Source organism: Pelophylax lessonae, assembly GCF_965119305.1.
Source record: "Pelophylax lessonae genome assembly, chromosome: 1".
NCBI lineage: Eukaryota > Metazoa > Chordata > Amphibia > Anura > Ranidae > Pelophylax > Pelophylax lessonae.
Window position 1 is genome coordinate 475948509 of NC_138768.1, and position 144179 is coordinate 476092687.

General features: G+C 44.6%; 1 protein-coding gene across 1 annotated transcript; it reads left to right on the plus strand.

Moving 5' to 3' along the window:
• The first annotated feature begins 3900 nt into the window (after positions 1 to 3900).
• Positions 3901 to 98431, plus strand: MATK (megakaryocyte-associated tyrosine kinase). The gene is made up of 11 exons (XM_082257111.1): positions 3901 to 3917; positions 24947 to 25062; positions 25395 to 25614; positions 57210 to 57303; positions 72390 to 72455; positions 80857 to 80956; positions 94194 to 94278; positions 94369 to 94442; positions 97683 to 97881; positions 98013 to 98099; positions 98189 to 98431. The coding sequence occupies exons 2-11, from the start codon at positions 25058 to 25060 to the stop codon at positions 98363 to 98365; spliced, it is 1107 nt and encodes a 368-aa protein (XP_082113237.1). The 5' UTR covers positions 3901 to 3917; positions 24947 to 25057; the 3' UTR covers positions 98366 to 98431.
• Positions 98432 to 144179: the final 45748 nt, after the last annotated feature.

Genomic DNA, 144179 nt, shown 5'->3' on the forward strand with positions numbered 1-144179 from the left:
CTCTCTCTCTCTCTCTCCCTCCATTCATCCCTCTCTCTCTCTCTCTCTCTCTCCCTCCATTCATCCCTCTTTCTCTCTCACTCCCTCCCTTCATCCCTCTTTCTCTCTCTCTCTCTCTCTCTCTCTCTCTCTCTCCCTCCCTCCATTCATCCCTCTCTCTCTCTCTCCCTCCATTCATCCCTCTTTCTCTCTCTCTCCCTCCCGTCATCCCTCTTTCTTTCTCTCTCTCTCTCTCTCCCTCCCTTCATCCCTCTTTCTTTCCCTCTCTCTCTATCTCCCTTCATCCCTTTTTTCTTTCTCTCTCTCTCTCCCTTCCTCCATCCCTCTTTCTTTCTCTCTCTCTATCTCTCTCTCTCCCTCCCTTCATCCCTCTTTCTTTTTCTCTCTCTCTCTCTCTCTCCCTCCCTTCATCCCTCTTTCTCTCTCTCTCTCTCGCTCTCTCTCTCTCCCCTCCCTTCATCCCTCTTTCTTTCCCTCTCTCTCCCTCCCTTCGTCCCTCTTTCTTTCTTTCTCTCTCTCTCTCTCCCTTCATCCCTCTGACTTTTGTTCTTTCTTTCTCCACCCCTCTTTCTCTTATACTCTCTTCCTTCCTCCCTCCCTCCCTCCCTCTTTTTCTCTCTCTTTCTCTCTCCATACAGGGGAAGGGGGAGGTTGCTGTGTCCACCACCACTTACTGATGTACTAACTCCCTGCTTTTAATTTAACCACTTCTAGACCGGAAGATTTTCCCACCTTAATGACCAGGCCATTTTTGTGATTCGGCACTGCGTTACTTTAACTGACAATTGTGCAGTTGTGCGATGATGTACCCAAATAAAATTGATGTCCTTTTTTCCCACAAATAGAGCTTTCTTTGGGTGGTATTTGATCACCTCTGTGATTTTTATTTTTTGTGCTATAATCAAAAAAAAAGAGCGACAAAAAAAATCCCAATAAGTGTATTTTGATTGGTTTGCGCAAAAGTTATTGCATCTACAAACTAGGGGAAAGATTTATGTTATTTTTTTTAACTAATAATGGTGGTGATCTGCGTTTTTTAGCAGGGCTGTGACATTGCGGTGGACAGATCGGACTCCTGACTGACATAAGATAAAAAAATGACACCATGCTTGAAAGTCGGAATTGGTTACTAAAATTTTTGAATCCCACCACTGGTTGAAACCTATAGGTAGAGGCAAAAGAAGAGCTGAGGAATGACTCTTTTTTTATGTCCGATAACTCCCTTCTGTACCTCAACACCACAGATCCAGAGAAAGACATAACACTGTACTTAATTTAACATGAACAGTTCAATCTTTACTGTAAGTCTTTAACCCGCTCACATAATAAATAGAGTCCTAGGTGAAAGTAGGGGCTTTATGTTACCACAAGTATTAATCCCTTTGGGAGGGGGGGGGGTAAGGTGTAGTCCCTTTAAAGCAAAGAAAGCCTTGAGTCTTCAGCTAGCTCTTTGTTAATATACTGGAAATATCGTGATAAGCAGAGTGAAGTAAATTAGGCTGTGTCCTGGCAAGCGGGAGATGCAAAATGTGTCTGTGGTATCCTTAAGCAAGATGAACACTGTCTCTGCTTGGCAGGGAGTGAGTTTAGCACAGAGTTCTACAAGTGTATGCAAAGAGAAAGACAACATTGTCGGCATGCAGTGTCCCTTGGTCATTAGAAGGTGGGCAAGTGCCCACTCACAATTTCATGCAACTTGTGGTAATAAAGAAAGGTGTGCAGGCTCCACAGCAAACTCCTGCAGTGTCCTGGCTCAAGGAGGCGCTCGACCTTGTGTCGCACCGCACCACGGCCCAGCTGGATCTGGCCTGGATTTGATGAAAGAGGCCTCCAGGCTGCTGCTGGGTGACCAGAAGTAGCTGGCAGTGGATGTCCCTGTACACACAGGTGATGACTCTCTCTAGCTCAGGCCATGACTCGGCCAAAGAACAAACTGACACTGAGTCATTTGCTTGCAGATCCAGGCCGGGGTCCCAAGACAGCGATCCTGGCCCAGCACAGGCTTTATATTACCTCTCCCAGCATTCCATTCTCCTACTCCAGGCGGCTGGTACTTGCAGTCTGGCCTGAGTGTGAAACCTGAGTCCTGGGACTACAGCTCCCAAGATGCTTTGCTTTACTCCCTAGTATTATTCACTCTCCTGGCAGGATGTGATGACATAGAGTCTTAGCTGAGCACTAGAGGAATGCTGCAGAGTGTCTCCTGATACTGCAGGCAATATTAGCCAGTTCCAGGCTGCACTGGTCTGAAGTCATTCAAGGTCGTATAGTGGTGTATGCACGATTTATCACGGAACACAGTCACATAATGTGAAGATACAATACAGGGGTTCCAGGCACGGTTGTGTTAACTCTTACAAGCGGTGTCGCTGCTGCCGGTGAATCAAAGTTAAATTGTCTGTTATAGTATAATATACAGGGCATCCTAGGGACCAAGCCTGAGAGTCAAAGGAGAGAGAGAGGCCTTGGAGATCAGAAGCATGGTGTTGCCTTCCTGGATCATTTAGCAGTGTAATGCTAAAGTGGAGAAGAGTGAATGATAACAGGGTCACTGAGAGAATGACGAGTCATGGGTTTGTGGAGTCCAGTACATGCTCTGCATTGCCAGCTCATAAATGCTACATAGGTTGTTGAAATAAAGGTGTTGTGCTGTAGTGTTGCAACAAGAGGAGTTAACAGAGAGAGCAGAGATTAATGTGTATAAGGGAAAAAATATTGTCCATTAACAGAGAGTAGCACCCTAAAGACAGACAACAGATAACGCATTCATTTTGTGGTCAGAAATAGTATCAATATTTATATGATATGATAGCTGGACAGGCACAAATGGGGTGGTGTAACTAATCAAGGCTATACATAATTGTAGTATCAAACACAATGCATATTAATACCTTATAATTGTTTTATGGGTATTTTTATGCATATGTAGCTATTTTTTTGGATATTGAAATCAAATGATCGTTTGTTAAAAAAAGACTATATATGATTCATGTGGTGCCTCAAAAAATTACATTTTTTATTTTTTCTTTCACTGTTTTGAGTGACATTGAGTTATGTATGTGGCACAATGGGAACAATTTGCTGCACCAGTTAAGCAAGAATGACACATAATTTAGTAAGAGAACCATTAACAATGGGTAAGTACTAGTATGTTACTACTGTTACAGTACAGCTAATGATTTTGCATTTGTTGTGCATAACCAGACTTTGGAAGACGTGTTTCTGGACATTTCATGCAATCATCCAAAGTATGTCATTACTAATTTGTTTATGTCATCAACTCAAGCCATAGCTTGAAAAAACACTTGGTAAAAAAAAAGCAGTTCATGATGCTATTACTTCTCATATATGCATGCTGTACTGTTATTTGACTTTATCAGATGCTCGCACCTTTATGCATCAAACATATTAGGAGTGCTGTTATATTTTTCCTTATTCTTTTAAGTTAAGCATAGGGAAACCTATGCTTAACACCTACGTGTCTTTGTGGGTGCCCTCCTTGTGCCCTGCTTTCCCCCTCCATTTAAAAAGCAAACCCATATATGCAACTGAATTGAATTCCCTCCCCAATTACCCTAGCATGGATTTAGGTGTGGTATGAACATTAGATTATGAACTTATTCTAGGAAAAGATATTGATGTGAATTTATCTGGATGGTATTCATACTGGGACTAATACATGTCCAAGATGCCAGTTTATTGGCCCAGGGATAAGTTTATCAAAACAGTTATTAATTGAAATAGTTACAAAGTACTGACCATAATGCTGTATATTCCATTTCTGTTATTTGTTGCAGAGAACTCTAATACCCGGGATGCAGTGTATCACAAAAATGGGTAACACCATTGCCAATTCTAAGTCACAGGAGCTGGCATATCAAAAAGGTGATCTTGTTACTATAATAAGCATATGCCAGGTAAGATCTTTACTTTCTTAAATTTTACTGTAGTCATGGTATTTTTCATGTTTATGCTAATGCTTTATTCAGTGGTTATTAAAGGTTTCATGGAAGGATTAATGCACTTTAAAACAAAGGGCACTTATGAATTAACATTTTTCACCCTGACCTAAATTACCCACCCTCTCCCTCCACAGATGCATACTTTCTTATATCCAATGGGCATTAAATCCAATAATTGTTTACATTCTGGCTGCACCTGCCCATTACAGACCTAAGGAATTCTATGGGGATGTCTCCTGCTGCCTCTTTTTATCCCCAGCCTTGGCACACAGCCCCATATAACAGTGAGACTTGAGTTGCTGGACGTAAGCAATCACCAGATGCCCCAACGGTCAGATCTAGGTAAACATTTTTGTCAGGAAGGGCATACCAGTAGACAGTATGACTCCTCTGGATTGCGTCCTGTGCAAAGGCACAGACTATTCCATGTTCCTTTACATGCACGTAGGAAATGGGCACATGTACATCTGTTGCTCGCATTGGTGCCAAGCGGGCTATTTAAACTGAGCCTGTGCTATGCTTTAGTGCTGTCTTATCTACAGCGTTCCCATGCAAACCTGCAAACTGTTACTCTGCATCTAGTTACTGTTAACGACCCGTCCTGTCTTGCCTACTCCTGAACTCCACCTGCACTGACCCCAGCATGCCTCTGACCTCACTTCTGCCTGTGCCTCTTGTTGCTGATCCACTAATCTGTTTCCAACTCGACCTGTATCCTGACTTCGCTCCTGCCTATGCATCTGCACCTGATCCGTCTTCCTGTGTATGACCCAGTTTGTCTGATTCTGCCATTGTCCCCATTGCTGCTGGACTGTCTGCTGCAAGCCTCTGAGTTGGGAGTTATGATATGCATCAAAGTAAATTGTGGATTGTGAATGCCTGCAGAAAATGCTATCCTACCCACTGGGCAGTTCACACATTTGCCCCTTTCCTGCATCCCTTGTCTCAGTGAAACTGGGACTGGGGGGTTACACAAATTGATTTTTTTTTTCAATTTCTATTTAGAACCTAGAACTATTAAAATAAAATAAATGTTGGATAACAGCAGAATAATAAAATAATAAAGATTGCATCTGCTTTAGTAATTTTCAAAGTCCTCCTTAATCTCTGTTTATATTTCCGATCCACCTGATTTGATGTTGTTTTTATCACATCTCACACCCAACAGCAAATACTGTATGTCTCTCATTGCACCATGCATTAAGGCATCCCTTGCAGGTTTACTGCTTGCAGTATTTTAAACTGAATAAGGCTTTGAGGATAAATGAAAAATCTCATTCTTTATCGTACATCACGGGGCACAGAGCAGCCATAATAATTACTATCTGGGTTATACGCCACCTATAGGTGAATGGACTCTTGCAACCAAAAGACAGGAAGTCTCCCGCTATAAAACCCCTCCCGTACAGGAAGTAGCTCAGTTATTTTCGCCAATGTCTTGGTTGGAGAAGCTAACCATATTTTTAAAGAAGAAAAAAAAAAGATTATGCTACAATCCCGGTTAAGATCTCTGGATCCAAGGGGATTGGCAATTAGATCCATCTGAAAGAGGAAGCCTAAAAAGATGGTACCTGAGTCTCCTGAGGTACCTGAGTCTCCGTAAAGGGAAAGGAGGTATTGCCTGTAATGCCACCCTCTTGGACGCTGGACCCTGGGATCTGGACCCTTGGTAAGACTAACTCCAAAAGCATTTGGGCAAGGTGCCCTACAGGTCCAAAGGGAGTGGCCCCAAAAATTAGGGGGACCCGGTCCTTGAAGGTTGACAAGTGACAGAACCCGCCGTGATGCGTGAAAATTAGATTTTACTTATAGGCAGAATTCTGTAGCGGGAAAGGTAAGTTCACTTTAATTATGTTGCACGCCGCACATGCGCAGTAAGGGGCGGAGACGGTATTTGAGGAGTGTTCCCAGCGGTGTGAGCTTCTGTCAGAAGCTGGATGGGACGCACAGCAGCTGCAGCTGGGTGCATGAGTCACTGTGTGCGGGATGTTTACAGGCACTGATAGGTTCTGTTACTTTGGGATAACTGTGTGTGATAATCTGTTACAGCTTGGCACAAGCTTTCAGTACACTAAAGTAAGTACTTCAAGTTTGCTTGACTAGAGCAATGTCCTCCTTGAAAAGGGGTGGAGGGGGGGGCACAGAGGGAAGGGGCACAAGTGTGCCACCATCAGGATTGGAAGATCCTAGCCGTGCATCCTCTGTGTTAACCTCCCCTGAGAGGCCAGGAGCGACTGGCCAATCTGAGCCATTACGGTTGTCAAGCATAGTGGCCACATCTAGTGCTTCTGTCTCAGCCTACGTCACTAAGGATGATTTGGCATCAGCTTTAGCCGACCTTGAGGGAAAAACTGCTGGCATGATTGCTTCAGCGTCACAAGGAGGGTGGAAACATGATAGAGCCCCCTCACCTGAGGCCCCCCATATTGGTTCAGGATTGGGCAGAGGATGTGGAAGAAGTAGCTGTAAATGGCTTAGAACAGCCATCATTAAAAGGCGGCCCACGGTCCAAGAACAGACCGCACGATGCTTCCGCCTGGACCGTCAGGCCGCTACCTATGAGCAGTCATTGGTTTGCTGGGGCCGCGGGTGTCCCAGCAACCAGTGACGTCCTGTGTTTGCGCTCGCCCCCCTGCTTCTGACTGCAGCTTCCGCCTCTCACTCCCAGCCGGGCCGCGAGTTGGGGCGTAACATCACGTGCGTGCCCGCCCCCTCCTCCTGACTGCGGTTCCTGGCTCTCACTCTCAGCCAGGCTGCGAGTTGGGGCATGACATCATGTGCGCACCTCGTTCCCCTGCTGCTCGTGGCTCCTGGCTCTCACACTTTGAGAGGTATATCTTGCATTTTACGCCCCCTGCAGCTTGCTGACTCCTGCCCCAAAGGTATGTGGGGCACATTTTAAAGGGGATTGCTGATGAGAATATTTTATAAAGTGCACACTGATGGGCATATTTTGTTAGGGGCACACTGATAGGCACATTTTGTTGTGCCCATTAGAGTGCCCCATAAAATAAAATGTACCCATCAGAGCGCCCCTAACATAAAATGCGCTCATCAGCATGCCCCTTATTTTATGTTAAGGGTCACGCTGATGGGCAAATTTTATGCTAAGGGGCACGCTGATGGGCATATTTATGTTAAGGGTCACACTGATGGGCACATTTTATGTTAAGGGGCACACTGATGGGCATATCTTATGTTAAGGGGCACTCTAATGGACATATTTTGTGTTAAGAGCAATGCTGATGGACACGTTTTGTTTTGCCCATCAGCATGCCCCTTAACACAAAATGTGTCCATCAGAGTGCCCCCTAACATAAAATGTGCCCATCAGCGTGCCCCTTATTTTATGTTAAGGGACATGCTGATGGGAAAATTTTATGCTAAGGGTCAAACTGATGGGCAAATTTTATGCAAAGGGTCACGCTGATGGACACATTTTGTTCTCCCCATCAGAACGCCCCTAACATAAAATGTGCCCATTAGCGTGCCCCTTATTTTATGTTAAGGGTCACGCTGATGGGCAAATTTTATGCTAAGGAGCATGCTGATGGGCATTTTTTATGTTAAGGGGCACGCTGATGGGCATAGTTATGCTATGAGGCACACTGATGGGCATATTTTATGTTAAGGGCCACTCTGATGGGCACAATTTATGTTAAGGGGGCTCACTGATGGGGACAACTGATGTAAGGGGGTACTCTGAAAGGAATGTCTGACGTAAGGTGGCACTGTGATGGAGACAACTGATGTAAAGGAGCACTGTGATGGGGACACCTGATGTAAGGGGGCACTCCGATGGGAATGCCTGATGTAAGGTGGCACTGTGATGGGGACACCCAATGTAAAGCAGCACTGTCATGGGGACACCTGATGTTAAGGAGAACTGTGATGGGCACATTTTCTTGTGCCCATCAGAGTCCCCTTAACATAAAATGTGCCCATTAGAGTTCCCCTTAACATAAAATGTGCCCATCAGCATATCACTTAAATTATGTTAAGAGGCACACTAATGGGCACATTTTATGTTAAGGGGCATGCCGATGGGCACATTTTATGTTGAGGGGCACTCTGATAGGTACAATTTATGTTAGGAGGCACACTGATGGGGATATCTGATGGAAGGGGGTACTCTGATGGGAATGCCTGATGTAAGGGGGCACTGTGATGGGGACACCTGATGTAAGGGGGCACTGTGATGGGGACACCTGATGTAAGGGGGCACTGTGATGGGGACACCTGATGTAAGGGGCCACTGTGATGAGGACACCTGATGTAAAGGAACACTGTGATGGAGACAACTGATGTAAAGGGGCACTCTGATGAGCACACCTAAACAAAAGGGCACTCTGATGGGAAAACCTGATGTGATGGGGACACCTGATGTAAGGGCCCACTCTAAAGAGGATGCTCTATGTGATGGGGAACCTTATGTAATGGGGTACTCTGATGACGACAAAAGATGTAAGGGAGAACACTAATGGGAGACACCAGATGTAAGAGGGCTATCCATTGCAGAAACCTGATGTAAGTGGGCACTCTGATCGGAATACCTGAGGTAGTACTTTGATAGTGGCAAATGATTTATGGGGGTTGTCTGATTGGGGCACATATTGTAATGAATTACTCTGATAGGGGCAACTGATGTAAGGGGGAACACTAATGGGGACATTTACAGAGTATTACCAAAGTGTGTGGAGGAAATAATAGCAAAAGCACCAGAGAGCATGGCTTTTGCTAAGAAAAGGAAGGTAGACGCTGAAAGCTGAGCCTGTAAAGATGAATGGACAGACCAATATATGTTTATTCTTCCTATGGGAAGTTTAAAACCAATTCGTCTCATTTGTTGCAAAACTGTGGTGATAATAAAAAGTAGCAATGTGAAGCGCCCCTACAAAACAAAACCTGGTTCATTTGAGCAAACATATCCACAGCATTCCAAGGTGAGGGCACATTAAATAACTGAACTAAGAGCCCAGTATGATAGATCCACCAAAGTCCTCTCATATTCATTTACAGCGTGGAAATTAATGTTAACTTAAAGTAGCATGGATTTTGGGGCAACACAAAAGACCATTTACCGACGGTACATTTGTTAAGGAGTGCTTTAATGCTGTTGCTGAAACTTTACTTGAGGGTAAACAAAAAGAACTGTGTGAAAAAATCAACCAAATCCCACTATCAGCGTCAACGGCAACAAAAAAGACTGAAATATTAACAGAGGATGTATTGGCACAACTTGATGCAGCTATTCAGAGTGCAGTATGCATTTCTTTAGCCATTGATTAATCAACAGATATAACTGATAATGCCCAGCTTTTTGTGTATGTAAGATGTTTTCACAAAGAAGCAAAAGAACTGTGAGAACATGTTAGGTGTAACACCACTTGAGACACATACAAGAGGAGAAGACATATATGAGACTATTAGGGAGATTCTGAAAAAGAGGAAAGTAGATCTGAAAAAAATGGTCTCAGTCACCACAGATGGAGCCCCTGCCATGTTAGGAAAGGAGAAAGGAGCTGTGGCACGACTGAAAAAGGACAACCCTGACCTTATTGCTTACCACTGCATCATTTACCAGACTGTCCTGTGTGCCATTCTATCAGAAAAGTTTGCAGAAATCATGGACACAATGATGAAACTCATCAACTTCCTCAGGGTATCCTCATCCCATCAACATCGTTTACTAAGAGAGTTTCTTAAAGAAGTTGAGGCAAATGCAAATGACCTTTTACTTCACAACAATGTTAGATGGTTGAAAAAAGGCAGTGTATTGGAACGCTTTTGGTCCATTCTAACAGAAGTAGCAGCTTTCTTAGTACAACTCAAAAGCCAGAAAGCAAAACAGTTTTCACTGTTTTTACAAGATGAGAGCACAATGGATAATATTGCTTTCCTAGTGGACATAACATGTAGCACCCTACAGGTAGGTGCTAGGTGAATGTATAGTGGGCCTTGTCTGCCTAACAGCAGGGCTGGGATTTATTTAGCTAGGGTGTCAGGGCTTCCAGATGTGCCTGCTGAGGGGAGAAGTATCCCTACTGGCTCCCGTGAGAGGTTTCTCATAGGGCAGTGTGGGAAGCCCAATCAGGGGACACATCCCAGCTTGTAACTACCCCGAAGGCAGATTATGCTACAAGGTATTCTGGGCGTGGGTATAAGTTTGGGGGGGGGGTGAGTGGCACAGTGTCTTTGGTGGGAGCAGAGTCCCAGGAAGGAGAATGCGGCTGTCTCTCCTCCTGTCTGAGGAAGGTGGATGTCTCAGGGTGTCGCCTGAGTGTCCAGAGAGTGCTTAGTTGAGCTGAGGGGATCCGGTGTGTCGAGAGCCTGCGGAGAGAGAGGGGTCCAGTCCCAGGAAAGCCTACACAGGCCGTGAGTACTGAGGATTTCCCCTGGGGGTCTGCCTATAGTTAAAGGGGACCACTCCGGAAGAGTTTCTGGGATCCAGTGTCAGCTAGCTGTAAAGGGGGTACCTAGGTTGAGGACCCTGAAGCTACAGAGGGGGGGTACCTAGTCAGTGGACCCTGAAGAGTTTGAGGTCAAAGGGGGCACATTCAGAGCATGCCAGTTACAGTGACAGCTATACAGAGTTCTACTACATACTACCTCAAGCTGTGCCAGACTGGGGGAAAGTATTCAATAACTTTCACAGCACAGCAGTGTGAGGAGTTCTACAGCTCTCAGTCTTGGATCTTCTGGACTGTAAGTCGAGGATTCAGCACTTCTTCTGTTCTACAGAGTGTTCTCAGTGTCAGTGAGTGTTGGCTGGCGTCAAGGAAGCGCCAACGGGCATTTCAGAAGTAAAGTCCCAATTGTAATTAGTTCAAGCCTCAAGGAGTATCCCACATATTCCCTTCTCCCATCCCCTTTATTCCAATAAAAACCACAAACAAAGATGCCGGAGTTGTCGCTGCTTCAGTTGTCACACCCAGGGTCACAGCTCACATGGGCTGGAGAGATTACCGGTACTAATGAAAGACCCACCTCAGGCCATAGGCCTGCAAACCTTCCTACATAACATCACACCTTAATGAACTCAATTTAAAGCTCCAGGGCAAGAATAATTCCATCTGTGATTTGATGACCACTGTCCACTCCTTCCAGAGAAAACTGGATTTGTTTAAAGAAGATCTTCAAGGAGAGTGCTTGCATTTCACAAAGGTGAAAGAACAGATTCAAGGAAAGAGAGATGTATCTCCTTTTGTTGATTTCATAGATAAACTGATTGTAAACTTCAGTAAAAGCTTTGACGGCTTCAGTCTTGGACAGCAGACCCTCTTGCTCATCCACAATCCATTTCTCATTAAAGATGTCAGAGTGTTTTCAAAGGAAGTGATGCAGACCTTCAAGTGGGCACATGAGGGATCTCTACAGACAGAACTTATTGATCTGCAAACAAATGTTGCACTAAAGCCCCGTACACACGTACCGATTGTCGGCCGTAAATATTCGGCCGGCGACCGATCGGCCTATTGTAGGCTTGATAGTATGATGCTTCCGACAGCCGACAGCGCACTTTCGGCTGAAAAGAATCTGTCGTGCAGGCATTAAAATTTTTGTTGGCCAACACCTGAACGGCCTATTGTTCGCCAGTCAGTACAGAATTCGGCCGACAATCAGCAGATTTGCAAGACCGGGCATGCTCAGAGAAGAAAAAACACAGGGAAAGTTAACCATCACATGACATCACTTCTGCAGTCGGCGGACAAAATCCTTGTGCAGTCTTTTGCACTTTTCAGCGGACAGGACAGCCCTGGACAAAAGACGGCCGATCGGTCGGCCGACGATCGGTACGTGTGTACGAGGCATAAGAGAGCACTTTGGAGGAACTGATCCTGCTAACTTCTGGCTACAGACTGTGCCTGAGACTGATTTCTCTTGTCTAATCAAGGTAGCACAACACACCTTGACCATGTTTGGATTTACATACAGCTGCGAGTCTGCTTTCTCCACTATGAACATTATTAAAACCAAGTATCGTTCCAGGCTCACTAGTGAGCACCTACATATGTGCATGAGAATGGCAGTAACTCAGTTTAAGCCAAGATTCAAACTACTGGACAATTAAAAGCCCATTTTTCTCACTAGACAGGGAAGGTTTTTGGGTGGTAAAAAAATTAAAAATAAAACTGAGGATAATTTGTGCACTTTTTCAAATTAATACCTTGTTTAAATTAGAAGGTGCAATTTTATTTTAATTGAAAAATAGATAGACTTTTATGTTTTATTAAAGAGTTATTGATTTGTTTCTGTTAACCACTTTCCGACTGCTCACTGTGCTGCTAATGCGGCACAGTGGCAGCCCTGTGTCCAGCAACGTAGGCCTACGTCACTGCACTCCTGCCTGTCTCAGGGTCGCGCACGCCGCCAGAGGCCTGCTCCCGCTGTGTTTAGACACAGCGGGAGTCTGGCCGGAGAAGGAGAGGCGGCGATCACCGTCTCTCCTCCCCGATCGGAGGGGAAAGAGTGAGCAGATCCGCCCACTTGTGTAAACAAATCGGGCGGATCTTCTCTGTGACAGACAGGGACAGATCACAGGATTCAGCATAGCTGAACCTGCAATCTCTGTCTTGGTCTTTTAAACTAGGGAATGGGGGGGAGGGTACAGATGTAGAATTAGCCAGTGGAAAGCAAGATTCAGAGGGCAGAAATTGGGGCATTAGCGGTAGGGTGTTCGGAGCTCCTAAACCCAGGGTGGGTACGGGGAAAAATCAAGAGAGCAGCCTAAAAACATCAAATGAGGATAAATGTAACCGATCTAAATTACGAGGCTTGTATACCAATGCCAGAAGCCTGGCCAACAAGATGGGAGAGCTGGAGCTGCTGATGTTTGAGGAGGACTTAGATTTTGTGGGGATAACTGAGACTTGGTTCGACAGCTCTCATGATTGGATGGCGACCATTCAGGGGTATTCCCTTTATCGCAGGGATAGAGAGGGTAAAAAAGGGGGAGGGGTATGTCTGTATATTAAGAACAGTATACAGGTAAATATGAGGGATGATATTAATAATGGAGCTATGGACGAGGCAGAATCCCTATGGGTAGAGCTTCAAAGGGAAGGCACGGTGGGGAAGGTAATATTGGGCGTATGCTATAGGCCCCCCAACCAGAGTGAGGAGGGGGAGGCGGACCTCATGTTACAGATAGGATTGGCAGCAAGGATGGGAAATGTCATTATAATGGGGGACTTTAATTATCCGGATATAGACTGGGCAGAAGGAACCGCGCACTCAGCCAAGGCTAGGCAGTTCCTAAATATTTTGCAGGACAATTTCATGGGTCAGATGGTGAATGCACCGACAAGAAACAATGCGGTACTTGACCTACTGATTACCAACAATGCAGACCTGCTCACGGATATAGAAATACGGGAAAACTTAGGGAGCAGTGACCATAGGTCAATTGGTTTCAGTATTAATTACAGTAATAGGAAACACAAGGGTAATATTAAGACGCTGAATTTCAAAAGAGCCAATTTCCCTAAACTGCGCTCACTGCTAGAAAATATAAAATGGGATAGAACCCTGGGAACAAAGAACACGGAGGAAAAATGGGAGTGCTTCAAGAGCATACTTAACAAGGGGGTGGGCCAGTGCATTCCACTGGGAAATAAATTTAAAAGAACAAAACTAAACCCTGGGTGGCTAAACTCCAACATAAAAATGTATATTAGAGCTAAAGAAAAGGCCTTCAAAAAATACAAGACTGAGGGGTCAGTGGCAGCATTTAAGCATTATAAAGAGTGTAATAAGAAATGTAAAGATGAAATTAGGGCGGCTAAAATAGAACACGAGAGACATATAGCGGAGGAGAGTAAAAAGAACCCCAAGAAGTTCTTTAAGTATATAAACAGTAAGAAAGCGAGGCCAGAACACATTGGCCCCATAAAAGATGATAAAGGAAAAATGGCCACTGAGGACAGAGAAAAGGCGGAAGTGTTAAATAATTTCTTTTCTTCAGTCTTCACAAAGGAATCGGGGGTCTACACGAACCCAGCTTGTAAGGCCGAACTAAATAATACACCTCAGGAAGTGCCGCCATGGCTAACAGAAGATAGACTTAGAGCTAAACTAGAGAAGCTTAACATAAATAAATCCCCGGGACCGGATGGCTTGCACCCGAGGGTTCTTAAAGAGCTCAGCCAGGTGATTGCCAGACCATTATTCTTGATCTTTAAGGATAGTTTACAGACGGGTATGGTGCCAGCTGATTGGAAAAAAGCCAACGTGGTACCAATATTTAAAAAGGGGCCGAGATATATCCCGGGTAACTATAGGCCGATCAGCCTAACATCTGTAGTCTGCAAAATATTGGAGGGGATGTTAAGGGACCACATACAAGACTTTAGTAATGAAAACGGTATTATAAGTATTAATCAGCACGGATTCATGAAAAATCGTTCGTGCCAAACCAATCTATTAACCTTCTATGATGAAGTGAGCTGCCACCTAGATAAAGGTAAGCCTGTGGATGTGGTGTATCTGGACTTTGCAAAGGCCTTCGACACCGTTCCCCACAAACGCTTACTGTACAAACTAAGGAAGATAGGTATGGACCATAAGGTGAGTACCTGGATAGAAAACTGGCTCCAGGGGAGAGTACAGAGGGTGGTGATTAATGGGGAGTACTCGGATTGGGCGGGTGTGGAAAGTGGGGTCCCCCAGGGTTCTGTCCTGGGACCAATCCTGTTTAATTTATTCATAAATGATCTAGAGGAGGGGATATCTAGTACAATCTCAGTATTTGCGGATGATACTAAATTAGGCATGCCAATATCTTCTATGCAGGATGTGGAAACCTTGCAAGCGGACCTGAACAAAATAACGGAGTGGGCAACTACATGGCAGATGAGATTTAATGTTGAAAAATGTAAAGTAATGCACTTGGGGGCCAGAAACCAGAAAGCAAGCTACTCGCTAGGGGGGGAACCTCTGGGTGAGTCTAGGATGGAAAAGGACTTAGGGGTACTGGTAGACAACAGGCTTGGCAGTGGCATGCAATGCCAGGCCGCAGCAAGCAAAGCCAACAGAATACTGGGATGTATAAAAAAGGGGATTCACTCCAGAGATAATGAGATTATTCTCCCGCTCTACAAGACTCTGGTCTTACCACATCTGGAGTATGCTGTCCAGTTCTGGGCATCGGTCCTCAGAAAGGATGTGCTGGAACTGGAGAAAGTCCCGAGAAGGGCAACAAAAATAATTAGGGGGATGGAGGACATCAGCTATGAAGAAAGACTACAAGCCCTGAACTTATTCTCTCTGGAGAAGAGACGATTGAGGGGGGATATGATATCAATGTACAAATACTGTACTGGCGACCCGAGCATAAGGAACAAACTATTCAGAGAAAGGAGATACAATAAGACTCGTGGCCACTCACTAAAACTAGAGGAAAGGCGGTTTAACCTTAAAGTGCGTAAGGGGTTCTTCACTGTAAGAGCGGTAAGGATGTGGAATTCTCTTCCACAAGCAGTCGTATCAGCAGGGAGCATTGATAGTTTCAAAAAACTGTTAGATGGACACCTTAAAGACCACAACATACAGGGGTATACAATGTACGGCTAAAAGCAAACACACACACACATCATAGGTTGAACTGGATGGACTGATGTCTTTTTTCAACCTCACTAACTATGTAACTATGTAACCCCCCTACACACGTCAGTAAGCATGAGGCATACATTTAACCCCTTGATCACCAACAGTGTTAACCCCTTCCCTGCCAGTGTCATTATTACAGTAACAGTGCATATTTTTAGCACTGATTACTGTAGTAATGTCACTCGTCCCCCCAAAAGTGTCAAAAATGTCAGTTAGGGGTCCGATCTGTCCGCAGCAATGTCACAGTCCCACAAAAAATTACAGATCACCACCATTACTAGTAAAAAAATAAATAAAAATTACAAATCTTTCCCGTAGTTAGTAAACGCGATAACTTTTGCACAAACCAATCAAAATACGCTTATTACAATTTTTTTTACCAAAAATATGTAGCAGAAAAATTGGCCTAAAATGTTAAAAACATTTAGATTTTTTAATTTTTTGGGGGGGAATGTTATATATTTCTTCTTTCTTTTCTTTTTTCTTTTAAATGCTATTATACAACACTCATCAGTTTGAGGATTTTTATCCCATGATGATCTTTTTAAACATTAAAGGTTTTAAATTCATGTTTAAATTATTTTTTATCTCTAAAAAGCATCCGCAATACATTGGTGGTCTATATGGTCTTTTGCTTCTTTCTAGGAGCCTCCTAGGATGCTGAAATAGAGATGGACTTCTGAGATTGAGCTCTGAGAGACAATCTAGACACAGGAAGATTGTGAAGAGTATTTACTTTCATGGTCCGGTGTCACGAGAAGTGCTTCCTGCTAGTGACCATTATGATAGGTTGGTAACAATACCGGAAGTGCGTCACAGCACTTCCGGGTCTACCGCCGCGGCCACTCCGGAATTCTCCATTCATTTATGTATTTAAGAGAGATGACAGCAGCACGGCTTTAGCTCCAGTCCCAGAAGCCGACTCATCAGTGGAAACGCGACGGGGGAGCCAGCCGTGCTGCTATATGTCTCGGATCGCACTGCAGGCGACCGTGACTTCATTAAGTGTATGCTGTTTATCGTTTTGGATCTTGTAAGTGTAATTCCACTTCATTTTATCAATAAATTTGGAGGTAATGCATTATTAGTCCCTTCTTCTCTTTGGTATGATCTCCTTGGTGGCATCCCTATCCCTGGAAGCCTATAGATCCCCCCAACCGAGAAGCTGACGATTGATCCATTCCATTTGGGATTCCATTCCATCTATCTGACCATTTGGATTATTGGCTATCACATCACACGCTTTCATCTCTCTTGAATGTGGTAAGAGTCCACTCCTATCACTGGGTATCATCACAAAAGTATATGCTTTTTTAAAAAGTCACTTTTTTGGAATGCTGTTTGGGAAGAGGTTACACCCACCTTTCATCACTCTCTAAATACTTACCATTCATCAGTTGGTTTTCCTTGATTTGAGAACATTCCTTTTTGGATGCAAAGACTTTTATTCAGTTGTTGATTTCAATTGTTTTCACATATGGACATTTTTGTTTTCTTGGTTATATTAGCGCACTTTTGTAACGTATGATTTATATGGTACATTTTTAAGCAAATGTTATATATCAGAAAGTGAAAAGTATTGTTTTTTTTTCAAAATTGTCGCTCTGTTTTTCAAAAATTTAAAATCGAAAAGGTGATCAAATACCACCAAAAGAAAGCTCTATTTGTAGGAAAAAAAAGGACATACATTTCATTTGGGTACAGCGTCGCACGACCGCGCAATTGTCCGTTAAAATAACGCAGTGCCGAATCGCAAAATATGGCCTGGTCAGGAAGTGGGTAAAATCTTCCGGTCTTAAAGTGTATAAAAATACGCTCATTGAGAATTTTTTTTGTCAAAGACATGTAGCTAAATACATTTTGGCCTAAATATATGACAGAAATTGAATATATTGGATATTTTTTAACTGTCAAAGTAGAAAATGTCAATTTTTCGCAAAATTTTCGCTCTTTTTTTATTAATATCACAAAAAATAAAAAGCGCAGAGGTGATCAAATACCACCAAAAGAAATCTCTGTTTGTGATAAAAAAAGGACGTAAATTTTGTTTGGGTACAGCATTGCATCGCCCAATTGTCAGTTAAAGTCACGCTGTGCCAAGTTGAAAAATGTGGCCTGGTCATTGAGCAGCCAAATCTTCCGGGCTAAAGTGGTTAAGGATAGTTGCTTGTATTCCATACAAAGACAAGAACAAATGTAAAGCTATCCTAGTTCCAACTGTCCACATGTTTTACCACTTTACCACCGGAGGATTTTCCTGCTTTACGTCCAGACCACTTTTTGCAACTCTGCACTGCGTGACTTTAACTGACAATTGTGCGGTCATGCAAAGTGGTACCCAAACGAAATTTGCGTCCTTTTTTTCCCACAAACAGAGCTTTCTTTTGGTGGTATTTGATCACCTCTGCGCTTTTTATTTTTTGCGATATTAATATAAAAATAAGCAAAAATTTTGAGGAAAAATGACAATTTCAACTTTGTCTTTTAAAAAATATCCAATATACTCAATTTATGTCATATATTTTGGCCAAAATGTATTTAGCTACATGTCTTTGACAAAAAAAATCTCAGTGATTTATTGGTTTGCGCAAAAGTTATAGCGTCTACAAACTATGGTGTAAATACTGGCATTTACGCAGCTTTATTTCTGACTGCCTATCTCATTTCATGAAGTGCTAAAATGGCAGGGCAGTACAACCCCCCCCCCCCCCCGCCAAATTGCCACTTTTCGGAAAGTAGACATCCTAAGGAATGTCCTGAGTGGCATGTTGGGCTCATTAAATATTTCATTTTTTTGTCACAGGTGTTTGAAAAATGACTAAAAAAAATATATATATATTTTTTTACACAAAGTTGTCATTGAAATGATATATTGCTCACACATGCCATGATTATATGTGTAATTACACCCCAAAATATATTCTGCTGCTTCTCCTGAGTACAGGGATACCAGATATGTGAGACTTTTTGGGAGCCTAACTGTGTATGGGACCCCGAAAACCAATCCCCACCATCAGAATTTCAAAGGGCGTACATTTTTCATTGCATTTTCTCACTACCTATTACGGTTTAGGAGGCCCTGAAATGTCAAGATACCACAAAACCCCCCCAAATGACCCCATTTTGCAAAGTAGACACCCCAAGCTGTTTGCTGAGAGGCATGGAATATTTTATATTTTGCCACAAGTTTTGGGAAAATTACAGTTTTTTTTTTTAATTTTTCTTTTTAACACAAAGTTGTCACTAAAAGATGAATTTCTCACACATGCCATGGGTATATGTGGAATGACACCCCAAAATACATTCTGCTTCTTCTCCTGAGTATGGGGATACCACATGTGTGAGACTTTTTGGGAGCCTAGCTGTGTACGGGACGCCGAAAATCAATCACCACTTTCAGGTTTTCTAACGGCGTAAATTGTGCATTTCACCTCTGCACTACCTGTGACAGTTTCGGAGGCCCTAAAATTTCAAGTATGGGGATACCACACGTGTTAGAATTTTTGGGAGCCTAGCTGTGTACGGGACCCCGAAAATCAATTACCACTTTCAGGTTTTCTAACGGCGTCAATTGTGCATTTCATCTACGCACTACCTGTCACAGTTTCGGAGGCCCTAAAATTTCAAGTTAGCACAACCCCCCCCCCCCCAAATGACCCCATTTTGCAAAGTAGACACCCCAAGCTATTTGCTGAGAGGCATGGTGAGTCCATGGAATATTTTATATTTTGCCACAAGTTTCGGGAAAATTACATTTTTTTTAACACAAAGTTGTCACTAAAAGATAAATTGCTCACACATGCCATGGGTATATGTGGAATGACACCCCAAAATACATTCTGCTGCTTCTCCTGAGCACAGGGATACCCCATGTGTGAGACTTTTTTGCAGTCTAGCCGTGTACAGGACCCCGAAAATCAATCACCACTTTCAGGCTTTCCAAGGGCGTAAATTGTTGATTTCACTCCTGACTACCCATCACAGTTTCGGAGGCCATGAAATGCCAAGACAGCACCACCCCCCCCCCCCCAAATGACCCCTTTTCGGAAAGTAGACACCCTAAGCTATTTGCAGAGAGACATGTTGAGTGTTTTGCAGATCTCACTTTTTGTCACAAGGTTTTGGAAATTGAAAAAAGAGCCATGCAAATGAAGACTTGAAAATGAGTCAGCAGGGATTGGTCCGATAGCTTGACCAGAAGGACTGTTATGTGTAATGAGACAGAAGCCCCCAGGGTACAATCAATGTACACAATAGCCAGACACAGAACAATGGGAGGTCATTAGCACTTAAAATGAGACAGGGCAATCCACATTCCCTCCCAATACACAAACAAAAGAAAAACCTTGCTTTTTTTCGCAGATTTTTTTTGCAGATCTCACTTTTTGTCACAAGGTTTTGGAAATTGAAAAAAGAGCCATGCAAATGAGGACTTGAAAATGAGTCAGCAGGGATTGGTCCGATAGCTTGACCAGAAGGACTCTCACTTGCAGATCTCACTTTTTGTCACAATGTTTTGGAAATTGAAAAAAGAGCCATGCAAATGAGGACTTGAAAATGAGTCAGCAGGGATTGGTCCGATAGCTTGACCAGAAGGACTGTTATGTGTAATGAGACAGAAGCCCCCAGGGGTCAATCAATGTACACAATAGCCTTGACACAGAACAATGGGAGGTCATTAGCACTTACAATGAGACAGGGCAATCCACATTCCCTCCCAATACACAAACAAAAGAAAAACCTTGCTGACAGATTTCATGGCAAATGGGAATAAATCTTAATATTTCTATATGGAGATATTGCTGGCAAATATGAAGCAATCCAAACCATTACTTATCTGTCTTTAAATTCCAGTGACGGTGAATACTGTCACAGGAAGGTATATTGATGACAAGGTATTTGATAGCAGCAGTTTGCCATTTAAAGGAGAAGGTAGTATGCAGGCTAGATAAGAGAGTCTCGGGCAAAGAAACATTAAGGGCTTCGGTTTTATCGTAGTTAACCTTAAAGTTGCTTACCATGCTAAACTCCGAGAACGTTTTGGTAATGGCAGGTATAGAGTTCAAGGGATTAGAGCCGTACAATAAGAGGTCGTCCACGAATAAGGACAGTTTATAATGGCGTTGGCCAACAGAAAGGCCCTCAATAGCATTATTCTGTCTGATGGCATTAGCTAGATGCTCCATAGTAAGTATATACAATAGTGGTTAAGGGGGCACCCTTGACGGGTTCCATTACATGTCCGTATGGAATCTGATAACATGCCATTAGATCAAATTCTTGCGGTAGGCTACCCATACAAAGCATGAATCCTCCACAGCATGTTAGTTCCCAAACCCAGTTCCTGAAGCCTGGATTTTGATGGAGTGGGACATATCTGGTCCTGCAGTCTCTACCCTTCTAAACGTTAGAAAACCAGTCTCCAGGGACATTTATTACAGAGTCTTGAAGTCTTACATTTCTTGGTGTGAGGCCGAGAAGTGGCATCCGTGTAAATATATCATCAGGAGAATTCTAGCCTTTTTGCAAGTAGGGGTAGATATGAAGCTTGTCAGTCTTTTTTCAAAGACCGATTGCTTCGCATTCCTTGGTCCGGCCTTTATACAAGGGATGCTACGTATGCTTCCGCCAGTTATGCCACCGTTGTGGCCTTGGGATTTAAATTTGGTCCTGGCGGTTCTACAGAAACAGCCTTTTGAGACCATTCGGCATATCCCTCTGGTTCTTTTCACCAGAAAGTTAGTCTTTTTGGTTGCAGTAACTTCACCTAGAAGAGTATCAGAGTTAGTGGCTCTTTTTTGTAAGGAGCCATTTTTGATCTTACATCAAGATAAGGTGATTCTATGTCCACACCCAGGGTTTTTGCCCAAGGTGGTGTCTGCTTTTCATTTGAATCAGGACATTATACTGCCTTCCTTTCTTCCAAGTCTTCAAACAGCAGAGGAAAAGTTGTTAGGCTCTCATGATATAGTACGTGCATTTAAGGTCTATTTGAAGATGTTAGCTCAGATTCGGAAGAAGAACAACCTTTTGTTTGTGCTGCCAGAAGGGCCCAGGAAAGGGCAGGCAGCATCTAGGTCTACAATTTCTCAGTGGATTCGCCAGGTTATTATCCAGATGTATGGTTTAAAGGGGAAGATACCACCTTTTCAGGTAAAGGCACATTCTACCAGAAGAGTAGGTGCTTCTTGGGCAGTTCACAATCAAACTTCTATGGCTCAGATTTGCAGGTCTGCTACTTGGTCTATAGTACATATGTTCACTAGATTCTATCAGGTGGATGTTAGGACAGGGGAGGATTCTGCATTTGGCCGCAGTGTGCTGCAGGCAGCTATGTAAATCTTTTCAGTCTGATGACGTTTTTTTTTCATATTTAGTGTCCCCTTCCCTCAAGTGCATTGCTTTGGGACCTCCCAGATAGTAATTATTATGGCTGCTCTGTGTCCCATGATGCAAGATAAAGAAAATTTGATTTTTCCTACAGCTTACTTGTAAAAGCCTTTTCTTGGAGTACATCAGGGAACACAGAGGTATCTCCCCTCTTGCCTGGGATGTTTATTGCTTGCTACAAAACGGAAGTACTTCCTGTATGGGAGGGGTTATTTAGAGAGGGACTTCCTGTTTTTTGGTTGCCAGTGTCCATTCACCTATAGGTGGCGTATAACCCAGATAGTAATTATTATGGCTGCTCTGTGTCCTGTGATGTGCTCCAAAAAAAAAAAGGATTTACAGGTAAACTGTAGGAAAAATACAATTTTTCCTTTGTAAGTTTTAAACTTTCTGTTTGATTTTTCATAAAAAAAAAAGATTGCTTACCTTGGAGGTGTGAGCTGAGCACCCTTCCTAACTTCCTCCATCTTTACCTACATTATTATTCCTAACTACCCAGGCTCATACCCCCCCTTCTTTTATTCTCTTTGTCCACCACTGCAGTGTTAATTTCGTCGACTAAAACCGACTAAAACGTTTTCGTCGACTAACACAATTCAGATGACTAAAATACGACTAAAACTAAAATGGCATTTTAGTCTTAAGACTAAAATACGACTAAAACTAAAATGGCATTTTAATCAAAAGACTATAACTAAAACTAAATCGAAATTTGCTGCCAAAAATTAACACTGGTGCATGCTCAAAGCATAAATAATAACATATTAGATTTTTCACTCCAGGACCAGCAGTAGTATATAATGAGTTTGGAAATTGTAGAGAAATGCTTAAATAATGCATTACAAATTACAATTGAACTACACCCATTCAATTATAGATGACTAAAATGAGTTTTAGTCGACTAAAATGTAGGGCGTTTTAGTCGACTAAAATGTAGGGCGTTTTAGTCGACTAAAATATACTGGAGTTTTAGTTGACTAAATACGACTAAAACTAAAACACTTGCAGAAAACTAAAATGGGACTAAAACTAAATGCCATTTTAGTCCTAAGACTAAGACTAAAACTAAATTGAAATTTGCTGCCAAAATTAACACTGCACCACTGCCAATAAAGGGCCCACAATTTTTGACCCATCCCCTTTCTCCTCCCCTATTTAGAATTTTTTTAATTTCCCCCAAACAAACTTCTCTAAAATCAATTGGACCATTGCATCACATACTGTAGGTCATTTAGAATTTCCACCATACACATCATATAAATCATTTATATATTTCCACTATACACAAGGTTAATATAGTATACCACACAAAGGCAAGAAAATACAAAAAAATTATTAGAAGTATTGTTGACTGGTCTACTACCGACTTTGTTTCCCATTTTCTTTCAAAGTTTTGTACTTTAATTTTATTATCCTGGGATTGTATATTCAATAAATAAAATAAGTTAAAAAAAACATATTGTGAGCCTTGATCACAGTTAAGATTACCAAAAATGATCATACGGGCTCTGAGGAAGAGGCGTATGCCTTGAAACGCGTCAGCCGTCATCCTAATAGGACAAGGGACTGACTCAAGATTTTGAGTCCGATGTGATTGATTTATACCTTTGCTTGTGAGTAGCCATTTCTATGTTTTAACAATAAAGCCTATATTGAGGATAATGCGCTAGGTCGATGCGCCTTTCTTTGTGTTTCCTGTTTGCAGTATTGTTGGACTGCCCCAGTCCTTTTAGGCAGCAGGATCCTAGCCATCCAAGACACCATTTTGAAAGTCCCGTGGGCAGAGCAGTCAAGGAGTCGGTTTTTCTGAGCGCAGGAGATAGGTGGTTTATCCACCTTGTTTTGTTTATGGCGAAACCTATTCCAACATGTCCATTATATTAAAATAATTTACAGCCTCATTTCCAACAATAAGATGTGATTGCTACTCCAACTCTACAGGAGAAAGAAAGAGAAAGAAAGAAAGAAAGAAAGAAAGAAAGAAAGAAAGAAAGAAAGAAAGAAAGAAAGAAAGAAAGAAAGAAAGAAAGAAAGAAAGCTGTTGCAAATTGCAGTGCTGCATAGAGAAGCATTTTGCTTATGTCCCAATATGGGCTGCCGGCAGAGGCCAGATCATGTCACATTAAGGCGACAGATCTCTTCAATCATCCCTAGTTGGAAAGAGAAAAGTTTTCTTCTCTGTACATCTCTAAAGGGCAGAAAAACCCCACTGAATTATTTGTACAATAGAAAATTATTAGGGAGCTAAATTTAATTGATTTCAGTCTCAACATTTTCACAGCTTTAAAGTGGTTGTAAACTTCTAAATTGAAAATTAAACAAATAATATCCTTCTATAGTGGGTACCTACCGTAGTCTAGAGAACCCTATATGTATGAGTCACTTCTGACAGTCTATGCTGACAACAGGCAATCCCTGGAGACGGCCCCCTCAGCACACAGCAGATGATTGACAGCCTAAGCTGAAAATGTTTCCATATAAGACTGTGTAAAGGGGGTGTGTCCTTTCTCTCAACTCAGTTCTCAGATTACACTCAGATTCCTGCTCTATGTTGTGTTGTGTGTGATTTTAGAATCCTGCCCCTAGTATTCTTGACTCAAGATCACTATATATTGTACCCTAACAGCTATATATCATTCCACCAATATTTGTATTAGAACGTTTAATAGAAAAAATTCTGTACTTTCTCATGTCCATCATTCACTGTATGCTGATTTGGGAATTGTGCTCAGCGCCAGTCTTGGTTTGTCTATACTGCATTTTACATTTGCTTACAGATTATGGAGAAAAGGTAATTTTTAGTGGATGTAAAAGATTTACATACTTACACAGCATAGTAGAACTTTAATGCTTTTGTCAAGTATATTGTTTTTTTTTTTTGTGCTTACATAAATATGTAGTAATGAAGCATTTTGGAGCAAAACGATTCTGGAACCCATTTATATATTTGTGAACCAATTATATTACTTCATTAATCTCTATTTTAGAATAGAGGCTGGTTTCGTGCCTGTCACCATTCAACTGGTCTGGAGGGCTTGATACCGGCCAGTGCTCTGCGTGAACGTCCAGCAATCAAAGTTGATTCTCGACTTAGCTTAATGCCGTGAGTTTGCAGTCTAACAAATTTTGAGTGTTTATCATATTCTTATTTCTTTTTTTTTTAGGACATTTATTCTAAATTCTTTACTTGCATACAGTTGCAGCTATCTCCCGCAACTGCCTCTAGGTGGACAAATGTTAGTTGATTTCCAGCGTTTTATAAATATGTACTGAAGTCTTTTACCAACATTTTAGCTGAACATTCCTGCTGATGTAAAATGTTCTTTTACTTTGTTAAGTTATACAGTATATTCTAGATCATACATTATATAATATTGCCCCTTGTTCTTTTATAATATAATCTCTTGGATCTGTCTGCCTCTTCCCACATCACAGTTGGTTCCATGGCTCTATATCTGGGGTACAGGCAGTCCAACAGCTTCAGACCAGAGAAGAAGGATTGTTTTTAGTACGAGAATCAACAAGGCATCCTGGGGATTATGTGCTTTGTGTATCTCACCATGGTGAAGTTGTGCACTACCGGATTCACCACCATGAGAGCAACCTTAGCATTGATTTGGAACAGAAATTCAGCAACCTGATGGACATGATTGAGGTAATTAACTTGCAATATGAAATAACTACTTAATTAATATTAGCAAATGTATGTGTCCATTCTGTAGGGCAGCCTTTCTCAAACTTTTTACCCCAGAGGAACCCCTGAAATATTTTTCAGGTCCCGGGGAACCCTTACTGAAATAAATTAATTTGGGGGGAAAAGGAAAAATGCCTTATTCATTGGTAGTCAGTAGGGATAATAAAACTCCTACAGTGGTGGTCGGAATGTTACCCTTACAGATACCTAAAAAGATCATTGCTTGGTGTCATGTTGCTGGCTTTTCCAAGTGGCATTGGTCCTGCAACTATGCAGGCACCATCCAATAGGAGGTCACTCAGCCATGGCTCAAGGAATCCCTAGCAACCTCTGAAGGAACCCAAGGGTTCCATGGAAGCCTGGTTGAGAATGGCTGCTGTAGGGAGTGTTGATAAATCATGTTTATACAATGCCAAACTGCAGAATAATTCCCTGTGATTTCTCTGGGATACATATATAAAAATATTCTATATATTTTGCCTTTCATCATTTTATCATACAAACCAAATCATAATTTGATAATAAAGATAATAAAAAAAAAAAGCAAGGCAAGAGTAGTCAGGAAACATACATTACAGACATATGAAAGTAAGTCTTTTAAAATGTACACACTGAAAGATTGTCATCCTCTTTAATACAGTCATGTAAAAAAGTAAGTACACCCCATGGAAACTGTTGACTCTTTCAACATATTTAAACAAGCAAACATTAGATCTTGACTCAAATAGTATAAACCAAATGAAAGTAGGCGCTGGTGCTGGTGTTAAAATAATCACACAGTAAGTGATATGCAAAGTAAAAAGTGCTCAGAAAGTGCTGGAATGAATATAGTACAGTGCACAAATCTGCAAATGCTCTTGTATATGACTCCACACCATATATACAGTGCCAAAGTGTTTTTACGCAAAAAATTGGTAAATCTGAATAAATGAATAAATAAAATACAAAAAAATACAAATATTGAGTGCAATTGAGTGTTTTCCGTGCAAGGTTGACAAACTTAGATGTGCCCACTGAAAGAAATCCACCTCGTGAGCTGTGATAAATATATGTGCTCACCGAAAATAAGCAGGCCACACAGACCTATAGCGCTTGATCAACAGTCCAGATCACTGGAAATAGACACTTTCCTCCTCCTCTTTCCTCCTCCTCTTTCCTCCTGAAAAGGGCTCTTTCCCGGATAGTTGCATCAGGAAGTCTAAGCTTTGTCCCGCCCGGCAAGTTTATATACATGTCCAGGGTCCCTAATTGGATAAATACATGCCGGTATTTCCTCCATCAGGCTTAATTAAAGAATACTAAATCTTTTGGCACAATATATTATTGGTGACCACTAAGCAAACGAAATATGCTATTGCTAATTGAAAATAAAACAGTTAAAAAAACGGATTACAAAACAGGAGATGCATTCGTTTTGCATAAGAACCGGCTGTATCATAGCAACCTCGGCTTTCTTTAACATGGGACATTGGCATATCCATCATATCTTAATAATAATTCATAAATGTGTAAAATAACATTCATTAATAAAGCCCAGACATACTAGATGTTTAATAATAAAACTATACATATAAAATTATACATATAAAATATATTCTCTAAAACAGGCATGTCCAACCTCCAGCCCGGGAGCCGCATGCGGCCCGGAACCGCAGGCAATGCGGCCCACTACCCCCTGACCATTTTTAAATTTTTTTTGCTGGGGAGGAAGGAAGTCAAGTCGGGGGCACGGCCACAGTGGCTTCCAACTAACTGTAGTCAGAGGCTGCCTTTGAGGGGAGGAGGGGGGCAAGCGCCGCCAGATTACAAACAGAGCGGGGATCTCCTGATTACCCAGCGGCTACTGTCATATGAAGCCCCGCCTCCTGGACCGGCTTCTATGATAGACTGCACATTGGTGACGTCTATCATAGGAGCCGGTCCAGGAGGCAGGACTTCGTATGACAGCGGTCGCTGTCAGAGTTCCCTGCTCTGTGTAATCCAGTGGCTCTATCTCTTCATTGCAGTCTGCATTGGATGGGCACGAACTGGTGAGGCTGCACTGGATGGGCACGAACTGGTGAGGCTGCATTGGATGGGCACGGACTGGCGAGGCTGCATTGGATGGGCACTGATCAGGCTGCATTGGATAGTCATGCACTGGTGAAGCTGCATTGGATGGGCACGCACTGGTGAAGCTGCATTGGATGGGCACACACTGGTGAAGCTGCATTGGATGGGCACGCACTAGACTGCAAGTTCCGTGCGATCTCCTGGCTGCTGCGGGAGACTTAGGATGTCTGCAGTCAGTGACAGAGCCGCTGCTTCCTGTATAGTTCCGGCTGTGTCACAGGCGAAGTGATATGAAATGCACTCCTCCTCCGCCTGTGACAGGAGCCATACAGGAAGCAGCGGCTCTGCTCTCTACTGCAGCCGCTGCTTCCTCTAGCAGTACCCGCATGACCAGCATTACCCACCAGCAGTAACCACACCAGCAGTACCCGACAGCAGTAACCGCCAGCAGTCTGCAAAATAAGTAGAAAAGGTATGTGCTTTAGTGTGTGTAAATTGTTGCAATATGTTTTTAATAACTAGTTGTGTTTTGTCATAATGTCATGTCCTTGTTCATACATGTATGAATAAGGACACCATTTTTTGGCTGCCTAAGTCACATGTGCTAAGGGGTGCAACTATCCTCCAGCACATAACTGTAAATATCCCAGCATGTGCAGTGTTTCTGACTCCTACCACATGACCACTTCAAATCACTAAAGTGGTGGTGGTGGTTAGAGTGTTCCTTTAATATCTCTCAGAAGTTAACTGTATACTGATTCCATTTCATTTGATCATCCTCTAGTTGTGTTAAATTAGTGCTGGGGGACGGGGCGCAGCAGCGCGGGAAGGCCACGGCAGCGTTTTAGTACTTGTATATCTTAACTATAGTATATATTTTATATGCTGCCCGAGAAAATTTCTCTACACTCAATGTGGCCCAGAGCAGCCAAAAGGTTGGACACCCATGCTCTAAAACAACCATAAAATATCACCACCTATTGGTCATAAAAGGTTCTACCCTTCAAAGTATTATATATGTAACATGTACATCACAGGTGTCAAACACAAGGCCCGTGGGCCGAATGTGGCCCCCCAGGCTATTTCACGTGGCCCTCGCACCTCTCCTGCAGCTGCGGCACCCCCCTTGTCTCTGCCTCCACCTTGTCTCTGTAGTCGGCAGCAGAGAGGACAGAACTCCTTTGCTAGATCCTGCACCACCTCTTCTTAGCAATTCGCAGCAGAGAGGAGGGCAGAACTCCTCCTACAGATTCTGCACCTCTCTGTGCAGCCACAACACCACCTCTCCCTCCCCTGGTCTCAGCATTCAGCAGACTCTGGAAGCTGACTCCAGCCTTCCTCTGGTTCTCCTCCAGACCCTGCACTTCTTTCCAGATCCACCTGCATTTTCTTCTTGACAGCAGCACAAGGTAAGGGGGTGCATTGTGATGTAAGGAAGGGTGCAAAACTCTTGACTTCTGATGGTAGGAGGGGGCTCTTTACATCTCGTGTAAGGGGGCGTGGGGTGCTCTGAACATCTAATCCTACAGATATAACCGACCCCTTGAGGGCAACCATAATGTTGACACCCCTGATGTACATTTATACTCTAAGAAGCCCATAGAAATATCACCACCTACTGGTCATTAAAAGGTACTACTCAACAAAACGTATATATATGTAAAATATATGGTAACTGATGTAACATGTACTATTACACCTAAAAATGCTCATTAAAAAAACAAATATTTTGTTGTTGTGAAGTTGTAATATTATAGCCTAAGGTATATTAATATCCAAAAAGGCTTACAAAGATGTGCTATAACACCTAAAGTTGATATGAAATATAATGTGGTATAGTCTGGGGAATATTTTTATAGAAAAAAAGGGACTGTGCCCACTTATAATGCCCAATATAAAACTGGTACTTCATTTTTTCTCATATTATAATTATAACAATATAATATAAGCTTAAATTGTTTAAAAAAGCTGTGTTTTTATAGAAAAGATAAGAAATTGGAAAAAAAAAATTAATATATTGATAAAAAAGTATAGAGAAATATTTGGTGGTTATGGAGAGGCCAATGTTTAAAATAATATACCCCATTAAATTCCTCATATAAGGCTCTTTCTTCTGACATAATTGGGTATACGGTGAGTATAGGAACTGGTATGGAAACCGTAACGACTAAATTGATGGATATCCATACTACAAGATCTAAAAGTCATTCAAGTAACAATTCAGATCTATATCCAGATTGAGTCCTATCGGACTTAATGTATTTAAACGATGGATCCATTGAGTTTCATTTTGTGAAATTTGTTTTTTCATATCCGAACCCCTCCAATGTTTAACCACTTCCATACAGAGCAGTTAGACCCCCTTCCTGCCCAGACCAATTTTCAGCTTTCAGCACTCACACTTTGAATGACAATTGCTCAGTCCTGCTACACTGTAACCAAACAAAATTTTTATCATTTTTCACACAAATAGAGCTTTCTTTTGGTGGTATTTGATCACAACTGGGTTTTTTTTCGTGATATAAGCAAAAAAAGTGCAAACATTTTGAAAAAAAAACACTTTTTTTAGTTTCTATTATAACATTTTGCAAAAAAATTAATTTTTCTTCATACATTTGGGCCAAAATTTATACTGCTACATATCTCTGGTAAAATTAACCCAAATTAGTGTATATTATTTAGTCTGTGTGAAAGTTATTGAGTCTAGAAGCTATGGTACCAATTACTGAAAATTGATCACACCAGATGTACTGACGGCCTATCTCCTTTCTTGAGGCCCTGAAACGTCAGGACAGTACAAATACCCACCAAATGACCCCTTTTTGTAAAGCAGACAGTCCAAGGTATTTAGTAAGAGGCATGGTAACGTTTTTTGAAGTTATAATTTTTTCCCACAATTCTTGGGAAAATGAAGAAAAAAATGTTTTTTTATTTTTTTTCCCACAAAGTTGTCAATTTCTAAGCTATTTCTAACACACAGCACGTACACAGCAAAAATGACACCCCAAAATACATTCTGCTACTCCTTCTGAGTATGGTGATACCACATGTGTGAGACTTTTACACAGCCTGGCCACAAAAAGAGACTCCACATCCAAGTAGCACCTTCAGGCGTTCTAGGAGCATAAATACACATAAAACTTTCTTACTACCTATCACACTTTTGAAGGCCCTATAGCACCAATACAATGGAAAAGTCCACAAAATGACCCCATTTTGGAAAGCAAACACTCCAACGTATATTCTATGAGGCATTATGGGTCATTTGAACATGTCATTTTTTTCCACAAGTTTTTGGAAAATGTGGGGAAAAAAATGAAAACTTTTTTTTTTTACACAAAGTTGTCAATTTATAAGATTCCTAACACATAGCATGTACACAGCAAAAATGACACCCAAAATACATTCTGCCACTCCTCCTGAGTATGGCAATACCACATGTGTGAGACTTTTTCACAGCCTAGCCATATAGAGGGGCCCAACATCCAAGGAGCACCATCATGCATCCTAGCCACTTGCCTAGGCCTATTTTTGACATTTGGTGTTTACAAGCTAAAATCAGTTGTTTTGCTAGAAAACTACTTAGAACCCCCAAACATTATATATTTTTTTTTAGCAGAGACCCTATAGAATATCACACCATATTTGCACAGTGGTCTTCCAAACGCAATTTTTTGGGAAAAAATTCACGTTTTTCAATTAAAAAATAAGAACCCAGTAAAGTTAGCCCAATTTTTTTCCATAATGTGAAAGATAATGTTACGCCTAGTAAATAGATACCCAACATGTCATGCTTCAAAATTCCAAACTTTGGTACTTAAAATCCCCATAGGCGACATTTTAAAAATTTCTACAGGTTGCCATCTTAGAGTTACAGAGAAGGTCTAGGGCTCAAATTATTGCTCTTGCTCTAACGATCGCGGCGATACCTCACATGTGTGGTTTGAACACCGTTTACATATGTGGGCGGGGTTTCCGTATGCGTTCCGTTTTGCGCGCGAGCTCACGGGGACAGGGCGCTTTAATTTTTTTTTTTTTTTTTTTTACTATTTATTTTATTTATTATTTTTTATTTTTACACCGTTTAAAAAAAAAAAAAAGATAATTTTTATTTCTATTACAAGGAATGTAAATGTAAACATTCCTTGTAATAGAAATAGGCATGACAGGACCTCTTTCTTGTGAGATCTGGGGTCAAAAAGTCCTCAGATCTTACAAGTACACAAAAAAAAAAAAATAATAATAAAATAAAATGAAAAAAAAAAAGGGACCTTTAAACCGGTTGCTAGGCAATGACGTTTGCCGTAGCTTCGGTCCTCCAAGACCATAGAGTCGAGTGAGGGCATGCTTGCCCTCACTTGACATCCTGTCTGTGAGGATCCGGGACCGGATCGTTTTCCCCGCTGCCGGCGGGTCTGGTAAGCGGGGTAAATGACCGGAACACGACGGGAGGGGGGGGGACCTCTTCCGCCATCCCAGAAGGGTGATCCAGCAGCGAATCCGCTGCTGGGACCACCCTTATCGGAAAGCCAACCGTCCACCTTTTAAAAAAAATACCAGGGTTATGGCAGCTATCTGCTACCATAACACCGGTATTTAGGTTTAAACTGAGGACGTATATAAAACTTTTTGGACTTGGACATGGTGGCTGTATGAAGGGTTACAGGTACTCGGGTACTTTGCTGGGCAGGTGACAGGCAGGTGACAGGTACTCTGGTACTGATGAGCAGGTGGCAGGAACTCGGGTCCTCCGATAGGCAGGTGACAGGTACTCGGGTACTCTAATGGGCAGGTGACAGGCAGGTGATAGGTACTGATGGCTACTGATGAGTAGTACTGATACTGATAGGTGATACTGTACTGATGGGTACTGATGATCAGTACTGATACTGATAGGTGATAGGTAATGATGGGTACTGATGAGTACTGATGAGTAGTGATGGGTACTGATGAGAAGGCGGCAAGTACTCGGGTACTTCAGGCGTCAGGTACTCTGATGAGCAGATGGAAGGTAATTGGGTACTCTGATGGGTAGGTGACAGGTACTCAGGTACTCTGATGGGTAGGTGACAGGTGCTCGGGTACTCTGATGGATAGGTTACAGGTACTTGGGTTCTCCGATGACGGGTACTCGGGTACTCCGATGATGGGTACTCGGGTACTGAGGTGACATGTGCTCAAAGTACTCGAGTACCGGTCATCAGAGTACCCGAGTACCTGTCATCAGAGCACCCGAGTACCCGTCATCAGAGTACCCGAGTACCTGTCATCAGAGTACCCGAGTACCTGTCATCAGAGTACCCGAGTACCCGTCATCAGAGTACCTGAGTACCCATCATCAGAATACCCGAATACCTGTCACATGCCCATCAGAGTACCCGAGTACCTGTCACCAGCCCATCAGAGTACCCGAGTACCTGTCATCAGAGTACCTGATGGGCTGGTGACAGGCACTCGGGTACTTTGATGGGCTAGTGACAGGTACTTTGATGGGCTAGTGACAGGACCTCTTTATTGCGGGGGGCAATCAGTGTGTTTGGGGTGCACTGTAATTGGTAATTAGCTGTTACCACAATCTCCTCCTCACACAGGATCAGTGTGTGAGGAGGAGAACATGGTGACAAGCTAGTTACCGTGTTCTCTGTTGACATTTGTGACCGGCTGTGATTGGACACAGCCGGTCACGTGGTAAAAAGTCAATTTCATTGGCTCTTTACCTAGATCGGGGATGGGCTCTGTCCGAGGAACGAGCCTCGTCCCAGATCGCCGCGCTGCGCGCCCCCGGGGGGGGGGGGGGGCACGCATTAAGGAGGGAACGAGCGGCTCTCGCTGGAGCCGCTCATGTGATCGGCTGTGATTGACACAGCCGACCGATCACGTGGTAAACAGCCAATTTCATTGGCTGTTTACCTTGATCGGGGTTGGGCTCAGTCCGAGGGACGAGCCTCACCCCTGATCGCCGCGCTGCGCGCCCCCGGGGGCGCGCAGTAGCGGCGAGACCGGGCGGACGTCATATGACGCCCGCCCAGATCTAGAAAGCCACCCTGCCGGCGTCATTTGTCTATACGCTGGTAGAGATGTGGTTAAAAACACAATCAATTCCGCAGAACCATAAAATATCTGGATCCTGATTGTGGAATAGCCTGAAATGGTTTGACAGACTATGCTGTCTAAACCCCTTCCAGATGTTATCCACATGTTCTCCTATTCTTATAGCCAGGGTGCGTGTGGTGCGCCCTATATATCTGAGCCCACATGGACAAACGTACATGTAGGTGATGAATTTTGTCCCACATGTGGGGAAGTTGTCAATTAAAAATTCTTTGTTGTCTGATGATGTAAATTTCAGTTCAGTTCTTTTCTTGTGTTTACTGGTTCTGCAGGCTTTGCACCTTCCACACCTGTAAAACCCATTTCTTTCTAGAAAGGTGGTAGTTATTTTTGGTGGATCCGGTATGTTCTTGGAGATCATATTCCTCATCTCTCAAAAGATTGGACCAGTTTTTTCTAATTCATTTCTCAACCTCTTTGTATTGAAGGTTGAACCCCGTGACAAAGGCCAAATCATAGTGGTTACTGTCTTTGGTCTTCGTCCTCAGGAGTTCACTTCTTTCCATTTGGAATACTTTGTTGAGTTTTTCTTAAATCTGCTTCTTTGTATCCCTTCTCTTTTAAATCTGTCAATTCGTTTGTCAGTCTGGATAAGGTAGTCTTCTTTGTTGGTGCAATTTCTTTTAATATGGACAAATTATGCTTTGGGTATTGCCTTTACCCATGTGAGGTGGTGGCAACTTCTAGTAGAAATATTACTGTTGCAGTCTACTTTTTTGAAAAAGGTACTAGTGTTCGAAATGCTGTTGTTCTTATATGTCTCTAGATCTAGAAATTAAATCTTGTACTTGTTCATATTTCTGGTAAATTTGATCTGGTACTTGTTTCGATTGATAAACTGAAAGAAGTTGGTAAGTGAGTCTGATGTGCCCTCCCATACTATTAAGATGTTGTCAATGTATCTTTTATAATACTTTAATTTTGGTGGTGTGTTTGAAAAAATCCTGTTCCTCTTCCCATTTATCTAAGAATATGTTAGCCACCCTGGGGGCATAACGAGCCCCCATTGCTACCCCCTTTATCTGGTTGAGGAATTATCCTCCATGCCAGAAATAGTGGTTGGACATGGCCATCTTCAAACCTTCCAGTAGAAATTCTTTTTGAGAAGAGTGTAAGTTTGTATAACTTTCAAAGGCCCACCTTACTGCTTTCATCGCATCCTTTTGTAATATGTTAGTATATAGTGACTCGACATCCATGGTCGCTAGTAGAGTGGACTGGTTAATTTCCAAATCTCCTAGTGATATGATGCAGGCCTTAGTATCTTTAAGGAACAATCTTCTGCTTGCTGCTACAGGCTGTAAAAATACATCAAGATATTCACAGATCCTCGCATATAGGGAATTGATTCCACTAATTATTGGTTTTCCCAGGGACTTTTCTTAATTCTTATGAACTTTGGGGATCTGGTAAATTACAGGAATGCGGGGAAGCTTTGATGTTTAGATACTTACTTTCTTTCTTATTTAATAGACCCTTTGATGTACCTTTTTTAATCCATTTTATGAGTTTTGCTTTCAGCTTATTCGTTGGATCCCCTGGTAGTTTTTTATATGTTTCCCATGATTTGGGGTTGAAGATGGACTTATTCTTCAACTGGGTATGTTGAAATTCGGAGGGTTCCTCGATCACACCTTTTTTGTTTTGTTCTGCAAAAAATGTCTTTATATTGAGTTTCCTGGTGAATTTTTCAATATCAATGATGGTTTCGAATTGATCTAGAGACTTGGCTGGAGCAAATTTGATCCCTTCTTGTAAAACTTTCATTTCTGGTATAGACAACTTTATTCCGGCCAAGTTGAAGATCTCTTCATTCAATTGTCCCTTTTCCTTTTTCTTTTGTCGCCCTCCTCTACATCCTCATTTCTTGTGTTTTCTTAGAGTATAGATGTACATGTTACATATATAATACTTTGTTGGGTGGTACCTTTTATGACCAATAGGTTGTGATATTTTATGGTTGTTTTAGAGAATATATTTTATATGTATAATTTTATTATTAAACATCTAGTATGTCTGGGCTATATTAATGAATATTATTTTACACATTTATGAATTGTTATTAAGATATGATGGATATGCCAATATGTGAAAGAAAGCGGATGTAACTATGATACAGACGGTTCTTATGCAAAACGAATGCATCTCCTGTTTTGTGATCTGGTTTTTTAACTGTTTTATTTTCAATTAGCAATAGCTAATGACCGGATGGCTTGCACCCGAGGGTTCTTAAAGAGCTCAGCCAGGTGATTGCCAGACCATTATTCTTAATCTTTAAGGATAGTTTATAGACGGGTATGGTGCCAGCTGACTGGAAAAAAGCCAACGTGGGACCAATATTTAAAAAAGGGCAGAGATATATCCCGGGTAACTATAGGCCGGTCAGCCTAACATCAGTAGTCTGCAAGATTTTGGAGGGGATGTTAAGGGACCACATACAAGACTTTAGTAATGAAAATGGTATTATTAGTAGTAATCAGCATGGATTCATGAAAAATCGTTCTTGCCAAACCAATCTATTAACCTTCTATGATGAAGTGAACTGCCACCTAGACAAAGGTAAGCCTGCGGATGTGGTGTATCTGGACTTTGCAAAGGCCTTTGACACCGTTCCCCAAAAACGCTTACTGTTCAAACTAAGGAAGGTAGGTATGGACCATAAGGTGAGTACCTGGATAGAGAACTGGCTCCAGGGGAGAGTGCAAAGGGTGGTGATTAAAGGTACTCGGACTGGGCGGGTGTGGAAAGTGGGTCCCCCAGGGTTCTGTCCTGGGACCAATCTTGTTTAATTAATTCATAAATGATCTAGAGGAGGGGAAATCAAGTACAATCTCAGTATTTGCGGATGATACTAAACTAAGCATGCCAATATCTTCTATGCAGGATGTGGAAACCTTACAAGCGGACCTGAACAAAATAATGGGGTGGGCAACTACATGGCAGATGAGGTTTAATGTGGAAAAATCTAAAGTAATGCACTTGGGGGCCAGAAACCAGAAAGCAAGCTACTCACTAGGGGGGGAACCTCTGGGTGAGTCTAGGATGGAAAAGGACCTGGGGGTACTGGTAGACAACAGGCTTGGCAGTGGCATGCAATGCGAAGCCGCTGCAAGCAAAGCCAACAGAATACTGGGATGTATAAAAAAGGGGATTCACTCCAGAAATAAAGAGATTATTCTCCCTCTCTACAAGACTCTGGTCCAGCCACATCTGCAGAATGCTGTCCAGTTCTGGGCACCGGTCCTCAGGAAGGATGCGCTGGAACTGTAGAGAGTCCAGAGAAGGGCAACAAAAATAATTAGGGGAATGGAGGACATCAGCTATGAGGAAAGACTACAAGCACAGAACTTATTCTCTCTGGAGAAGAGACGATTGAGGGGGGATATGATATCAATGTACAAAATACTGTACTGGCGACCCTAGCATAAGGAACAAACTATTCAGAGAAAGGGAATACAATAAGACACGTGGCCACTCACTAAAACTAGAGGAAAGGCGGTTTAACCTCAAAATACGTAGGGGGTTCTTCACTGTAAGAGCAGTAAGGATGTGGAATTCTGTTCCACAAGCAGTCGTATCAGCAGGGAGCATCGATAGTTTCAAAAAACTATTAGATGGGCATCTTAAAGACCACAACATACAGGGGTATTCAATGTACGGTTAACAGCAAACACACACACACATCATAGGTTGAACTGGATGGACTGATGTCTTTTTTCAACCTCACAAACTATGTAACTATATTTTGTTTGCTTAGTGGTCGCCAATAATATATTGTGCCAAAAGATTTAGTATTCTTTAATTAAGCCTGATGGAGGAAATATTGGCATGTATTTATCCAATGAGGGACGCTGGACATGTATATAAACTGGCCGGGCAGGACGAAGCTTAGACTTCCTGATGACGCTACTTGCGAAATGCATTGTGGCCTAAGCTTCGCCCGGAAACTCTCTAACCAGTGACATAACTTTCTCTGCAAGCATTGGAACGGATGCCGACCACTGCCACGCTACCAAACTATCAGGGAGAGATCTCTGCATGGCTGGCTGTCACACATAGCAACCTTTGGCAATTCTTCCTGTGCCAGGAGGGCACTTTATATGTAAGCACCCAACTATTTTTTACCCTATATTTTTTTTAATAAAGGCAGTATTACACTATATACGGCTTCTTGTTTCCCACTTATACCCATTGAATGAGGGATCCAGAGGACCCTTTTCAGGAGGAAAGAGGAGGAGGAAAGTGTCCATTTCTAGTGATCTGGATTGTTGATCAAGCGCTATAGGTCTGCCTGCTTATTTCCGGTGAGCACATATATTTATCACAGCTCACGAGGTGGATTTCTTTCAGTGGGCACATCTAAGTTTGTCAACCTTGCACGGACTTGTTCATATCTGGAAACACTTAATTGCACTCAATATTTAGATTTTTTTGTATTTTATTTATTAGTTTATTCAGATTTACCATTTTTTTTGCTTTTTGTGTAAAAAATATTCATTCCAGTACTTTCTGAGCACTTTTTACTTTGCATATCACTTAGTGTGTAATTATTTTAACACTAGCACCAGCGCCTACTTTCATTTGGTTTATATTAGTTCAAGTGTGTTTGACACACACTTAAAGGGGCAGCAGGTCACTTTATAGTGTAGATCTTGTTTAGAACCAGGCGCCTTCACACCACCATTTTGATTCAAATAGTGCCTACAGATAAAGGTGATATACTTGAACAAATGATACATAAATTGACATTGTGTATTCATTTTCCTTATCTAAATGAGCAAAAATGTATATTTGTCTTATAAATATTTAAATATTATAAATACTTTATATCTTATATAAATATCTTACAACTACTTTAAATAGTAAGTATACGCTTACATTTACCACCACTTCAAACCAGTGATCGACCAATATCAGTTTTTCATTGCCGATCGGTATCGGCCGATATTGGCCGATATTTTCGTACCTTTAAAAATGATTATTATTTTTTTATCACTTCACAGGTACTCTTGTGGAGGGATCTGGGGGTCAAAAAGACCCCAAACCCTTCCTCCTGACTTAAAAGCTTTCAAAACGCCAAGTTTGGCTGTTTTGAATGCTGTCATTTTTTTAAATCTGGCGCCGAGAACCCGGAAGTGATGTCATGATATCACTTCCTAGCTTTTACATGGAGACCCGATCAGAGCTGAATGCGGCTTTGATCGGGTCTTCGGTGGCCATGCAGGCTGGTTGCCCGGGTCTCCTGGTGGGATGGGAGACCCAGGCGAGCTGCGGAAGGCGGCAGGAGGGGGGGGGGGTGTCTCCGCCCGCTCCTTGTAATGACAGCTGAGTCGCTTCTCAGCCGCATCAGTTGTCATTACAAGACAGCCGACCGTCGGCTATGGATACCGATACCGGGGTGATGCCTTTAGCTGCAGGCATCACTCCAGTACAAGCACTTTCCTGAAATATCGGCAATATCGGTCACCTTGGTGGCTGATTCTAATATATATTGGTGAAAGTGCATATCGGCCCTCGATATATAGGCTTTGCCGATAATCGGTCGCTCACTACTTCAAACCCATGAAATTGGAATCCAGAGCTCTATATTAGGTGCCAGTAATTAGAACCTCTTTATGGAGTATGCAGGTAGAATCTGTCTTATTTAAACCTCTGATATCTTGGGTATGGTGTTTTCTTTGCTATTGGTGTCCTTTGGTTTCATCCGGCCAAGATAAATAGAGCTCCCAGGGGCGGGTGGGGGAAGCCATCTCAGCAGGGAGAAGACAGTGATTATTGCTAGTGGCTATGGCAGCTGCCATTGATAATCGCAAGTGAATCCGGCAGGCTGGTTATATCCAAGTTGAACGGTCGATCAACTTGGTACATTCAGCCTGTCCACACATGGTTCAAATCTCGGCTAGTTTAGCAGGAATCGAGATTCACACATCGATGGCCTAAGACCCTCAGAAAGAATGTTGTGGATGGCTGTGAGTCTGGCAAGAGATTTAAAAAGATTTCTAAATAATCTAAAATCAATCATTCCACTGTAAGGAAAATAATCTACAAGCAGGGTCAATTTCAAATGTTATTTAGTCTGGGACTGGCCAGACAAGCAAATTCAACCTAGGAACTGACTGTTTTATGATAAAAGAAGTCTCCAGGTCTCTACAATCAGAGTTTGCATCAATTAAACCTGTATGAGAGATGTGTGTTAGGAAAAAGCCTTTGCCGTCCAAAAAGAACAGTAGACATGTTTGCAGCAAACATGAGACTGTGGCAGCACTGCCCTGCCTCTCCACCCTGTCTAATCAGAAAATACCCTGTTTAATTGAAAAAAAGACAAGGTTGTCATTGAATGGCAGCAGTACCAAGCATGTGATCCCCTGTACAGAATTGCAGCTACTCGACACTGGTCCTAGGAGACTGTCACAGGAACTTTTATAGTAATTTACAGCTTACACAGGGATCAGTCAGAGGTGTAACTAGAACCTTTAGGGCCCCGGTGCAAGAAACCAGGAGGGGCCTCCCAGACCCCCCACCCCCCCTCCTTTCCATCCAAGCTCCGGGCTTCCAGTTCTAGGAGGGACATCCTCCCAGAATTCTGCCTCCCATGTGCCCCCTGGGGCGCGGATCCAGCATGCTCTGTGACTGCTGTGTTCTTTGGACAATCACAGTTACCCTTTACCATGTGATTAGCTGATCACATGTAAACAGACTTGTCGGTTATCGCCACTCCTTCCTTCCCACCCTGTGTCTGTGTGAGGAAAGGAGAGCGGTTAACCACCAAGATTGTCAGTACATTGTTTACACTGATAATCAGGGCTCTGATCATCAGTGTCCTGATTATCAGTGCTACCTTTCAGTGCTACCTATCAGTGCTCGTGAATGCCGCCTATCAGTACCGCCTATCAGTGCTCATCAATGCCCATCAGTGCTGCCTATCAGTGCCCATCAGTGCTTAATATCAGTGCCACCTATCAGTGTTCATCAATGCCGCCTATCAGTGCTCACCAATGCCTATCAGTGCTCATCAATGCCGCCTATCAGTGCCCATTAATGCCCATCAATGCTGCCTATCATTGCCGCCTATCAGTGCTCATCAATGCTGCCTATCAGTGCTCATTAATGCTTCCTATCAGTGCCACCTATCAGTTCTCATCAATTCTGCATATCAGCTCCGCCTATCAGTGCTCATCAGTGCCGCCTATCAGTGCCCATCAATGCTGCCTATCAGTGCTGCCTATCAGTGCTTACAGTGCTTATCAATGCTGGCTATCAGTGCCGCCTATCAGTGTCCATCAATGCTGCCTATCAGTGCTCATCAATGCTACCTTTCAGATCCGCCTATTAGTGCCCATCAATGCTGCCTATCAGTGCTCATCAATGCTGCCGATCAGTGCTTCTCAGTGCTGCCTATCAGTGCCCAACAATGCGGTCTATCAGTGCCAATCAATGCTGCCTACCAGTGCCACTTATCAGTGCTCATCAACGCTGCATAAAGTGCCCATCAATGCTGCCTATCAGTGCCGCCTATCAGTGCCCATCAATGCTGCCTATCAGTGCCACCTATCAGTGCTTATCAATGCCAGCAATCAGTGCTCACCAATGCTACCTACCAGTGCCACCTATCAGTGCTCATGAATGCTGCCTATCAGTGCCACCTATGAGTGCTCATCAATGCCGCCTATCAGTGCTCGTCAATGCTGCCTATCGGTGCCACCTATCAGTGCTCATCAATGATACCTATCAATGCTCATCAATGCTGCTGATCAGTGCTCATCAATGCTGCCTATCAGTGTCACCTATGAGTGCTCATCAATGTCGCCTATCAGTGCTCATCAATGCTGCCTATCAGTGCTGCCCAACAGTGCCACTTATCAGTGCTCATCATCGCCGCCTATCGGTGCCCATCAATGACACCTATAAGCACAATGCGCTGTGTGCATTTGGGTGCCATTATCCTTCAATAGCAACCTAAATGCGATTCTACCGCAAGTGTCATGCGACAAGAACGCGCGGCGAACCACACCCCCAAATTTCATGAAGCTTGTCGCCCAAAAAGGAGCAGGAGCTTATTTTTGGGCAATGAACGCTCTTATAGCTGCCCATTCAAGTGAATGACATAACAGGTTAATTCTTTCTTAGCTGGCTTTGACTACAGTGTGAGAGGAGATCCTATTCTGTGGTAAAAAGGTTTTGCTTTAAAACTAAGAAACACAGTCACATGTAGAAATCAGAAGTGCTTTATGCTTGGCTATGTTTTCAATTCTACTTCACTTAGGGCTAAGTTTTATGTTTTATAAAATATAGCTTATATACAGTATGTACTGTATATTAGGGATCAACCGATATCGTTTTTTTTGTTGCAGATACCAATACCGATTTTTTGGCCATCGCATATCAGTATCGACCGATATGAGCCGATATTTTGTACATTTTAAGTTTTGCAAAATAAACAAACACAAATTTCGACACAAATCTGTTACTGAACATGTTAATCTTTATTTGTTAACATTTTTAACATTAAGGGCTCGTTCTTCACACCTTAACTGCATGAAAAGTGATAGGAAAACTGCACTTGCAGGGACATCAGTTTCACATCATCTGATTGTGAATGATGCATAAACTGCTGCAGTAGTGCACTCACTCACTGCAATGATTTTAATCACTACTGCAGTCAGTACACAACTGCTAGAATAAAAGCTAAACAAAAGCTTGTTGATTGGAGTGGACACTAGTACTACTACACTTTTCAATACTCCCAGTTAAGTAGAACAATATTATACTGCAGAAAGCAGAAAATTTCAGCATGTTCATGTTCACCTGTTAAACGGCTTCTTTTTTTTTTCCTAGAATGCTGCCACTTCATTAACATGCTCACTTGGTACAGGAGGAGAGACACAGGGCCGGACTGGCCTACCGGGATACCGGGAAATTTCCCGGTGGGCCGCTGGCCCTGGGGCCGCTTTAAAATTGTGGCCGCTTTAAGACGCGGCCGCTATTGTGGCCGCTTTAAGACGCGGCCGCTATTGTGGCCGCTTTAAGACGCGGCCGCTATTGTGGCCGCTTTAAGACGCGGCCGCTATTGTGGCCGCTTTAAGACGCGGCCGCTATTGTGGCGGCTTTAAGGCACGGCCGCTATTGTGGCCGCTTTAAGACGCGGCCGCTATTGGGACCGCCCACGGCCGCGCTGTTATGGCCGCTGCATCCCTGGTGAAGTCTGTACTATGTCAGCCGCTATGAGCGGCATGACGTCAGAGCGGCTGCGCGGCGCCGGCCGGCGGTGGATCATGTGACTGTCAGCAAGACGGACGGTCACGGTGACAGCGCCGAGGGACCCACTACACGGACGCCAGCCCAGCAGCCCAGCACCCGGGGAATCGAGTCCGACTGTCTGACCAAGTTAGTACTAAAAAATCAGCAGACTGCAGTGCAATTATTGATCCCATCCTCCGACCTCCACCAGACCACCACAGATCTTCTCCCTAATAGGATGGGGGGGGAAGCAGTGGCGGTGGGGAGGATGGCACCCCCCATCACCACTGCCACCAATCTCCCCTCACCACCACCACTGCCACCGATTCCCACCCCCCTCACCACCACTGCCACAGATTCCCACCCCCCTCACCACCACTGCCACCGATTCCCACCCCCCTCACCACCACTGCCACCTATTCCCACCCTCCTCACCACCACTGCCACCGATTCCCACCCCCCTCACCACCACCACCACTGCCACCGATTCCCACCCCCCTCACCACCACCACCACTGCCACCGATTCCCACCCCCTTCACCACCACTGCCACCGATTCCCACCCCCCTCACCACCGCCACCACTGCCACCGATTCCCACCCCCCTCACCACCACTGCCACCGATTCCCACCCCCCTCACCACCACTGCCACCGATTCCCACCCCACTCACCACCACTGCCACCTATTCCCACCCCCCTCACCACCACTGCCACCTATTCCCACCCCCCTCACCACCACCACCACTGCCACCGATTCCCACCCCCCTCATCACCGCCACCACTGCCACCGATTCCCACCCCCTTCACCACCACTGCCACCGATTCCCACCCCCCTCACCACCGCCACCACTGCCACCGATTCCCACCCCCCTCACCACCACTGCCACCGATTCCCACCCCACTCACCACCACTGCCACCTATTCCCACCCCCCTCACCACCACTGCCACCTATTCCCACCCCCCTCACCACCACCACCACTGCCACCGATTCCCACCCCCCCTTATCACCGCCACCACTGCCACCGATTCCCACCCCCCTCATCACCGCCACCACTGCCACCGATTCCCACCGCCACCACTGCCACCGATTCCCACCCCCCTCACCACCACTGCCACCTATTCCCACCCCCCTCACCACCACCACCACTGCCACCGATTCCCACCCCCCTCACCACCACCACCACTGCCACCGATTCCCACCCCCCTCACCACCACCACCACTGCCACCGATTCCCACCCCCCCTCACCACCGCCACCACTGCCACCGATTCCCACCCCCCTCACCACCACTGCCACCGATCCCACCCCCCTCATCACCACCACCGCTGCCACTGATCCCACCCCCCTCATCACCACCCCTGCTGCCACCGATCCCAACCCCCTCACCACCACCCCTGATGCCACTGATCCCACCCCCTCACCACCACCGCTCCCACCGATCCCACCACCCCTGCTGCCACTTATCCCACCCCCCTCACCATCACCACCGCTTCCACTGATTCCACCCCCCTCACCACCACCCCTGCTGCCACTCATCCCACCCCCCTCATCATGTCTGCAACCTCTGACATCTCCTGTACCATGTCCGCACAGCCCCTGACATCTCCTGTACCATGTCCGCACAGCCCCTGACATCTCCTGTACCATGTCCGCACAGCCCCTGACATCTCCTGTACCATGTCCGCACAGCCTCTGACATCTCCTGTACCATGTCCGCACAGCCTCTGACATCTCCTGTACCATGTCCACACAGCCTCTGACATCTCCTGTACCATGTCCGCACAGCCCCTGACATCTCCTGTACCATGTCCGCACAGCCTCTGACATCTCCTGTACCATGGCACCCCCCATCACCACTGCCACCAATCTCCCCTCACCACCACCACTGCCACCGATTCCCACCCCCCTCACCACCACTGCCACAGATTCCCACCCCCCTCACCACCACTGCCACCGATTCCCACCCCCCTCACCACCACTGCCACCTATTCCCACCCTCCTCACCACCACTGCCACCGATTCCCACCCCCCTCACCACCACCACCACTGCCACCGATTCCCACCCCCCTCACCACCACCACCACTGCCACCGATTCCCACCCCCTTCACCACCACTGCCACCGATTCCCACCCCCCTCACCACCGCCACCACTGCCACCGATTCCCACCCCCCTCACCACCACTGCCACCGATTCCCACCCCCCTCACCACCACTGCCACCGATTCCCACCCCACTCACCACCACTGCCACCTATTCCCACCCCCCTCACCACCACTGCCACCTATTCCCACCCCCCTCACCACCACCACCACTGCCACCGATTCCCACCCCCCTCATCACCGCCACCACTGCCACCGATTCCCACCCCCTTCACCACCACTGCCACCGATTCCCACCCCCCTCACCACCGCCACCACTGCCACCGATTCCCACCCCCCTCACCACCACTGCCACCGATTCCCACCCCCCTCACCACCACTGCCACCGATTCCCACCCCACTCACCACCACTGCCACCTATTCCCACCCCCCTCACCACCACTGCCACCTATTCCCACCCCCCTCACCACCACCACCACTGCCACCGATTCCCACCCCCCCTTATCACCGCCACCACTGCCACCGATTCCCACCCCCCTCATCACCGCCACCACTGCCACCGATTCCCACCGCCACCACTGCCACCGATTCCCACCCCCCTCACCACCACTGCCACCTATTCCCACCCCCCTCACCACCACCACCACTGCCACCGATTCCCACCCCCCTCACCACCACCACCACTGCCACCGATTCCCACCCCCCTCACCACCACCACCACTGCCACCGATTCCCACCCCCCTCACCACCACCACCACTGCCACCGATTCCCACCCCCCCTCACCACCGCCACCACTGCCACCGATTCCCACCCCCCTCACCACCACTGCCACCGATCCCACCCCCCTCATCACCACCACTGCTGCCACTGATCCCACCCCCCTCATCACCACCCCTGCTGCCACCGATCCCACCACCCCTGCTGCCACTTATCCCACCCCCCTCACCATCACCACCGCTTCCACTGATTCCACCCCCCTCACCACCACCCCTGCTGCCACTCATCCCACCCCCCTCATCATGTCTGCAACCTCTGACATCTCCTGTACCATGTCCGCACAGCCCCTGACATCTCCTGTACCATGTCCGCACAGCCCCTGACATCTCCTGTACCATGTCCGCACAGCCCCTGACATCTCCTGTACCATGTCCGCACAGCCTCTGACATCTCCTGTACCATGTCCGCACAGCCTCTGACATCTCCTGTACCATGTCCACACAGCCTCTGACATCTCCTGTACCATGTCTGCACAGCCTCTGACATCTCCTGTACCATGTCTGCAACCTCTGACATCTCCTGTACCATGTCCGCACAGCCTCTGACATCTCCTGTACCATGTCCGCACAGCCTCTGACATCTCCTGTACCATGTCCGCACAGCCTCTGACATCTCCTGTACCATGTCCGCACATCCTCTGACATCTCCTGTACCATGTCCGCACAGCCTCTGACATCTCCTGTACCATGTCTGCAACCTCTGACATCTCCTGTACCATGTTCGCACAGCCTCTGACATCTCCTGTACCATGTCTCCACAGCCCCTGACATCTCCTGCACCATGTCTCCACAGCCCCTGACATCTCCTATACCATGTCTCCACAGCCCCTGACATCTCCTATACCATGTCTCCACAGCCCCTGACATCTCCTATACCATGTCTCCACAGCCCCTGACATCTCCTATACCATGTCTCCACAGCACCTGACATCTCCTGTACCATGTCTCCACAGCCCCTGACATCTCCTGTACCATGTCTCCACAGCCTCTGACATCTCCTGTACCATGTCCACACAGCCCCTGACATCTCCTGTACCATGTCTCCACAGCCGCTGACATCTCCTATACCATGTCCGCACAGCCTATGACATCTCCTGTACCATGTCCGCACAGCCTATGACATCTCCTATACCATGTCTCCACACCCCTGACATCTCCTATACCATGTCCGCACAGCCCCTGACATGTCCTGTACCATGTCCACACAGCCCCTGACATGTCCTGTACCATTTCCACACAGCCCCTGACATGTCCTGTACCATTTCCACACAGCCCCTGACATGTCCTGTACCATGTCCACACAGCCCCTGACATGTCCTGTACCATGTCCACACAGCCCCTGACATGTCCTTTACCATGTCCACACAGCCTATGACATCTCCTTTACCATGTCCGCACTTTTACCACTTTTAACTAGAATTTGCTCTTTTATATATAAAGCCCTATATGCTTTCATATCTATCTTATCTATGTATAATACACTCTTCAAATTTGCTTTAAAATGCATGGTTTTCCCTTTTATGAACAAGGAAATAATGGCGCTATGCTGTTGGGCCGGTATAATAATGCTATGGGGCTGGTATGACATTTTTTCCAGGGCTGAATTTTATTCCCAGTCCGGCCCTGGAGAGAGAGGTATTTTCTAGCATGGAAAGCAAGTCCTTTTGTAATGTAATGTAATTTTCTTTCCACCACTGAGTGTGGAATGTTCTGTCAATTACTGGTTCCTTCAAATAGAGATCAAGTTCATCATCCAGGCTCATTACTGCAGATTCAGAAGAATCCTCCGCATGAAGCCCCAATAAAACACTGAAAATGTCATGATCAATTCGACCACAATGAAGAAGATTCTTTTCTGTTCGTTGTCCTCTTTTTGGACATTTTTCTGTTTTTGCAGCATGCTGTTCTTTCAGATTATAAAAATGCTGTTCTGGACTTGTCTTTTTGGCAGGAACCTCCTGAACCTCCTGTTGAATATCTTCTGTCAGCCATTGTTTTGCCTTGGCCAATACATAATCAGAAGAGAAAGCATGGTTCTTAGATCGAGGATTCAAAAGAATTGCCAGCACAACATTTTTAATCTCTTCATGCTTCTCAAAACATATATCAATCAAAGCTCTCTGGCTTGACAGACCATCATTTGAAATTTGGAGGATGTTGTGTGTCATAACACTGAGGTCTGACATATCAGGAAGCCTCATTCCTTTCCGCATGTTTGCTCTGCTGTCTCGAAGGAGCACAAGCATCACTCAGTCTTTGGTTAATTCCCCATTCTTCAAGCATGCCTAGAAACATTTCTCTACTGTACTCCCCAGTGTGGGATCCTTGCATCACTTTTGTATTCAAGACCAATTGCCTTTTTGTCCATCCGCTGTCAATGAAGTGGCATGTAAGATTCGTTAGTGACTCTGTTTGTCCCCCTCCTGACCAGCAGTCAGTCGTGAATGAGAGTGAGTTGCCAGAATTCTCTGGTTGCAGAATAGCCTTTACTTTCTCAACGACCTTTTGGTGAATCTTTCCCTGCATTTCGGTTCGATAATACTTTTCACTCTTCAGTGTGTACCATAGCTCAAGTATGGACATCAACTTAAATCCTGAGTCAGACACCATTGTAAATGGCTGGTTATCAGTGACCATCATCTCTGTGATTACTCTGTCCAACAGTTGGGATCTTCCTACTGAATCTAGACTGTGACACCTGTTTTTTTTCTGAAACATATCTGTTATTGTTGCCTGAGACAGTGGAGGAGGTATTTCAAAATCACATTGATATTCATTTGTTTTTTTCTGTGCTGCATGATATAATTCAATATGATGAACTCTTAGATGGGCCCAAAGATTTAAAGTATTTTGGCTTTTTGAAGTTACTGATCCCATGCTTATATTGTTTGTGCATGTGTTGCACACTGCTGCTTTTCCTGGAGATGGTTGAGACGAGAAATAGTCCTAGACCACACTTTTACTTTTTCTGACTTCATGCATCTCCATTGCAATTTGAAAGAGACAATAAGGTTAAAAAAATGTCTGTCTGGCTGCTGGCACCTGGCCTGCTGTGGGTGGCTTGCTGGCATCCTGTTGTGGGTTGGTGGCTGACGCCTGGCAGTGTGGGTGGCTTGCTGGCACCCTGTTGTGGGTTGGTGGCTGATGCCTAGCAGTGTGGGTGGCTGGCTGTCACCCTGTTGTGGGTCAGTGGCTGACGCCTGGCAGTGTGGGTGGCTGGCTGGCACCCTGTTGTGGGTCGTGGCTGATGCCTGGCAGTGTGGGTGGCTGGCTGGCACCCTGTTGTGGGTCGGTGGCTGACGCCTGACAGTGTGGTTGGCTTGCTGGCTCCCTGTTGTGGGTGGCTGACTTGGTGTCACCCTGTTGTGGGTAGCTGACTAGCTGGAACACTGTGGTGGGTGGCTGGCTTGGTGTCACCCTGTTGTGGGTGGCTTGCTTGGTGTCACCCTGTTGTAGGTGGCTGGCTTGCTGGAACACTGTGGTGGGTGGCTAGCTTGGTGTCACCCTGTTGTGGGTGGCTGGCTTGCTTGAACACTGTGGTGGGTGGCTGGCTTGGTGCCACCCTGTTGTGGGTGGCTGGCTTGCTGGAACACTGTGGTGGGTGGCTATCTTGGTGTCACCCTGTTGTGGTTGGCTGGCTTGGTGTCACCCTGTTGTGGGTGGCTGGCTTGCTGGAACACTGTGGTGGGTGGCTGGCTTGGTGTCACTCTGTTGTGGGTGGCTGGCTTGGTGACACCCTGTTGTGGGTGGCTGGCTTGGTGTCAATCACCCTGGCCTGTGGTGGGTGGCTGGCTTGCTGGAACACTGTGGTGGGTGGCTGGCTTGGTGTCACCCAGTGGGTGGCTGGCTGCTGTCACCCTGTTGTGGGTCAGTGGCTGAAGCCTGGCAGTGTGGGTGGCTTGGTGTCACCCTGTTGCTGTGGGTGGCTGGCTTGCTGGAACACTGTGGTGGGTGGCTGGCTTGGTTTCACCCTGTTGTGGGTGGCTGGCTTGGTGTCACCCTGTTGTGGGTGGCTGGCTTGGTGTCACTCACCCTGGCCTGTGGTGGGTGGCTGGTTTGCTGGAACACTGTGGTGGGGGCTGGCTTGGTGTCACCCTGTTGTGGGTCGGTGGCTGACGCCTGGCAGTGTGGGTGGCTGGCTGGCACCCTGTTGTGGGTCAGTGGCTGACGCCTGGCAGTGTGGGTGGCTTGCTGGCACCCTGTTGTGGATCGGTGGCTGACGCCTGGCAGTGTGGGTGGCTTGCTGGCACCTTGTTGTGGGTCAGTGGCCGATGCCTGGCAGTGTGGGTGGCTTGCTGAAACCCTGTTGTGGGGTGGCTGGCTGCTGTCACCCTGTTGTGGGTCGGTGGCTGACGGCTGGCAGTGTGGGTGGCTTGCTGGCACCCTGTTGTGAGTCGGTGGCTGACGCCTGGCAGTGTGGGTGGCTTGCTGGCATTCTGTTGTGGGTGGCTGGCTTGGTGTAACCCTGTTGTGGGTGGCTGGCTTGCTGGAACTCTGTGGTGGTGGCTGGCTTGGTGTCACCCTGTTGTGGGTTGCTTGCTAGCTGGAACACTGTGGTGGGTGGCTGGCTTGGTGTCTGCCTGCTGTGGGTGGCTGGCTTGGTGTCACCCTGTTGAGGGTGGCTGGCTTGCTGGAACACTGTGGTGGGTGGGTGGCTTGCCGTCACCCTGTTGTGGGTGGCTGGCTTGCTGGAACACTGTGGTGGGTGGCTGGCTTGGTGCCACCCTGTTGTGGGTGGCTGGCTTGGTGTCGCCCTGTTGTGTGTGGCTGGCTTGGTGTCACCCTGTAGTGGGTGGCTGGCTTGCTGAAACACTGTGGTGGGTGGCTGGCTTGGTGTCACCCTGTTGTGGGTGGCTGGCTTAGTGTCACCCTGTTGTGGGTGGCTGGCTTAGTGTCACCCTGTTGTGGGTGGCTGGCTTGCTGGAACACTGTGGTGGGTGGCTGGCTTGGTGTCAACCTGTTGTGGGTGGCTGGCTTGGTGTCAACCTGTTGTGGGTGGCTGGCTTGGTGTCACTCACCCTGGCCTGTGGTGGGTGGCTGGCTTGCTGGAACACTGTGGTGGGTGACTGGCTTGGTGTCACCCTGTGGGTGGCTGGCTTGTTGGAACCCTGTTGTGGGATGGGTGGCTGGCTGCTGGCACCCTGTTGTTGGGTGGGTGGCTGGATTATGGACTGGCACCCTGTTGTGGGTCGATGGCTGGCAGCTGGCACCCTGCTGTGGCTGGCTGGCTGGCACCCTGTGGTGCCTGGCTGGCTGGCACCCTGTGGTGGGTGGCTGAGGCCAGGGCCTGTGGGTGGCTGGCTGGCTGGCACCGTGACCGGACTGCAGCTTCACACACTGTCCGAGGCTGTCTGAGGCTGTCCGAGGCATGGGATGTGGCCTTAGAAGGCAGAACGTGTCAAATTATAGGCCCAGCGCACGGAGACATGTGAAGCAACACACGCAATGATGTCAAGTGTGCGCCGCGCACGATATCGGCAATATCGATAACTTCCTTGGCCGATTCCGATATATATCGCGGAAAGTGCATATCATGAAGCAAAACAGAGAAAAGACGTTTAGGTGCAGTTATTGAGCCTGGTGCAGGTCAGATCCGTCTTCCGAAATAGTAGAAAATCCAAAGGTGGGACCGCACACAAAGCAATTGTTGAAGTCAATAAATTTCTTTATTCCTCATAGGTATGTGTGATATCAGCCCTCGATATATCGGCCTTGCTGATAATCGGTTGATCCCTACTGTATATAGCCCCCTTTGAGCAGACATGGGAGTAAGTCACACATGTGCAAGTCACAACCAAGTCTCAAGTCTTAACCTTCAAGTCTCAAGCAAGTCCCAAGTTACTGTGGCGAAAAGCAAGCAAGTCAAGTCGAGTCCCTTCTAGAAGTCAAGCAAGTCAAGTCATTTATTTTGGTCAAGTTACAAATCAAGTCAAAATACTGATCTGCCCCAATTTTCACCTTTAACCACATAACAACCGCCCACCACAGATATACTGCGGCAGGCAGCCGCTGCTGGGCAAAGTGACATAGGGGTACGTCACTCGCTCAGCTGCCTGATCGGGCGCTCGCCCCCGCTCGTTCACTGAGATCTCCGAGCGAGTGACCGGCGGCTCTGATGTCATCGTAGCCGCCGGTCACTCGCGATCTCCCGCTGCAGAGGGAGAAAGGCAGATGGCTGATGTAAACACAGCCGTCTGTCATTCTCCCTCATGTAAGAACAGAGACTATGCGATCCTGCTATGTAGGATCGTATGTCTCTGTGATAACATCACAAGCCACACCCCCCCCCCCCCCCCACAGTTAGAATCATGTGCCTAGGAATACACTTAACCCCTTGATCAACAATAACGTTAACCCCTTCCCTACCAGTGTCATTTTGACAGTAACAGTGCATATTTATAGCACTGATTACTGTAGTAATGTCACTGGTACTCCCAAAAGTGTAAAAAATGTCAGTCAGGGGTCCGATCTGTCCGCCGCAATGTCGCAGTCCCGCAAAAAAATCGCAAACCAAAAAAAAAAAAAAACCAATAAAAATGACATAAATCTTTCCCGTAGTTAGTAGACGCAATAACTTTTGCGCAAACCAATCAAAATACGCTTATTGCGATTTTTTTTTTTACCAAACATATGTAGCAGAAAACAAATTGGCCTAAAATGTTAAAAAAATTTGATTTTTACATTTTTTTTGAGAATTTCATATAAAAAAATTTGAAAAATATTGTTATTTTTTCAAAATTGTCGCTTTTTTTGTTTATACCACAAAAAATAAAAATCGCACAGGACGTCAATTTTGTTTGGGTACAGCGTCGCACGACCGTGCAATTGTCCGTTAAAGTCACGCAGTGCTGAATCGCAAAATAGGGCCTAGTCTTTGAGCAGCCTTTGAGGGGGCTTAAGTGGTTAAATCAGTTAAAAGTCAGTGGTTAGAAAAGTTGTTTTATTTTCAACATTAACAAAACTGATTAGTGCTTTTTTCTTGGCATATTAAAGAAACATTTTGAATGCCCAAACAGCTCAAAATCCTTCGTCTGGTCATGTTTCAACACCACAGTCACTAAAAACATGTTAAGTATTTCAATTGTTAAACAGCTTGTCCTAAAAATCAGAACACACTGAGGTGTTTTAAGTGACTGTGGTGTCAGAAACATAACAGGCACATTCATTTTGCTTTAACACATCTTGAGAAAATGCAAATATTTAATACCTTAAAAAAGTAAAGTCATTTCAAGTCATATGTCTCAAGTCAAAGTCAAGTCTCAAGTCATGAATACCAAGTCAAAGTCAAGTCGAGTCTTTTGTTAATTTTAGTCAAGCAAGTCTCAAGTCCTCAAACTGGTGACTTAAGTCTGACTTAAGTCAAGTCATGTGACTCAAGTCCCCCACCTCTGCCTTTGAGACCATAAACACGTTAATGTTACAATCATTTTTATTAGTTATTAGGGGAGAATAACAACAACTGTGCCCACAAGGTCTAAAACACCAATCTGTAAAGATGATTGAATGCTTGCTTTGGTAAACATTGCGGACCTGTGTAGAAAAAATGTTAGGGGGCCCTTTATGTGGGCTCCTTATGGGCTAGTAGTAGCAGATAAGTGTCCTTTCAAGGAGTAGAGGTCAGGAAACAGGGATAAAGTGGAGGAAAGCATGGAAGGGACAAATAAGAATGTATCCCCTATGGGCTCAGGCCCAAAGATCAAGTGTTACCATGTTGATGCCTATCCACAACAGGGATGGAAACTTCAGGGGTTGCAAGAGTGTGGTTGGGGACCTCAGCAGGGTGTAATCATTTGCAGAAAACAAGTAAAATGAGGATTAATTGTATTGCCCAAATAGTCCAGCTTCGAAGATGTCCAGTCCAGATGTCCAGATGTCGAAGATGTCCAGGGAATGAGCCTGGATGTGAGAGACTAACTCCCAGGACATGTGTGAAATTCAAAGCCGTAGATTTATTTTGGTTTACTGTAAAGTCCAACAATTGGGCAAACTGAGCAATGGTTCTATGAAGGTTCAGGAGAATAGAGAGAATACTGCTGAGAGCTAGAAGGGCGACATCCACAAATAGGTTAATCCAGCTTTAGAGACCCTGGTAATGTCAGGGTTGTCTCTGATCATCATTTGTAATGGTTCTATGGCTAAAATGAAGAGGACAGGGGATAAGGGGCAACCGCATTGTGTGTCTTAAAAAATGAAATGGTTAGAAATAGTATTCTGCATATCTAACCATAGCGTGGGGGTATTAGGTTGATATTGACATGTCAAGGAATAAGAGGAAGTTCAAGATTTTACAATGATGTAAAAGGTGGGTAAGGTGGAATACCTTTTTGGACATTATTCCCAGCTTTTTGGGACAAACCCCACTTGGTGGTACTCATTGATCCAAGAGCCAAGGACTTTGACAGCAATTTCAGGTTCACATTTAGGAGGGAAATAAGTCAAAACTGTTAGGGATCAGAGGCCATGTCTGGTTCTTTGGAAATAATTGTTATTCAGTATGTGCATGCAGAGGTAGAAGAAAGACAGGCCTATGATTTGAGGGCATGAAAAGTGAGTCAGGTGAGAAACCAGAAGATAGGAACAGTTTTTATGATAAAGACCTACAAAACCATCTGGTCCAAGTGTGTTAGATAGATTTAAGGATTTGATGGCTGAGGAAACCCTGGATTAGAGGATAAGTTTACCGTTTAAAAAAATAAAGAAATAAATGCACATTTTTTTTTGCAGGTAAATAAATGTGCATTTATAAATTTTTTTTCTTGGAAAGCGTTGCACCCACAATCAGCAGATCGCAGGTGCAATGTCAGGCTCTTATAGACTGTCAGCACACTGTCTGCCCGTACCTTCATTATGGGCAGGTAGTTACCAAAGTCATGGAAGCTCAATGGACAATGAGAGCGTTTACCAGCACCCTCACAGTTCATTGAGAACTACAAGCTGTCAACCACAATGGCTGATGTTACTAGTAGGCATTCACTTGTAGGCAATTCAGAACTCAGTAAATGAATGATATGGCCGTGTGGGCGGGTCTGTTTTCAAATTGTGACAGCGAGGAAATCCCCCACCTGCTGTCACAGAGAGTAGGCGGATCAGGGGGAGAGGAGCAGGATGCTCAACATGTTACATGGTACACCCTAAAGACAGGTGTAACATTTAACATGTTGAGAAATGTGAACGTATCTTTTAAGACAGCGGTCCCCAACCTTCTTGGCACCAGGGACTGATTTTGTGGCAGTCGATTTTTCCAAAGACTGGGGGTGGGGGGATCACTGAGTCGATCCTCAGCCCCTTTTCACATTACAGCCCCCCCCTTTATATCAATGTCCACAGTCCCCATTTAGATCAGTTCCCCTTTTAAAGCAATCCCACAGTATCCTCAGTTCTCCTTCACATAACAGCTCCTGCTTTACTTTACAGTGCCTCTTTACAGTGCAGTCCCTTTTACATTTATGTAAAGATGACTGCACTATAAAAGGGCACTGTGATGTAAAGGGGAAAGCATTATAAAGGGGACGGCACTGTAATGATTACAGTGCCCCTTTACAGTTTAGTCCCCTTTATATCACTGTGTCCCTCTACATTACAGTGCCCCTAGCAATCACAGTCCCCCCATCACAGTGCCCCTTGCAGTCATGCCCCCCCCTTTCCTCTCTAACATCACTGCCCCCTTTCAATCTCTGCCTCCCTTGCACAGTCCTACCTTCGGCAGGGCAGAGGCAGTTATCAGACCTGGGGAGAACCCCGGGAGAAGACATACAGGCTAAGTGGCACAGCTGCAAAGCAGAAGGTGAGCGGTGACTGTGGTCTGTGATAGTCCTGTCCAGACTGTGGTCGCCGCTCACCTCCTGCTGAACAGCTTGTCAGGCCATGGACTGGTACTGATCCACAGTCCGGGGTTTAGGGACCCCTGCTTTAGGAACTATCCCAATTCAGGGGTTGGTTTAGGCAAATAGACTGTTGACTCTGCAAGGGAATTTGCCCCATAGCTTAGTAAATAAGGCAAATCTCTGCTGACTTCCTGCATCCAATAATGTGCAAGCAAAAATTGCATTTTTTTTTCTTGCACGTGATTGTGAATTAACCCCATTCACTAAGCTGTGATAGTAAATTCCCTTGCAAAGCTCAACTTTCCTTGCAAAGCGAGCAACTTATTTGCCTTAAGTAAATAAACCCCTATGTGTCTTGCAAGCATTAAATTGGCCAGTTTCGTTGATTGTAAAGAAGGAGGGTTTTCTATACAAGCAAATTAGAAAGTGGGCAAATAGGGAGACAATTTTGAAGGGGTCAGAAATGGGGTTACCAGCTCTTTTCTGCAGTTGAATGGTGTTAAATGGCCTCCCAACTGTGTTGAGCCTTTTGGCCAACATGGGGTGGGATTTACTCATGCATGAGTAAAATTTATGACTGGACCATTGTGAGGCATTCTCTGCTCTTTTGGCGAGCAGGAGGTCCAGTTCAATGGCATAGGTATTGCGCATAATTTTATTTTGGGGAATATATGTTGAAATTTTCATGCCTCATTTGCTTAGGCTAACAACAGGGAAAATGCATGAATCCTCTGTTTTCACTGAGTCTTTCTATGTTAACCATCTAAATCAGGTTTCCTTTATGGGCCTCCTAAAGTTTAATCCGGTAGAATTCTGATCCCATGTTTTCAGAAAATAAAAAGGTTTTAATGTGAAATTTAAGTTGGAGCTAAGTCTCATGTATCATGAGGAGAGACATATTCAATCTCCAGCTAAAGATGGTTTGCCAGGCTGAGATAGGCTACAGAGTAAAGCTGGACATAGATGTATTTTGTTTTTATTATCAGCCAGCCAGCTTTGCCTATTAAGGGATGGTTGAGCGTTTAGGTAAACTTCTTTATTTATGTTTGCTGAAGTTTGGCCATTCATCAGGGACCCTGCTGCTTTGTGACCAGCTAATGCTGGTTCTAAGGCATACTGGGATGTGTCATAGGGCAACCTTCCATATTCCACAGCAGACACATATAGAGTTTGCTCGGTCTTGGATGTGTCCAGTAGTTTAGAGAGCATATGCCATTTTGAGTTGGGTGGTGGAACTAGATGTATTTGTGTTTTTTCAACCTGAATAACTAGGTACCTATATATCAGTTTGCACCATCCTTGATGATGGCTTCACGCACGAATGATTTCAACATTCATCATTGCAATCCGAGGCATCATTTGCAGGCAGAGGGCTTTGTAAAGGTTTTCATTAATTGTTTACAGTAACTGTTATTACTATTATTCATATTTTACTACTTTCTTTTCCACTTTCAGTTCTACACCATCAACCAAGGAGCTCTCTGCACTAAGCTTTTGAAACCTAAGCCTAAACAAGGAACCAAATCAGCAGAGGAGGAACTCTCAAAAGGTTTGAAAATTCACAAAGCATTTAATTTAAAGTAGAATTAAGTAAATTATTTTTACAAATTCTTAATTCCTAATAATGCATTGGGTTGATTTACCAAAACTGGAGAGTACAAAATCTGGTGCATCTCTGAATAGATACCAATCAGCTTCCAGTTAGAAGTTAGATGCTGATTGGTTGGGGTATATTCATATCAGAAATTGCTGACCTTAAGAAAGCCTCTAGGTCCCTCAGAGATCAAACCGCACAGCCGGTAGGTCGTCTAGAAGCAGAGTTCACTCTGCTTCTAGACGACCTACCGGCTGCGCGGTAATACTTCAGATGGTACTGAAGAAGCGTAGATCTCTAGACAAGAGGCTTTAAATACAGTGGATACCTCGGCTACAGATAAGAAGTGCTTCTTTAATAGACTGGTTTTCTATGAGGAGGGGGAGTAGACCAGTCGCCTTTTGGCCAGGATAGTTCAGTTTCACCAGGCATCACCGTCCATTGGTTCTCTGCGTACCCAACGTGGGGTGGTGGTAAATGCACCAGAGGTGATTATGTCTGAACTAGTGGGGTTCTTTTCGGACCTACTGTACACCGCTCCAAACAAAAACACTACCTAGATTACTTACATGAGTATCTGCAGGGTGTAGAATGACCTCGCCTGTCGGATCCCCACAGAAAAATGTTGGATTCTTCATTGACCCTGGAGAAATTACAAATGGCGATTAGTTTGTTTCCAAATTCAAAGGCCCCAGGAGACAAATGTCTCCCAATAGAGGTGTATAAGCAGTATGGGGGGGGGGGGGTATTCTACCTCACCTCCTTAAGATTTTTAAGGAGGCTAGAGAACTTCAGAATCTGACTCAATGTCTAAAGGCATAATTATTTTGTTGCTAAAAAGCTAGATCCTGGCTCTTACAGACCTATTCCACTTTTACAGAGTGACGTAAAAATCCTTGCTAAAGTATTGGCTTTGCGATTAAATAAAGTTGTTGCTACTATCATACACCCAGATTAATCCAGGTTTATACCTCAAAAAACCACTTCCATCAATTTGCGTAGGCTATATCTCAATCTTCAGTGTCAAGCTAGGCAAGCTGAGGCTAGACTCAAGCAAGGGGAGGCAGGGCTCTACTGTCATTGGATGCGCATAAGGCCTTTGACACCATAGAATGGCAATACTTATGGGCCACTATGGAAAAATTTGGCTTTGGGAAGATCTTCCTGGGTGGGCGAAGCTATTGTATAGTTCTCCCCGAGAATCAGAGAGGCTGGATGTATCTCACCCACTGTTTCCCTAGGTAGGGGCACTCCCCAGGGGTGTCCTTTATCCCCCTTACTTTTCGCCCTAGCCATCAAGCCATTGGCAGCTCCTATCCGTGCCAATTAAACTATCCATGAGTTTCAATATGGTGACATTCAAGATAAAGTGATGCTTTACCCGGATGACACCATGCTCCTCCTGGGTGATACTGATACTTCGCTTGGGGAGGCCATGGCAGTCATTACTTCATTTGGCGAGTACTCAGGACTCACCATAAATTGGTCCAAGTCCTCCAATATGCTGCTAGATGACACCTCCAATAGTACAGGGACAGTTCTCCATAACATCCCCGTCTCCTCTAGTTTTAAGGAATTGGGAATAGAGGTCGACCGATTATCGGCAACACCGATATATCGGGGGCCGATATGCACTTTCCCCGATATATCGGAATCGGCCTTTTGATTTACCGATATTGCCAATATTTTCGTGACGTCATCGCGTATGTTGCGCCACGAGTCTCCGTGTACTGGACCCGCCACTGCCACACTGGAGTCTGCATGCGGCACAGGCGGTCGGTCTTGAGAGTCGGGACAAAAAGAATTCTACTACATCTAGTGAGTGCAGTGACCAACAGTGTGACACACGTTCTGTATTCTATCTGTTCTGTGATAAATGATAACAGTGACCAACAAACACAAACACTCTGACACATGTTCTGTATCTCTCTGTTCTGTTTTGTAACACAGCCGCCGCAGCCACCCGCACACCCACCACCCACAGCTACCCGGTGCCAGCTAGCAACCCAGTCCCACACAGTCCAACCAGCCAGCCAGCCACAGGCCCTGCCTGAGTCCTCCTCCATCCTGACTGTACCAGCTCTCCAGCCACAGGCCCTGGGCCTGTAAATTCCAGGCCAGCCACCCACCACAGGGTGCCAGCCAGACAGCCACTACAGGGTGCCAGCCAGACAGCCACCCACCACGGGGTGCAAGCCAGCCATCCACCCACCACACAGGGTGCCAGCTAGCCAGCCACCCACCCACCACACGGTGCCTGACAGCCAAACCGCCACCCACAACAGGGTGCCAGTCACCACAGGGTGCCAGCCACCCACCCACCACACAGTGCCTGCAAGCCAGACAGCCACCCACAACAGAGTGCCAGCCACCCACCCACCACACGGTGCCTGCCAGCCAGACAGCCACCCACAACAGGGTGCCAGCCACCACAGGGTGCCAGCCAGGCACCACAGGCTGCCAGGCAGCCAGCCAGCCACCACAGGGGGCCAGCCAGCCATTTTGTGTAAGCCTAACTTAGTGTCTGACTCGGACTGACTCTTTCTTGTTTCAATGGAGATGGATGGAGATAGAAAAATTAAAAGTGTGGTCTGGGAGTATTTCTCTTCTCCATCGCCAGGAAAATCAGCAGCACTGTGCAAAACAATCAAAAACAATGTAAGCATGGGATCAATAACTGCAAAAACCAAAAATACGTCTGATTTTTGGGCCCATTTAAGAGTTCATCATCTTGAATTGTATCATGCAGGACAGAAAAAACAAAATGAACCACAAGGTGAATCATCCCTATCCCAGGCAACAATAACAGATATGTTTCAGAAAAAAACAGATGGCAAAAATCTGATGGAAGATCACAACTGCTGGACAGAGTAATCACTGAGATGATGGTCACTGATAACCAGCTATTTACAATAGTGTCTGACTCTGGATTTAAGCGGTTGATGTCCATAGTTGAGCCAAGATACATACTTAAGAGTGACAAGTTTTATCGAACTGAAATGCTGCAAAAGATTCACCAAAAGGTCGTTGACAAAGTTAAGACTATGCTGCAACCAGGGAATGCTGGAAACTCACTTTCATTCACGACATACTGCTGGTCAGGACAAAGAGAATCACTAATGAGTCTTACATGCCACTACATTGACAGCGGATGAACAAGAAGGCATTTGGTGTTGAATACAAAAGTGATGCAAGGATCCCACACTGGGGAGTACTGTACATTAAAGAAATGTTTCTAGGCATGCTAGAAGAATGGGGAATCAGCAAAGACCGAGTTATGCTTGTACTGCGAGACAGTGGAGGGAACATGGTTAAAGGTATGAGACTTGCTGAAGTGTCAGACCTCAGTTGCATGGCACACACCCTCCAACTGGTGGTAAATGATAGTCTGTCACACCAGAAAGCTTTGCTGGACATCATTACCATGCTGAAGAAGTGTGCAGGCCATTTCCACCATTCTGTTCTTGCCAAGCAGCGACTGGGGTGCATTCAGGAAGACCTTGGCCTACCCAAAAACAACCTGATACAGGCTGTTCCAACACAATGGAACTCAACGCTACACATGTTACAGAGGATGCGAGTTCTCACTATATATTCTGGTGAATATGGACTTGGAGGACATTCTTGCCCTACTGCAGATCAGTGGGACATAGTAGGCAACATTATAGAGATGCTCATACCCATTGAGGAAGTGACACTGGAGGTGAGTCATTACGACTCATCTGTTTCCTCTGTGATCCCATGTGTGAGAGTCCTGAAGATGCTTCTTCAACAGAATGAAGGACCCCACACACATGGCATCAAAGCATGCAGGCAGGCCATAAGGGACAGCCTCGCCAAAAGGTTTGAGAAGCATGAGGAGAATAAAACTGTTGTGCTTGCATGTCTTTTGGATCCTCGATACAAGAACCATCCTTTTTCCTCTGAGGATGTATTGCCCAAGGCAAAGCAATGGCTGACAGAAGATATTCAACAGAAGGTGCAGGAGGCTCCTCCTGACGAAAAGAAAAGTCAAGGACAAGAATAGAAGGATTCTGATGTGGAAGAGTAGGATGCAGGAGAAAAATGTCCCAAAAGACAACAGACAGAAGAGAAAATTCATCCTGGTCAAATAGATGCCATGTTCAGCGTTTTATTGGGGCCTCATGCAGAGGATTCATCAAAATCGGCAATAATGAGCCTGGATGATGAACTTCATTTCTATTTGAAGGAACCAGTAATTGACAGAAGAAGTGATCCTCTTCAGTGGTGGAAAGAAAATGAGGCACGCTACAAAAGACTTGCTTCTCATGCTAGAAGATACCTTTCTGCTCCTCCTTCCTCAGTACCAAGTGAGCGTGTTTTTAGTGAAGTGGCAGCAATTTATTAAAAGAAAAGAAGCCGTTTAACTGGTGAACATGCTGAAATGTTATGCTTTCTGTACTATAATATTGTTCTACTTAACTAGGAGTATTGATTTGAAAGTGTAGATATTCTATAGTGTAGTGCCTGTCCACCAGTCCACTGAGTCTGTCCAATCCACTGTCTAGCTTGTGTCTATCAATTTTTTTCTAACAGTTTTGCACTGACTGTGCTGCGCTGCAGTCAGTGCAAAGGTGATAGAAAAAAAATAGACATAGACAGTGGATTGGAGTCAGTGTCAGTGACTACTGCTGCAGTAGAACACCACTCACTGCTGCAATCATTTTTAATCATTACTGCAGTAGTGCAGTAGTGACTTAAAATTATTCCAATGAGTGAGTGCCCTACTGCAGCGGTAGTACACAATCCGATCCACTGTGTAGCTGTTGCCTTGCTTTTCTTCTAGCAGTATTGCACTGACTGCAGTAGTTGCAGTGAGTGCCATACTGCAGGGCAGGATAGTCCTCCACTGACTCCAGTCCAATCCACTGTGAGATGTGTAGCTGTTGCCTACTTGCCTTGCTTTTCTTCTAGCAGTATTGCACTGACTGCAGTATTTGCAATGAGTGCCATACTGCACACAGAGGGAGTCCTCCACTGACTCAGAGTCCAGTCCAGTCCAATCCATTGTGACATGTGTAGCTGTTGCCTACTTGCCTTGCTTTTCGTCTAGCAGTATTGCACTGACTGCACACTGCAGTAGTTACAGTGAGTGCCATACTGCAGTGCAGATAGTCCTCAACTGACTCCAGTCCAATCCATTGTGACATGTGTAGCTGTTGCCTTGCTTTTCTTCTAGCAGTATTGCACTGACTGCAGTAGTTGCAGTGAGTGCCATACTGCAGTGCAGATAGTCCTCAACTGACTCCAGTCCAATCCACTGTAACATGTGTAGCTGTTGCCTACTTGCCTTGCTTTTCTTCTAGCAGTATTGCACTGACTGCAGTATTTGCAGTGAGTGCCATACTGCACACAGAGGTAGTCCTCCACTGACTCAGAGTCCAGTCCAGTCCAATCCATTGTGACATGTGTAGCTGTTGCCTTGCTCTTTTTATAGCAGTTGTGCAGTGTGTATGTGTATTTTATTGTGTAGCTGTTGTTGTTGCCTAGTTTTTTTTCTAGCAGTTTTGCGCTGACTGCACTGCAGTAGTGAATTAACATTTTTATATTGCAGTGAGTAAGCCCCTTACTGCAGCACTTTATCATACATATTGCACAATCAGATGGTGTGAAATGCTGATGTCCAACTCCTTGCAACTGAAGTTTTCCTATCAGTTTTTATGCAGTTAAGGTGTGAAGAATGAGCACTTAATGTTAAAAATGTTGATAAATAAAGATTAACATGTTTGTTAGGAGATTTGTGTCGAAATTTGTGTTTTTTTGGGTAATTTTTACATGTGTGAAAATATCGACCGATACCGATATGCGATCGGCAAAATATCGGTATATGCAACTAAAAAAGATATCGGTCGATCACTACTTGGGGATATTCGGTACCTCCAGCCTGCTTGACTATGTACATCTAAACCTTCCCCCCTCCCCCCCCCCCCCCCCCACTTACCCGCATTAGAGAAAAGGCCAAAATTTGATCAAGACTTAAACTCTCAGTGGTAGGGAAAATCAACCTAAATCAAATGATTTTTATGCCACAACTTTTTTATGTTTTACACAATACCCCGATGGTTATCCCCCTAAAAATGTTTTGAATTATCAACTCTGTTTAGAATGTTTCTTTGGCACTCTAAGCCTCCTAAAATAAAGCTGGAACAAATGCAGAGACCAAAGGAGGGTTATACAAATGCAGAGACCCCTGGTTATATTACCTTGCTGCCCAGTTACAACATATTGCTAGAGTCATGGTTCCGGAGGGTGTTCTCGCGGACCCATTCAGGCGCATTCTCCTTTACGTGATGGGAGCGAACAATGTAGCCATGGGTCTGGAAGCTCTGATCTCCAATAAACTCTTTCCTACCTAGTCCCTTATGCAAAAAGTGTGGAATAATGCAAGACAGGTGGTTGTGTGTTTTACTCGATTTAGCAACATTTGGGGACAATGCTTATTATTCTGAGCTGCGCTCTTTGCAATATGGAGTCAAATAGAAACGTTATGGTATTACACATTTGTCCCATATTTTTGAGAATGGCAGCTTGTGTCCATTTTCTGTATTGCAAAATAGATTCCGCCTCCCACAAGTTACAACATGCTTGTAGAGCACAGGCTGGTGTTGATAATAAGGTACAGTCACCAACCCCCATATTTAACTACATGTCAGAAGTGGTGTATAATATATAAAGGGTTCATATCCAGATGCTACTACATGCTACTGTGCATTTTTCTAAAATACTTTCCATCGAGAGCTGAGAGTAGACGGGAGCAGGATGTGGGTGCATTTGAGGAGGAGCAGTGAGAGGAGGCCTTACAGGCGGTGCAGTCTTGTTCCCCTAACGGTACACAGAGGTTATCGCAATTGTATATTCTCCACAGAGTACACTTCACTCCGGTGAGACTATTCACAATGGGACTTAGAGAGGATCCAACCTGTACAAGGTGCTCTAGAGACCATGGTGATTTAATTCATCTCATGTGGTGGTGCTCCAAACTACACCTTTAATCACTTCAGCACTGGAAGATTTTACCCCTTAAAGAGGTTGTAAACCCATGAAACTTTTTTTTTGCTGCAACCTGAAAGAGAAACCCATAATGAGCTAGTATGCATCGCATACTAGCTCATTATGAAATACTTACCTAATAACGAGCCCCCGCCGTCCCGCCCGCTCACCTGTATGACGGGCGACATGTCCAGTTGCCCGTCTTCCGGGATCGCGGCATTGGCCGGAGCCGCAGTGACGTCACTCCCGCGCACACGCGCGGGAGCCAACGGTCACGGCACGGGGCTCTGAAGAAACGGCACCAGCGGCCGTTCTTTCAGAGCGCATGCGCCAGTGACGTCACTGGCTGCATGTAAGGTAAATATCTCCTAAACGGTGCATGTTTAGGAGATATTTACAGTACCTATAGGTAAGCCTTAATATAGGCTTACCTATAGGTAAAAGTCTCAGAGGAGGGTTTACTTCCTCTTTAATGACAGGCCATTTTCTTGCGATACGGCACTGCGTTGCTTTCACTGACAATTGTGCATACCCAAAAAAAATTGATGTTTTTTTTTTCCCCACAAATAGAGCTTTCTTTTAGTGGTATTTGATCACCCCTGCGGTTTTTCTTTTTTGCGCTATAAACAAAAAAAGACTGAATCTTTGGAAAAAAAAAACAATATTTTTTAAATTCTGCTATAAAACATTCCCAATAATTTTTTTTCTTAAAAATAACATTTTTTCATTCATTTAGGCCAATATGTACTCTGCTACATATTTTTGGTAAAAACAAAATCCTAATGGGGTATTTTGATTAGTTTGCGTAAAAGTTATAGTGTCTACAAACTTTGGGATAGATTTATGGACTTTTTATTTTTTTAAATTGTTTTTACTAGTAATGGCGGCGATCAGACATTTTTAGCGGGACTGCGACATTGTTGCAGACAAATTTGACACAGGATGACACTTTTTGGGGACCAGTGACACCAACACAGTGATCAGTGCTAAAAAAAAAATGCACTGTTACTGTATAAATGACATTGGCAGGGAAGGGGTTAACACTAGGGTGATGAAGGGGTTAAGTGTGCTCCTAGGGAATGCTTTCTAACTGTGTGGGGGATAGAGGTGCCAGAGGAAAAGAGAGATCTGTGTTTCAGCTTAGCTGATACTCTATATTTTGAAACTGGTGGATTATGGTGCTGTGTTTTGGTATATTGTCTCTGGAAGTTGACATTGGAATTTATTAGCCTCCTAATACCTACCTGAGGCCCATCTAGATCCAGCGATATTGCAGGAGTGTCTCGGCTGCCTGGGACTCCCCTCCTCATTGGCTGAGACAGCAGCGCTGCGCTATTGGCTCCTGCTGCTGTCAATCAAAGTCATTCAGCCAGTTAATGAGGAGAGAAAGGGGGCAGGGCTCTATGTCTGAATGGACACAGGCAGCTGTGGCTAGGCTCCGGTGCTCCCATAGCAAGCTGCTTGTTGTGGGGGCACTCCCCAGGAGGAAGGGGCCAGGAGCGCCGAAGAGGGACACGAGAAGAGGAGGATCTGGGCTGCTCTGTGCAAAGCCACTTCACAAAACAGGTAAGTATGTTTGTTATTTTTAACTAAAAAAAAAAACGAGACTTTAGTATCACTTTCACAAAGTCTGCTGCTTCAGTGTTTTTAGATCTTTTTGTCAGATGTTACTAAGGTATACTGACATATAATTGCAAGCATTTCAGAAGTCAATGGCTTTTATTGACAATTACATTAAGTTTATGCAAAGAGTCAATATTTGAAGTGTTAACCCTTCTTTTTCAAGGCCTCTGCAATTTTCTCTGGCGTGCTGTCAATCAACTTCTGGGCCATAACCTGACTAATAACAGCCCATTCTTGCATTATCAATGCATCGAATTTGTCAGAACTTGTGTTTTTTTTTTTTGGTTCACCCGCCTCTTGAGAATTGACTACAAGTTCTCAATAGGATTAAGGTCTGGGGAGTTTCCTGGCCATGTACCCAAAATGTCGATGTTTTGTTCCCCAAACCACTTAGTTTTCACTTTTGCCTTATAGCAAGGTGCTCCATCATGCTGGAAAAGGCATTAGTCATTACCAAAGTGTTTTTGGATGGTTTGGAGAAGTTGCTCTCGGAGGATGTTTTTGTACCTGTAGCAGATTTTCCAGGCATTGGGCCTGATGTGGGTCTGCCATGGTCAGGGCGGGTGCAAGGATTTTTGTCTACACAGGCGAAGGTGCATTTTGGTGCCCCACCCCCACTGTCTACAGCCTCGCTGGTACCTCCTTTATGTTGTGCCCGTAATGTGATGGAGCGAAGCGTGAATGACATTACACAGCATTACAAATTTGGGGAAGCTGGCAGGTGAGGCAAACTAAAATCTCCAAGCTGAGCCCAATAGAAGAGAGGGCGCAGCTTTAAGTAATGCATACCTCCCAACACAGAATACAGGGGGCAGGAGTGTAATGCACAGAATACAGGGGGCAGGAGTGTAATGCCCAGAATGCAGGGGGCAGGAGTGCAATGCCCAAAATGCAGGGAGCAGGGGTGCAATGCCCAGAATGCAAGGGGCAGGGGTGTAATGCCCAGAATGCAGGGGTGCAATGCCCAGAATGCAAGGGGCAGGGGTGTAATGCCCAGAATGCAGGGGTGCAATACCCAGAATGCAGGGGGCAGGGGTGCAATGCCCAGAATGCAAGGGACAGGGGTGTAATGCCCAGAATGCAGGGGTGTAATGCCCAGAATGCAGGGGGCAGGGGTGCAATGCCCAGATAGCAGGAGGCAGGGGTGTAATGCCCAGAATGCAGGGGGCAGGGGTGCAATGCCCAGATAGCAGGAGGCAGGGGTGTAATGCCCAGAATGCAGGGGGCAGGGGTGTAATGCCCAGAATGCAGGGGGCAGGGGTGCAATGCCCAGATAGCAGGAGGCAGGGGTGTAATGCCCAGAATGCAGGAGGCAGGGGTGTAATGCCCAGAATGCAGGGGGCAGGGGTGTAATGCCCAGAATGCAGGGGGCAGGAGTGCAGTGCCCAGAATGCAGGGGGCAGGGGCGTAATGCACAGAATTCATGGGACCGTGTAGTGGTAAGGAGAGTAAAAATCCCCACTCCCTCCCCTTCAAAAAAATAAAATAAAATCCAGCACTAATTTGTACACCCCCCCCCCCCCTCATCCAGCCTTCCCTAGTCTCAGGCCAATCCCCCCTTCTTCTAATTTCCCCATCTTACCCCCTCTCAGAATAAACCCTCTTCCACCCCCCAAATGCTCCCTCCTAGCACAACCCCCCCATTCCAGTACAAATTCTCTCCCACCCAAGCCCCCTTCCCAGCACAACAAATCCCCCCTAATTTCTTCTCCCAGCAAAACAATCCCCTAATACTTCTTCTAGCACAGATCTTCCTGCTAGTGTAAATCTTTTCCCCATTTCTAGCACAAATTCGCTCCCCTATATCCCCTTTCCCAGCACAACTTTTTTTTCCACCCCCTAAATACCCCCTCCCAACACAAATCCACATCCCAGCACAAATACACCACCCCAAATCCCCTCCAAGCACAAATCCGCTCTCCCTCCGAATTTCCCATCAGTACAACTCCGTTGCTTAGTTCCATCATAAATCCCACTCAAAACTCCTTCCCTGTACAAGACCTCGCCCAAAACACAACCCCCCCCCCCCCCTTTCTAATGCAAATCAATCAACAATACTTCCCAAATGTCCTGCTTTTTGTGGGACCTTCTGGAAATGAGGACAAAATCTTGCAAATCCAGGGCTAGTTCACACCAGCATGCAGTGTGAGAAACCTGCATTCCGTGTGGGTTTCCTGAACTGCATTTAAAATGCACTGCAGTTGCAATCAGCAGTGGGTGTCAGTGGTAACTTAATGACACCCCAAACTTAGGTTACAAATGTAATGCGTTTGCCTCTATCAGATTGTATGGTACAGTAGTAACATGTGATCCGCATCCTGTGCGTTTTACAACTCTTGGTGCAGTCTGACATGATTTCAGCCCATTCAAACTAATGGGCTGAAATTGCATGGCACCTGGAATGCATGTAACTCACACAGGAATGCACAGTGTGTTCCTGTGTGATTCGTGGTGTGAACTGGTCCCGAGTCCTGGAGTGAGCCCAATGCTGCAAAAACTTCTGCCACCTGTCTCCACTAAACTTGCCTGGCAGGGGAGTACTAATGTAGGTTCATGGGGTGATTGCCCTGCATCTCTAGTGGGGTGCCGATTGTCCTAAATGCCAATTTGTTTCCTATGTAGAAGCCAGCATCTCTTTGATTTTGGGGGGGGGGGGGGGGGGGAGAGATAAGAGAATACTGTATGTCCCAGGGGTACTTTGGGAGGAGACAGGACTTGTGCTGGGGGGTGGTCAGATTTCATATCCATTTTCCCCTCCGAGCACAAGTCTCCCTCCTACTGAAACACTCCCTAAGACATGCAGTATTCTCTTAGCATCCCCCACCCCCACCCCCTCCTTATCACTCTTTTCAAGCTGTTCACCTCCACCCTCCCTCCTATACTTCCCTCTCCCAATTCCTCCCTGCAAGTGTCATCTACATTGTAAAAATCACGGACCTCAGATCAGCCGGGAACATTCACAGCAGCACAGCAGTGTCTCCTCCTCCTGTCAGTGTGTAGAGGAATACATCCCAGCCGAGTAGGGGGGGGGGGGTAGTTCAGTCCACGCTGTGAAAGGCAGCTGGTGGGCAGGGACTCGGGGAGAGATGCTGGGTGCCTTGCAGAGTGGACACTACAGCCTGCCTTGTGGGGCACCAAACACCCCGCACAAGCTGCGGGGTAGATGACACTGGTGCCCACACCAGCGCGCCCCTGCACACTTGCCTCTGCTCCTGAATGTGCGGGACTCCTCTCCAGGACTAATGTAGTAGTTATGGGAAGGGAATTCCCCGCCCCCGCCACCCTAGCGCCCTCAGGCGGCTGACTGTGCTGCCTTATGAGTAGCGCCGGCCCTGGCCATGGTTACCGGTGACACCTTCAGTCCATTTAAGCTGAATACCCAAGTGTGAGATCTGAGTCAAAGACCAGTCCGGCATCTTTGGTTTGTTATGTTTATTTGATATTGGGGATGGGTGGGATACTCCTCTGGCTTAACTAGGTACAAATGGGACACTTTGAAGAAAAAATGCCTTTCAGCGCTGTCTTGACGCCGGCTGGATGCCGACCAATGCCTGGTGGCGCTTGAAAAACACTGACTTGCTGAACTGTACTTGAACTTGACTTCTGACTCTCTGGTTAGCTCAAAAGTCCCGAACACTGCTCCCTCCAGTCCTTGCTGACTGAGGTAGCCTCTGTATACTGCTTGTGCTGCTGAAACTCTCAACACTGTACACTGCACACTGCACCCTGTACACTTTAACTCTTCAGGGCCCAACCGCTGGCGCCCCCTCTGTACTTCAGGGTCCTCTCACTAGGCACCCGCTCTATATTTCGGGGTCCTCTCACTAGGCACCCTCACTACACTTCAGGGTCCTCTCACTAGGCACCCTCTCTACACTTCAGGGTCCACACACTGGCACCCCCTTTACACTTGCTCCTGCACTGGCATGTGCGCCGCCGAGAGAGGGGAGAGTCTGATGACTTAGGTCTACGTCGCCAGACGATAACGAGCCACTTTGCCGCAGTACCAGCTCAGTGAGCAGTCGGCAAGTGGTTAAAAGATAAAATATTATCAAGATAATTGGTTAAACAATGTGATATCATAAGATGCTAGATGATCATCTGAAAATATCTCCTTAATAAATGTGATAAACTAATAGTGAGTGAAGGTAAAAACAACAAAAGTAAAAATATAAAATATAGGGATGACTCAAGTGAGAATGCAATATGTAACCACACAAATTTGTGTATAAGGCTAATACACAATCTTCAAATAAATAGCCGATAATTAAATAAAGAATCTAATGCAAACAAATAATTAATTAAATAATTTTATTACGAGATAAAAGGCACTCACATTTAAAAACAGGCGATCCTGTTGTGACACACGAGCGGCCGGCTTGTCCTCCAGCAACACTTCCAGTATCTATCAGCTGTCTGCCCTACACGTGTCGTCACCGTCAAGTGACTTCATCAGGGACTCATCTACGTGTAAAACTTTTTAAGGCAAATTTTTGGTTAAAGTGGTTTATGAGGGGCCGAATGTTGTGGAGCCGATCAAATTAAGGGTCACCTTGAGGACGACAGATTTCATTGTCGCTGAAGTGCATAAACCGCAAGATTTGCTTGTATCTAATCCTGGCCATGGCACCAGAGAACATGGCATATGAGGAATTCGGTCACTTGACCAATATGACCGCAACTCACTCTTTTTAGTAATGCCCATGAGGAGGGATAGGCCCAGAAAGGTCTTAAATTCAGGAACCGTTATAGGTTTCCATACAAATTATCTGGCAAAGGTTAAATTTGGGTTAGCGCCGATAAATTGATTGGCATATAAATTGCTTTGGTCCACAATAGATCCGTACAGATCTTCCGTTAAAAACAGCTAAAAAAAAAAAAGGGGAGTTAATTCTGCTGATTCCACCTGAATTCCGGGTTGGATAGTTAATGGGGGAAGTATGGGCGCTGTAGAAATGGTGGGTTTCTAATCAGGAATTACAAGTGCATCAGGAAGCCCACTATGGGCTCTACAGGCCTGTCTTTGATTTATTGGTGGCTGCGAGACACTACTTGTGCTAGCCACCGCACCAGCTTGAACTGCATTTATGGGACTCGCCCCATCACCAAGTGTTATTGCAGTGCTGGTTTGTCTATGACCAGGATATACTAGGTTGCTGGTTCTCGCCAGTTCACCAGAAGGTTGAGCGCAACTAGTACTGACACTCTGCTGCATACGTGAACCATGCGATTGTTGCATCTCAGCAACCTGGTAACGGGAACAAGTATGCCTGACCTTAGCAGGGATCACTACTCCGTTGTCAGAGCTATCTGTCAGGGTGCCGCTGCTCTCTACAGGTTGAATACTGAGCCTGATTCTGACAGTGAGGACTCCCCATCGCTCTCATCTGTCATGCTCAGCATTGTGCAGGCCTCTTCACTAGTGTACCTCTGTTTGGACATTTTGGCCACTAAATTTATAGGTACCTAGGGAGACTCACAGGTAAAAAAGCATCTGGTTGTCAAGGACTGTTTGAACTGCTACAAACAAATGTACCTGCTGGCGCTAGCAGAGATCAGGCATTACTCTGCTAATGCTGCGGGTTTGTGTACTGTGTATCAGAAGTGACAGTGATCTACTATTACTGCACATGTTGGGGGGGGGGGGCGGAGGGGCTAAACGTAGGTGCTGGCAGGTGTCGGGGATCAGAGGGTTAAATGTTTATAAAGGGAATATGTGGCGGGTACCCAAACCTATCTGGGACTTACGCTAACGCTATTTAGCATCACCAGTGGCTCAAATACAGCAATCAGTAAAAAATCTGTACACTGTACCTATTCACATTGTGACAGGGAGTAAAAGGGTTAACTGGAGGGGTGATCAAGGGGTGCCTGTGTTTACATTACATTACATTCTGCCATTCATCCGAACCGATCAGCAGGTCCAGGCCATAAACCATTGACCTGGACCTGATGATTGATCAATTCTGAACCGAATCCAACCACTGCCAGGTCCATGGGCACATGCACGCCCCAGACCCGCTGCACGAAATGACGTACAGGTACCAGATTACACGCAGAAGAGCCGACTTTCCCCATTACATGTACCTTAGGCGGTCGGCAAGTGGTTAATGAGAGAATCACTGACATGATGTCAGCTGGTTCTTTTGTGGCAAGGCTGAAATGCAGTAGAAACCAAAATCATGTACACCAAAACAGTATAACATTCAATTTAAAGGAATCCTGTTCTGGGAGGAATATAGGGGTTGCCTTTATTTATCACTTTAAAATTTGAGTTACTTAGCTGTCATGTTGACATAAAAGCTCCGAAACTTGTCAATGATCAGGTCATAGTTTACATGCCATTTATTTCTTCTCTATATCATTGCCCTTGATACAAACATGTAACGTATCTTCCTTCCTTACAGCTGGATGGTTACTTAGTTTTCAGCGCTTGACTCTTGGAAAGAAGATTGGCCAAGGAGAATTTGGAGGTAAGGCCAATAAAAATGGATAAAAAAAAAATACAAAAAGAACTGTTTAACGAGAAACAGTTTTCCATGACAAGCTGCAGGTGATAATTCGTCATAGGATACGGTTGATTACATGTAACAGTCATGTATTGCGTAGTCATGATTGTGCCCAGGTATATGGGCACATTGCCTCATGATGACACAATGTTGTACAATTTACATGCTCCAGTATATGTAACTTGTTCCTTTTAGTTTTTTGAAAACATACATTTACATTTTTTCGAGTTAAAATGTTTTTCCCATGTGGTAAGTTTTTACAGGGAATCTTTCAACCTGTATTTGTTTCCAAATAAATAATAAGACTACCGATATAGTTTTTTCTGTCTTATAAATAGTTAAAATAATAAATGGCATCAGTTATAATATCTTGTCAATTACCTATAGTCATTAGAGACAATATAATGTGCTTGTATATAAAGCTGCCAACCAACGGGGGTAGAGATAATCGGTGCTGTCAGACTCTACTAGGGTATTTATGTATTAGTGAAGTGGAAAACAGCAGACAGGCTTTTAGCATTGAGGAGGACCCAATATTGTGAGAACATTATCTCACATCCATAAGTAGCTCTAGCGGCGGACAGATCGGACCCTTGACTGACATTTTTGACACTTTTGGGGGTACCAGTGACATTACTACAGTAATCAGTGCTATAAATATGCACTGTTACTGTAAAAATGACACTGGCAGCGAAGGGGTTAACTTTATTGGGGAAGGAGGGGTTAAGTATGTCCATAGGGGCGTGTTTCTAACTGTGATTGGACATGGCTACTGGTGTAAGAACAGAGATCAACGGTCCTACATAGTAGAACCGTGTGATCTCCATTTTTACACAGGGGAGAATGACAGGCGGCTTTGTTTACATTGGCCGCCTGCCTTTCTCCCTTCACGGCGAACGATCGCTAGTGACCGGCGGACATCGGGTCCGCCGGTCACACGCACTGACTTGTTAGGGAACGAGCCGGGACAGGCGCGCGCCTCAGCGGGCGCGCGCTCGCCCGCTATTGGCTCACAAGCTAGTGACAGGCTAGTGACGTACCCAGTATATGTACTTGCGGCGGTCGGCAACCGGTTAGAATTTACAAGGAAATAGGAAGACAGTCAGATTTAATTCTCTGGTATAAATGATGGTAGGGGTGGTCTAGCTCCCCGGTGACATCACACGCCTCTCCCCACGCTGTGTGTCTCCTCATGGCCTTTGTCTGGGACCCAGAAGTCAGCAGGAGTATGCCCGCATCATCTTCTCCCACAGACCACAGTGCCACCAGCTGATGTATCGGGTTGAACAGACGGACAGTTCACCAGGAGGAGCCTTACTACTGCATTATCCTAAAAGCCTAATGTTTTCCGGCTTCTGTGAGTTGCCATTTGTCTTTTTATTATGTGCTATATTAAAAAGTCTACACTCAGAGGCACTTTTCTGTTCTGCTTATAGATTTAAACCTCCTGTCTGTGCTTAAGCATCCATGCTTCAGTGGTTGTAAATCATCACGCAGACCCAGTGAAGTGATGGCCTCAGGTGATACACATGGATGAAACAAATCCTCCTACATAGATTGCACCTGTTTATCTACAGCCCTCTCTCTTCTACATCAAAGTCTAGAATTTACACAGCCTGTCTGAGCTTCAGAAAGCAAGGGGGCAGGGATCTGATGTCACAAATTGCACAGCTCAGACAGGAGAACTCTGTTTAATCTGAGAACTGAGTGGAGGAACGGAACATCCCCCCCTCCCCCATCAACACAGCACATAGGAACATATGCACAGCTGAGGCTATCAATCACAGGCCTTGTGCTCCCATTCGCTGTCCACCCCCATCTCTTGGAGTTGGAAAAACCTTTCAGCAGTAAGTCATGCAGATAGCAGAAGAACTAGGCAGCACAGAAAAATTACACTATGTACTTTGAATATGCTCTGTTCATTTTTCATGTCAGAGGTTTACAACCTTTTAAAACCAATTTAGGGCATGTTTGATGGAGGATAGATGAGTTAGAAAGAATGCAGAGGCATCATAAACCTCCACTAGCCAGTGTCTTTAACCACTTGCCAACCGCCCCATGCAAATTTACTGCAGCAGGGCGGCTCGGCTGCGCATAATCACGTAGATCTAAGTGATTATGTGCACGTGGTCTCAGCTGCTTGAGCTGCGCTCCTGCTGTGATTAGACACAGTGTGAGCCAGACCCTGGGAGAAGCGGGCACGATCGCCGCCTGCTTCTCACAATCTTCACAGAAACTGACAGAAGAGCCGTCTGCCTATGTAAACAAGGCAGGTGGCTCTACTGTCAGACAGGCACAGTGAGAGCTAAGCTGAAACACCGATCTCTGTGTGCCTGTTACAGAGCCTCCCCCCCCCCCACAGTTAGTAAGCACAATTTAGGCTCACACTTACCCCTTGATCACCCCCAGTATTAACCCCTTCCCTACCAGTGTCACTTATACAGTAACAGTGCATATTATTTAACACTGATCACTGTATTGTTGTCACTGGTCCACAAAAAGTGTCACTTAGTGTTCGATTTGCCCACCAGTGCAAAATCAAAAAATCGCACAGGTGATTACATACCACCAAATGAAAGCTTTATTTGTGGGAAAAAAAGAACCTCAATTGTATTTGGGTACAGCTTCGCACGACCGCGCAATTGTCAGTTAAAGTAACGTAGTGCCGATTTGCAAAAAATGGCCTGGTCATTAAGGGGGTAAAACCTTCCAGGGCTGAAGTCATGAGACCCTGTCAATTGTTAAGTCATAAATGTTCTGGAGTGCAGTTTAATGCTAAACCCCCAGTAAGGGTTTGATTGCATAGTTACATTTTCCCAGCTTGTGGGTTGGGATGCATATGCCATGCCTGTGGAACTGCTGTGAAAGTAGAGAATCACTGTAGTAGTCACTGCTAATACAGTTATTGCCACTGTCTTTCGGGTCTGATGCCCGAGCAGCTGCCCTGCTGCATAGTAGCCACCAGTGGCGGCTGGTGATCAAATTTTTTGGGGGGGCGCATGGCACAGGTGATGGTATAGGCATGGTACAGACATGGCACAGGTGAGCATATAGGCATGGCACATGTGATGGTATAGGCATGGCACAGGTGATGGTATAGGCATGGTACAGGCATGGCACAGGTAATGGTTTAGGCATGGCACAGGTGATGGTTTAGGCATGGCACAGGTGATGGTTTAGGCATGGCACAGGTGAGGGTATAGGCATGGCACAGGTGATGGTTTAGGCATGGCACAGGTGATGGTTTAGGCATGGCACAGGTGATGGTATAGGCATGGTACAGGCATGGCACAGGTGATGGTTTAGGCATGGCACAGGTGATGGTTTAGGCATGGCACAGGTGATGGTTTAGGCATGGCACAGGTGATGGTACAGGCATGGCACAGGTGATGGTACAGGCATGGCACAGGTGATGTTTTAGGCATGGCACAGGTGATGGTACAGGCATGGCACAGGTCGGCTTCAATCACTTACCTGCTCTCCTGGGCTGCCTGCGAGACGTCCACGGCGCTGCTCCTCTCCTCTCGTCCTCTTCTTACGACGGCGGCGGGATTCCGGGAACCGTCCACGGCGCTGCTCCCCTTCTGTCTTCTTTGACGGCAGCTCTTTCGGTCTTCCGAACGGTCTGGCGGGAATGAGATCGGGCGGTGACTGTGCGTTACTGACGCACGCAACGGCACCGCCCCCATTGCGGGGTCAGCAATCGGATGTCCTGGATGATGATTGGTCCAGGCTGGAGACTGGACCAATCACAGCCAGGATATCACGATTGTGGGGGTGTCCTAGCGCTACGACCTGCGCCCAGGTTACGCCCCCAGAAGGCAGCCAATCGGCGCCTCTTCTGGGTCGTAAACTTCATCCCCCCCCCCCGGGCCACCACATAGGCCGCCGAACGTGATTTTTTTTTTCAAAACTTTATTGTTCTTTTTGTAATTTTTTTTTCTTTTTTTTAGGGGGGGCGGCGCCCCGGCGCCCCCTATGCACAGGCCGCCACTGGTAGCCACAGAGGGTTACTTGCTGGGCACTATTTCACAGAATGGCTTGCATTTACAGTGAATGCAATGTTTTCTCTGATTGGACGAGGTGGAGAGACAGGACAGTGACATCATGATCTCCACCTTGTCCAGTCAGAAAATGTCTTCCTTTCATGAAGAAAATGCAAGCCATTTTGTGGATGGCGTTCATGTTGAGCGTGCGACCCCCTGTGGTTAATATACAGAAGGGCAGCCAGTCAGCATGGGGTCCGGAAGACAATAAAAATCACTATAGTAGCTGCAATAAACAGGCCATGACTGTTTCATTTATATATATATTTTTTATAACATTTTACATTTCAAAAAAACAGACAAGGATGGCACCAGTCAGAGTACCTTGGTCACAGTAACCAGAACCACTCTGGTTGAAATAAAAGTACATTATTTGGCCCCGTAAACTGCATATCTCCCAACTATCTCAGAATTCTCAGGTTTTTACCAGATTCAGAGGAAAATCTCAGGGTCCTTTTGACCCTGATTATTCTAATTACCCCCATTTAAATCATATTGCCAAGTGCTGTAATTGGACAGCAGGACTCTGCCTTCCCATCTCCACCTACATTACACCATTACTAGATTAGCATCAGTCAGTAATTCTGGGCATTAGTTTTGGTGAAGGCTGCATTGGAAGGTATCAGGTTGGAGAAGGGGAGGTAGCTGGGCTGGGGGGAGCTGTCATCAATGTGCAGCTTAGAGGAAGAATCCTTTTGCAAATAAAGACTTTAAGGATAGGTTAAATTAAAAATAAATAAATACATTTACATTTTTTTTTTTTTTTTACAGGTAAAAAAATGTGCATTTATTATTATTTTTTTTTTAGCCTGATAGCATTGCACCAGCAATCAGCAGATCGCTGGTGCCATGCAGGTCGCTTGCAGATCTGTCAGTGTATCTGTGTGCCCGTACATCCTGTACGGGCAAGCAGATACAGTGACAGGAAAAATCAATGAACTAGTTCATTGAGAACTACAAACCTGTCATGGGTGGAAGGAAAGAAAATTGCTTGATTCCCCCATCAAAACAGTCAGAACTAAAAAACACACCTCAGGAAGTGCCGCCATGGCTAACTGAAGATAGACTTAAAACTAAACTAGAGAAACTTAACATAAATAAACCACCGGGACCAGATGGCTTGCACCCGAGGGTTCTTAAAGAGCTCAGCCAGGTGATTGCCAGACCATTATTCTTGATCTTTAAGGATAGTTTACAGACGTGTATGGTGCCAGCTGATTGGAAAAAAGCCAACGTGGTACCAATATTTAAAAAGGGGCCGAGGTGTATCCCAGGTAACTATAGGCCGGTCAGCCTAACATCTGTAGTCTGCAAGATTTTGGAGGGGATGATAAGGGACCACATACAAGACTTTAGTGATGAAAACTGTTTTATTAGTAGTAATCAGCATGGATTGATGAAAAATCGTTCTTGCCAAACCAATCTATTAACCTTCTACGATGAAGTGAGCTGCCACCTAGATAAAGGAAAGCCTGTGGATGTGGTGTATCTGGACTTTGCAAAGGCCTTTGACACCGTTCCCCACAAACGCTTACTGTACAAACTAAGGAAGGTAGGTATGGACCATAAGGTGAGTACCTGGATAGAGAACTGGCTCCAGGGGAGAGTCCAGAGGGTGGTGATTAAAGCGGTTGTAAACCCAAAGTTCAAAAAAAAAAAAAAAACCTGCAAGACAAAGGCATAATGAGCTAGTATGCATCGCATACTAGCTCATTATGTATTACTTACCTTAGAACGAAGCCCCGACACGGACCCCCGGACATCGCTGCGGGCGCTGCCATGATCCCTCGCCGTCTCTTCCGGGTTCGGTGGCTCCGGTGCGGTGATTGGCTGGAAGAGACGGCTCCGGCGCGATGATTGGCCGGAGCCGCGATGACGTCACTCCCGCGCATGCGCGCGGGAGTGATTTTCCGGCAAGCTCCCGGCAAATAGATTGAAGGTCCCCCCGGACCTTCAGAGCGCATGCGCCGCTCGCGAAGGTCCGGGGGGACCATGCCGGTTTAGGAGATATTATTTGTACCTACAGGTAAGCCTTATTATAGGCTTACCTGTAGGTAAAAGTGTAAAAAAGCGGGATACTACTGCTTTAATGGGGAGTACTCAGATTGGGCGGGTGTGGAAAGTGGGGTCCCCTAGGGTTCTGTCCTGGGGCCAATCCTGTTTAATTTATTCATAAATGATCTAGAGGAGGGGATATCTAGTAAAATCTCAGTATTTGCGGATGATACTAAACTAAGCTTGCCAATATCTTCTATGCGGGATGTGGAAACCTTACAAGCGGACCTGAACAAAATAACGGGGTGGGCAACTACATGGCAGATGAGGTTTAATGTTGAAAAATGTAAAGTAATGCACTTGGGGGCCAGAAACCAGAAAGCAAGCTACTCACTAGGGGGGGGGGGGACCTCTGGGTGAGTCTAGGATGGAAAAAGACTTGGGGGTACTGGTAGACAACAGGCTTGGCGGTGGCATGCAATGCCAAGCCGCTGCAAGCAAAGCCAACAGAATACTGGGATGTATAAAAAAGGGGATTCACTCCAGAAATAAAGAGATTATTCTCCCGCTCTACAAGACTCTGGTCCGGCCACATCTGGAGTATGCTGTCCAGTTCTGGGCACCGGTCCTCAGGAAGGATGTGCTGGAATTGGAAAGAGTCCAGAGAAGGGCAACAAAAATAATTAGGGGAATGGAGGACATCAGCTATGAGGAAAGACTACAAGCACTGAACCTTTTCTCTCTGGAGAAGAGATGATTGAGGGGGGGATATGATATCAATGTACAAATACTGTACTGGCGACCCTAGCATAAGGAACAAACTATTCAGAGTAAGGGAATACAATAAGACACGTGGCCACTCACTAAAACTAGAGGAAAGGCGGTTTAACTTTAAAATGCGTAAAGGGTTCTTCACTGTAAGAGTGGTAAGGATGTGGAATTCTCTTCCACAAGCAGTCGTATCAGCAGGAAGCATTGATAGTTTCAAAAAACTATTAGATGGGCACCTTAGAGACCACAACATACCGGGGTATACAATGTACGGTTAAAAGCAAACACACACACACATCATAGGTTGAACTGGATGGACTGATGTCTTTTTTCAACCTCACTAACTATGTAAGTGTTGATGGGGTAATCCTTCCCACAGCACTGTTGTGTTCTGCCAACAGGGAGCACGGAGAACCTTCCCTGCCAGCAGAGCACAATGATTAGTGTTGCCCGGAAGAAGTCAATCGTTAGATTGTATAACCAGGGTGCCCATACATGGCTGAACCTGCCAAATTTTGATCCAAGTATGGTCCGCTTTAGACAACTGGAGACTGTAATTTTGAAATTTTCCACTGATGCACAGTGCCCACATATCCCCCTCCAGAGTCCAGAAACAAACAGCTATTTAAGGTGCCTTCACAACCCCCTCTGAGAGGCTGAGAGTGAAACTGTGCATTTACCTTGCTGCATGCTCAGGGGTTGGAGTGTGTGGGCAGGCACACTCAGCTCTTTTGCCACCGCCTGTCCGACCAGCAACACAGAGCTTTGGATGAGCTTCAGCGCACCCCCTCTACACTGTGCTGCAGGTCTGATAGGCAGTGGAATAGAAAAAATTTAAATCGTTTAAAGGGAGTGTTGGTACCCAGGGCACACAGCACTAAATGACTTAAGCCAGTTACACCCTTGCTTGTGTTGCTGCAATAGAAAGATACTTGATTTCCCCTAGCCTCACAGCTACCAGCACTTTCATCACTATAAGTGCGCTGTTACCTTGTTACCACCATAATGTAATCTGGCCACAATATCCCACTAGCAAAATTACATTTCCCCACCAATTTTGACAATGTTTATTTTCTTTATTCATCTGCTGTGATTAATGAATTGCATGAATGTATGCAGACTGGACAAATCTTCATGCATAGATAAAATAGTGAAAAAATTGTAAAACAATGAATAATTCATGTAATTGTCCCACCAGTTTGCTCATGATTATCTTAGTATTATATGGGGTAAATACATGATGAGAATAATATTATTTTTATAAAGACCTATGCCAGTTGCAGTGGGGCACATTATTTGTACTAGCCCAAGAATTGAATTTATCTTTGTAATGGGAGGATTATTTTTTATTTATTTTTTCAAAACTGAGACTGAGAGCTTTTTGGACTAGTGCTTTTTCTAACAGGAAGCGATGAGTATCTTTGGCACTAAATGATATTATCCTTGTTTGTTGAATAAAAATATGTGGCATTTATTATTAAATTATTCTCCAAATGTGTGTATATCTGCATATGCTATACTTTAGATTTTATGATATTTTGCTTTTTCCTCAGATGTTCTGGAAGGTGAATATATGGGACAACCTGTAGCCATTAAAAACATTAGGTGCGACATTACTGCAAACAGTTTCTTGGCAGAAACTGCTACAATGACGTAAGTGTAATACCTTTGAATAATCAAGAAATAGAAAGTATTTAGAAAGTATCTCTAAATGTTTTTTTAGAGATACTTTCATTTCAACATCACAATAAAAAGCTTCCAGCAGTGTTTAAAAGAGTTTCTATGTTTAGTATTTTACAGAAAAGTGTTCTATTTTGGGCAATAATTTCACTTCTCATCAGGCAAAAAATTAAAAGCTGCCATTTGCTAGATTCCCATAATTTGTGTACAGTCATAATTATGCTTCTTTAAACTAGACCTAGCTGTTATAAATAAATTAACTGGTAATACTGCAGTATTCCCTGCTGATTGCCTAATTTCTGGTGTCAGCCTAATTATCTGTTGACTTTGCAAAATATAAAAGGACCTCATTGGTCCAGATCCCATGGAGAGAGACATATCACAAAAATCCTTCAATAAAATGTATAAATCCTCATACAAAAAAAGCTAACAATAGAAGTAGTTTCCATTTAAAAAACAGTTGCTAATTACTGACACATTTAAAATACCATGGTTCAGGTAAAATATTAGGACCATCCAATATACCATGTCCTTGGAGAGTGGAGACTATCATAAATATTATTAACTAGAGGTGCACCGAATGGAAATTTTGGTACCGAAACCGAAACTGAAAATGCAGGATGCATTTTGCAGAAAACGAAATCCTAAAATGACAGTTTTTAATATATATATATATATATATATATATATATATATATATATATATATATATATATATATATATTTACTATTATACTCGACTTGTAGTTAATATCATGAATCTAAATCAATATGAATTTATTGTGGGCCATCATTGGCACCTTTAGTGCAAGACACAGAGAAAGAGATGTACACTGCTCAGGCAGTTGGAACTTTACAGCCAGCCATGGGTGCAGGACCTCGGATCGCCACCGCAAACAGGATACAAGAGAAATGGCCGCACACCAAGCGATGGCTCACAATGAAAGGCTTTATTGAACAAGGATGCAAGGTACAGCAAAATGGATGGTAGACATGTTTCACACGACTCACAGCGTGCTTGTTCACTACACTACAAGCACGCTGTGAGTCGTGTGAAACATGTCTACCATCCATTTTGCTGTACCTTGCATCCTTGTTCAATAAAGCCTTCCATCGTGAGCCATCTCATGGTGTGCGGCCATTTCTCTTGTAACCTTTAGTGCAAGAAAAGCTCTAGAAAAATGTATTCCTTTAAATTCTATGTATATCTTTACACTGGTCCGTTGAGCTCCTGTTGTCTTGTAAAAATTCTGCTTGCTGCATTTTTGGTCAGTTAAAAAAAACACCACAAACGCACCTCCCTGTTAAAATGCATTAAAACACATCAATAATGCACCCGTGTTAGGGTTTTGATGCTACTTTTAAATCAAGTGATCTATGAAAAACAGACCATAAGCGCAGTAAATTTGCAGCAAAATCGCATGCATTATCGGCACCCTTTTCTCTTATCGGCAAAATGCAGATAACACTATTTTTGATAATGTTTCGGTTGCTGAAATATTTGTGCATCTCTATATATCTATAACAAGTCTGAAACATCATACATTTACATACCATGAGCGTATATATGTAAAACCTCAATTAGAACCCCCAGGGGGGTAATCCCCCAAAATATAGTTCCAAGTCCCAAACAGACATCGCAGAATAATTCAAACACAATCGCTCATTTAGGAGAAATGTTGGGATACCCCTCAGTACCTTAAGCAGTTATATTCCAACCAGAATAGAGAAGCAATCCACTCACGTCAATCCACCCAATGTACCTTTCAGTAACAGTAATTCTGAATAGGTGTTCTTGCAAGGCTAGGAATGTCAGGACGCTCATAAATAGCCAGATTCTCAAGCTGGCACTTCACTTTGGCAATGAAAAAGTATGAGCATTTGCAATATACCAGACTGAGCTTTTGTGTCTGTACAATTCAACAGAGTTGTATTGATGGTATAAATTGCAACATAACTGACATATATGGTTTGTACTCGTGTACAAGGTATTGCAAATCTGTTTTTAGTTATCACTGTAGTTGTCATTAGAGGTTCTAAAGAAAGCATACTGTCTTTTTTACTGCATACCCTTAAATAAAGAATAGAGAAAAAAATACAAAAAAACAAAAAAAAAACAAAGCATACTGTCAATATTTTACTCTCATAATGTATCCCCAGCATAACTGGAACAGTTAAGAGTCACTTCACACTAATACATCTTGTCAGGCGACTTGTCAGCCTGACAAGTCGCGGTCCGTCGAGGTCCGTTGTGTGGTACGGGAACCGTTCTAATAGGAGAGACACAAGTCGCTCCGACTTAGAAAAAAGTTCCTGTACTACTTCAGGGTGACCTGGATTGACTTGCATAGACATTATTATAATATAATTCTGTGAAGTCCGTGCAAGTCGCGCCGAAGTCACAGTGCACGCGACTTCACAGGTCGCCCCCGAAGTCGTGCCGCTTCAGTGTGAACCGGCACTAAAGGGCAAACATGTATAAACCTATTACAAGACAATTTTATGGTACAGTTTATTGAGGCCCCCACTAGAAATGATGCTCTGTTGGACCTGGTAATCTCAAACCATGCAGAGCTTATTAATAATGTTCATATAAAAGAACATCTGGGTAGCAGTGACCATAATATGATTTAATTTAATGTTAGCTGTAAGCAAAAAACGCATACAGGAAATACAAAAACACTTAACCTTAAGAGAGCAAATTTTCCAACGATGAGTGCTGCTCTCCAGCATTTAGGCTGGCAGGGAATTTTGGCATAGATGAGCACAGAACAGAAATGGGAAATTTTCAAAAAGACTTACTCACAGCAAAGTATATTCCCAGGGGTAATAAGTTTAAAAGGCTAAAAAAAAAACCTATGTGGCTCAGAGCCAAGGTTAATAAAGCAATAAATAATAAGAAAATAGCTTTTAAAATACTGTATGTAGAAATGAAGGAACACTATCATTGTTTAATTGTTACAAATAATATAACAGAATATGTAAAAAGGAAATCATGGATGCAAAAATTCAAAATGAACGACAGATTGCAAAAGATAAAAGGACAAACCCCAAAAAATTCTTCAAATATATTAACAGTAAAAAGGTTAGGTCTGAGCATGTAGGCCCTTTACAAAATAATCAGGAGTGGGTGACTGTGGACAAAGAGAAGGCAAATTGATTAAATACTTTCTTCAGCTCTGTATATACAAAGGAGCATTGGGGGAGCTCATGACCATTATGGGGATGGTATTGACACAGCCCCAAATGATCCACAATGGCTCAAATGTGATATGGTCCAGAAATATTTAGACAGAATAAGGGGGGATAAAGCACCTGGACCAGATGGCATCCACCCATGCTTCCTAAAAGAATTGAGCGACGTAGTTTCAAAGCTTTTGTTTCTAGTTTTTAAGGACTCTTTAAGGACTGGAATAGTACCACTGGATTGGCGTAGGGCCAATGTGGTGCCTGTATTTAAAAAGGGATCAAAGTCTTTGCCAAGTAACTATAGACCTGTTAGTTTAACTTCTATAGTTGGAAAGATACTGGAGAGTTTAAGAAAAGACAACATAGATGAGTTTTTGCCAGGAAAAAAATATTTTAACCACTTCTGGACCGGAAGGATTTGCCCCCTTAATGATCAGGCCATATTTTGCGATTCGGCACTGCGTAATTTTAAAGGACAGTTGCGTGGACGTGCGACACTGTACCTAAATAAAGCTGATGTCCTTTTTTTCCCACAAATAGAGCTTTCTTTTGCTGGTATTTGATCACCTGTGCGATTTTTAATTTTTGCGCTATAAACAAAAAAATAGCGACAATTCTGAAAAAAACAATATTTTTCACTTTCTGCTATAAAACATTCCCCCAAAAAAATAAAAAAATCTAAATTTTGTAACACTTTAGGCCAATTTTTCTGCTACATATTTTTGGAAAAAAAAATCGCAATAAGCATATTTTGATTGGTTTGCACAAAAGTTATTGCATCTACTAACTTCGGGAAAGATTTATGTAATTTTAAACGTTTTTTTTACTAGTAATGGCGGCGATCTGCGTTTTTTTGTGGGACTGCGACAATGCGGCGGACAGATCAGACCCCTGACTGACATTTTTGACACTTTTGGGGGGACCAGTGACATTACTACAGTAATCAGTGCTAAAAATATGCTCTGCTACTGTAATAATGACACTAGCAGTGAAGGGGTTAACACTATGGGTGGTCAAGGGGTTAAATGTGTACCTAGGGTCATGTTTCTAACTGGGCGGGGGGGGGGGGCTTGTGAAATGACCACAGAGACCTGTGTACCTATATAGAAGGATCACAGGGGCTCTATGATAATTCCAGGGAGAAGAACGGTCAGCTGTGTTTACAACGGCTGACCGTCCTTCTCTCTCAGCGGGAAAAGATTGCGGGTGTCAGGCGGCAATCGGAGCCACCTGACCACTGCATCGTATAAATACATGAGGGGTCCATATAGTGAATTTGGTGTTGAGTTATTCACTTTAAGGTCAACACAGAGGACAAGGGGGAACTCTTTACGTCTAGAGGAAAACAGATTTTGTCTCCAAATACGGAAAGTTTCTTCACCATAAGAGCTGGGAAAATGTGGAATAGACTCCCTCCAAAGGTGGTCCTGGCTAGCTCACTAGCTTGCTTTTAAAAAGGCCTGGATTCTTTACTGGGTGTACATAATATAAACGGGTACTAATATTTATAGGTAATGTTGATCCAGGGAATATCCGATTGCCTCCTGGGGTATATCAGGAAGGATTTTCTTTTCCCCTGCTGTAGCAAATTGGATCATGCTTTGCTGGGGTTTTTTCGCCTTACTCTGGATCAACTGCGGGTATAGGATTGTGTATATGGGATTGTATGGTTGGGTTGTCTTTACTGGTTTTTTTTTATTGGTTGAGCCAGATGGACTTGTGTCTTTTTTCAACCTGATTAACTATGTAACTATCATTTTAGTGTGTGTATCCACCTTTGTATCAGTATAAACATGAGGGCCAACCACAATACTCTATGGGTAATGTAAAAGATCTCACTTCCAACTATACAGCATTTAAGGATCATGCTTTATAGTTAATAGGGTTAAAACAACAGACCCCAACATCTGTGTATGCTACTTATCTGTAGTACCTATTGATGGTCATTCAACGTGTACACAAACCGGCAGTGCACAGGTTAGTTACCTCTATGTGGTATATTGAGAAAAGCACTTTAAAGAGCTTGTAAACCCCCCAAAATTTTTTTTTTCTTTTTGTAACCTGCAAGAGAAACACATAATGAGGTAGTATGCATCGCATATTAGCTCATTATGAAATACTTACCTTAGAACGAGCCCCCGCCGTGCAGTCCGCTTACCTGCATGACGGGCGACATGTCCAGTTGCCCGTCTTCCGGGATCGCGACATCCGGCCATCTGATTGGCGGGAGCCGACGGTCACGGCACGGAGCTCTGAAGGAACAGCACGAGCGGCCGTTCCTTCAGAGCGCATGCGCCAGTGATGTCACTGGCTGCATCTAAGGTAAATATCTCCTAAATGGTACATGTTTAGGAGATATTTACAGTACCTATAGGTAAGCCTTATCATAGGCTTACCTATAGGTAAAAGTGTCAGAGGAGGGTTTACTTCCTCTTTAAGCCTTAAAAATTCATTACTGTGAGGCATGGTATTAATCACAATTCAAACAATATATTCTCCCCGTTAACTAATCACTGTTCGAACATGATATCCATCACAGTTTCCACCAAATCTCCCCTTACAAGTTTTTGAAATATATAAAGGCTTATGGGCTCCATCAGGGTGCTGTCCTGCATTCTGCTTAGTATAATTCCACAAAATTAATTTATATAATGAGATGCCAAATAATTGTGTGCTAAATAATTCATAGAGTCACAACATGTGTATGAGTTGCTATACATATATATATATATATATATATATATATATATATATATATATATATATATATATATTGTGACGGTATCACTGTATCTCACCGCCTTGTAATTCCTTAATCCCCAATAGTTGAAGAATCCCCAATTCGCCAAATAAGAAATCGCTGGTATCGCTGAATAATTCCACACATGAGCCAAAGCTGAATGCTGGAACGCCCTTTACTGGAAGCAACCACAGGCATTTAAAACTACAATTTCTTTTATCCCCTGCCCCCATGCAAGGGATACACCCACAACAAATACACATTAACCAATAACACAAAGGTTACAATCCACATAAAATACCCCCCCCCCCCTCTGTCTGGGATGTAATTATGGTACACAATGGTTAACATAATCATCACAGGCAGGAAAAATGCAGTTTTACCCACATGCTGTAACTTTAAAACAATACATCCAATCTTTATACAAATTCACAATCAATCCATTCAGGGGAACAACATATTAAAAAATGTCACGAATCGGACCAGGGGTTCCAAAGTTCCAAAGTTAGAAGTATTTGGTCTCTTTGGCCTGGCTGTACACATGGCTTGTCTGCCCAAAACTGGTCTTTTGTCCTGGAGACAATTGAGAAGTGATCCACTCATCTCCCAAGGACAGCAAAATACATGAAACTATATAACTATGCAGCTTATTGCATAAAACAGGTACATTCAACATATCCCCAGATAGCTTAGATCTGAGCGCACATTATTACTAAATGGCGCTCAGATCACATACGTACAGATTCAACAGCAGGGGAAAAACAAGTGTTTCACATGGTAAGAGGCTGACAAGTAGTCCTCTCCAGGTACTCGTGGCAACTCAAAAGAGGGGAATTTGTCACAGACATATAAACTAATCCTCAATATAGTCTTTTAAGCAGGGAGAGGAAACATGCGAACAGACATAGAAGGGCATCCTTCACATATATATATATATATATATATATATACATATATATATATATATATATATACATATATATATATATATATACACATATACAAAAGTATAGCCATCCCTCTCGCAGGAATACTGCTGCAATAATAACACAATGAGATTAATTTATTAGGGGCCAGAATCTGGCTCAGTTGCGTATGGCAGCCAATCAGCTTCTAGCTTTCAGTCTCAACATTTTCAAAGCTTGACGTAACAAGCTAAAGCTAGAAGCTGATTGGTTACCATACACAGCTGCTCCAGTATTTCCATTTTCCCAGTTTAATCATTTGATATGTTTTCTATTTCCTATTGTGAATAAAATGTAGGTTTATGAGATTTGCAAATCATTGCACCATGTTTTTTGTGGAATTTACACAGCGTCCTAACTTTTTTGGAATTGGTGTTTTACTTTTCTAGAAGTAGTTAGGGTTGTTTCCTGTTTTCTGCCCTTTAGGGCTTCTTCAAATACAGTTTGGATAAGAGAGCCTGCTATATAAAAAGTCAATAAATACCAATATGTACACCATCACTTTTGAGATATACTAGCAATGAACAGTGCACACTATAAGGTCATTTTGCATGTTGACAAAAGCGTTTTTTGATGCTGTAGACTAAATTTGTATGACTAAACAACTCAAAGGCAAAAATAATTTTTTCAAACTGTACACTATACATGTGGAATGATATGAATAGTAGTTCATATGTAAATTTAGCATTTCATACATTTTTTCATACATTCATAAGTGAATGTATTTGGATATCTGCTGTTGTAATTGAAGGTTAACAGAATGTTTTGTGTCTTTGTAATGTAGAGCCATTTTTAAGAGTATAAAAATGTTTATGCTTTATAATGCCAAATAGTACACAAAATGGAAATACCACATACATATTTGTAATCTCTATAATCAGTATAAAGGGATCATGTGTTCAACCTTTACCTACTGTATATATAGCAACAATTATTGTGTGCATAATTTTGGAGGAAGAACTTTTTTTAGTTTTCTCAGTATTTGCATGAATAATAAAGTAGAACTTTTTAAAATATGCTTCCCAAGGCAATAAATATATTTTCATGAAAAACAGAGTTATGTTTTAGTAATACAAAAGCAGTTAAAGTTACTTGTGCTTGACTTTACACATGTTAAATCCTGTCCCTAAAAAATATATATTTCTCTTTCGTTCATTGACGGACACATCGCTCCATAAATCATAACTACTGGGTTATTTTGCCTCCTCCAGGAGTAGACTAGGCAGAACAAAAAACATCTAGCTACGCCCATGGGCCATCCTCAGCTGGTATATAACCCTCCTCTCTTCTCTTGGTAATCCGTTTCAATCTGTCTAGTCAGGAGTAAGGACCTAGGCTCCTGGCTGGGATCTCTGGCCCTAGCAATTTATTCTCCTTCCTTACATCTTTTTTGTTTTTTTTTCTCTCGGGAGATCTACAATCAACTGCCGGGCTGGGCGATGGGCTAGATAATCTAGATCCAGTGGTCCCCCCAGCCCAGCCAGCTACGCGCTAGGTCAGCCACGACATAGCCTCATGGACAGAGTCTGGCCCGCGACTTAAACGTCTCGCAGGGTCACATACGACCAGGCTTGGGCCTGAGTCATAGTCGTCCCTTGGCTGACAGCTCACCTACTTCGGTGGCAAGGATTTTGTTTGGAGCGTTACCTGCACCATGGAATGGTAAGTACAGTCCCCCCTCTCCCCTTTTGGTGGTTTTCTTTGGGGTGAACGCGGTAACCTCCAGGGACAGTCGGACCTGCCTGCAGGTTCTCTGCTCCCATCCTTAATTCCCTCAGTGAGCTGGGCTTTCCAAACTCCCTTTCTACCCTGTCTGGACCTGGAGTCTGGTGGGGGTCTCAGGGCAGAGGATGCAGCAGAGACCCCTGGGGTCTGCCCCGCTATCCCCACTCTGTAAGGGTCCTGGGATAGTGTACATCCTGCCCTGGTAGTCTGGAGGGGTCCTAGTGTAGGAGACCCCTAGGTGCATGCCCTACTGTTTGCATTGTGGGTATAGTGCAGGGGGGATCCAAGTGCAGAGATTGGTGCAGAGTGCACAGCGGACCCTCCCCTAACCTATGTCCTGCCTTCAGGGGGGGTCCCCTTGTAGAGTGTTCAGCATTGCAAAGGGCGCAGGAAAGATCCTGGCAGCATGCTTCAGCATCTGTAGCTGATGACGGACATTTTTTCTTAGTCTGGCTGGTCTCCAGCTGCCAGCCATGTTTGTGTAGCCCGATGATGTCACAGGGGCCCATTTTACTTTAGTCTGACTGGTCTCCAGCTGGTGGCCATGGTTGTGTAGCCCGATGATGTCACGGAGGCCAATTTCCCTTAGTCCAGGAGACGCTGGACTGACTGAACCCTCGTGGGGATGCTGAAGCTCTTCCTCTTCCTGGGACATATGAACAGGGATGGTGTCCATGGGGATGCTGGATCCAAATTCTCAGCGTTCCTCCAATCGGTAGGGTGAGTCCTTGGGGGGGTCCCTGTTATCTCTGTCTCTGCTGATAGGAACCCTGAGCTTTGGGGGGATCCTTTAGTGGTGCCAAAAGATCATTTTTGTATTGCAAGGTCTTCCTTTCCTTATGGAGCCTCAGGTTCACATCACCCCCACTGACCCCCTCATGGAGGTGGCAGGTCCCTTGGAACCCCAGCTTCCCATGGTTGCACTGACGATGGTCCTGCAGTCCTCAGTGTCCAGGGTGCAAGTGGCGTATGGGCAAAGGTCCAGGAGGAAGCGTTCCCCACCTTTCCTTGCTCAGTCTGTCTCATCTGATTCTGAGCCTGATGCTGCCGTGGACGCTGCTCATCCAGGGGGGCTAAATATCACACCCTTAGATCCATCCGATAATAAAAGATGATTCCTCCATGGTCACAGCAGTGAATTAAAAGTGGTAGACGCACTTATAACTGCAGTGCATGAGACTTTAAAAATGGAGGATGCGGATGATATAGCCATGGACATGGCTGTGTCATTTGGTGCGCATAAGTCACCTCGCACTCCAAAGGAGTTTCCTTATGTGCCTTATTTTGACAGGTTTTCCTGTAAGGAATGGGAACAACCAAAATTACCCTTTGTGGTCCCCAAACGTTTTGCTGTACCCTTTTGAGGAGTCACTTTTAAAAAAGTGGACTAGTCCACCAGTGGTGGACCCTCCTGTTTCCAGGTTGAACAAAGCTTCCATGATCCCAGTAGAGGAATCCCCGTCCTTTAAGGACCCGGCTGACAGGAAAGTGAAGGCTGTGGCACGCAGCATGTTTACTATGGCTGGTTCGACATTGCGGCCAGTCTTTGCCTCAGCCCTGTTGTCTCAGACCCTAACTGAATGGCCCAAGCTTTTGCGCCAGGGCCTGGGGGTGAACAGGTCCCTGCTGCTTATGTTGATTTAGTGGACCAGTTGGTCCATTGGCTGCAGTTTATTTGTGATGCAGCTTTGGATACAGCTCCTGTGCTGTCCAAACTTTCTGTTTCAGCAGTGGTGATTAGGCGCGTGCTGTGGCTTAAGAATTGGTCTGCAGACCAAGCCTCTAAGAAAGCTCTCATTGACCTGCCCTTTTAAGGCGATCGCCTGTTTGGGGCTACCATGGATGGTCTCCTTCCCTTTTCCTGCCATAGTCTAGGAAAGGGAAGGAGACTCGTCACAGATGGGTGCCCTCCTTCTCAGCACATAGAAAATTCTTTCATGCTTCTGGGAGTGAAAATAAGGGAAACAGATCTTTCAAATCTTCCCTGGGAGGTTCTAAGCATCCTTGGTCTAGTAAGCTTAGAGCTAGCTTTTCCGGACCCGCAGACAAGACCCATTCAGCATGAATGTCTGCCCTCACCTATTATTGGGGTGGGGGACATTTTTTTTTGCTGGTTTCTGGTTTCGTAGAACTCCTTCATGAGCATCAAGGGGATCCACAAAATGATCATTGTGGGGGTACCCAGAAAGGGGGACAAAGCTTGTTCTTTTCAGGTTTTTTAGGTCCTTAGTCTTTTGTGCAGATTTAATTCCTACAAAGGTTCAGGTGATGTCCAAACTACCCATGGTCCCCCCATCCCTGTCCAGGGAATTGATTAACCTAGGTCTGATTCTAATTCTGACCAGGAAGGCCCTTCCTCTGGACAAACTTCAGGAACCACAGGCTGTGATTCACTGGCTTCTGTCACACATATATTTCCTATTTTGCATACAGGTTCTGAGTCTGGTGGTATTCACCTTAAAGACAGTTCTATTTGCACAGTCCTACATGCAGCTCCTTTAGCAGGTTTGGCTCCACAGGAGTATACCAAGGTTCATGGTGAGATCACGGGTTCCTCTGGCAGACACCACAGGCGCCCAAGGGCCACAGTAAGACCAGTGTTATCCTCGGCTCAGGCTTCTTCAGCAATTCCTGTGAGGAATCAAGGATCTTCCAATCAGTCTGGTGGCCATAAACATCCATTGGGGGCTTCCTCTCAGAGAAGACCAGTTGTCACAAGGGCTGATCTACCATCCTGCTTCACAGGCGCTGGTTTTAATGGCTTTGCTATTGAAAGCCAGGTACTGAGGGATAGAGGTTTGTCTGGATATGGTGAAGGCGAGGAAGTCGTCTTCCAGCAAGATATACCATTGTACGTGGAAAGCGTACATTTCTTGGTGTGAGTCGATTGGCGCTCATCCTTGATCTTTTTATGTGGCTCGGATCTTAACCTTTCTTCAATAGGGTGTTCATCAGAAGTTGGCCTTGAGTACCATCAAGGGCCAGGTATCTGCTCTGGCAATCTTCTTTTAGCGACCCCTAGCCACACACCAGTCTTTAGTTCGTACCTTCATTCAGGGGGTCCACATGTGGCTCCACCTGTACGGTCTTTTTTGCCACCATGGGATTTAAATTTAGTACTTTATGTTCTCCAGAAACCTCCATTTGTAAATATTTGGGAGATTCCCTTGCCTACGTTATCCCAGAAGGTGACATTCTTGGTGGCTATTACCTCAGCCCGCAGGGTATCGGAATTGGAGGCAATATCCTGTTGCAGTCCTTATTTAGTGGTCCATAGGGATAAAGTGGTTCTTTGTCCCTGTCCATAATTTCTTTCCAAAGTTGTCTCTGACTTCCATTTGCATGAGGACATTGTGTTGCCTTCCTTGTGTCCCAAGCTGGCTCATCCCATGGAATTTGCTTTGCATACCTTGGATGGGGTTTGTGCCATTCGGGTGTATCTGGCAGTTACTGAGTCCTTTCGGAGGTTAGACTCACTTTTTGTGGTTACGGACGGACCAAGGAAAGGGCTGGCCGCTTCTTCGGCTACCATCTCCAGATGGATCAGGCAGAAGGTGACTTAGGCCTATTCCATTAAAGGTCAGGTTCCACCTTTCCCTGTCACACCGCATTCTACTTGGGCGCTGAGTACTTCTTGGGTCTTCCATCATCAGGCACAAATATCGCAAGTTTGCAAGGCGGCCACTTGGTCGTCAGTGCATACCTTCACCAAATTCTGTAAGGTAGATACTTTGGCATCTGTGGATGCTTCTTTTGGCTGCAAAATTTTGCAGGCTGCTTTTTAAGAGGGGCTGTTCCCTCTTGAGGGGTGTTTTTCTTTAAATTATTTTTTTTCAGATGGGGCTCCTGTGTCCCCGTTAAGGCTCCTGTGTCCTGGTTAAGGGCTCTTTTGTTTAGCCTTGAGTTATTTTCCCCACAACTCATTTTTCTTTTGGACGTCCCAGTAGTTATAATTTATTGAGCGCCATGTCTGCCAATGAACGAAAGAGAAAATTTGTACTTACCGTAAAATCAATTTCTCTGAGTTGGACACAGCACCCACTCCTCTATGGAGTTCTGATATGTCTAATACTGCTTGCTACTAAACTGATTACCTAGAACAGAGGGGTCATGTACCAGCTTAGGATGTCCCATGGGTGTAGCCAGGTGTTTTTTGTTCTGCCTAGTCCTACACCTGGAGGAGGCAATATAACCCAGTAGTTATAATTTATGGAGCGCTGTGTCCATTGATGAACTCAGAGAAACGGATTTTATGGTAAGTACAAAAATACAATTACGGTATTTTAGAAATGAATGCACAATCAAATAAAAAGTTACTTGCACTTGACTCTATACAAGTTAAACTGCATATTTTTATCTGGTCACAAAGGTTTGAAATAGCCCCAATTTTGAATTAATTTACTGTTAGCTTATTATTATCAGTAATGGTGTACACTTAAGAAACCTGGGAAAAAAGGCTGTTTGAGGTGGTGTCAGGGGAAAAGCATACAACCTTAGTTAGTTCTGGATAAACTCTAAAAACAGCTGCAAAATGAATTCTTTGAGAACAATATTGTAATAGATTTTAATAGTAAAATCATTGTCTCTTAAGGAAACTTAAACATAGGAACCTTGTAAATCTGCTGGGAGTTGTCCTCCACAATGGACTCTACATTGTGATGGAATATATGAGCAAGGTAAGTAAATTTTACACTATACCATTGTCAGTTGAAGAACCACTTCCCATTGTCAAGTCACAGTCTTTAATAACTTGTTTTTCCTTTAAGGGAAACCTTGTAAATTATCTTCGATCAAGAGGTCGTGGTTTGGTGACACCACAGCAGCTTATCTTTTTTAGTTTGTGAGTTGCTGATACATTTAAAATTTATTTTGTATATTAATGCATAATTTATAAAAAAAATTGTGTTTGACCAATTTGTATTATAGACAGAGAAAATATGTTTTAAGAGGTCAACTGCACAACTGAATGTTATTTAAAATAGGTTCCTTTTATTGCAGAGCTATTTTCTCCTTAGCTTGCTGGGATAGCAAAGGGTTTTTTATTGTCAAGGCCTGTTTGTTGATGTTGTGGTATTTAGTTATTCACAGCAAAATTCAGTAAAATGATTGATTATTGGCTCCTAATTATCAATCAATTGGTGCCCCGCTCCACACTACACTTACTTTCCAAAATGTGACTTCTGTTTAAACATATGCATGCCTACACATAAATAAACCAAATATTAATACAAACAGTCAGTGGCGTACCTAGAGCACTTGGAACCTGGGGCGGATCCTATATCTGGCACCCCCCTCCAAACTTTAAAATGTAAAAACACCCACAAAAATTTGTAATGTTTTCAAGAATATTTATTGCACATATTTAACAGCCCCCCATCACAGTGCCCCTTGCAGTCTGCCCCCCCCCATCCCCCCTGCACAATGCAGACATGATATAAGAGATGGTCAGAGACTGAGGACATGATACACGAGATGGTCAGAGACTGGAGAAATAATACAAGAGATGGTCAGAGACTGCAGACATGATACAAGAGATGGTCAGAGACTGCAGACATGATACAAGAAATGGTCAGAGACTGCAGACATGATACAAGAGATGGTCAGAAACTGCAGACATGATACAGGAGATAGTCAGAGACTGCAAACATGATAGAGGAGATAGTCAGAGACTGCAGACATGATACAGGAGATAGTCAGAGACTGCAGACATGATACAGGAGATAGTCAGAGACTTCAGACATGATACAGGAGATAGTCAGAGACTGAGGTCATGATACCAGAGATGGTCAGAGACTGAAGACATGATGCAGGAGATAGTAAGAGACTGAGGACATGATACAATAGATGGTCAGACACTGCGGACATGATAGAATGGATGTTATACAAGAGATGGTCAGAGACTGAGGACGTTATACAAGAGATGGTCAGAGACTGCGGATATGACACAAGAGATGGTCAGAGACTGAGGACGTTGAACAAGAGATGGTCAGAGACTGCGGACATGATACAGGAGATGGTCAGAGACTGCGGACGTGATACAAGAGATGGTCAGAGACTGCAGACATGATACAGGAGATGGGCAGAGACTGTGGACATGATAGAAGAGCATTAGGGGGGCCGTAGAGCACACAGGAAGCAGAGAGCTTTGGAGAGAATTAAGAAGGGGGTTTGGAAAGCATTGCAGGGGGGGTTGGAAAGTGCGGGGGTGGGGAGCACTGAGGTGCACTGCGGGGGCAGGGAAAACCAGGGGGGTGGAGAGCATGGGGAGGGGGATGACTGGAGAGCACTGGGGGGGAACTGGAGAGCACTGGGGGGGACTGAAGATCACTGAGGGGGGAGCTAGGGTGCACAGGGGGGTGGAGAGCACTGGGGGAGCCAGAGAGCATGTGAGGGAGCTGAAAAGCACTGTGGGAAGCTGAAGTGAACTGGGAGGAGGGGGGTCTAAGGGGCATGGGAAAGGGCTGGAGAGGAGGAGCTAAAGAGCACTGGGGGGGCTGGACAGCACTAGGGGGAGCTGGATAGCACTGGGGGCCAGCAAAGTTGGATAGGAGGGGCGGTGGGGCAGCTGCATAAAGAGGAATTGATCTTTCCATATTCCTCCTGCACCTGCTGAATGCTTGCAGGAGGGAGAGGAAGAGAATCAGGCATTCAGTGGGCGCAGGAGGAATATGGAGAGATCAATTCCTCTATATGCAGCTGTCCCAGCCGCTTCTTCTATCCAGCACACAGGGAGGCTGCACAGACACTTACCTTCTCCCCGTCCCCTGTGAGCAGCGCGAACTGAAGGAGCTGCTATTGCAGCTGCCTTCACAGGGAGATGCGTGCCGGCTCAACCAATAAAAAACAAAAAACAGTAAAGAAAGCCCAACTATACAATCCCATATGCACAGAGTTGTATAAAGTACTCAAAACCCCTACTTGAGTAAAAGTACAAGTGCTCGATCAAAAAGTGACTTGAGTAGAAGTGGAAGTGCTCGATCAAAAAGTGACTTGAGTAGAAGTACTAAAGTATTCAACATTTTTTGTACTTAAGTATTGCAAGTATTTTTTTTTTTTAAATTTTGCTACTCAAGTACTGAAAGTAAAAGTACCAGTAGCTTTGAAAAAAAATTACTACTCAAGTACTGAAAGTAAAAGTACAAGTACTGTGTTATGTAGTTATTAAAGAAAGAAGTCAAAAGTTTGAACATCATATTGTTTTTTATTATTTCAAATGCAGCTTTTATTTATACATACAGTAGCTTTTATTTTCGTATGCGCTGATAATACACATGTTTTGAGCTTCATGAAACCTGCCATCTACTGTTCTGGCAGTGGTAATTTTTATAATTGTAACTAGTAACTATGCAGCACAAAAAAAAAATATTGGAGTAGAAGTATTGAAATCATTGAAAAAATGTAGTGAAGTAAAAGTGGAAGTAGGAGAAAAAAATTCTACTCTAGGAAAGTACAGATACCGCCTTTCGGTACTTAAGTACAGTAGTGAAGTAGTTCTACTTAGTTACTATACATCTCTGCATATACACTATCCTATACCCACAGTTGATCCAGAGGAAGTGTGGAGTGCGGCAAATATTGATTTATATCGTTAGTTTATTCACATGCATATGAGAGTGTGGCAAGTGTGAACGATCCACAAATGGTGATTTTTGGTTTAATTCACATAGCAGCGCACAGGATTATTAACATTTTTTAGTGGCCCCTAATTGCTCCGATCTGTATTGCTGCAGCGAGTGAAGAGTCTCACATACTGGACCTGTTTCCAAAGCTGTTCTAAAATGTATTATGGCACATTTGGGTTTTATACCAAATCGTTGTGAGCTAGGAATACTCAGGCTACTCTATATGTAACGTGTGCCTTTCTAGAACTTACTAATACTTCATTACCCCACTGAACAGAAATCATTACTTTCGTAACGTGGAGAACCTGCTTAAGTGTTTTTTCTTTGTCCGTTTCATACCACAAGTTATTAATTACTGTTATTTGGTGGGCATGTACTTACTGATACTAGTGGTAATGCATTAAAAATGTTTACTTACCTATTTAATATCTTGCTGCTTTTTTTTTTTTTAAACTTAGGGATGTGGCTGAAGGTATGGAATATTTGGAAGAAAAACGGCTTGTACATCGTGATTTGGCTGCACGGAACATTTTGATATCAGAGCAGGGGATGGCAAAAGTCAGTGACTTTGGGCTTTCCCAATCTAAGTTACTGAAAAAGGACCAAATCAATCGTCTTCCTATCAAATGGACTTCTCCAGAAGCACTGCTGCATAATGTGAGGAGTAATTTCTGTTGTCAAAGCCCTCTGTATTTCTTGTTCTGCACTTTTGGTCAGTTGAATCAATCTATTGGAATTTAACTAAAATGAAACTACTTTTACATTAACTTTTCAAACTCAACTTTCAGAAATTCTCATCTCGGTCCGATGTGTGGAGTTATGGGATCTTATTGTGGGAGGTTTTTTCTTATGGGCGAGGACCATACCCTAGAATGGTAATTATGCTTTTACTGTTTTTTTTACAATGTTTAGGTATTAAAAAAAAAAAAAGTGAACCTTCTGCCTTTTGTGTTTTCTTTTACAGACGGTAAAAGAAGTTCATGAGAAGGTTTGCAATGGTTACCGTTTACAGGCCCCTGAAAATTGTCCAGAAATAATTTACAGCCTAATGAGGAGCTGCTGGGAGGATGATCCAGGAAAACGTCCAACTTTCAAAAAGCTGAAAGAGAAGCTGGGGAAGCTAATAGCTGGGGATCAATAAAAGTACTCATAGACATATAATACATATCTATCATCCATAAATGGCTGATGAATTCAACAACCAATCTTTCAAATAATGCAACTTACCAGTCAACGTAAATGTAAATAGGATTTTATGGCTCAAAAGGTAAACTCAGAGCTGCAAATTATTTTAAATTATTAATGCAGGCAGTTCTTTACTGCTTCTGGAAGGTTATTCATTTAGTTCAAGGCTCATATGTAAATTCATCATACATCAAACACCTTTGAGGCCTCTTGGTAAAAAATCTGCATAGACCAGGGCTTCCCAAACTTTTTTGGGACCCACTTCTGAATACAGATTTTTTTCGGGACCCACTTGCTTTTAATTGGATATTTGTAAAGCACTACAGAATTTGTTGGCTCTATATAAATGCAAACAATAATAATAATATTGCATATTTTAAAGGGAGGGGGATGTTAAATTAAATTACTTTTCTACTGCTTTAGGCCTGGTTCACATGTATGCAGGTTGGGGGCCCACATTTGCACAGGCATAGCAGCTCATTGATTTGAATGCCCTCATTTTCCACAGAAAAAAGGTGCATGCAGCATTTTAAAAAAATCCAGTGGCCTTGAAATCCCTCCTGCTTTTGCACCATGCGACTTACCTGCAGTTCCTGCACATGGAAATGCAGGGGCACGTATATAAAAACGCAGAAAGCTTGCCAGTGCAGGAACTGCAGGTAAGTCGCATGGTGCAAAAGCAGGATGGATTTAAAGGTCACTGGATTTTTTTAAAATGCTGCATGCACCGTTTTTCTGTGGAAAACAAGGGCATTGAAATCAATGGGCTGCTATGCCTGTGCAAATGTGGGCCCCCAACTCGCATACATGTGAACCAGGCCTAAATTAGTAGAAAAGTAATTTACAAATAAAAACACCGGCCCTCCTGCAGGTTTAACCACTTCTGGACAGCAAGGATTTGCTGCAAGGATTTCACGGCCACTGCATTTTTTTTTACATTCTGCATGCACCTTTTTTCAGCGGAAAACGCAGGCATAGCAGCCAATTCAAATGTATAGGCTGCTTTGCCTGTACAAATGTGGGTCGCCAACCCGCATACATGTGAAACAGGCCTACAAAAAGGCCTTCAAGCAGTGTCTGGCCTACCTGGTGATGACTGGTCCTGGCGCTCAGCTCCGATCCGATGGCCTGGTCATTAAGGGGGAAATCCTTGCGGTCTAGAAGTGGTTAAACCTGCAGGAGGATCAGTGTTTTTATTTGTAAATTACTTTACTATTGCTTTAGGCCTGGTTCACAAGTATGCGGGTTGGCGGCCCACATTTGCACAGGCATAGCAGCCCACTGATTTGAATGGGCTGCTATGCCCTCGTTTTCCACAGAAAAAAGATGCATGCTTTTGCACCATGCGACTCACCTGCAGTTCCTGCACTGGCAAGCTTTCTGCGTTTTTATATACGTAAGCCCAGCATTTAAAAATACAGTTTGTGTGTGCAAGAAAAGCAGGTAAGTCGCATGGTGCAAAAGCAGGATGGATTTCACGGCCACTGCATTTTTTTTTTACATGCATCTTTTTTCAGCAGAATACTCTACTGCCGGTGACCCACTCAAATGCGGCTCGCGAACCACCAGTGTGTTGTGACCCACAGTTTGGGAAGTCCTGCTTTAAGTCAGAATTTCTTTTTAACATTCACATGTGATGTACGGTATGTTCATTTTTGCAGAGAGCACCAGTTTATTTTCAATATTTAATAAAAAAAACATGAACAAATTAAAGAGCAGCTTAACCACTTGCCTACAGTGCACTTTCACCCCTTTCCTGCCCAGACTGATTTTCAGCTTTCAGCGCTCTCACACTTTGAATGACAATTACTCAGTCATGCAACACTGTACCCATAAAAAAATTGTGTCCTTTTCTTCACACAAATAGAGCTTTCTTTTGATGGTATTTAATCACTACTGGGTTTTTAATTTTTTGTGCTATAAATAAAAAAAGACTGAAAATATTGTGAAAAAACGCATTTTTCTTTCTTTCTGTCATAAAATTTTGCAAATTAGTAATTTTTCTTCACAAATTTTGGCCAAAATTTATACTGCTACTTATCTTTGGTAAAAAATAACCCAAATAAGTATATATTATTTGGTCTTTGTGAGAGTTATAGAGTCCACAAGCTATGGTGCTATTCATTGAAAATTGATCACACTTGATCACACCTGATGTACTGAAGGCCTATCTCATTTCTTGAGACACTAAAAAGTCAGGAAAGTACAAATACCCCCCAAATTACCCCTTTTTGGAAAGTAGACATTCCAAGGTATTTAATAAGGGGCATGGTGAGTTTTTTGAAGTTGTAATTTTTTCCCACAATTCTTTGCAAAATGAAGATTTTTTTTTTTTTTTTACAAATTGACGTATTAACAGGTTATTTCTCTCACACAGCATATGTATACTTGCAACTACACCCCAAAACACATTCTACTACTCCTCCTGAGTATGGCGATACCACATGTGTGAGACTTTTTCACAGCCTGGCCACATATAGAGGCCTAACATCCAAGTAGCACCGTCCAGGATTCTAGGAGCATAAATTACACATATAATTTCCTGACAACCTAATGAGTCTTTTGAACGTGTCATTTTTTTCCACAAGTTTTTGGAAACTGTGGAAAGAAAATGAAAATGCATTTTTTTTTTTACACAAAGTTGTCCATTTATGAGATATTTCCAACACATAGCATGTACATAGCAAAAATTGCACCCCAAAATACATTCTGCTACTTCTCCTGATTAATTCAATACCACATGTGTGAGCCTTTGTACAGCCTGGCCACATACAGAGGCCTAACATCCAAGTAGCACCATCTGGCATTCTAGGAGCACAAATTTCACATATAATTTCCTGACAACCTATCGCAATTTTGAAGGCCCTGGAGCACCAGGACAATGGAAACCCCCATAAAATGACCCCATTTTGGAAAGCAAACAGCCTAACGTATAATTTTTGAGGCATAATGAGTCTTTTGAATATGTCATTTTTTTTCCACAAGTTTTTGGAAAATGTGGAAAGAAAATGAAAACGCATTTTTTTTACACAAAGCTGTCCATTTATGCAATATTTTTAACACATAGCATGTACATAGCAAAAATTGCACCCCAAAATACATTCTGCTATTCCTCCTGAGTATGGCGATACCACATGTGTAACACTTTTACACAGCCTAACCACATACAGAGGCCCAACATCCAAGTAGCACTTTACACAAAGTTGTCCATTTATCCACTTTTAAGACTGGGCCTATTTTTGACACTTGGTGTTTACTAAAATCAAAAGCTAAAATCATTTTTTTTGCTAGAAAACTACTTAGACCCCCCAAACATTATATATTTTTTTTTAGCAGAGACCCTAGAGAATAAAATGGAGATCGTTGCAATATTTTTTATCACACCATATTTGCGCAAGCAGTCTTCCAAATGCAATTTTTTTGAAAAAAATTCACTTTTTTTAATTAAAAAATAACAAAGTAATTAGATACCCAACATGTCATGATGCAAAATTGCGCACGCTCACGGAATGGCGCCAAACATTGGTACTTAAAAATCCCCATAGGCAACATTTTTAAAATTTCTACAGGTTACCAGCTTAGAGTTACAGAGGAGGTCTAGGGCTCAAATTATTGCTCTCGCTCTATCGATCGCGGCGATACCTCACATGTGTGGTTTGAACACCGTTTACATATGTGGGCGGGACCTGCGCGCGAGCTAACGGGGACAGGGCACTTTCATTTTTTTTTTTTCCTATTTATTTTATTTATTAATTTTTTATTTTTACACAGTTTTAAAAAAAAATGTTTTGATCATTTTTATTCCTATTACAAGGAATGTAAACATCCCTTGTAATAGAAATAGTCATGACAGGTCCTCTTTATTGTGAGATCTGGGGTCAAAAAGACCTCACACCTCACAACTACACTAAAACAGAAAAAAAAAATTGTTGAAAAAGGAAAAAAAAACAAAAAAAGGTCCTTTAAACCGGTTGCTAGGCAACGACTTTTGACGTAGCTCCGGTCCTTTAAGACCATAGAGTCGAGTGAGGGCCATCTTGCCCTCACTCGACTTTCTGTCTCTGAGGATCCGGGACCGGATAGTTTTCCCCGGGTCCGGTAAGCTGAGAAAACGTCTGGGACGCGGCGGGAGGGGGGCACCTCTTCCCCTGCACCGTAAGGGTAATTCCACTGTGAATCCGCCACTGGGACCACCCTTATCTGAAAGCCAACCGCCCACCGTTTAAAAAAATTCTGGGGTTATGGCAGCTATCTGCTGCCATAACCCCAGTATTTAGCTTTAAATGGCCGACGTATATAGTCGTTAGGCGGTCGGTAAGTGGTTGCATGTATATAGCAAAAATTGCACCCCAAAATACATTCTATAAAGGAAAGTGTACAGGAATAGTCCGAGTCCATCTCCGATCCGCTACTATTAGCGATTTCAAATTCCGAATCGGATTCGGAATTGGATTCGGATACTGATGAGAGCTCCCTGGTGTTCTCATCAGTCATGGAGAGGGCCTGAAGGGCCTCCTCGCTGCTGTACATCCTTTTTGACATGCTGACTGTGATGGGCTGTGCGACGGGTGACGGTTGACTGCGGATGATCACTGATGGGTGGCAGGTGACTGATAGGTGGCAGGTGACGGTCACTGATGGGTTGACAGATGACGATGACTGATGGGTTGACAGGTGACGATGACTGATGGGGTGACAGGTGACAATGACTGATGGGGTGACAGATGACGATGACTGATGGGGTGACAGGTGATGATGACTGATGGGGTGACAGATGACGATGACTGATGGGGTGACAGGCGACGATGATTGATGGGTTGACAGATGACGATCACTGATGGGGTGATAGGTGACGATGATTGATGGGGTGAGAGATGACGATAACTGATGGGGTGACAGGTGACGATGATTGATGGGGTGACAGATGACGATCACTGATGGGGTGACAAGTGACAATGATTGATGGGGTGACAGATGACGATCACTGATGGGGTGACAAGTGACGATGATTGATGGGGGGACAGGTGACGATCACTGATGGGGTGACAGGTGACGATGACTGATGGGGTGACAGGTGACGGTGATTGATGGGGGGACAGGTGACGGGCGATGGTCACCGATGGGTGACATGTGACGGGCGATGGTGCACGGCGGTACTGATGGCAGTCTCTGGTGACAGGTGCACTTTAGGCTACGTTCACATGTAAGCCTAGCGATCGCGGGCAGAATCACTGTGATTCTGCCGGCGATCTGGAAATCATTGCAAATAGCGGGACGCCTGTGCGTTGCCTGTGATTTGCAATAGCACCCCAAACGATGTGCGATGTTGCCGCGATTTTCGCCTGCTGAATCGCGGTAACATCGCGCAAACAACGCATGACGCCCCAAAGAAACTCTTGTACCTTTTTTGGGCGTCATGCGTTGTTTGCGTGATGTTACCGCGATTCGGCAGGTGGAAATCACGGAAACCTCGCACAGCGTTTGGGGTGCCATTGCAAATCACGGGCAACGCACAGGCGTCCCGCGATTTGCAATGATTTCCGGATTGCGGGGAAAATCGCGGTGATTCTGCCCACAAGCGCTGTGAACGTAGCCTTATGGGTGTCAATTTCTGGGCACTGATGAGGTGACTGTTGGGTGACAGGTGCAATTGGGGGGGGGGGGGCTGAGGACTGTGTGGGGACATTTATTTTTGTGCTTTTACTTTGACAGGTGTACAGAGCAGTAACTCACTGTTTCTAGCTCTGCTCTCCTCACACTGGAAACAATGAGTTACTGCTCTGTGTTTACATTCTGTGATCGGCTGTGAATGGATTCACAGCCGATCACATAGTAAACAGCCACTGTCAGTGGCTGTTTACTACCGCCAGTGACTAGCTGTGTTCACGAACACGATCGCGCGCCTGCCCTGCCTGAATGGCCCGCCGTCATATGACGGCGGCCCAGAACAATGGTCGCACCGCTCCGCCGTAATATGACGACGGGCGGGCGGCAAGTGGTTAAGCACGGCATGTGAGACATTATAAAATACAACTTGCAAGATAACTTGCAAGTTGTATTTTGTAATGTCTCACATGCCGTGCTTAACCACTTAAGCCCCGGAGGATTTGGCTGCTAAAGGACCAGGGGTTTTTTTGCGATTTTTTACTGCGTGACTTTAACGGACAATTGCGCGGTCGTGCGACGCTGTACCTAAACGAATTTGACGTCCTTTTTTTCCCACAAACAGAGCTTTCTTTTGGTGGTATTTGATCACCTGTGCGATTTTTTGATCACTCGCTATAAACAAAAAAAGAGCATAAATTTTACAAAAATAACAATATTTTTCACATTTTTTTTATATGAAATTCCCCCAAAAAAAAATGTAAAAATCAAAATTTTTTAACATTTTTCGGCCAATTTGTTTTATGGTACCTATGTTTGGTAAAAAAAATCGCAAAAAGCGTATTTTGATTGGTTTGCGCAAAAGTTATCGCGTTTACTAACAAAGGGAAAGATTTTTGTCATTTTTGGTGTTTTTTTTTTTAACGCGTAATGGCGGCGATCTGCGATTTTTTTTTCGGTACTGCGACATTGCGGCGGACAGATCGGACCCTTGACTGACATTTTTGACACTTTTGGGGGTACCAGTGACATTACTGCAGTAATCAGTGCTATACATATGCACTGTTACTGCAAAAATGACACTGGCAGGGAAGGGGTTAACTTTATTGGACAGGGAGGGGTTAAGTGTGTCCTAGGGGCGTGATTCTAACTGTGCAGGGACATTCCTATTGGTGTAAAAGCAAAGATCAACCGTTCTACATAGTAGAACGGACAGATCTTCACTTTTACACAGGGAGAACTGACAGGCAGCTTGTTTACACAAGCCGCTCTGTCTTTCTCCCTTCACAGGAGCGATCGTAGTGTGACTGGCGGACATCGAGTCCGCCGGTCACACGCACTGACTTGTCTGTGAACGAGCCGCGACGGGCGCGCGCCTCGGCGGGCGCGCGCCCGCCCGCAATAGGCTCGCAAGTCAGTGACAGGCGAGTGACGTACCGATACGTCACTCTGCCTGGCCGGGGCTGACCGCCGCAGTATATAGTCGTGCGGCGGTCGGCAACCGGTTAAGCTGCTCTTTAATTTGTTCATGTTTTTTTTTTTTTATTAAACATGGAAAAGAAACTGGTGCACTCGGCAAAAATGAACATACCGTACATCCCATGTGAATGTTAAATAAAAAATAAAATCTGAAAACACTTATTGACTAGTTACTAGTCAATAAGTGTTTTCAGATTTTATTTTTTTATTTAACATTCACATGTGATGTATGTTAATTTTTTCCAAGCTCACCAGTTTCTTTTCAATATTTATTAACCACTTAAGCCCCGGAAGATTTTGCGCCCTTCCTGACCAGGGGGTATTTTGCGATTCGGCACTGCGTGACTTTGACGGACAATTGCACGGTCGTGCGACACTGTACCTAAACAAATTTGACGTCCTTTTTTTCCCCCACAAACAGAGCTTTCTTTTGGTGGTATTTTAATCACCTGTGCGATTTTTTGATCATGCGCTATAAACAAGAAAAGAGCGTCAATTTTGCAAAAATAACAATATTTTTCACATTTTTTCACATGAAATTCCCCCAAAAAAAATGTAAAAATCTAAATTTTTTAACATTTTTGGCAAATTTGTTTTATGCTACATATGTTTGGTAAAAAAAATCGCAAAAAGCGTATTTTGATTGGTTTGCGCAAAAGTTATCCTGTTTACTAACAAAGGGAAAGATTTTTGTCATTTTTGTTGTTTTTTTTTTAACGCGTAATGGCGGCGATCTGCGATTTTTTTTTGCGGGACTGCGACATCGGGGCGGACAGATCGGACCCTTGACTGACATTTTTACACTTTTGGGTTTACCAGTGACATTACTGCAGTAATCAGTGCTATACATATGCACTGTTACTGCAAAATGACACTGGTAGTGAAGGGGTTAACTTTATTTGAGAGGGAGGGGCTGTGTGTGTCCCTAGGGGCGTGATTCTAACGTGATTGGCTGTGGCTTAAGGTGTAGGAACAATGATCAACGGTCCTACATAGTAGAACCGTATGATCATTGTTCCTACACAGGGGAGAATGACAGGCGGCTTGTTTACACTAGCCGCCTGCCTTTCTCCCGCTGTCACGGACGATCGTGAGTGAGCGGCAGACATCGGGTCCGCCGCTCACATGCGCGGGGGGGGGGGTCCGTGACCGCGCGGGAGCACACCTCCGGCGGCACGCGGGAGCTCCCCAGAGCCTCACAGGCTAGTGACGTACCGGTACGTCACTTTGCCTGTGAGGGGCTGACCGCCGCAGTATATGTACTTGCGGCGGTCGGCAAGTGGTTAAGAAAAAACATGAACAAATTAAACAGCAGCTTAAGCAGGGCATGTGAGACATTACAAAATACAACTTGCAAGTTATCTGACATCCGTCTCAGAATTCTCAGGGTTTAGGGATGGAAATAATGGCCTACCCTACCTGGTGACTTCCTGGCGCTGGGCAACGATGCAATGCACTACACTCTGCTCTACTCCGACTACAACCCTGAGGCGCCGCCTCCCATACAAACAGCGCACATGGCAAGGGGCGGGGTCGGAGCGTCAGTGGAGTTCTAGGCCCCGCCTGCCTGCTTGTAACAGTGCAGGCTGCTGATGATGCCTGGACAGCTCACTGCTCGCTGACTTGCTCTACCGCCGGCGACCCACTGAAATGTGGCTCACGACCCACAGTTTTGGAAGTCCTGATCTAGAGGAAGGTGAAAAACCCCAGCAAAGCGTGATCAAATTTGCTACAGCAGGGGAAAAAAAATTCCTTCCTGATCCCCCAAGAGGCAAATCGGATATTCCCTGGATTAACTTTACCTATAAATATTAGTACCCATTTATATTATTTACACCTAGGAAAGAATCCAGGCCTTTTTTAAAGCATTCTAGTGAGCTAGCCAGAACCACCTCTGGAGGGAGTCTATTCCACATTTTCACAGCTCTTACAGTGAACAAACCTTTCCGTATTTGGAGACAAATCTGTTTTCCTCTAGACGTAAAGAGTGTCCCCTTATCCTCTGTGTTAACCTTTAAGTGAATAACTCAACACCAAGTTCTCTATATGGACCCCTTATGTATTTATACATGTTGATCATATCCCCCCTTAATCTCCTCTTCTCAAGAGAAGCATTCACATAACACTTGCTGAACTCCAGGCAAAAGTTTGTTTCCCTGTCCATCCAGTCCTAAGATTTACACAGCTCTGACTATTTATATAGCCAGATTTATTTTTTTCTAGTACAAATAAGCAATAAAGCCAGCTACCATACTGAAACTGGAAAGTGAAGAAGCAGCAACGGTTCACTCTTCTGCTCTCTTCTCCAATCAAAACATGCAAAAAAGCACCCCTAATTGGCTCATAGGGCTGCTCCACCCTCCCCCAGTCTAAAGCCTGGAACACACTATCAGCTCAGGTTGGAGCCACTGTACTAACTATCCAATGTTAGTACAGTGATCTCCCCTGCTGAGCTATTGTTTTCTGACAGGGGGGACAGCCTCCCACCAGAATACTCCAGGAGTGTTTGGGAGCTGGTCGGCTGCTGGTTTTCCAGCATGCTCGTCCCAAAGAAGCCAGCCGTTTGGCTGTCATACACATGGGTCGAATGCCGGCCAATGTAGCCGTATGGCATTAGGCCTGTGTGTACTAGGCTTGAGCTCTGATCAATGGGGCATTACCTGAGGCTAATATAAAGACAAATAATTTTTTATATTAGCCTATAAAACTTATCCTTAACTCCCATCTACAATTGCTAACCACCAAAGTAAGCCAATAACAAGAAAGATGCTCTACCCAGAGCAGGGAACACAAGGCTCATATCCAAATAAAAAAGTGATAAATATTTGTTAGCCTCTTTTATTTGTGTTTCCTTGATCGAGCAGGAACAACTTCCTAAGTAGGATCTTGTGTTTCTCAGACTGCCATGCTAGTTTCAGGGGTCCCCACCTAGTTCAAGCTGTCTACCCAAGGACAGTGGACAGCAGGAGTGATTCTCTTTATAGAGCTTTCTGATGGACTTAGTTGGTCCTCCCGTTATACTGAGTAATGGGTTAAAGTGGCCTCATTTGGTGGGCACAAGTCAAGGGTGCTCAATACATTACTTTCTCAGGCTTATCAGCATCAGCTCTCAGACCTACAGGGGCACACAATCTTTAAAAATCTGCATTTGGCAGCACTTCTTCAAGGTAGCCATCATGTACATGAAGGATAAGGCAGACTCGAAAGACCTTGCTGTTGCTCCAAGGTAATTGGAAATGCGTCTCTGTGGCAATTGTCCTCTTCACTGGTGAAGGATTAGGCACATTGGTCTTTTTTGTCCCTGGATTGTATGGTTTTAGCCCTCTATCTCTAATGTATATTTCATTGCCAGGAGGCTTTACTAATTACTGATTTATGGTACTGTTGTTTTAAATCAAATTCCAGCCGGGTAAAAACCCAGCCAATCCTTCAGACTGTCCCAGAACCATAAGATGTGCATTTTGGAACAAAAAATTGTCAGGATCTTGGAGCAAGCTATTCTGACAAGCATTTGTTGATACATTTATGGTAAATTAATTCCTGGGTAAAATCTTTTGCTGCCAAGCTATGAACTCCACTTTAACAGTTTATGGTGGTAGTATTATCACATAAGTTATCAAAGATACAACAGAGTTCTGTAATGAATTTGACAGTGATGATTCCGCAACAAAAGAAACACTAGAAGGTAAATGGCAAAAAAATTTTTTTTTCTTCGGGGAAATAGATGAACTGCTAAAAGCAGTTCTTGACACTTTAGGAAATCACTATCAACCTGTAATGTCTCGGCTGTGTGTTGCTTGAGGTACACAGCTTCACATCAAGTAATAACCAAATCTCAATTAAAGAAGCGCTGGTTTCTTTAATTGATGCAACCTTTACTGAGATATAATCCATACATGTGCCTTTACATATGAATAAGCAGATATGTGGTGGACATGAGAGGACGTAAAAGTATGTGTGTGGTAAAACTGTAAAACAAACATATGAAAGACAGGTATAAGTATGGCTATTCAACATCGTACATTATACATAGTTATACAGAAGATAGGGACTGACTAACATGTGCTTACTACATACTGGAACACATATTATCTATACAAAGGTTTAACATCCCTCTATACAGGCTAACTAGCAAATCCTTTACTTACAGGCTTTTGGTGTTCATCAGATTTGCAATAAATTAGCTTCAGAGGTCCTATGTCTGTTCCCTATGGTGACTCAAGCTGGAATGCATAGACAAGTTTAGACTTGCCCAAGGCAGTAGGGAGAAGACCTGCCCCTAGGCTATAAGAAAATGGAGGGTCTTAAAGGGACAGACACTGTTGAGTGCCAAATACAAGATATACAGTGCGAAGGCAGCACACTCCCCACCTGGCATACTTTTGTTATGCCACTAACCATTGGACAGAAGTACAACGACTTCAGAAATTGGCCTAGCATACACCTAGGGAGTGCCCTGTCTAACAATTCTAACTTCAACTTTTCTAACTTTAGCATCACTACTAGGATCAGTTCCCACAATGAGTCCAATAGGCCACTTGTTCCTGTGGGCCTGAGTGTCTTTTAGTAAGACAACGTCTCCAATTTGTAAGTTGGGCTTGTCATCTTGCCATTTCTTGCGTGACTGGAGTGTCACCAGCTATTCTTGTTTCCACCTCTTCCAGAAAATGTCCACAAGACTTTGAACTTGTCTCCATTGCTTGGTGTACAAGTCCTTGAGGTCAAAGTCTCCTGTGGGAGCTGTCACTGGTTCCATCTTCTGGGTCAGCAGCATTGCAGATGTCAAGACTGCCGGCATCTCCGGATCTGTGGACACTGGAACCAAAGGTCTGGCGTTCATAATGGCCATGACTTCAGCCATTAGTGTAGTCAAAGCTTCATGTGTGAGTCGAGTGGATCCAACCTTCAGGAGCATAGCATCCAGAATGCAACGAGCTACTCCTATCAACCTCTCCCAAGCTCCCCCCATATGCGATGCGTGATGAGGATTAAAAGTCCAAGTACATCCTTGGTCTTGAAGATAGGAACCTGTTTTAGAGTCTGTAGAAATGATCTTCAATTCCTTGCAGGCCCCAATAAAGTTTGTACCACGGTCCGAACGAATCAATTTCGCTGGTCCTCGGATAGAGAAAAATCTTCTCAAGGCGTTGATGAAACTTGAAGTGGATAAAGATTCAATCACTTCGATGTGAACTGCTCTGGTACTCAGGCAAGAGAACAAAACAGCCCAACGCTTACTTTCAGCACTGCCTCCTCTGGTCTTGCGAGAAGAGATGTTCCAAGGACCAAAAACGTCTAGACCTACATGAGTGAACGGAGGATCTGAACCAAGTCTGTCTGCAGGTAAGTTTGACATCTTCTGAATCTCAAGTTTCCCTCTAATCTTCTTGCAGATCATGCATTTGCTGATCACACTGGTCTCTTACCTCCTATGATCCACAATCCTGCTAACCGTGCTGCTCCTTCAGTGAAGTGTCGTCCTTGATGTGCGACTTACTCGTGATAGTGTCTCACCAGAAGAAGAGCGATGTGATGATTCTTGGGTATGATGAAGGGATGTCTCTCTTGGATAGTCATATCCGCTGCCGACAAGCGACCTCCAATTCTTAACACTCTGTCTTCGTCGAGGATAGGGTTCAACTTCTTGAGCGAGCTGTGTCGAGAAATTTCTTCCTTTTTCAGAAGGCTTTGTATTTCTTCTTTAAAGACTTCCTGCTGGACGCATCTGATAATCGTGACCTTGGCTTGTTCAAGATGTTCGTTGCTACGCTGATCAGTATTGGTAGCTCTGCAGGAGTATCTGGCTAGACAGATAAGTTTTACGATTGCATGGGTCAGCGACTTCCAGCTGGAAAGCCTTTCAAATCTATGGGCGCCTAGACTGTCTCTTGTAACTAAAGTCTTGAAAACTGCAACTTGAGGTCTTACCTCTTTGTCTTGATCTGGTTCTATGAGCTGAAAAGTCTCTACCTGAGTAGTCTCTTTGGTTTCTGGCTTACCAAGAAAGGAAGGACCTACGAACCAGTTAGTTTGCTTGAGTACAGCGGCTGGCATCAGTCTTGTCCCGTGATCAGCTGGGTTCTTGTCCGTGCTGATGTGATGCCACTGTTCTGGACTTGTAGACTTTCTGATACGTGTCACTCTGTTGGCCATGTATGTATAAAATCTTCTTGAAGCGTTGTAAATATATCCTAACTCAATCTTGCTGTCTGTATAAAAGTTCACTGCATGGATCTCAATGTCTAGTTCTGTCGTAATCATGTCTGCCATCTCTACAGCTAAGACAGCAGCACAAAGTTCTAGATGTGGGATAGTATGAGCGGGTCTCGGAGCCAGTTTAGATTTTTCCATGATGAACCTGACATGGCTTTGTCCCTCAGTGTCTATTACCCTAAGGTAGGTTACAGCTGCAATAGCCATAGTGGAAGCGTCAGAGAATACGCATATTTCTCTTCTCTTTGTAGCAGAAAAGGAAACAGGTGCGTACGGTCTTGGGATGCTGAGTTGTTCAAGCTCTAACAATGAGTCTTTCCACAACTTCCACTGCATTTCCTTCTCTTCAGGTAGAGGCACGTCCCAGTCACTTTGTTCTTGCTCAATTGTGAACTGTCTCAAAAGAGCTTTGCCTTGCATGATGATAGGTGCTACGAATCCCAGGGGGTCATAAAGACTGTTGACTGTAGATAGGACACCTCTTTTTGTAAATGGCTTCTCTTCTCTGGCGACCTTGAAGGTGAAACTGTCAGTCTTCAGGTCCCAACTAAGCCCAAGACTTCTTTGCAAGGGTGGTGATTTTGTTCCTAGATCCAAGTCTTTGAGGTCTTTAGCACGGTCTTCCGTTGGAAATGCTTCCATAACTCTGCTGCTGTTGGAAGCTATCTTATTCAATCTTATGTTGGATTCTGCCAACATTTCTCTTGTTCTTTTCAAGACCCCGATAGCTTCTTCGTTGCTGGAGAAAGAAGAAAGTCCATCATCTACGTAAAAGTTCTTCATGACGAACTGTTTGGCTTCTTGACCATGTCCTTCATCTTGCTGTGCTGCTCGTCTCAAGTTGTAGATAGCTACAGCTGGAGAAGGGCTGTTTCCAAACACATGTACCTTCATCCTGTACTCTGTGATGTCTTTGTTAAAGTCATTGTCTGCATACCACAGGAACCTTAAGTAGTCTCTGTGATCTTCTCGAACAAAAAAACAGTAGAACATCTGTTATACGTCTGCTGTTACTGCTACAAGTTCTTTTCTGAACCTGATGAGTACTCCAAGGAGTGTATTGTTCAGGTCAGGTCCGCTGAGAAGGACATCATTTAGTGAGATGCCTTCGTGCTTCGCACTAGAGTCAAATACTACACGTATCTGACCTGGTTTCTGAGGATGGTACACCCCAAATATTGGTAAGTACCAATGTTCTTGGTTTTCCTGTAGTGGTGATGCCCTTTCTGCTTGCTCGTTGTCGAAGATCTTTGCATGAAGGCTTGGAAGTGTTTCTTCATATTCGGCTTTCTTTGTAGAGTGCGTTGCAACGACGTGAAGCGTTTCTCAGCTTGTACCCTGTTGTCAGGAAGGCGATGGCGTGGTGACCGGAAGGGTAGAGGCGCTACTCAGCTGCCTGACTTGTCTCTGAAACCTTCTCTGTCCATGATCTCAAGGAAGAGTGTATCTTCCACCGAGGGTGCTGGCTTGTCGTCGTCTCGTGTTCTTTCAAACACTTTGCAGCCCAGTTCATCTGTATCTCCAGTTGAGGCTAAGTCTTCCATGCACCTCTGTATACTCCGCTGATGTGTTGGGTTACCTAATCTCTCTTTAATGTGTAGACTGTTGGTACATGGGTAAAGACAAGATGTACGACCATTCTGTAACAGATGTGTTCTGTAAACATTTACCTTTTCTGGTCTGTGCAGTCCATCTAGACATACCTCTCCAACGATGACCCATCCGAGATCAAGGCGTTGTGCAAATGGCGCATTGTGTGGCCCATTGTACTGTTCTCTGACTTTGTGCACTCTGAGGATATCTCTCCCAAGTAGAAGGGTGATTTCAGCATCTGGATCTAGTGCTGGTATCTGGTCGACTATTCTCACTAGATGAGGGTGATGACGAGCAACTTCAGGTGTGGGGATCTCTGACTTGTCGTCTGGTATCTCATCACATTCTATGAGGGTAGGAAGAGTCACCTTTGTCTTTCCATCTAATGACTCGATGATGTAGTTGTTTGCTCTTCTCCCTGTCGTCTCTACAACTCCAGAACAAGTCTTCAAGGTGTATGGAGTTGGACTTCCTTTGTCACCGAAGAGGTCAAAGAACTCTGTTTTTGCCAGAGATCTGTTACTTTGTTCATCCAAGACTGTGTACATCTTGATTGCCTTTTCTCTGAAACCTGCAGGATACACCCTGACTAAGCATATATTGGAGCATGATCTAGGACGGCCCTGCTCTGTACAGATCTCAGTGCACTTGGAGGTTACTGCTGGCATTGTACTCTCGCCTTGCTCCCCACCATGATCTTCTTGAGTTGCTGGGACTTCTTGCTTCCATGGTGGTGGTCCTGGGTGCAGTGTTGACAGGTGTTTGTCACTGTTACACTCTGTGCATTGTATGGTTTTTGTACAGTCTTTTGCAAGATGTTGAATTGAAGCGCAACATCTGAAACAAATGCGATTGTCTTTAAGGTAAGCTTTGCGCTCTTCTAATGTCTTACTCCTGAAACTGCAACATTTTCTTAGTGGGTGAGGCTTGTTGTGGATCGGACATATTTTGTCTGGCTCCTCAACTTTCTTACTTGCGTAGTCTTCCTGATTGGCTGCAGATTCAGTAGGGACTTCTGTCTTCCGTACAGAAACTGTTGCCCTGCGTTCTTTGTAAAGCACTGGAGGTTTTTGTTCTACCTTTGGGAAGCTTATCGTTCTCTTGTTCAGGAAAGCAAAGCTTTGATCATTGCGTGTTTCTGCTTGGTCTACGATGAATTCAGCGAGGAAGGCGAACGGTGGAAATGCAACTCGATGATCTTTCTTGTATCTTGATGCTTGAGTGACCCACCTTTCTTGCAAGTTGTAAGGAAGTTTCTCGATTATGGGATCAACTCCACGTGCTGTGTCCAAGTATGAGAGACCTGGCAGATATCCACTAGACTTAGCGGCTTCTATTTCTAAGAGTAGGTCCCCCAAACCTCTCAGCTTTTGATTGTCCTTGTTTGTTATTCTTGGATAGTTTTCTATCCTCTTCAGAAGCGCATCCTCGATCACTTCAGGTGATCCATAGCATTGTTCTAGTCTCTGCCACACCATTGCAAGTCCTGCTGCTGCTGCGTCATGAACACGTACTGACCTGATTCTTTGGGCTTGCTCAGTGGACTCTGGTCCTAGCCATTTGACGAGCTGGTCAAGCATTTCTCTGTCTGTCAGATCTAAGTCTTGGGTACCGCTCAGGAAAGAGGACTTCCAGGCCCAGTAGTTTTCTGGACGGTTATCGAATTTCATGAGACCAGCGCTCACTACCTCACGGCGCATAAGGAATCTTGCAACTTCTGTAGCTCTTGCTGCGTCTGGTGAATACTTCCTGGGTGTAAACTCAGGGTATGGCTGCGGCTGGTAAGGCTTATTAGACGCTTGACTAAGTCTATTTTGGTTAGGTTGCTGTTCTCGTCTGTTGTAAATCTTTCTGCTATAATCCAGGCTTGTATTTGCTTGAGGAGGGATTACATCAGCATCTGTTTGCACTCTTGGAGGGTTGGCAGATTGGTCTCTGAGCATGCGACCACTTGACTCCTCACGCTGAGGTTCTGATTCAGTCTTGCAGTGTGGCGTAGTATCAAAGTTGCTTATTGCTGGTTGAGTCAATGATGACCTAGGCATGTCATTGGACTGCTGGTAAGTGTACATGGTTGCTTGTGACTGTATGTACTCACGGGTGCGTTGAATTGCGCTGTGGGTTGACGTCTGGGTTTCTATGCCAGCGAACTGAGATTCGGCAGCCCTTGCAAGAACTTCTGCCTCTGCTAAGGCTGCTGCAGCGTTTTTCTGCTGTTTGAGTAAGTGTAAAGATGCTTGTACTTCTGCTTTTTTCCTAAGTGCTTCAGATTCACTTTTTGCTTTTTCTCTCATCAATTCAGCTTCCTGTTCTGCATAGGAAGCCATCGCACAGGCTGCTTCTGCTTTTGCTCTTGCCTTGGTTGCTTTGACGCTAACTGATGACAGACTGGTGATGCTTGAATGTCTAGAACTAGTGATGCTTTAATGTCTAGAACTAGTGATGCTTGAATGTCTAGAACTAGTGCGTTTAGATCTTGCTGCACCGGCGCTAGCTGGAGTCAGATCTGCTTGACTGTATGTTCTGGACAGTGTTGTGCATCTAGACCTAGTTCTTGATAGAACAAATCTAGTACGCCAACGCTACTGCAGCAAAATAGGGGCGCAAAAAGATAAAGAAACAATGTGCCACGTCCTAAAATAGTCAGAGATGAGGAAATAGAAGAAAGTGGACTTTCTAGGCACCGTATTTAAAATAAACCACTTTTATTAATGATAATCATAAAAACAGAGGACAAAACCCCCAATAGGGGAAAGTATTGGTGGATCAAAGTATATGTACAAAAAAGAAAAAAAGAAGCACAAAATATACCATGCCAGGAGGGCCTGAGCATACAGATAATGATACACAATGTACAGGATATCACAAAATAATGCGTAAGGGCGCTATACGTTACGTGCCGTGTGGCGGATGCCGCTGGCAACTGCGACGCAGAGCGTCCTTTATTGAAGTGGATACACCTTGCACATAAGGGAAGATACATGTAACCAGATGCTCTACATGTTTCGCTAAAAATTCAAGCTTCTTCCGGAGCTAGTAGGATACACGTTCTGTGTGACAAAGATGAATCATAATTAGTCATGCAACAGATATATATGCAATAGTCACAGGTCCCAAAAACAATCGACCATACTGACCGATAATAATACATTTCATACAGCTTACAACATTAATTAAAAGGCCTAGTATCAATCAAATAAGGTAAATGTATGCATCATTAAACACAAGCAATAACATAGCTGATAGGGAAAGCACAAATGAGGGGGAACATGGGGGGTGACAGCCTCTCCACAGAGGACCAACGAGGTGGCTGATGGCTAGGGGTGGTGCCCGGGCCCATCACATGAGCGAAACCGGACCAATGTGGGGAACGGAGAAACATAAAAAACCCCACAAATGGCAAAAAAACGTTTTATACTGCAAAGAAGCCATAATTAAGGTATACCTACCCCTGTACAGGCAGTTGTGAAATTCACAATGGCCAGGGTATCGACAAAAACGAGGTAGAAAAAAGAAATTCAAAAGAAATTCAAAAACAAATATGGGGGATGATCTGTGGAGGTGAAGCTGAAAGATATGTTGCTGTTGGTAGATTTGAGACAAGGCAGAAATTGTCTATATGTTGTGCCAAAAGGCGGTAACCTGAAATAAAGGGAAAAAAAAAGAAGGGGAGGAGAAAAATAGGGGGGATGTCGGCAAAAAACAAGATAAATTGTGGGTAATTGATATGATAAAAATCCACTAAGCAATGAGACCCCGGAGAAACATGCATAGAAAAGCCACTAAATAGGTACAAGTCCAGTGAGGGCGGGTAGTGATACCAGAAACACGGCCCGCCCACATACATAGACCGAGAGTGGATAAGTCCCAAGAAAGCATGCCAGGAGACCATTGAGGGCTAATTGTCCACTATAAGCGTATGGCTAACGCAGTGTGCACAGCCCCGCAGTTTGTATAGACACAGCGTAGCTGAAACCAAGGTCCGTGCAAGTAACCAGCACCAAGATAGTAAGGTGCAGTAATGTGGTGAAAGTAGAGATGAAACACCCAAAACAGTCATAGGGACAAACTTACCACTAGGACACAAAACATATTTAAATAGCTAAGTCCATATCAAGGCAATTTAGTCCAAAAAGGACATAATCCCTCTGGTAAAAGGGAGCCTGTTGAAAAATGGTAAATGGAGGGTCGATCAAATGCAAAAGCCAGAATGCATGTAAAAAAACAAATAGGGGGAGGGGAAGGACTATTTGTTTTTTTACATGCATTCTGGCTTTTGCATTTGATCGACCCTCCATTTACCATTTTTCAACAGGCTCCCTTTTACCAGAGGGATTATGTCCTTTTTGGACTAAATTGCCTTGATATGGACTTAGCTATTTAAATATGTTTTGTGTCCTAGTGGTAAGTTTGTCCCTACGACTGTTTTGGGTGTTTCATCTCTACTTTCACCACATTACTGCATGTCACCTTACTATCTTGGTGCTGGTTACTTGCACGGACCTTGGTTTCAGCTACTCTGTGTCTATACAAACTGCGGGGCTGTGCACACTGCGTTAGCCATACGCTTATAGTCAGTGTTGGGGGTAACGAGTTACAATGTAACGGATTACAGTAACTACGTTACTATTTTTGGTAACGTAGTAAAGTAAAGCGTTACATTTGTAACATCGGTAACTAAATTACTTTACTTGGCTTGAGGAACGCGCTTTCCGGCGTTACTCAAGCCATGCCATACAGATACAGGCCAGGAGGCTGTAGCAGAGCAGGGACTTTTTTCCAATTTTCGGGCGCGCGTAGGTATATGAAGTGCGGTCGAATGCACCGCTTCACATTATAGTTCCGGCCGGGCGCCGGCCGCCCACTGCCTATGCTCTGTCCTCCTCGATCGGCGGAGTGATTCTCCGCTCCCTCCACAGGTCCCGGAGTGAGGGAGAAGTTTCTGTGAGGTGAGACACAGATCGGCAATCTGAGAAGACACAGATCGGCAAACTGAGAGGACACAGATCAGCAATCTGAGAGGACACAGATCGGCAATCTGAGAGGACACAGATCGGCAATCTGAGTGGACACAGATCGGCAATCTCAGTAGCGGCGGTGGCGGACGGTGCACAGGCGAGCGGCAGTCAGTGACAGACAACTGAAAAGAAGGTAAAGTCCGCAGACTCCGTCCCCACTGTGTGCTAACATTTACATTATTAATAATCACAGCACAGCAGGTCCCTTATGGACGGTATGGGTCTCTGTGTCACGTGGCTGTTGGGTACTAGGTGACTTTGTTATGGACGTACAGTGTTAGTCTGATTCTGAAGCACCTAGTACAGCCATAACAAAGTCAGTACCCAACAGCCACGTGACACTGTGACAGAGCCAAAGAGCACCTGCTGTGCTGTGATCATTATAACAAGGATGATCATTAATACACTCTGGCATTGAAAGGGGGCACGCTGTGGTCACTCTGTGGTCAATCTGGGGGCACGCTGTGGTCAATCTGGGGGCACGCTGTGGTCAATCTGGGGGCACGCTGTGGTCACTCCGTGGTCAATCTGGGGGCACGCTGTGGTCAATCTGTGGGCACGCTGTGGTCAATCTGGGGGCACGCTGTGGTCAATCTGGGGGCACGCTGTGGTCAATCTGGGGGCACACTGTGGTCAATCTGGGGGCACGCTGTGGTTACTCTGGCATTGAAAGGGGGCACACTGTGGTCAGTCTGGCATTGAAAGGGGGCACACTGTGGTCAGTCTGCATTGAAAGGAGGCACGCTGTGGTCACTCTGGCGTTGAAAGGGGGCACACTGTGGTCAGTCTGGCATTGAAAGGGGGCACGCTGTGGTCAGTCTGGCATTGAAAGGGGGCACGCTGTGGTCAGTCTGGCATTGAAAGGAGGCACACTGTGGTCACTCTGCCATTGAAAGGGGGCATGCTGTGGTCACTCTGGCATTGAAAGGGGGCACGATGGTCACTCTGCATTGAAAGGGGGCACGCTGTGGTCAATCTGGCATTGAAAAGAGGCACGCTGTGGACAGTCTGGCATTGAAAGGGGGCACACTGTGGTCAGTCTGGCATTGAAAGGGGGCACACTGTGGTCACTCTGGCATTGAAAGGGGGCACGCTGTGGTCAATCTGGGGGCACGCTGTGGTCAATCTGGGGGTACACTGTGGTCAATCTGGGGGCACGCTGTGGTCAATCTGGCATTGAAAGGGGGCCCGATAGTCAGTCTGCATTAAAAGGAGGCACACTGTGGTCACTCTGCCATTGAAAGGGGGCATGCTGTGGTCACTCTGGCATTGAAAGGGGGCACGATGGTCACTCTGCATTGAAAGGGGGCACGCTGTGGTCAATCTGGCATTGAAAAGAGGCACGCTGTGGTCAGTCTGGCATTGAAAGGGGGCACACTGTGGTCACTCTGGCATTGAAAGGAGGCACGCTGTGGTCATATATATATAACAATAAATATTGTATTGTTTTTTGTGCACTACAAATAAATATGCGCATTGGAATTTGTTCATATTTTTTTTCAAAAGTAAAGTAAAGTAATAAGTAGTGAAGTTACTTTTCAAATGAAGTAACTAGTAAAGTAATCTCATTACAATTTACAGAAGTAACTAGTAACTAGTAACTAGTTACATTTTTTGAGTAACTACCCCAACACTGCTTATAGTGGACAATTAGCCCTCAATGGTCTCCTGGCATGCTTTCTTGGGACTTATCCACTCTCGGTCTATGTATGTGGGCGGGCCGTGTTTCTGGTATCACTACCCGCCCTCACTGGACTTGTACCTATTTAGTGGCTTTTCTATGCATGTTTCTCCGGGGTCTCATTGCTTAGTGGATTTTTATCATATCAATTACCCACAATCTATCTTGTTTTTTGCCGACATCCCCCCTTTTTTTCCCCTCCCCTTCTTTTTTTTTCCTTTAATTCAGGTTACCGCCTTTTGGCACAACATATAGACAATTTCTGCCTTGTCTCAAATCTACCAACAGCAACATATCTTTCAGCTTCACCTTCACAGATCATCCCCCGTATTTGTTTTTGAATTTCTTTTGAATTTCTTTTTTCTACCTCGTTTTTGTCAATACCCTGGCCATTGTGAATTTCACAACTGCCTGTACAGGGGTAGGTATACCTTAATTATGGCTTCTTTGCAGTATAAAAAGTTTTTTTGCCATTTGTGGGGTTTTTTATGTTTCTCCGTTCCCCACATTGGTCCGGTTTCGCTCATGTGATGGGCCCGGGCACCACCCCTAGCCATCAGCCACCTCGTTGGTCCTCTGTGGAGAGGCTGTCACCCCCCATGTTCCCCCTCATTTGTGCTTTCCCTATCAGCTATGTTATTGCTTGTGTTTAATGATGCATACATTTACCTTATTTGATTGATACTAGGCCTTTTAACTAATGTTGTAAGCTGTATGAAATGTATTATTATCGGTCAGTATGGTCGATTGTTTTTGGGACCTGTGACTATTGCATATATATCTGTTGCATGACTAATTATGATTCATCTTTGTCACACAGAACGTGTATCCTACTAGCTCCGGAAGAAGCTTGAATTTTTAGCGAAACATGTAGAGCATCTGGTTACATGTATCTTCCCTTATGTGCAAGCTGTAGCCACTTCAATAAAGGACGCTCTGCATCACAGTTGCCAGCGGCATCCGCCACACGGCATGTAACGTATAGCGCCCTTATGCATTATTTTGGGATATCCTGTACATTGTGTATCATTATCTGTATGCTCAGGCCCTCCTGGCATGGTATATTTTGTGCTTCTTTTTTTCTTTTTTGTACATATACTTTGATCCACCAATACTGTCCCCTATTGGGGGTTTTGTCCTCTGTTTTTATGATTATCATTAATAAAAGCGGTTTATTTTAAATACGGTGCCTAGAAAGTCCACTTTCTTCTATTTCCTCATCTCTAGACCTAGTTCTTGGCAAGCTGCATGTGTCTTCTTCTTTACAGGAGCATTGAGGGTTAACTGACAGAGTGTTGTTCTCTGTGTTCTGCTTCTCCATTTTGCTAACAGTGTGAGATGCTGATGATGATGATGATGATGACTGAACACAGCCTGTGTTCTAGTAAGTGAGAGAAATTAGTTTCACTTTCGTTTTGCTCCCACACAGACTGGATTTAAAGCGGATTTCCGGGTACGAAAACTTTTTTTCAGTGAACATACCCCCAGGACAGTCAGGGCTAGTACATTCCACAATGGCTAGCCTCTGATCTGTCCCGGTTCGCACTTACCTACAAGAAGAAATACTCACTTTTAAAATTTCTTCTCCAGCGTTGCCATCTCTGTTGTGGGCAGCTGAAGCCAGCGCGATCCTCTTCTGCGTCCTCTTCCGCGTCTTCTTGTCCCAGAATGCGCCTGCACCGGCCCCGCTCGTCACTTCCGGTGCGGCGCCGCATTCCTCCACAGCTTCTGGGCATGCCCAGAAGCTGTTTAGCAGGGAGTGCGGCGTCGCCCCGGAAGTGACGAGCGTGGCCGGTGCCGTCGCATTGATTCCTGGGAGCGATGACGTTCAGCTCCCAGGAATCATCGTAAGACAGGAAGTGACGTCGGAGCCGCGGCACCGAGGAAGGAAGTAGAGAATAGGTGAGTATTTTCAATCTCCAATTACAAGGTGAGTGAAAAAAAAAATGCCTAACTATCCAATTCCTTTTCAGGTGAAGGAGACTAAGCGGATGGGCACAAAAAAAAAGTTTGTTTTTGTGCCCGGACCTCCGCTTTAAGAGTCCTTTTACTGCTGTGGACAATTCAAAGCTGTTTAACTGCTTCTGATAACGTTTTAAAGCCTTTTTACTGTAATGTCTCGGCTGTGTGTTGCTTGAGGTACACAGCTTCACATCAAGTAATAACCAAATCTCAATGAAAGAAGCGCTGGTTACTTTAATTGATGCAAACTTTACTGAGATATAATCCATACATGTGCCTTTACATATTGTGACAGGAAGTCAGGTAAATCTGTGAATGTAGTCACAGACAGGAGCTACACTTCCACCTGGGTTAGACAAATCACCAATTACTATAGGGTGTCGGCTGCAGAGGTAGCCAGAACTGTCTAAGGAAGTTGAAAGGCCTTCAGCTGTTCAGAATGAGGAAATGAAGGCCTCTATAATTTGTCCAAAGGAAGTCTAATGGATTGCTGCCTCCTGTCGCCGTGTGGGCAGGGAGAAGGAGGACAGTCAGATGAGTGCCTCCCGACAAGCTGGTGAGCATGGGAGAAGACCCGCTGAAGTGATGTGCGCTAAGGAGGGTAACCAGTTGTGAAGACTTCTCAAGGTAAATAAACAAACTATTTCTATGTGGAAGAAATAAAGGAATGTTTGCCAAGCAAAGAGAAAAACAAAGGGACAGCTTAAATGAACATGTGCTGTGGTGGAGAGATAAAACATGGACTATTGAGAGTCTGCTGTATGACTAGCCAAGTCTGCCCAACAGTAGGTTGGGGACAGACTTCATTAGATAGGTTTCCAGTGTGTAAGAAGGTAGCTGCCCACAGTGGCAAGGATTTATTTTGTTTTATTTTATTTTGGCTGTTTTGAGGCTTGCAATTGTGTGAAGTAAATTGCATGAATAAATCAAAGTGTTGTTTGCAACCACTGCTCGGCTATCTCTCTGTGAAAACGCACCCCCAAAGGGGTCATCCACGCCTACCACCGAGCTAATCCCTCACATATGGTGGAGGATGCGGGCAGAAGCAGAGATCCCTGCAAAGAAGTGCATATGTTTGATGAACTTTGTCTGGTGCACGAGATTGCACAATCTATGTGTGCAGGAGAGAAGATCCTGAAAGAGAAAAAAACGTGTTTTAAAGAGACAGCGGTCTAAAAATTTTTGATGAACTGTGTCTGGTGCAAGGGACTGCACAAACTGTGTGTACAGGAAAGGAGATCCTGCAAGAGAGAGAAAAAAAAACTACTAAGTTTTAAAGAGACAGTGGTCTTAAAAGTTTTGCTGGACTGTGAAAAATTTATTGTGGAGTGACCGAAGATGGGGCGGTCAAAGCGCCTGAAAGATGCAAGGATCGCTGAAATGAGAGACCGGATTCTATGGATGGAGGGGATGCTACCATCTGAACCAGCCCCATCCATGCCTGAACGGAATCGGCTAAAGAGAAAGGTTGTTGTCTCTAGCAACGCTGGTGTAAATGAAACGGTTATGGAGACACAGTGTTCTCAGATGGAAAGTAAGCCCAAAATGATTATATCGAATGCAGCCCAACAGCAGGCAAATGCATCTCAACAGCAGGAAAATGCGGATTTTCAGCGGAGCTTTGCAGCTCAAAAGGCTCACCAAGAGAGCATTGCAGCTCAACAACAGGCTCACCAAGAGAACATTGCAGCTCAACAACAGGCTCACCAAGAGAGCATGGCAGCTCACCGAGAGGCCATTGTAGGCTTGGAACAGAGGCGCCAGCAGCAAATGGAGGCCATCGGTATGGAGGAAACCGAGCATGTGTGCAGGGCTGAGCTGGCTGCCGTACAACGGAAAATGGAAGAAAAGGAACAACCCCTGGGGGTACAGTTACAGTGGGAAGAAACCACTGCTCTTCTTTTTTCCGAGTTGAAAAACCCTAGAAAGCCTATAATGGAGAAAGATACCATCCTCATGGAAAAGGAAATTGAAATTCAGACTTTGCAGAAGCAAAGTATGTGTGAAAGGTTGGAGTTGCGTAATCAGCTGGAAAAAAGTCTTCAGTGTTTGGAAGCTACAAAAATAGACCTGCAGGGGGCGCAGGAACAGAATGTTGCTCTGAAAACGACATTGTCTCTCAGCGACAACGAGAAAAGTGAAAGAGAGGCTAAATTACTGAGTACTGTGTATGAGCTCACCACTTTGAGCAATGTGGTAGATGAATTATGTGCAGACTGTGAAAGTTGGAAAGGTGAAGCCCAACGTTTCCAGCAGCAGTTAAAGGAGAAAGAAGCCTGTGTGGCAGAATTACAGTCTCATTCCCAGATGCTAGCCAGTGAGGTGAAAGCTCTTATGCAGGGAAAAGGAGATTCTGAACACAAGAGAAAAAAAGTAGAGGCACAGCTGCAGGAATCGCAAGTCAAGGTGTCAGAAGGTGACCGATTGTGTGCTAAGCTGTCAGAGAAGGCAAACCGACTGCAGGTTGAGCTGAACAATGTTACAAATCAGCTTTCTCAAGCAAACAGCAAATCTAGAAAAATTGCCAAGGATTTTTCTATCTTGGAATCGCAGCTGCAAGACACGCAGGAACTCTTATAGGAAGAGAGGTGTCAAAGGCTGAGTTTTAGCACAAAGCTCGAACAAATGGTAGATGAGAAAAATGGCTTTCTGGAACAATTTAAGGAGGAGGAGGAAGCAAAGAAAAACCTATCAGAGCAAGTCGCAACATTGCAAGTTTAGATAGCGGTTATGAAAAAACGCATGGAAGAAAGCATTTGTTCATTAGAGAGTGTACATCGTGGATCGGGTGAACAGATTATTGGGTGGGGCTGGGGAAGACCCAGCTGTCATGGTACACGTGGGTACCAATGACATAGGCAGAGGAAGACGGAGAGTCCTAAATGATTTCAGGGACTTAGGCGCTAAGTTGAGGACTAGGACCTCCAAGGTAGTATTTTCCGAAATACTACCTGTACCTCGAGCGGAGAGGCAGCGGGAGATTGGGAAGTTAACGAGTGGCTGAGGAGCTGGTGTAGTAAGGAGGGTTTCGGGTTCCTGGAGAACTGGGCCGACTTCTCAGTCGGTCACCGGCTCTTTGGTAGGGACGGATTGCACCTAAATGGGGTGGGTGCAGCCGTACTGGGTGCGAGGATGGCCAAAAAGTTAGAGGGGCTTTTAAACTAGGGAATGGGGGGGAGGGTACAGATGTAGAATTAGCCAGTGGAAAGCAAGTTTCAGAGGGCAGAAATGGGGGCATTAGCGGTAGGGTGTTCGGAGCTCCTATACCCAGGGTGGGTACGGGGAAAAATCAAGAGAGCAGCCTAAAAACATCAAAATTACGAGGCTTGTATACCAATGCCAGAAGCCTGGCCAACAAGATGGGAGAGCTGGAGCTGCTGATGTTTGAGGAGGACTTAGATTTTGTGGGGATAACTGAGACTTGGTTTGACAGCTCTCATGACTGGATGGCGACCATTCAGGGGTATTCCCTTTATCGCAGAGATAGAAAGGGTAAAAAAAGGGGGAGGGGTATGTTTGTATATTAAGAACAGTATACAGGTAAATATGAGGGATGATATTAATAATGGAGCTATGGACGAGGCAGAATCCCTATGGGTAGAGCTTCAAAGGAAAGGCACGGTGGGGAAGGTAATATTGGGCGTATGCTATAGACCCCCCAACCAGAGGGAGGAGGGTGAGGCGGACCTCATGTTACAGATAGGATTGGCAGCAAGGATGGGAAATGTCATTATAATGGGGGACTTTAATTATCCTGATATAGACTGGGCAGAAGGAACCGCGCATTCAGCCAAGGCTCGGCAGTTCCTAAATGTTTTGCAGGACAATTTCATGGGTCAGATGGTGAATGCACCGACAAGAAACAATGCGGTACTTGACCTACTGATTACCAACAATACAGACCTGCTCACGGATATAGAAATACGGGACAACTTAGGGAACAGTGACCATAGGTCAATTGGTTTCAGTATTAATTACAGTAATAGGAAACACAAGGGTAATATAAGGACACTGAATTTCAAAAGAGCCAATTTCCCTAAACTGCGCTCGCTGCTAGAAAATATCAAATGGGATAGAACCCTGGGAACAAAGAACACGGAGGAAAAATGGGAGTGCTTCAAGAGCATACTTAACAAGGAGGTGGGCCAGTGCATTCCAAAGGGAAATAAATTTAAAAGAGCAAAACTAAACCCTGGGTGGCTAAACTCCAACATAAAAATGTATATTAGAGCTAAAGAAAAGGCCTTCAAAAAATACAAGACTGAGGGGTCATTGGCAGCATTTAAGCACTACAAAGAGTGTAATAAGAAATGTAAAGACGAAATCAGGGCGGCTAAAATAGAACACGAGAGACATATAGCGGAGGAGAGTAAAAAGAACCCCAAGAAGTTCTTTAAGTATATAAACAGTAGGAAAGCGAGGCCAGAGCACATTGGCCCCATAAAAGATGATAAAGGAAAAATGGCCACAGAGGACAGAGAAAAGGCGGAAGTGTTAAATAATTTATTTTCTTCAGTCTTCACAAAGGAATCGGGGGGCTACACGAACCCCGCTTGTAAGGCCGAACTAAATAATACACCTCAGGAAGTGCCGCCATGGCTAACAGAGGATAGACTTAGAGCTAAACTAGAGAAACTTAACATAAATAAATCCCCGGGACCGGATGGCTTGCACCCAAGGGTTCTTAATGAGCTCAGCCAGGTGATTGCCAGACCATTATTCTTGATCTTTAAGGATAGTTTAAAGACGGGTATGGTGCCAGCTGATTGGAAAAAAGCCAACGTGGTACCAATATTTAAAAAGGGGCCGAGATATATCCCGGGTAACTATAGGCCGGTCAGCCTAACATCAGTAGTCTGCAAAATTTTGGAGGGGATGATAAGGGACCACATACAAGACTTTAGTAATGAAAACGGTATTATAAGTAGTAATCAGCATGGATTCATGAAAAATCGTTCGTGCCAAACCAATCTATTAACCTTCTACGATGAAGTGAGCTGCCACTTAGATAAAGGTAAGCCTGTGGATGTGGTGTATCTGGACTTTGCAAAGGCCTTTGACACCGTTCCCCACAAACGCTTACTGTACAAACTAAGGAAGGTAGGTATGGACCATAGTAATATAAATAGAAGAAAAATTTCCGCGCTAGATGTGACAGAAAACCAAATGATTAAGAACAATAGTGAGCAGCTGGCACAAAATCAACTAACAGTGATTCAAAAAATACAATAAAAACCAAAAGTGCAGCGCTGAAATCAGTATACAATTATATAGCTGAAAAGCTCATATAAAGAAAACAAAAAAGGAGAGGGGATAATGTCCAAATGAATAGTCCCAATATTAAGTGCAGAGATGTGAATCCACGTGCAAAATAACTTTCTTCCAGTGACACCAGGGAAAAGTGTAGGAAGGGGACACCCTTGTGCTCAGGTATAACAAGCAGCTTACCGAAATTCCGTGGCTGCTCAATTTAATGAGACAGCCTCTCCCAGCTAGTAGTAAACCAGTAGGTCAACCGATATCAAGCTCAGGTGCTTCGAAAGACTTCAAAAGCCGAAAGCCGTTTCCGGTGTGTTGTTAAACCGATCACGTTAATATGTGGCACACTTGGAACTTCTCATATACTCCATTGAACGTAAAGCCATATGTAGAAAGAAACAGAGGCCCATAGCGTAATCCCGTAAACCAATAGGTAAATTTATTAAAAAAACTACTTACAATTTAAAAGACAAAAACAGGCATGTAGTATGTGCCGGTCATGGATCTAACCGCGGCGTCCCGCAAGTCTCCAGATCAGCATATGGATAAACGGCCAGCTTCGTTGGGGGGCGTGTGGACGTTTATGTCTGGGATCGCCAACGTTTCGTCATAAGAAAGACTTCTTCTGGGCGCCCAGAAGAAGTCTTTCTTATGACGAAACGTTGGCGATCCCAGACATAAACGTCCACACGCCCCCCAACGAAGCCGGCCGTTTATCCATATGCTGATCTGGAGACTTGCGGGACGCCGCGGTTAGATCCATGACCGGCACATACTACATGCCTGTTTTTGTCTTTTAAATTGTAAGTAGTTTTTTTTTTTTAATAAATTTACCTATTGGTTTACGGGATTACGCTATGGGCCTCTGTTTCTTTCTACATATGGCTTTACGTTCAATGGAGTATATGAGAAGTTCCAAGTGTGCCACATATTAATGTGATCGGTTTAACAACACACCGGAAACGGCTTTCGGCTTTTGGAGTCTTTCGAAGCACCTGAGCTTGATATCGGTTGACCTACTGGTTTACTACTAGCTGGGAGAGGCTGTCTCATTAAATTGAGCAGCCACGGAATTTCGATAAGCTGCTTGTTATACCTGAGCACAAGGGTGTCCCCTTCCTACACTTTTCCCTGGTGTCACTGGAAGAAAGTTATTTTGCACGTGGATTCACATCTCTGCACTTAATATTGGGACTATTCATTTGGACATTATCCCCTCTCCTTTTTTGTTTTCTTTATATGAGCTTTTCAGCTATATAATTGTATACTGATTTCAGCGCTGCACTTTTTGGTTTTTATTGTTTTTTTAAGGTATGGACCATAAGGTGAGTACCTGGATAGAGAACTGGCTCCAGGGGAGAGTACAGAGGGTGGTGATTAATGGGGAGTACTCGGATTGGGTGGGTGTGGAAAGTGGGGTCCCCCAGGGTTCTGTCCTGGGACCAATCCTGTTTAATTTATTCATAAATGATCTAGAGGAGGGGATATCTAGTACAATCTCAGTATTTGCAGATGATACTAAATTAGGCATGCCAATATCTTCTATGCAGGATGTGGAAATCTTGCAAGCAGACCTGAACAAAATAACGGGGTGGGCAACTACATGGCAGATGAGATTTAATGTAGAAAAATGTAAAGTAATGCACTTGGGGGCCAGAAACCAGAAAGCAAGCTACTCACTAGGGGGGGAACCTCTGGGTGAGTCTAGGATGGAAAGGGACCTTGGGTTACTGGTAGACAACAGGCTTGGCAGTGGCATGCAATGATAAGCCGCCGCAAGCAAAGCCAACAGAATACTGGGTTGTATAAAAAAGGGGATTCACTCCAGAAATAAAGAGATTATTCTTCCACTCTACAAGACTCTGGTCCGGCCACATCTGGAGTATGCTGTCCAGTTCTGGGCACCGGTCCTCAGGATGGATGTGCTGGAACTGGAGAAAGTCCAGAGAAGGGCAACAAAAATAATTAGGGGAATGGAGGACATCAGCTATGAGGAAAGACTACAAGCACTGAACCTATTCTCTCTGGAGAAGAGACGATTGAGGGGGGATATGATATCAATGTACAAATACTGTACTGGCGACCCTAGCATAAGGAACAAACTATTCAGAAAAAGGAGATACAATAAGACACGTGGCCACTCACTAAAACTTGAGGAAAGGCGGTTTAACCTTAAAGTGCGTAAGGGGTTCTTCACTGTAAGAGCGGTAAGGATGTGGAATTCTCTTCCACAAGCAGTCGTATCAGTGGGGAGCATTGATAGTTTCAAAAAACTATTGGATGGACACCTTAGAGACCACAACATACAGGGGTATACAATGTACGGTTAAAAGCAAACACACACACACATCATAGGTTGAACTGGATGGACTTGTGTCTTTTTTCAGCCTCACTAACTATGTAACTATGAGTGTTGAAGTTGTGAAAAAGAAACTGCAGAAAGACCTTGAAGTTGCTAATCAACGCTATGAGAAAAAAACAGCTGCTAATGACAAGCTTGAGAAGACCAAGACAAGACTTCAGCAGGAATTGGATGAACTGAGTGTGAATCTGGATCACCAGAATCAGATTGTGTCCAACCTGGAGAAGAAGCAAAAGAAGTTTGATCAGATGCTTGGTGAGGAGAAGACTGTGTCTGCAAAATATGCAGTAGAACGCGACCGTGCAAAAACGGAGGCGCGTGATAACGAGAGCAAAGCCCTGTTCTTGGCTCGCTCCTTGGAGGAGGCTCTAGAGTGTAAGGTTGAACTAGAAAGAGTTAACAAACAACTGTTTACAGAAATGGAAGATTTGGTCAGCTCCAAGGATGATGTTGTGAAAAGCGTTCAGGAGCTAGAAGAGTCTAAGCGAGCCTTAGAACAGCAAGTAGAAGAGATGAAGATTCCGTTGCAGGAACTGGAAGAGCAATTACAGGCAACAGAGGATCTGTCCCAAAAAAGGGAATAGTGTGCCTGATGCAGTTTTTAAAAGGATCAGAGTTTTGGGGTCTGTCCTGAGTGAGCCTCAGAAATGTGATGACATGTGGCTTGAATCACCCCTTTGGAGTAAACCGTTCCTTCAAAAACTTCAAGCATTGGAAAAAGCAAACACCACCTAGTGGAGAAAACTAAGGCTGTTGGTGAAAACGTGAAGCAAATGAATTTCAAGTGCCTTTCAGGGAATATTTAAAAAATGGAACTGGTGAAAGACAGGTGGCAGAAGTTTGATCGTGATCTTGAGACGCATTCCATGTGGAATTCAGATAGAGAAAAGGAACTAGGTGACCTTGAGCGGTCAAATAGTTCAGCAGAAAGTGCATTGAAGAAACCTGTAAAAGAATGTGTTGCAGTTCCATGCTTCTTCACTGATGCAAAGAGGAGGTCTATAATGGATACCACCCAGATCGCTGGGTTCAACTGTGTTGTTGCCTTTGACCCCTATGTTGGTGGAAGGAAAGTTGATGATGTTCTGGTTGGCTACTTCTGTGAAGAGTTTGGCAAGAAATATAAACTGGATATCAAATCAAATAGTAGGCCTTTACTGCGACTCGCTCAGGAGGGCGAAAAGTTTAAGAAGTTGATGAGTGCAAATGCTTCAGATCTGCCTCTGAATATAAAATGTTTGGTGAATGATATTGATGTCTCTGGAAAAAGGAACAGGGGTCACTTTGAAGAAATGGGTGACAGCCTGGTGTCGCAAATGAAAAATCCTCTGCACAGCATCTTAGAACAAGCCAAGCTCAAGAAGGAAGATCATTCCCTTTTACAACAAAGAGTCAATGATTGTGTACAGCTGTATGGAGAGGCAATTCAAGTCACAGAGGGACGTCAAGAGTCCCTGTCCAGATTGAGAGAGTTCTTGGGAATACATGCGGACTCTCTAGGGGTCCTTCAAACCTTAAAGGAAACAGTAGTAGGAACAGTCAGCGTGGATAAAGACAAAAACGCGTCCACAAGAAAAAGTACAGATATTACTTGGAACAAAGCTTAGTGAAGCAGAGGTTCTCAAAGTTTTGTGGAAAACATTTATGGATTGCAGAGAGAGGCGGCTCAAGAATGTTGAAGACATTAAGACTAGCCCAATTGAGTTGCCTATGGATCACGGTCCTCCATGGTGGATTGGACAGACGGTTATGAGGGACAAGCTGTCTGACATTTATGAGAAATCTGTCAATGAAGATGACAGAAATGAGAAGGAGCAAAATGATGCCAAAAATGCAGTTGAAGAATGTGTATATGAGATGAGAGACAAACTGTGTGGCATTTATGAGAAATCTGTCAATGAAGATGATAGAAACAGTTTCATCCGGAAGCTTGAGGATACTAGGAGGCTTATCAGTGAGAGTCAAGAAAAGTGCCTGACACATGCGTGCCTGGAAAACTGTGTCCCAACCCTAGGGTTGAAACAAGAGGGGGGGGGGGGGTATGTGACAGGAAGTCAGGTAAATCTGTGAATGTAGTCACAGACAGGAGCTACACTTCCACCTGGGTTAGACAAATCACCAATTACTATAGGGTGTCGGCTGCAGAGGTAGCCAGAACTGTCTAAGGAAGTTGAAAGGCCTTCAGCTGTTCAGAATGAGGAAATGAAGGCCTCTATAATTTGTCCAAAGGAAGTCTAATGGATTGCTGCCTCCTGTCGCCGTGTGGGCTGGGAGAAGGAGGACAGTCAGATGAGTGCCTCCCGACAAGCTGGTGAGCATGGGAGAAGACCCCCTGAAGTGATGTGCGCTAAGGAGGGTAACCAGTTGTGAAGACTTCTCAAGGTAAATAAACAAACTATTTCTATGTGGAAGAAATAAAGGAATGTTTGCCAAGCAAAGAGAAAAACAAAGGGACAGCTTAAATGAACATGTGCTGTGGTGGAGAGATAAAACATGGACTACTGAGAGTCTGCTGTATGACCAGCCAAGTCTGCCCAACAGTAGGTTGGGGACAGACTTCATTAGATAGGTTTCCAGTGTGTGAGAAGGTAGCCGCCCACAGTGGCAAGGATTTATTTTGTTTTATTTTATTTTGGCTGTTTTGAGGCTTGCAATTGTGTGAAGTAAATTGCATGAATAAATCAAAGTGTTGTTTGCAACCACTGCTCGGCTATCTCTCTGTGAAAACGCACCCCCAAAGGGGTCATCCACGCCTGCCACCGAGCTAATCCCTCACAATATGAATAAGCAGATATGTGGTGGACATGAGAGGACATAAAAGTATGTGCGTGGTAAAACTGTAAAACAAACATATGAAAGACAGGTATAAGTATGGCTATTCAACATCATACATTATACATAGTTATACAGAAGATAGGGACTGACTAATGGCGCTTTTCCACTGCATGGAACCGTACCGGTTCGGTACGCTTTTGTGCTTTTCCACTGCTGGTACCGCATGGTATAGGGTCGGAACGGTTCGGTACGGTACGGTATAGGTTTGCTTTTCCACTGCATGGAACCGAACGGTACGGCTCTGAAAAAACAGTACCTACTCGATTGTGGTTCCAACAGGTACCAAACTGGTACCATATCCCACAATCCTTTGCATGCAGTCACTACTAGCCACTGATTGGTCAGAGAATCCCACCCACCCCGTTGTTATCCCACCCACATAACTTAGTACTACTTTAGTGGAAAAGCAAACCTATACCATACCGTACCGAACCGTTCCGACACTATACCATGCGGTACCAGCAGTGGAAAAGCAAACCGGGCCGAGTAGAGCCGACCCAGTACGAGCCGGTACTTGCAGTGGAAAAGTGCCATAACATGTGCTTACTACATACTGGAACATATATTATCTATACAAAGGTTTAACATCCCTTTATACAGTCTAACTAGTAAATCCTTTACTTACAGGCTTTTGGTGTTCATCAGATTTGCAATAGATTAGCTTCAGAGGTCCTATGTCTGTTCCCTATGGTGACTCAAGCTGGAATGCATAGACAAGTTTAGACTTGCCCAAGGCAGTAGGAAGAAGACCCGCCCCTAGGCTACAAAAAAATGGAGGGTCTTAAAGGGACAGACACTGCTGAGTGCCAAATACAAGATATACAGTGCGAAGGCAGCACACAACCCAAACAATTATCCATCTACTGTAAGCTGTATAAAGGGTTTCTGAAAAAGAAGTTCCATACTATTCCAGTTCATGATACTCCTAAAGAGTCTATTACAACAGAATGGGAACAAATGGCCATGTCATTCAGTCACAGTTTCCTCCATTGCAGTTGATGGCTTGTAGTTCATTAAATCTTCCTGCTCTCAGGTAACTACCTGTCCATACGAGGTACGCGCAGACAGCTATGCTGCGAGTCTGCAGGAGCCTGAAATTGCACCTGCAATCTGGTGATCGTGGTTGCAATGCTCTGCAGGCTTCTTAGAAAGCTCCTTTAGGCTAGTCTTAGCTATTACATGTGTAGCCTGCACTGCTTTCCTCTGGTTAGAGCAAAACACACTTAGAGACAGTATACTGTAATTTTCCTAAGATAAAGGCTGGAATTTTCCACTGTGGCACCAACAAGATTACTAATTACTTAACTCCCAAAAGACAATCTAAAAGCAACAGCCTTTCTCCCTTGGTACTGGAATTACATTTGTAGAAAGTCATAGCAATTGTAACTCTTTTAGAACAAGGACAGACATTTTATTTCCACATCTTCCTGTGGCAACAAACGATAGGTTGGGGGTTCGGTAGCCTATCCACCGTGATCTACAGGTTGATTGCGGGCAGATGATGAGTAGATCCAAAATATTTACTTGCTGACCCCTGGACAGGATGGGTGGCATTTACTGGTACTGATCCCCCCATATTTTTGATCTGCAGAAGCTGAAAGTTGGCTTCCCCTCCTTCCACTCTTGCTGGCATTCACCTGCTGTAGGAGAAAAATACAGGGGGATTGATACCAGTAAATTATACCCCTCCTGTTCTGTTCCTCTTCTTTCTGCTCCCTGCCCCCCCCCCACCCCCTTGTGCTCTCCTGGAGTCAAGTGTCAGGACATGTGCGATAAAAGGAGTCTGCAGCGGGAGTCCAGATTCATGGGACACCCGGATTTACTTATGTAGCACCCTACAGGTAGGTGCTAGGTAAATGCATAGTAGGCCTTGTCTGCCTAACAGCAGGGCCATGATTGCTTTTTGGATAGAGTGTTATGGCTTCCAGGTGTGTCTGCTGAGAGTGGAGTCTCCCCTCTGGCTCTGTGAAAGGCTTCTCATAGGGCAGTGGAGGAAACCCAATCAGGGACACATTCAGGCTTGTAACTACCCCAGAAGGCAGATTCTGCTGCAAAATATTCTGGGAGTGGGTATAAGTCTGAGAGGCATGCGTGACTTGTGGTCTTTGGAGGGAAGCAGTGTCCCAGGAGAGAGAGGACGGCTGTCTCTCCTTCTGTCAGAGGTGCTGCCTGAGAATCCAGAGAGTGCTGAGTTGAGCTGAAGGGGATCCGGTGTGCCGAGAACCAGCGGAGAGGGAGAGGGGTCCAGTCCCAGCAAAGCCTACACAGGTCGTGAGTACTGAGGATTGCCCCTGGGGGTCTGCCTAGTGTTAGAGGGGACCACTCCGGAGAAGGTTCTAGGATTCAAGTATAAGCTAGCTGTAAAGGGGGTGCCTGGTCAGAGGACCCTGAAGTGATAAAGGGGGTTCCTGTAGTTTGGGCCCTGAAGAGTCAGTGCACAGTGTGTAGTGCATCAGTTAGGAGTTGCAGCCATACAGGAATCCACGGCAAGCTACCTCAAGCCAGTGCAAGGCTGGAGGGAGTAGTCAGTGACTTTGCAGTGCAAGCAGTGTCAAGACGTTCAATGTTCTACAGTCCTGGATCTTTTGGACTTAAGTCAGAGTTCCAGCACAGCTTTCAGAGATAGTGTGTTCAAAGCGCCAGTGGCTAGCGTCGGTTGGCGTCAAGACAGCACTAACGGGCATTTTTGCTATAAAGTCCCAGAATTGTACATAGTCGAGCCAAAGGAGTATTCCACTCATTCCCTTCTCCTATCCACTAAAACTACAATAAAACAACCAAACAAAGATGCCAGATTTTTGAATGTGTCAGTTCTCACACCCAGGGTCGCAGCTCACATGGGCTGGAGAGGTAACCGGTAACAATGGCAGACCCACCTCAGGCCACAGGCCTGGAAATATTGCTATCCCAGGATGGTCATGGTGATTCCGGGATGGATTGGAGGTATGTCCATAATATTTGAAGCTCAGTATGCATGTTATAATATACACATTATGCAAACGATACCTAAGGTGTGATTATGCCATGGTTTTATTTGCTCTGTATGGTTTTCAGTTAGAATGGTGAAATATTTCATTACTGGCATATGCTGAAGAGATGTTCATGTGCTAAGAACCATGCAATATAAAATATTTTGACTAAATTGACCCATCCATATATAATTTGAGCTATTTACACAAGGGGCAATTTAAGGAGTTAGGTGCAGGTGTTTTTTTTATTTATATTTTAATTGTTTCTTTATTTTTAACTGTGTGGTTCTAGTGTTTAATTTTTGATACAATAAAATATCTCTATTTTCTATATATAAGAGCCAACACAATGGTGTGTTTTTTATGATCTAGATAAATAATTGTAATTATTTTACATGATGTGGAATTTTGTCATAGCTAAGTTTTTAGCATTTTTGGGACATACAGTATATAAGTATGTGGAACTCCCTCCACAATAGGTGTTGGGGTGGAGTGTCAATAAGTTAAAAAAACTTTTAGATGGGCATCTTAGCAAACGCAATATACATGGTTATGGGAAATGGAAGAGACATAAATATATGCACACACCTACACCCACACAGGTTGAACTGGATGGACTGTGTCTTTATTCAAGCTTACCAACTATGTAACTATGTATGTAAGTACGTTGTATGTATGGCTCCCAAGCAACACAAAAATGGGGGTAGGGAACCCATTCAGACAAAATAGTCACCCAAGTTACCCAAGGGAGACTAGAGTGAGCTGCAAAATCCTCAAATGTGAAGGAATTTGCATCAATATAGAAAGCTCTAATTGCTCAGAAAAAAGTCAGAGTCTTTTAGGAAAACATCACAACAATTGCATACATAAACAAACAAGGGCACCAGATCGACCTTGCTGATGTCCAAAGTGGAGGACATTCTTCTGTTTGCAGACGATCATCCCCTCTCCCTTTATGTAGTACAGGAAAGTACTAACAAAATCATAGAAATTAAATCACTACATTTTTCAACATTGTAGAAAAACGAGGAAGACCGAGCATAGACCTATTTAATCCAAAACAAATTCACAATTATCAAAAGTCTATTCACTAGAAGAGAAAAATGGCACCCATAGCCTTTATGTGTTTTTCTCGAATATGGACAGGCTAACTAGCTTATGCCTTCCCTCTTCCTCTAGATTCCAAAGTGATACAGAAAGTCTGGACCGATAGAACAAAAGATAATCTTGATGATCCCCTTTTGGACACTGAGGGCTTGGTTCAGCAGTCCTCAGGGGCTAGGCAATAACCCCTATGGATTATGCCTAACATCCAAAATTGAATTCATTAAGGACCAGTAGAGTACCCCAAAGTACATGATCTCAAATTTACCTAAACAGGAAATGTTGAGGGTTCAACATTTCTCAGACATTGGCATAATTTTGTCAAATAGGGAAAAGATCACAAATGCCATTAATAAGAAAGTCATTCAACTTATGGCTGTTCAACAACAAGGAAGAGCCATGCCCCCTTTCCTATATGTCAGGCTAGCTGATGATCCACTAATTAAAATATTTCTAAATCTATCACCAGAAGCCGAGCTCCTGCAGTGAAGTCATTTTCACAGTGGGACTTAGCAGTTGTCCTGAAATAAGCTTGGCTTCCTTCTTTTAATAGAAACAGTACTCTAAAAATAGTTATGTTAGTGACTCTAGCTATGGCTAGAAGAGTAAATGAGATTCAGGCTTTGTCCATAGTAGCTCCTTAGTTATCAGTTTTTCAAGACAGAACTATTCATATAGTAGACCCAGAGATTTTACCTAAAGTATTCACCCAGTTTCACAGGTCACAAGACTTGATCATACCGTCTTTCTGCGATAAATCAACTAACAATAAAGAAGCAGCGTTCCACTGCCAAAAAAGAAAGCTTTTCTTATTTACCTAAAAACTTCTAAGGCTTGAAGGAAATGGAACAATATTTTAATATTGTATGAAGGCTTAAAAAGAGGTCAAAGATCATCGAAGAGCACCATTGTTAAATGGATAAAGTATGCAATCAAAGAAGCATATAACAGTCAAGGCTTGTTCATCACAAGCAGGGCCGCTGTGAGAAATCATGGGGCATGTACAGCCTACCTCTCCTCCTAGCACATATTCCCCCTCCCCAAATCCCCATTACACTTCCCAGCACATCCCCCCCTCCTCCACATACATCCAAAGCACAAACCTAATCAAATGGTAATCAAACTGTGTGTGTGTACAGTCCAATGCGATTTAACAGCAATCCTGTCTCATGTGTTGTATGCGCTATTCTGACATGAGCCGAGGGAACAACATGGCGCACCTCCTCATGGCGGTTTCCTCTCTGCCTCTTCTTCTCCCACTGCTTCAGCCACCAGGCAGCTGTCCCCTTGTCCCGACCCTGAGTGCGGGCAGGGGCGGGGGGAAGGAGCTCAGAGGCTGCTGGGCAGGCACATCATCTATGGGAGGGCTGGCCTGGGTTGCGAGAACTGAAATTTGGGTAGGCATAGCCCATTCCAGCACGCTCCTAAATCAGGCCATGTGTGTCTCTCACCCAGCAGCTGAAAGCCAGCAGGAGGGAGAGTGGGAGAAACCAGCTTTCAGTTGCTGCAGAGAACCATACAGTTCTATCATCATTTGTTCTCTGCTCCACAGGTCCTCCTGTTGTCTGGGCCCCCTGTGTGCCTGGGCCCACTACGGGAGGACCGTTGGTACCCCCCTATTGGCAGCCCTGATCACAATGATGTGAAGGCATTCTCTGTAAGGGCCCTAGCTACATCATGGGCAGAAAAGGAAGGGGCAGATCTGAAGAACAGCCACCTGGATAAGCCAAAAAACAAGCATTGGTGGAAAAATCCTGCAAGCTTGGTCCCACCCTAAAAAAAAAAGTTTGCTTTCTTGCTTATCCTCTCATGTGCTGGAGGATGATTAGGGAAAACTAGGTTAGTTACCTGGTAATTTCATTTTCCAAAGTCTTTTAAAGTCTTTTCAATGCATACTGTATTATTTTTTTGTATATGTTATTTCTCTTTGGTGTTTTTCCTTTTGTTTCCTGGGTATTACTAAAGTCGGCAGGTAGATAATGCTTTTTAGTTTAGATGTGATGTTTCCTGTTTTAGGTGGGTAGAGACACTCTCTCATATACTTTCCTGGAAGACTCTTGTACAGAAAGACTCTAGGTGAAAAGAAACAAAAAAATTGCACGCTTATATTATAAAATACATATCACCATAGTGAGTAAACAAGTGGATAAATAAATAAATAAATATATCTTCATTTAAATTATAGAAAATACATAAAAATTGTGAAGTCCATATATGATCCCACATGTGAATAATGTCCTCAGTGAGTATAGGAAAGGTTCCTCTCCACCCGCATGCAGACACACTCACCAGACTTAACCACTTGCCGACAGCTCACTGAGCTGGTACTGCAGCAAAGTGGCTCGTTATCGTCTGGCAACGTAGACCTACGTCACCAGCAGTGTTGCTCATCTTACTTTAAAAAAGTAATTAGTTACAGTTACAAATTACTTCTCCCAAAAAGTAATTGGGTAATTAGTTACTCAGAAAAGTAACTGCGACTTTTTTTACTATTCTATAATGCAATTACGTTCTATGAGATCTTTAATAGTGGTGGCAGTGTGGCACACTGGGGGGGTCTGTGTCCTCCTGACTGTGAGTAACTGTATTTTGTTTTGTTTTTTGGTACCTGCCTGAAATGGTGGTAGCAGTGTGGTGGTGGTGTGGCACACTGGTGGTGGCAGCGGTGTGGAACACTGGTGGTGGCGGTGTGGCACACTGGTACTGGGACACTAGAGCAGGGTCCCCATAGATCCCACTTTAGAGCAGGCCAGGGTCATCATCAATCCCCCTTTAGAGCAGGGTCCCCATAGATCCCCCTTTAGAACAGGCCAGGGTCCCCATAGATCCCCCTTTAGAGCAGGGTCCCCCAAAGATCCCCTTTAGAGCAGGCCATGCTCCCCATAGATCCCCCTTTAGGGAGGGGTCCCCATAGATCCCCCTTTAGAGCAGGGTCCCCATAGATCTATGGGGACCCTGCTCTAAAGGGGGATTTATGCGGACTCTTTTCTAAGGGTGGATCTATGGGGACCCTTCTCTAAAGGGGGATCTATGGGGACCCTGCTCTAAAGGGGGATCTATGGGGACCCTGGCCTGTTCTAAAGGGGGATCTATGGGGACCCTGCTCTAAAGGGGGATCTATCAGGAACCCTTTCTAAGGGGGATCTATGGGAACCCTTCTCTAAAGGGGGATCTATGGGGACCCTGCTCTAAAGGGGGATTTATGGGGACTCTGCTCTAAAGGGGGATTTATAAGGACCCTGCTCTAAAGGGGGATCTATAAGGACCCTTCTACAAAGGGGGTTCTATAGGGTCCCAGGGCCTGTTTTAATGGGGATCTAGGGGGACCGAGTTCTAAAGGGGATCTATAAGGGATAGATCCCTCTTTAGAACAGGGTCACCATAGATCCATCTTTAGAGCAGGCCAGCGTCCCCAAAGCTCCCCCATAGATTCCCCTTTAGAGCAGGCCAGGCAGGGTTCCCCATATATCCCACTTTATCATGGTATGGGGGGGAGGGCACTGAGGGCACTGAGTCTGACTGCAGTGCAGAACATACATGGCATGGGGGGAGGGCACTGTCTCTCACTGCAGCACATACATGATGTATGTGCTGCAGTCAGAGACAGTCCCCATGCCATGTATGTGCTGGTGCTGCAGCCAGAGACAGTGCCCTCCCCCCCCCTCGCATGTCAAAGCCACCCCCCAAGCACACACCTGTTGTAAGCACTTGTTGCATGTCCTCCTCCTGTCTGGACTGCTGAACTGTTTGGAAAGCAGCTGCCTCCTCTCCTCTGAATAGCTGAGCCGGCTGTCACACTCAAACAGGCAGCTTCTTACTTGCAGTCTCTGTCTCTCGCAGGATGAGTGGAGAGCAGAGCTGAGTGCCGGCCGTGGGCGGAGGGAGGATAATAGATCCTTCCGCCAGAGAAGGCATTCAAGGCAAAGTGCAGGCAGGTGGGCGGGACTTGAGCTGGACGGCGCCTTCAGTCGACCCAGAAGAACGCGGCGCGGGGCGGAAGGACATGCTGCCGAAATAGAAAAAATAGTCCCAGACACCGTGTACGGACATATTGCCGATCGATCCCTGACCTTGTCCGAGTCTCCTCCTATTCTCTTTCCTGTACCGCATTCAGCGGTCATAGAGGAGAGGGGGAATACAATTACATCTACTGCCATCTAGTGGCGGTAGATGTAATTGCGGTAATGCAGCCGAAAGTAGTGGCAACGGCGTTACAGGGAGAGAACGAGTAATCAAATAGATTACTCGTTACCCTGAAAAGTAACTGCGTTAAGTAACGCCGTTTACTTAAACGCAGTTACTTCCATCACTGGTCACCAGACTCTCCCCTCTCTCGGCGGTGCTCCCGCTGTATTCAGACACAGCAGGAGTCGGGCCATGGGAGGAGAGGCGGTGATCACCGCCACTCTTCCCCAATCGTCGGGGATCGAGTGAGGAAATCCACCCGCTTGTGTAAACAAAACGGGCGGATCTCCTATGTGACAGGCAGGGACAGATTACAGGATTCAGCATAGCTGAACCTGCGATCTGTGTCTGTGTCACACAATCCCCTCCCCCCACACACGTCAGTAAGCATAATATTATAAGATAATGTTACACCGAGTAATTAGATACCCAACATTTCATGCTTCAAAATTGCGAACGCTCACGGAATGGCGCCAAACATTGGTACTTAAAAATCCCCATAGGCAACATTTTAAAAATTTCTACAGGTTACTAGCTTAGAGTTACAGAGGAGGTCTAGGTTTCAAATTATTGCTCTCGCTCTAATGATCGCGGCGATAACTCACATGTGTGGTTTGAACACCGTTTACATATGTGGGCGGGACTTGCGTATGCATTCGCTTCTGCGTGCGAGCTAACGGGGACAGGGTGCTTTCATTTTTTTTTTTTCCTATTTATTTTATTTATTATTTTTTTCTTTTACACAGTTTTAAAAAAAAAAAAATGTTTTGATCATTTTTATTCCTATTACAAGGAATGTAAACATCCCTTGTAATAGAAATAGGCATGACAGGTCCTCTTTATTGTGAGATCTGGGGTCAAAAAGACCTCACACCTCACAACTACACTAAAAAAGAAAAAAAAAAAAAAATAGTTGAAAAAGAAAAAAAAAAAAAAAAGCGGCCCTTTAAACCGGTTGCTAGGCAACGACTTTTGACGTAGCTCCGGTCCTCCAAGACCATAGAGTCGAGTGAGGGCCATCTTGCCCTCACTCAACTTCCTGTCTCTGAGGATCCGGGACCGGATAGTTTTACCCACTGCCGGCGGGTCCGGTAAGCTGGGAAAACGTCTGGGACGCGGCGGGAAGGGGGGGCACCTCTTCCCCTGCACCGTAAGGGTAATTCCGCGGCGAATCCGCCACTGGGACCACCCTTATCTGAAAGTCAACCGCCCGCCGTTTAAAAAAATACCGGGGTTATGGCAGCTATCTGCTGCCATAACCCCAGTATTTAGCTTTTAATGACCGACGTATATAGTCGTTAGACGGTCGGTAAGTGGTTGCATGTATATAGCAAAAATTGCACCCCAAAATACATTCTATAAAGGAAAGTGTACAGGAATAGTCCGAGTCCATCTCCGATCCGCTACTATTAGCGATTTCAAATTCCGAATCGGATTCGGATATGGATTTGGATACTGATGAGAGCTCCCCGGTGCTCTCATCAGTCATGGAGAGGACCTGAATGGCCTCCTCGCTGCTGTACATCCTTTTTGACATGCTGGCTGTGATGGGCTGTGCGACGGGTGAGGGTTGACTGTGGATGATCACCGATGGGTGGCAGGTGACTGATAGGGGCAGGTGACGGTCACTGATGACGATGACTGATGGGTTGACAGATGACGATGACTGATGGGTTGACAGGTGACGATGACTGATAGGGTGACAGGTGACGATGACTGACGGGGTGACAGATGACGATGACTGATGGGGTGACGATGACTGATGGGGTGACAGGCGACGATGATTGATGGGTTGACAAATGACGATCACTGATGGGGTGACAGGTGACGATGACTGATGGGGTGACAAGTGATGATCACTGATGGGGTGACAGGTGACGATGACTGATTGGGTGGGTGACAGGTGACGATGACTGATGGGGTGACAGGTGACGGTGATTGATGGGGTGACAAGTGACGATGACTGATGGGGTGACAAAGTGATGATCACTGATGGGGTGACAGGTGACGATGACTGATTGGGTGACAGGTGACGATGACTGATGGGGTGACAGGTGATGGTGATTGATGGGGTGACAGGTGACGGGCGATGGTCACCGATGGGTGACAGGTGACGGGCGATGGTGCACAGCAGTACTGATGGCAGTCTCTGGTGACAGGTGAACTTTAGGCTACGTTCACATGTGAGCGTAGCGATCATGGGCAGAATCACTGCGATTCTGCCCGCGATCCGGAAATCATTGCAAATCGCGGGGCGCCTGTGCGTTGCCTGTGATTTGCAATAGCACCCCAAACGCTGTGTGATGTTAGCGCGATTTCCGATACTGCTAAATCGCGGTAACATCGCGCAAACAACGCATGACGCCCCAAAGAAACTCTTGTACCTTTTTTGGGCGTCATGCGATGTTTGCATGATGTTACCGCGATTCGGCAGGCGGAAATCGCGGCAACATCGCACAGCGTTTGGGGTGCTATTGCAAATCACGGGCAACGCACAGGCGTCCCGCGATATGCAATGATTTCCAGATGGCGGGCAGAATCGCTGTGATTCTGCCCGCGATCGCTACGCTCACATGTGAACGTAGCCTTATGGGTGTCAATTTCTGGGCACTGATGAGGTGACTGTTGGGTGACAGGTGCAATTGGGGGGGGGCTGAGGTCTGTGTAGGGACATTTATTTTTGTGCTTTTACATTGGTACAGGTGTACAGAGCAGTAACTCACTGTTTCTGGCTCTGCTCTCCTCACACTGGAAACTGTGTGAGGGGAAAAGAGCTAGTGTTTACATTTTGTGATCGGCTGTGAATGGATTCACAGCCGATCACATAGTAAACAGTCACTGTCAGTGACTGTTTACTACTGCCGGTGACAGCTGTGTTCCCAGAGAACACAGAGCCACCAACATGACCGCGCTGCGCGCTCCCGATCGCACATGCGCGGTCATCTTCTGGGCTCCTCTATTGTGATCGGCTGTGTCATTGGAACACAGCCGATCACATGGGAAACAGCCATGCCCATTGGCTGTTTCCCCCCCGCCGGTGACGGGCTGTGTCCCGGGAACACGCCGACACCGGCAGTGCAGGGCGGCGCGCACATGACCGCGCACCTGCCCTGCCTGAATGGGCCGCCGTCATATGACGGCGGGCGGGCGGGCGGCAAGTGGTTAAACACCTTCAAGCATTTCTTAGCTGCTCTGGTTTAGGGAGATGAACCAAAAAGAAATGCAGTCATTTTTATTCTTAAAGCTGGCCGTTCCCGCGGTTTCTCCCTCAGATGCACCAACGTGACGCTGGGCGCCATAGGATCAGCGATATATACTACCATTTACATCATGGCAACGTTCTTGATCAATTCTTTCTTGTGTGTGGCGTTTCCTGCCCTTGCCGCCTACTCCTTGCGCCCTCAGCTCCCATGGGAGGCACCTGGGTTCATGCCTTCACCTCCACTACCAGTTCACGCCAGGGCTACCATATATGGATCATACATCAACTATTGAAGAAGTGGCAT

Excerpts from the sequence above, each read along its gene's own strand:
- MATK (XM_082257111.1), top strand. Across the intron at positions 25,615-57,209 it reads ACCTGATGGACATGATTGAG|TTCTACACCATCAACCAAGG; the intron begins GTAATTAACTTG and ends TTCCACTTTCAG. Across the intron at positions 80,957-94,193 it reads GCAGAAACTGCTACAATGAC|GAAACTTAAACATAGGAACC; the intron begins GTAAGTGTAATA and ends TTGTCTCTTAAG.